The 144,179-nt window shown below is 35.2% G+C and overlaps 3 protein-coding genes across 3 annotated transcripts; 2 read left to right on the top strand and 1 right to left on the bottom strand.

Annotated features, from left to right (window-relative positions):
* The first annotated feature begins 30,070 nt into the window (after window positions 1-30,070).
* Window positions 30,071-30,718, top strand: LOC136033498 (uncharacterized). Its single transcript, XM_065714243.1, has one exon. It carries the CDS (start codon window positions 30,071-30,073, stop codon window positions 30,716-30,718), a length of 648 nt encoding a protein of 215 aa, XP_065570315.1.
* Window positions 30,719-31,111: 393 nt separating this feature from the next.
* LOC136033926 (uncharacterized) lies at window positions 31,112-114,388 on the bottom strand. Its single transcript, XM_065714940.1, has 8 exons — window positions 114,052-114,388; window positions 110,519-110,943; window positions 109,749-109,907; window positions 107,633-108,016; window positions 104,928-105,184; window positions 99,380-99,532; window positions 33,941-34,272; window positions 31,112-31,911 (listed from the first exon to the last, which is right to left on the bottom strand). The coding sequence occupies exons 7-8, from the start codon at window positions 34,081-34,083 to the stop codon at window positions 31,608-31,610; spliced, it is 447 nt and encodes a 148-aa protein (XP_065571012.1). The 5' UTR covers window positions 34,084-34,272; window positions 99,380-99,532; window positions 104,928-105,184; window positions 107,633-108,016; window positions 109,749-109,907; window positions 110,519-110,943; window positions 114,052-114,388; the 3' UTR covers window positions 31,112-31,607.
* On the top strand, window positions 46,329-47,519 carry LOC136033499 (uncharacterized). Its single transcript, XM_065714244.1, has one exon. The coding sequence runs from the start codon at window positions 46,329-46,331 to the stop codon at window positions 47,517-47,519; it is 1,191 nt and encodes a 396-aa protein (XP_065570316.1).
* Window positions 114,389-144,179: the final 29,791 nt, after the last annotated feature.

A 144,179-nucleotide genomic window follows, 5' to 3' on the forward strand; every position in this document is an offset into this window, starting at 1 on the left:
TATTTCGCCATAAGAAATCTTTATAAATGTCCCATGTGTGATAAAGCTTATAAGAGGGTGTTGTTTGTCAGCCATTGAGTTTCACAGGCTTGGAATTACCATGGAATATCGCAGTGTATCACTGAAATGCAAAGTTTCAGCTGTTCAAATAAAGACAATAGCTATTTTTAGTTTATCAATGTATTTTTTGTTTGACAAATATTAAAAACTCTCAGGTATGATAATATGCACCGGAAAGGTGTCATTGAGGGCTGGTATATTGTGCCACGCTAAGTTCATTTTCTAGAAGTCATCAGAAGAAACTCTAATGGGTATCTTCTTCATTAAGTTTAAACGATTGATTCCAATTTAAAAGAATATTTTTTTTAGGAAAATGCCCAAAAAATGTAATATTTGTGATATTGCTTGTTAAAGGTTGTCATTTGTCAGCTGTTGACTGTCAAGGTCTTGGAATTGCCATAGAACATCGTAATATATCAATGAAATAGCAAAATTCCGCTGTTCCTAAAAAATCAATGGTCATTTTTTAGTTTGTAAATTTATTTTGAGGATAAAAGCTTGAAAAATCCGAAGTGTGATAATGTGTGCGAGAAGGGTATCATCAGGGGTCGTACATTGTGTCACGCTGTTCTCAATCGCTAAGTCGTCCGAAAAAACGCTAATGGGGATTTTTTTCATTAAGTTTGAAAGATCGATTCTTGTTTGAACAAATATTTTGCATGGAAATTCGCGAAAATAGTCGTAGCTGTGATAATAATTACTAGAGAGTGTCGTTTGTCAGCCATTGAGTGTCAAAGGCCTGGAATGGTCATGAAACATTGCAGCCTAGCTATGAGATGGTATGTTTCCGCTGCTCAAACAAAACAATGGTCATTTTTTAGCTTATAGACTGTTTTTTAGGAAAACAGGTTAAAAACCCTCAGGTAGGATAATGTGTACCAGAAGGGTGTCATCGAGGGCTGGTACATTGTGACCTAAACTTACTAGGAGACATCAGAAAGAACGTTAATGGGGATTTATTCACAGGGTTTAAACGACGAATTCTAGTGTAGTCAAATATTTTTGAAGGAAAATGCCCGAAAAATGTCATATGTATGATAATGTTTGCTAATGGCTGCCGTTTGTCAGCCATTGAGTGTCAAGGGCCTGGAACAGCCGTGGACACAATCTAGTAATGAATTGGCAAGTTTCTGTTAAAAAAAATAAAAACATTGCTCAATTTTTAGTTTATGAATGTGTTTTGAGAGAAATGCTTATACCCCCTAGGTGTGAAAATGTGCCCAAGAAGGTTGTCATTTGGAAGGGTTCAGCACATTGTGCCAAGCTGGTCTAAATTGCTAGGTTTCATCACGAGAAACGCTAATAAAGATTCTTTCATTAAGTTTAATGATCGATTCAAGTGTAAACGAGTATTTGCATGAAAAAACCTGGGTGCACACCCACGTGTGTGCCCCCAACAGTGACAAGCAGGGATTTATCCACGGACCTCTGAAGTGTAGCCTGTTACGCGTGATTACATCATTCCCAATTAATCTACTAAGTCTCGTAAGATTACATCACCCCCAAAAGTAAAAAATACCCCACTATGTAACAACCCAACCCTATTACCACATTATTAGCGGGTTTTTAGACACTCTTGTAGGTAATATTTAGATTTTTAAGCAATTAACACCTGAATCGCTTAGAAAATATTACCTACGACGGATTTGCACTCGAAGTGCACGCAATAATGTCTTTAGGGATTAGTAGGTCCATTTTCAACGCCCTAAAAGGGGGTTGAAAATAACTGGATTCTAAACTGGAACCCCGTCACTACTTGATTGTTTCCCATATAATACACAACTACCGTTCTACATAATAATAATAATCAAAGTAATTATAACTGGAGGGGGCAGCTGCCAACCCCCCCTTCATATAATAAATTACACCTCTACCCTCGATCGATTAAGAAATGGCTTGCAGATTGTGATAGTAAGGGGTACTTGTAAGCACCACAATTACGTTCAGAGTCTTGACTAAGTCTTAGGCTATATTTTCTGCTTTCGTGATAGAAGCTCTTGTATTCCTTACGAAATCACGCATCTTTTTATACATGAAGGGGCTAGATAATTCATACACATGGGACATTCCTTTTACCTTTTGGTCCAAACTGACCTTCGAAATCAAAGAAATTTTTTTTTTTTAATTTGGAAGAAATTCCTACCATAATTTTAACTTAATCTAGACAGGAAAATAATAATGACAAGAACAGCTAAGAAACGTTTTGACAAAACACATTAAAATTATGACACTGCCGACTCTGACAATACTTGGAATTTTGACAAAACTTTGACAAAACAACAAAAGTTGGGAGTTTTGACATTTTCTTTGTTATCATTAATTCTTTGGAATTTTGACAAAACTTTGACAAAATAACAAAAGTTGAGAGTTTTGACATTTTCTTTGTTATCATTAATTCTTACAAAATCAATACTGATAATAACGCTGAATTATATTAATAACGCTGAATTATAGATAGAAACTTATTATGATAATGGAAGCGTGGTCAATATTTTAAATATCGTCCTTTAACTGCCATTGTTCACGACAAGTCTTTGCAAATTTCACTAGCCAGTCAAACTTTCCATCGTTTTTCTTCGCGACTGGGACTTTTTCGTGGCTAAAACGTTGATATTTGCGAATAGCCCCTTAAGATATGCCCCAATCTCTGATAATGGCAATCGAACATTTGGGGAGTAGTTTTATCTCTTTCGCTTGAAAACTTAATTTTGTCTATAGCCTATTTCTTTAGTTAGAATAGCATTTTCTATATATATTCACTCATCACTCAGCCAATTTAACTCAGCCATATTCACTCAGCCAATTTAACTAGATCCAAATGGTCGAAACATTTAGACAAAAACTATTTGAACTCTTCTAAATAAACTTTGCTGATGAACTTCTTGTTTATCGCCAAAAATTCTAAATTTAAACAGATGGTGAGTAACGAAAAAAAAACGATCTCGAGAGGGCTTTGCTGCTAGTGACAGAGAGCTAATATATAATAATAGCGGTTTTATGACAAGAGGTTTTATGAACGGATAGTAAAGGTGGAGTTTTAGAAATTTGCAGACAATGGGTTTTGGGATAATGAAGCTTTACTCCTTCACCTTAAAAAAAATCAATTTGTTGAAAATAAGACTGCACACAAGAATCCATTTCTGTGCGAGGGAGAGGGTGTTTATTAGTCGAATCATTTTAGCAAGCAAAAAGTGCAAAAACTACTGTAGATTATGAAAATAGTCTTAATAATGAAATTTTGGCAGGCACGGGAGTTTGAGCCTCTAAGCACACGTACTTGACTGACAAAATAGACCTATAGATGACAACTATGCGCTAACTTTCAGAAAAAAAGAGACAGAGGAAATAATATCCATTATTTTTCTGCAATTTTAAGCCACTAGTCTTAAATTAAAAAATAACGGAACACTATCCACCCTGGGAAAAATGGAGACTCTTCTCATAAGCAAACGTTTTGAAAAAATCTCGAGAAAAGTTCTGAAAGGCAGATCAAGTACACTTCCCGAGAGGAGGTTCCCCTCATCCCAGTCCCCTCTCATCCCTTTAAGGAGTCCATGTAAACTAAAGGTTGGTGATGTTGTGGATAGTACCTTTGCATTGTTATTGTGTTTATTTCTAATCAATATTTGGATCACAAAGCTAAGTAAATATGCACTAAAAAACGTCATCAAGCTTTCATAGAGCCCCACAAGCAGAAATAGAGCGCAACTGCAAGTATTGGGAATCGAAGGTAACTTTTTGTCCATATAATTTCAGTCGTATACCAATATTTTTGGTACTTACGCGTTGTAGTAACCAGACCAAAGAAGCAAAATTAGGTTATTCCTAATAAAATGCACCAAAATATGATGAAAGTATAATACTTTAGAAATAAAATTATGGAGACTCTGAGAGAGAATTATGGAGAGTAGGCGGCCATGACCGCACCATATTAAATGCCTAACCTAACCACATCTATCAATCAATATTTAATTAAAATATAACCCCAAAACAGTTTATCCCGCTCAGGAACGATTGGGAAAATCCGGGCCACGTGTTTGAAGGGTCTCCGTGCTGTATTAAAATGAACATTATTTTTTCGAAATTGTGGAATATTCTTAACAATTCCTGTAAGCATTGCTTCTGGAGAGAGATGATTATCAAAGAGTTCGTGGTAATGAACTGTAGTAAGGAGCGACCCGGCTCAATAGTAACTGAAACTCTAAAAAACGGAGTTTTGATACCAATATTTACATCAAACTAATCGCATTTTAATGCCGATTTTAAATTAAAACTCCAAGGGCATGTCGAAGGGGATCTTGACTAAAGTTCCCTTTTCCCAATAATACACCTTAGGTGTATACAATAGACAACTGGTGTAACTTACAGGACTTACCCAGGAGCTGTTTCGGGGGGGGGGGGTAAAAATGAGCTGAGAAGGTTTTTAGACAAGCTTAGAATTTGATGGAGACCAGAAACCATCATATGCCTAAATATTTGCATTAGTTTATGTAGACACGATTAAGAAACTGTTTTGATCCTGATGAGAGGATATCAGCATGGTCTAATTTTGGACAAGTTAGCCACAATGGTTTCTTCTAGGAAGCAAACACACTACTGGCAGAAAAATACTTATTTTCTTATACACTGCCATCAAGCCATTAATACGTAACGTAGTCTTATGATATACCAACGTGATTGAATACGAGAGTAAGAATTGTTCTTATTGTCATGATATTAACTGTAATTCCTTTTTTTCTATTTCAATTATTTTACTATTTGAACGGTGTCTCAGAATATCTTCAAAAAGCGATGTTTTTGAATGTTCGTGTTGCAAATTACTTACCTGGCTTTCAACCTTATTGTGGTATTAACTAAACATAATCCAATTAGTCCTTAGACACATAAATAATTTAGTTGTAAATTAGTTTTCAGGTTCAAATTCTTCAATTTTGAACTATTTGTTTAAAATAGATTTGACTGTCAAAAGAACCTCATTAACTCGACCGTTTTCAATAACTTTACTAAATTGCTCCTGTAATTAAAATTAATACCTTAATTACTTTGATTCTTACTCTGAAACGATTAGAGTCTAATACTGCTTTGTTATTGGCTTTGTTATTATTAGTGACAGTTATTAATATGCAAGGCACAAATTTTTATATGCGATGTAAAAACAGATAAAAATGTCACTATGATATTACTGATGAAAAGATATTGCTGTGTTTATAGCCCAGCGATCGACTCCGTTATGTGTACAAACTTATTTTAATCTTAATTGTAGAAGCTTAGTAGCAGCAATCCCAATTGTGTCTTAAAGGTTTACCGGGGCCTTTTAAAAGTTTAGCGGGGCATCTAGCAGTGGTGGAACCACAAACAAATGGTTTATCCGGAAACCTCTCCTTTCACTATGGAAAGATTCAGCTATATCCAAGTTTGGATAAATTGGGAATCGTAACAGGGCATTAATAAATCTTAACCTCCCGAATGTTTCAGAATTTTGACTTCTAGGTTATGAGAATCTCCACCCCGGTAGGTATTACAGTGACTTAGAACTACATTGAACATTCAACTGAAAGGCTGGATTGTGATAATCTGGAAGGTGAAGTGTCGCTTCAACCACAGTCTCCCGTTGCCGACAAGAAGAGTCTCAAGCTGAAATTTTATGGTCCTCCTAAACATCTACCCTTCCATAGATTGTTTCCTCGCAGAAGTGGCAACTCTGCCCTATCCCATAGCAATTTTCATTGAAGAAATAACGTATATTTCGGAAATCTAACTTGAGTCTAATAAAATGTCAATCAACCAACAACAATAGCAATGTCAAAGAGTATCGAATTATCAGAATCATCAGAGTCAGTATTCAATTTTAGTGTCTTTGTATTAACAGGGTTTGACATATGTGTGTTGGCTATCATTCGTGTTTCCAGTAGGAGTAGGAATGATTTAAAAAATAAGAGAATAGAGTAAAATTCTAGATGAGCTACTTATTGTTAGAAAATGAACATATCAGGGATGGGATTACAGACTAAAGTTGCCTATGTCCCGTGAAGGTAGGCTATTTTGAAATACCTACCTTCACTCTTCTCCCTCTAGAGGGCTCTTACCTTTGATGACCCTGTAAAAACCTTTGTATTATAAAAGTCAAACCTTGCAAAATAGATATTCTGCTTTTTTCAGCTTCAAAACTCAATCCTACTTTTATAAGGTTTTAAAGATAGCCTCTGCAAACACATTTCCTAAATTTTGAATAAAAATCATTGATATTGCTGAAAATTTTTCTCAAATAACAGGAATTGAATTTTCATAACTAAGCCAGAGAAAAAAAAACTGAAAATTAACATAAAATGTTTTTTAGTCCAAATTTCAATAGACCTACCAAGTAGACTATTTTCTGGGACTTAGAAATTAGAAATAAGTGAACATAGAAGTTTGGCAATACCTTCCCATAGTAGGCCTATGTTTTAAGTAAATATTTGGCTGTTCATATTATTGACTTATGAATAAAGCAACTATACCACTTAGTTCTTTTTTTATGCTCTTTTCAAATATAATAATTACTTCTCTTGCAAACTCAAATTTAAGCCCTTTTTGAACCCTTGAAAATGATAAAAAAAATTCTAGTTTTGGATATAAAAAAAGGCTTAAACCATGGATTTCAAACATACTATTTGATTACAAATCCATTTTTTAGAGTTATATAATCCACAAGCATTGTTTTATCACAATAAGCTTGGATAAAATATTGAAAACAATTTCTCTATTTTGTTTCCTCTGTCAGCTTTGATATTTTTTTTTTACCTATAGGTGAGTTTTTAAGCCATCTAACAGAACAAGTAGAAAACATGGGAGATTTTTTTTTAATTTTTAGTCTACATAATCTTGACAAATCAATGAGTATGAAATATACAACTTTTACAAGGTAGATGTATTATGAAAAAGGTAAGAAATTTCTAAGTTCTTTTAAAGGACTTTGATGATAGTCTATGTTTGTTGATTAACCAAATGTTTGTTCAGGCATAGATTTAAGCTTTTTAATAAATTTATTCTTTAACTAGGGATTAAATAATAGTATTTCTTTCCTGGCCAAGAAGAATTGTGACTCAGTTTTAAGTCATTTCAGGTTTCCAAGAAAAGGAACAACTGTCTGCAATCATGGGATATCCTATTTCCTAGGAAATGGTTGCTTGTGCCCCAGATTTTCTTTCATTAATGCATTTTGACTGCACTCTTTCACATTGTGCTTAATTAATGACTACAAAAGCTCTATGATTATTTAATGCCTAGACTAATGTCTTTTGGTAACCTGTCTGAAGAACCCCATAATAAGAAAAAGCTAGCCTAGTACCATTTCATTCACCAGCTGACAGTCTCAAAACTGTCTAGGAGTGCAGCTTTTCTCAAAGAAACACTGTAATAAAAAAGGGTAGCAGCTTACCATTCAGTTCCCCAATTGACACTTACCAGACATGGTATTTGCCACTCTGACAATAACCCTCTCCCCAATAGTGCCAGACCTAGACTAGCCCTTAATCACATATTTCTTGGTTGTTTTTCATTGTTGGACATCCCATTTGATATAAGCCTAGATAAGGGGCTATTGACAAGGAGACATTGTAACATATAGACCAGCCGCACCCCTCTATAAAATCCAGGACCAAATCTCTCATTCACACCCCCTTAGAAATTCTCAAATGCAGGACCAAATCTCTCATCCATACTCTTTTAGAAACTCTTAAGTTCAGGACTAAATTTCTCAGTCATACGCCTTTAGTAAATTTCAAATTAGAAAAAGATTTAAAATAAAATCTTATAAGATTTAGCAGTTTCAATATTTGGTGGACTACGTGACTTTAGACACAAGTTAAAATGTTATGGAACCAACCAACTGGTTTATTTGAACTCTAGGTTTTTTTGGATTCAAAACCAGAAGGGAAATCCTTGTTACGAAAATAACTTCTGGGTGTTGGGACTAGTCACATGATTGGGAATACCAGTAGTATTGCGACATTTTTAGCGGAGGTCAAATGTACAGGTCACCAAGCCTGTCCGCGGAGTTCTGGTTTAGAAATTGCGTTGGATATATCAGCTCAACGCAAGAAGCGAGTAGTCAGTTTCATGAGAGTTTTGATATAGTCAAGTTCGAGTGTTCATGTGCACCTTTTCATGCTATAAGGTATTGGAGCTATTTTGTCCAAAGTTGTAAGTAAATAAACCTTATTGTATTTAATCATCTTCTGTCTATGTACTAGGGCATCAGGTACAGTTCCTCTAGTCTTCAGGTACGGTCCTAAGGGAATCTATATTGTCTCAGGAGACCTCGAACATCACTCAGATGGTTCTGTCTCCCAGGTTACTAAAGAATTATATACAAGGTCTTTTTATTCTGTTAGTAATTTAACTCCCATATCTCGTATCTGCATTAAGCTATTAAGACTTAGAAAAGTCCCAAGCACCTCAAGGTAAAAAAACCCTAAGTAAAGTTCCCTCCAAACTCCTCTATTTCACTAAAAACCACCCCGTAACATATGGCGCGGTCGCTAGGATAAAACGTATAAAATCGGAAGAAAAGATAGCTCTGTGGGAGTGATGCTCTCAGCTATTTAAATTATCAAACGGCCCTGATAAAAGTTCCGTCCATTGTTGCATTGTCGTTCATGGTGATTGTTCTGCCTTTAAACATTTGGTGTGGTACAATGTTGAAGAACAATCTGTTTGCAGTAACAACCCTTACGAATCTAGGTCAAGGGTCGATGCTCACGCCTACTGCTCAGAAAAGGTAGAAAAAATGAAGCGGTAGGAGGGATTTGCATTGTGGGATGCTTCTAAAAGTTGCTTGCGACTGATTTTTGTGATATTTGAGACTCTGGAGGATGCTCAAGAGGTTCTGAGGCATTAATTTGAAAAGAAATGACTATGAAGACCCGTCGACTTCGTTCAGTAGAAGACCTGGAACATCAGAACCAATCAGAGTACCAGGGACATCAAATTTATCCGAGAATCTGAGAACAAAGACATGGAAAGCTGAAATTGCACCTCCTCCTGAAGGCATTCTCTGGAGCAAGCTCTACAAAATGAGAACTGAAGAAGATGCAAAAAAATTTATGTCGGGGTTTATGTGGTTTTTTACCTATCTTGGTCTGGTGTGTTTCGTTTTTGTGTTTTCAACAACGAATATCATCATCAACATTTTGAACCTTGCTCCGTCAGAAAAGATGAACCGCATCTCTGCGCAATGTCTGTCAACCTTTTTTCATTTATATCAAAAAAACTTTTATGGATTCCGATATTCTTGAGCTTGCCGTTGTCGTATCATTACACCCGGTCCAAAGTCAACTTCCACGTTATGATGACGAAATTCTTTTCCCTGTTGTTTGGGGTCCTGTTGCTTGCCTCGTTATGTCTCCTAAGTATGGATGGCATGTTTGCTGGGATTCTTAAATGGCTGTTTTCCGAACATGAAATACCAACCAGATGGCTTTGTATTTTCTTACCCGAGAACGACACATTTTATGTCAACTACATGATTCAATCCCTCTTGATTGAGACGGCGATAGACTTGATTAGATTTAAGGAAATGTTTTTATTATTTGAAAGGGATGGAGAAGGTGCTTTTTCAGAGGCAAAGAGCCTTATGAGTTCTCTAGCATTTTCTGATGAAGAAACTAAAGATGTGCATTCAGTAAATTTTCTTTTTAATGGAAGAAATTTTCCACTTTGAGGAAAGGAATACAAAATTAGTGTCATTTGTGTTAACAAAAACTTAGAATCATATACGGACAAAAACAAGCTAGAAACAATTATTCAAGAAATGAGTTCCAAAGGTTTCAAGAGGACAGAATTTATCTTTAAAACTATCATGAAACATTTCATTGACAAGGAATTACGAGATATTTTGAAGACCCATGACCTTATAGAAGCAATTAGTAGAGCAACAACGAGAGCCACTATTGTTTATGCTAATGGGCATCAGTTGCTTAGTGGAATAGAACAGCAATTCAAAGAACATACTCCACAAATTCAAAAAGTGTTGACAAGTGTGTTCCTTTTTCAGTGAATTTAAGTGTATTTTAGTGTTTTTTATTGTTACAGTGGTTGTTAACCTTTTCCTTTAATTTTTGCTTATTTAAGTTTGCACATCTTAAAAAAAATACCAAAGTGGGAGGAGAGTATGGGAGCAGGGGTGGTGAGGGAAGTAACACAACATCTACTGGGTAATGGGAATGGTTTGCAAAAAGAAAACAAAGCTGATATTTGTAATTAAACAAAATGAAATTAAAGAGCTAGTCCAGTTATAAAATTTGTAGTATTTTAGCTATATTAGGGAGCGGGAAGTGTGAGGGGCTGGAACATCCTTGCATACTTTTTGGTTATGTTTTTGTATTCATTTGTAAAAATTAGCTATCACATCAGCTTAAGGAGCTAGGAAAAAAAATGTTTTAAGAATTTCGACAATCTAATGGCCAAACAGCTTGCTTTGATTCAGTTGTTAAGAGACATGCTTGTAGTATTAGAAGCATCCCTATAATTTTTATTCCCTATAATTCGCTATAATTTTTGTTCCCTATAATTAGACGGACTATGGTAGAACACAATGTATGGATGGAGACAAAAAATGTCAAGATGAGAGTCACTGGAGAGAATGTTGGACAATAGATGGTAAAAAAAACTTACGCGCGACTGGCCATGGCTGACGAACCAGCAAAGAATGAATTAGAACCCCTCCCGGAATTAACCATGGAAAATGCCCATAAAATATCAACTCATCAGACATATCCTCATATTATATAGACCAAGGTTGGAAGCGTTATTTGAACTATTCAATGCAGAAATACAAAAACTCAAACAGAGCACAACAAGTATGTTTGAAGTATTTTTCCGGAGGAGTAAATATAAAAGATCAGCAAGTTTAATCCAAATAGTAGGGGAGCTTGCTTCTCGACTATTCGGTTTGTCAACCGAAGAAGATTTAAATATATTAAGAGATAATGTTAAAAGGCTCAACACAGCCATGAATACAACACTACATGTGCAAAAAATACAAGCAAGTATCGCCAAATATCGAAAAGACAAAATTGAGGCCATATCCAAAAAAATCTCAAGAACAGTCAACACAATGAACTATTTAAAAAATGAAGTAGACAGAGTAATCTCCGACTCCAGCCTAACAATGGTGTCACTCGACATTGTTATTATGTCTTTGTTGAACTTAGCCACTGATGTCAGTAAATTTGAATTCGCGTTATTTGATTAACAGGAGGATCCCTTTCTTACGACTTAGTGGATCCCTCGGATCTTAAGAACATCCTAAACGAAATAAAAACTCACTTAACATTTGGTCTCCACTTACCAGTAGAACCAGAAGTAGCTAACTTGTTTTTATATTATACCAAACTAAAGGTGCATATCACCGAGATCAATGAGCAACTATTTGCTGTAGTCAAAATTCCTTTAATTAATCAACAATCCATATATGACCTATACAAAATATCTACCTTCCCCATCAAAATTAAAGAGACAAACTCCTTCATGAGCATCATCCCAGAAGCGGAATATATGTTAATAGATCAAAACAGAAGAAAATACGCACTAGCAAATGCCGAAGAATTAAAAGAATGCGTGTCATTTAAACATTTGGTCTGCCAACTAACATTACCTATATATAACGTAAAGATAGGATCATGCATTCTAGATCTATTCCTAAAGGAATCACAGCAACAAAATATTCCTGATTCTTGTGAAGCCTTAATAGGAAATACCAAAAGAGAAACTTTCATTAATTTGCGGAACGACTTATGGTTATTTACAGTACCTAAAAAGACGGTAGGAACCCTATCCTGCTATAACAATACAGAAAAAATTGACCCCAGCTATCGAACCGAAATATTGTTACAGGACGTTGGAACTATTACAATCAAACAAGGTTGCAGACTTGTAACTAAAGAAACAACTGTCCAAACACCTCTAATCACAACCAGCACTAACGTCATGAGCCCAAAATTAATAAACTTAGTTCATAAACTCATAAAACAATTAACAAACGCTTAAAAACAATTCATATTCAGAAGAGAGCGGGAACAGAACAAAAGAGCCGTAGTACCAGCAGTACTATTGTACTTAAATTGCTAGGGGATAGGTTTTCCGGGTCCCGTACTTCCCATTTTGTTAGAAGCGTAAAAACAATACAGACATAACAATTGCTGAAGTAATAAGCAATAAAAATACTTTGAGGTGATAAACTAAAATGAAGTTATACCAGTTCAATGACTGAAACGGGCAAGGACACGAGAACTGTGAATAGGTATGAAAGTAACAATCCAAAAATAAGTGATGAACAATTAAGGAAAGTGCAATTAGTATTTTTAAAATTTAAATTTTAAAAAAAGTACAAGTGGTGATTTGTTATATAACCTTGTATATTTTTACACTCTAATGTTAGAATACCAGGGATCAATTTAAGGGAAAATTTAATATAATAGATAAAATTGATTATAATTCAAATACAAACAAACGATTGGAACCAGGTATTCATTTGTAAACACACTTAATGTCAAGTGCTGTCGTTATGTAATTTTAAGAAGTAGGGACATAGCTTTGAATAATCATTCTAAAGTAATAATGAAAATATTTAATGGACAAAATAGAATTTTGGAGAGAAAGGGATCAGTCTGGTTGATGAGGACATCAATCTACGACGGGAAAGGGTATATGTAACATATAGGCCAGCCACCCCCCCCCTTATAAAATTCAGGACCAAATCTCTTATTCATACCCCCTTAGTAAATTTCAAATTAAAAGTCTTCGAAGCATCTTTAAGTTTTAAAGTTAAATTCAATACTCCACAAGATCCGTGAGTATAAGTTGAATTATTTGTTATTTCAGTAAGCGAAAAGTTACAAAAAACAGAAAAGCTTACTTTTGAATCATCCAATCAAAATCAAATCTCTATTACTGGTTTATATGAACCTTTGTTTTTTTTTAATAAAAAATCAGAAGGGAAAATCCTTGTTCCCTTCTCTTTTGTCCCATAGGGGCGGAGACTGGTCTATGTATCATTATTGGAAAATACCAGTACTATTGCGATATTTTCAGTAGAGGTCACCTGCCCAAGTCAACTGTCGAGTTCTTGTTTTAGAAATCCAGTTTGAGTCTTATATTAGCGCGACGCAGGCAGCCAGTTAGTTCAGTCGAGTACTGGCGTTCATGTGTACCATTTCATGCTATAGATTATTGAAGTTGTCTTATCCAAAGTTGTATGTAAGTACGAAAATAAAATTATTGTCTTATAATCATTTTTGTCTATGAGCTAAGGCATCAGATACAGTTCCTCTAGTCTTTCAGGCACGGTCCCAAGGGAATCTATACTGTTTAAGAGACATGAACATCCCAAAGATGATTCTGTCTCCCAGATTACTGGAGATTATTCACAGAACCTTCTTATTGTGTTAGTTATTTAGCTCCCACATCAAGATCTGAATATCTCATACCGATATTAAGCTACCAAGACCAAGAAAAGTCCCAATTACCTCGTAGCAACAAAAAGCAAAAACACCTCCCAATTTCACTCAATTTATTATAACCCCCCCCCCGTAACAGTGGCGCGGTCTTCAATGAAAAGTCATTAAAATGAACTGTAGGTAAGTGACAGTATGACTACATACTAACATAGACAAATATGATTGTTTACAAATATTTTATTGATTTTTAAGTGCAGTGGAATTTGATTTCTATTTTTGTGTTTTTTATATATGTGTATACCCCATCCAAAAATAATTAAAATCTTTAATAATTAAAATGACATACGTTAAAATTAAAAAAGCTAAATATTTATATACCGCATACCGTCAGTAATATTTTTAAAAGGAACTGAACTAAAACAATAAATATGGCCCAGGAACAAGATGAACTATTAAAAGCGCAACAAATTATTGCAACTTAGGTAGAAATTGCAAAATCATTACCAGAATATGAAGGAGATACGGACGTTGATCAATTCAACATCCATTTAGGACAATTCGTAGAAAGGATAAAAATTGACTTAAGTGTTAAAAAATATGCTACCTTTAAGACTAAAAGGAAAGGCGCTAACGTTTTTATAGCAAATTGAAAACAATTACCACATCAACAATTAACTCGATAGAGTTATTGCAACAGGCCTTCCAGAGAAGATTCATTGACACTAGTTCATTGAATAAACTGAAACATAACCTAGTAACATTTGAACAGACTTAAAACGTAAGAGGATATTTGCACAAGATTAGAATCGCAACAGAAGCGCGATACGGTCCAGGTGAAGGGGAATTATATGAAAAAATAATACTCAATGCATTTAAACAGGGACTCAACCCAAAACAATATCGTCTATTAATTGCAAAAAATATTGATAACTTAGAACTATTTCAGGAAGTGGAGAGCCGTAGAAATAGACTCAATTGTCCTACAGCATCAAAAATTATCAATAAATGCAGTAGAAAACAAAACCGCTATAAAATCAAGAAATCACACTCTGCGACTTTTCTCCCGAGAATCATCGCTAAAACCCATTCGAAATCAAATTCGAACCACCACACCTCCAAGACAAGTACGTTTTGCCCCCGATAATCAATTAGGATCACAAACCAATAATGAACCACTAAGGTGCTAGACCTGTAACCGATTGGGTCATATAGCAAGGAATTGTTTTGTGAACAACAATTATAGCCCTAATTTTAGGGGAACGAGTAACCGTTTGTCCAGGAGGACAAACTATAGTGGGTACGCCACCAGAGGTAATAGAGGGAACACCTTTTTAACAAAAAGTAATTACCAAACCAGAAATCCGAATTTCAAACGCAATACATATCGGTATCGCGGAAGGATAAATCAACCTAGTAACGGTTGGAATAGAAATACAAGAGGTAGTTATATCAGCCGACAGCAACAATATAACAACTCCAACTCAAATAATAATCAAGAAAACCAAAGTGGAACAAATGAAAGTTCTACACCAAACATCTGGGAACCTCAGGGAAACGGAGCAAGCCTCCAAAATTCGTAGGACCAAAGTTTGGCGGTAGGCACACTTATAGGTCCTCACCAGTGATTATACCATTTTTGAGTGCAAATAATAATAATATGTTACCAATATTTGAAAATTTTAATGTATGGAATATTTATTTTTCAGCCCTTATAGATGCAGGGGCGACAGTAAATGTGATAAATACATCCGTATTTAACAAGTTGCCCAATTATATTAAACAATGAATGTATATTCATTATCAAGCGTAACTGGGCATAATCTGGACGAAAGGAGAACTGTGTATCTAAACTTACGCAAGGACAACAGAAATTTCCATACTTGATTTGTAATTTGTAAAAATTTTCCATACGAAGCCATGAGAGGCGCTAATTCTATAAAAGCCAATAAAATATTATTGGATGTAGCAAATTCAAAATTTATATACCCGAAGGGTACCAAATCAACAATAAATAACATACAAGCAAACAAGGTAAAGGAGAACATAGGCAATATGAAAGAGTATAGAAAGAAACAAATTAAAGAAATTTCTTATTTATGGAAAAAACTAACTAGTGTAGAGATTCCCAGGAAAAAACCAACAGATAATATTCTAAACTTAATAGAAGAAACTCATAAAGAAAAATAGTATGAATTTTTAGTACGAAAAACTAAAATTCCCCGGAATCAATGCAAAAAGTCCAAATATCCCAAATGCTAGAACCCACTAATGATAAAAACGAAATATGGATAGCCTCACCACTGGAGGATATTCCGAAAAAATATAACATGCGAGAACAAATCATCAATTGCGAAAAGGGTGAAGGTTACATTTGGGTAACGAACACTCACGCAAATGACCTGATTACCTTAAGCAAAGGAACGAGTTTAGTAGAAATACAAACAGTATCGAAAACAGATATAAATAATTGAAAAAAAACTTAGTGAATAATACAAATATTGAAGTTGACAAGGAATATCCCCTGACAAGAATTCAATTTTTCTTGCAAAATTCGAACTAAATCACATAACTGACATTCCATTGAAACAAAAATTATGCGATTTACTATGGGAATATAAAGATGTTTTTTCGACATCTGAAGACGACATAGGACTTATCCCATTTTATGAACATGCCATCCAAATTAAGGGACTACCAGTGGCAAAACAGCCCTACCGTATCCCATATAAGCATAAGGAATGGCTAACAAATAAAATCCAGGACCTCGAAAGAAACCAGGTCATAAGACCAAGCATAAGTCTATATTCTGCGCCCGTTGTACTTGTGCCAAAGTAAAATAATGATCTTAGGTTAGTAGTAGATTATAGAGCCCTGAATAAGCAGGTAATCAGTGACAATTTTCCTCTACCTAGAAAAGCTGAAATTCTAGATTCCATATCAAATAAAATATTTACTTCCCTAGATTTGACTCAAGGCTATCAAGTAAAAATAGCAGAGGGGGATGTATACAAAACCGTATTTTCTACAACAGAATGTGGGTCTTATGAATATTTAAGGTTACCTTTTGGACTAAAAAATAGTTCAAGTGCACTGTGTAGACCCTTACTTCACTTATTAAGAGGTCTAAATAATATAATTCACTCCGTTGACGATGTGATTTGCATGGACAAAGATCCCAAAGACCGTTTAGTAACCTTAGCTAAAGTATTCGAGAAATTTAGAGAATGTAATTTAAAATGTAGATCAGAAAAATTGAATTTTCTTCAAACAAAACTAACATTTTTAGGAGTAGTTGTAACACAAGGAAAAATTTCTCCATACCCTGAAAAAATAAAATTTGTTAAAAATATAAAACCCCTCCAAACTATTAGGCAATTACGAGGAATATTAGGATTAATGAGTTATCTTTGAAAATTCATAAGGAATTACGCATAGGTAGCGAAACCACTAACTGACCTTACTAGAGGGGACCTTACTAGAGATTATTTGGTCTAGGAAAGCTCAAGAATCCTTAGATCACTTAAAAAAGACTCTTATTTCAGAACCTATATTATCATTACCAGAGTTCCAATCAGGATAATTTGTCGTTACAACGGATGCCTCAATCAAGGGATTTGGGGCGATTCTCTCCCAAATAATAAACGGAGAAGAAAAAGTTACAGCGTACGCTTCTCGTACCCTCACCCCCGGAGAAAGTAACTCTGCTACACAGTTTGAAGTATTATCAATTATACATCATCTCGATAAGTTTAGGCATTATTTAGTAAGAAGAAAATTTAAACTACGTTCCGACCATAAAAGCCTACAATATTTACAGACCTTCAAGAAGCCGACGGGGATACTCGCGAGAAGGATACTAAAAATCCAAGATTTAGACTATGAATTTGAATATCTTAAGGGAAAACAAAATGCCCCGTGTGATTATCTAAGTAGATTTCCAGATAATACTCCCGTAAAAATGAAAACAAAGAAGTTAACACAATAAAAGCGAAATACGCTCCAAAAATTAAAAGTTTAAAAATAAAACCAATAATCCGGTTAATGAAGAACACAAAAGCAGCCCGTTTTCATTAAATAACATCAAAATATGTCAAAAGAAAGACAATATATGCGCTGCTCTAATAGATTATTTATAAAATGATAAACAACTACCCGATACTAGGAAATCATTCAAAAAGAAATTGATAAATTCTATTATGATTTAGATGAAAAAATATTATGTAGAATAATGACCGATAATAATAATAGAAATCAAACTTCCATCGTACCAGTTTTACCCCAAATTCTAGAAAAACCCGCTTGTGAATTTTTTCATTCTTAAGTAGGTGGACAATTGGGTATAGACAAAACCTTCCATAAATTAAAACAATACTTTTTCGTCACTTCAGCCTAAAAAAAGTTGAAGAATTGTTAATTCTTGTGAAACATGTAATTTAAGAAAAAAATCCTAAAATCTACCCTAATCTAACAATAGGAAGAACGCCTACGGCCAGGTTTCCATTTGATATAGTTTGTTTTGATTTATATGGTAGTAGATGAGGATTACCCACGTCTAACAAAAGACATGCTTGCATACTCTCAGTAATTGATCATTTTTCTGGTTTCACGTTTGCTAAGCCATTGAAAAACCGTCACACTGGCATTAATTGTTTTACTGTCCAGACAAGAACTTCATTTGATTTAACTGTTTTCGGATATCCAATAATAATATTGACCTAAATATTGACCTGGCCGATATGTTGGTCGAACTTAATTTTTTGCGACAAATTATTATTTTTTCATTTAATTTTTTTTGTTTTTTTAGGGGGAATTTGAGACCCCAGATTGTGTACCCAAGAACTGGTATTGGCACCAGTACCATAAGAAAAAGGCACTTGAGAAAGAAATCAATGAAATGAAGAAGCATAAATTTCAGGACAAGAAGAATCATGAAGACGATTCATCTTCATCTTCATGAAGAAGATGAAGACAGATTGTGAAGAGAGAAGACAATTGTGTTGTCTGCTTGTTTCTTTAATAAAGTTTCTTTTGTCCTGCACGTCTTTATTCATTAGGAAATACACGTCGCGAAGCTCAATTTTGTTTTAATAAAGGCATGGTAAGCATTGATGACCTTGTCCGTTTCAAATTCCCAACCCAATTATCTTAACTATTATTTCCAATTTTGGCACCTTTTGACCCCGCTGTCGCTTATCGTCTAACCTCATTTTTCTTTCTTCTTCATTTTGGACATTCATTATTTCAGACACTTTGCCAGTACTCATTACTTTAGCTGTCCTTATTGGTCTAGTTTTATATGACGATCAAGGTTGTCGATTTGTTAATAGTTAGGTGGTGGGACGAAAACATCTTTTTCTTCAACAAATTATAATTTATAAAACTTAAAAAAAAATTTGCGCTTACTTCACAAGCAAAGCCCTAGCTAAAATATTTCTTAATTTTGTATTCCTAATACAGTATTAAGCGACAATGGTCCTAATTTCGTATCAAAAGTAACCAGGGAAGTAATGTCTTCTTCAAATAAATAAATTGGTAACAACCCCATATCACCCCCAAGCAAATGGTAAAATTGAAAACAGGAATAAGCTATTCTCTAATATTTTGAGTATTTACACAAAACATAATCAGAGATTGGCACGAAACCTTACCCTATTTAACAAATGTGATTAATACAGCTTACTCCCTAGTTATACGTGATAACCCATTTTATATATTATTCGGATGAGATTTCCGTATCCCGTATAATGAAATTATAGAGTCAAGACAATACTATAATGATTCCGAAGATTAAAAACAAGAATTTATTAACAGAATGAGAAAAACTTATAAGCTTGTGAATCAGGAAATCGAAAAATCAAAAACAAAACAAGAAGCGAAAAATATTCAAAATGTTAAGGGCGACCTCATATTTCAGATAGGAGATTGCGTTTACTTAAAAATGAAAACAAAGCGGACGGCAAAAAAACTTTCTGATAGATATTCAGGACCTTATTGAATAATAAAACAGTATGGCAACAATGTTACATTTAAACTCTTAAAACCAAAAACGGGAAAAGTCTATAAGACGCATATTAGTCGTATAAAAAGGGCAAAATTCACAAAAACATGGACCCCGCAACCGTCAATATCGAATACCTCGGAAGAAGAAAATGAGCCACCTCAATCTAGACTAAGTGAGCTTAAACCTTTCAATTTTAAACAAGGATATTTCGAAAATAGTACTGATGAGGAAAAATTTCACGAATTTCTAACAATGACAAATATGGTTACCCCCAAAAAAAGTAACCCTATTACGCGGAGACCCAAGAAAACCGACTCATCTTCAAGTGAAGAATCGGAAGAATTGGACTATACAATTTCATCAAAAACACAATTTTTCCCAGATAGAATCTCAACTCCTTACCCCCCCCCCCCAAAAAAAACGTTTCCCCGAATATTGTAAACCCTGTCACAGCAATAGGCGGATCTCTTACGTTATATGATGAATTAAATAAGGCTATACAGACTCCTAGGGAAAAACAGCCAGAACAGGTCAACCAGCCCCAAAGACAAACATTACGAGAAGCCATTGATCTTATTAATTATCCGATTAAGACTAGAAAAAGTACATTTAATGCTAGTCCAGCCACTCGTGAACCCCAGTATCATGATATAACCGTTTCAAAAGCAAAACCAAAGGACTGGCTATCTTGGTAGGAAACCATGATGCAGTCAATTCCCCATCCTCCTGAGGACATGGCTTTTAAACAATGGAGACATCCTAAGAAAACCCTCGACTCCTCAATTAGTTCCCAAGAATCATTCAACTCCCCTGAGCAAAGAATCCAACAAGAAGAACCAAGTAGTAAACCCTCTACATCACGAGAAGAAATTTTTGAAGGTCAAGCAGGATCAACTCCAAAGTCTCAAATATCTTCCAAAGAAATAAGTACTAAATCTACGAGTACCAGTTCCTCAGAAACAGAAAATGAATCAGACCCAGATAAGCTCAAGGACTCAAAAAGAGCCAGGTTATATAGTGCTGTTGCTCAAGCCAAAAAGGCACAACTGAATGGTCAAAAGTTACTAAAGAAACAATATAAAAAAATTCGATTTAATATCGTTAGTAAAACCAAAGAAAAAGGATGCCGAACCTAAAGACGAAAAGGTAACAACCAAGTCAGGCAGAATAGTCAAAATACCAGACAAATTAGAATATTAATAACTATTAGATAGGGGTAAAATAAACAAATCATTTGCCATAAAATCAAGAATAACTAAAAAAAAAATTTTAACGGAACCATTTCGTAATATAGGATCCCTTAAAAAATGTATGTTTCAGGAAGTTTGCTAAGACTCAGATTAAAAAATTGGCCTACTTTGTCAAAAAGTGCTCAGTATTTTAAGTAAGTTCCAGATCATCTCTTTCTAACAAGAATATAATCATAAATTGCAACTGTTTTTTTTTTTAATATTCTACTGCAAAAAATAATTCATTAACATTAAAGCTTATTAATACCTCTATAACTAACGCTGGCCCAACAGGAAATTCAATCTTATATTTAAGGTAACCTTATAGCTTTGTACCATCATTTAACAAATACCAAATTAAAGAGCATTACTATCCCTAAAAATACATCTAAGAAGTAAAGTGTCGACAAACGCCCCCACAAGCCGTTGCCGAGGAACAAAACGTGTTTCGGTTTGTCATCCATAACTTCCTAATTGCGATTTTTTTATTGCAAACTAGTCCGATAAAAATATCCCTAACATAAGATTCTATTTTGGTTCGTACGCCGTCTCTGTACGGATTCCCGTCGTTGCTTCAGCTCATGTTACCCCATGTTATTCCTCTCACTGTATAAAATACGCGCACGGTATTAAAAAACATTGATAGAAATTCTTGTACGTTGTATTTCTCTACTTGTATTTCAATATTTCCAATTTAAAAAACTTTTCTTTTTATCATTTCAAATTTCTCTAAGTTGCTAAATCCTTCTCAATTTAATTGATTACCCAATTTACTACCAACATATGTCAAAAGCAATTATAGAAACGGAGTTTACTTCAATAATTCATGCTGAAGAAAATGTTATTTACTCAAGTGCAATTTTGCTTCAAGACGAAAATGGTAAGGAAGTGTTTGCTGAAACGTGGTAACTCAACTATGATCTTACAACACTTGAAAATTTGTTCCTTTTTATAAATGTGCAAGAGAATTAAGAGGTCGTCTCTTGTAATATCAATATTCTATTCCCAAACAAAAATATTCCAAATGCATGGCGGTTGGAAGGCTATGATGCAAAATTGTGTTTCTTTTCGACAAAATCATGCATTGGAAGCTTAGAAAAATGGAGAAAATAATTATCCAGAGTAAATCAAGATTTCTATGTAGTTTTATATTTAGCTGCTCCCTTTTGAACAGTGCTTTTATATTTACATGTCACCACAATGATATGGTGTTAGAGTAATACACATAAGATACTATTCTTATTTACTATATTACCTTATATACCTCACGTTACTTCTAATGTACCTAAAGATTTATCATAAATTCAATTATCCTTTGAATTTTTAAATAATATTTATGTTATGCAATTTTTATGTTATAATAATTCTTCTTAGTTACGTACCGTTGGTATTACTTTATATGTTAACAATATGATTCTGCTTGAAAATTTTTAGTATAGAAATTGGCACACTCTGACGTTGGTCGACGATACGTCATGGTCAGAAATTGAAAAACACCTATCATGATTCATCAACCACCGAAAGATGCCCAAATCACACATCTGATTCGACCCAACAGCTATCAACCAGATAAGTCACCTCTTAAGCGCCAGCTGCTGTCCCACGACCCTCTCTATTCTTCCAACTGAACTATGTAGACCTAAGAAGACACAGTATTCAGCTAAGAAGGTACACCCACCACATACTCACGAAGACACCAACAAGATCCACAACAATCAACAGATCGCCTACATCAAGATACGTTATTAACGACACGGACGTTGATGAAGTCCAGAAGAGTATAACATAAGTCTCAATTTTGTAATTTGTGTGCCAAGTAATGTCTTTAAGGATTACCTTAGTTCATTAACTCATAAAACAATTAACAAACGCTTAAAAACAATTCATATGCAGAAGAGAGCGGGAGCGGAACAGACGAGCCGTAGTACCAGCAGTACTATTGTACTTAAATTGCTTGGGGATAGGTGTTCCGGGTCCCGTATTTCCCATTTTGTTAGAAGCGTAAAAACAATACAGACATAACAATTGCTGAAGTATTAAGCAATAAAAATACTTTGAGGTGATAAACTAAAATGAATTTATACCAGTTAAATGACTGAAACGGGCAAGGACACGAGAATTGTGAATAGGTGTGAAAGTAACAATCCAAAAACAAGTGATGAACAATTAAAGAAAGTGCCAATAGTATTTTTAAAATTTAAATTAAAAAAAAAGTACCAGTGGTGATTTGTTATATAACCTTGTATATTTTTACACTCTAATGTTAGAATACCAGGGATCAATTTAAGGGAAAATTTAATATAATAGATAAAATTGATTATAATGCAAATAAAAACAAACGATTGGAACCAGGTATTCATTTGTAAACACAGTTAATGTCAAGTGCTGTCGTCATGTAATTTTAAGAAGTAGGGACATAGTTTTGAATAATCATTCTAAGGTGAATAATGAAAATATTTAATGGACAAAATAGAATTTTGGAAAGAAAGGGATCAGTCTGATTGATGAGGACATCAATCTACAACGGGAAAGAGGATATGTAACACATAGGCCAGCCACCCCCCCGCCCTTACAAAATTCAGGACCAAATCTCTTATTCATACCCCTTTAGTAAATTTCAAATTAAACGTCTTCGAAGCATATTTAAGTTTTAAAGTTAAATTCAATACTCCCCAAGATACGTGAGTATAAGTTGAATTATTTGTTATTTCAGTAAGCGAAAAGTTACAACAAACAGAAAAGCTTCCTTTTGAATCATCCAATCAAAATCAAATCTATATTACTGGTTTATACGAACCTTTGTTTTTTTTTAATAAAAAAACCAGACGGGAAAATCCTTGTTCCCTTCTCTTTTGTCCCATGGGGGCGGAGACTGGTCTATGTATCATTATTGGAAAATACCAGTAATATTGCGATATTTTCAGTAGAGGTCACCTGCCCAAGTCAACTGTCGAGTTCTTGTTTTAGAAATCCAGTTTGAGTCTTATATTAGCGCGACGCAGGCAGCCAGTTAGTTCAGTCGAGTACTGGCGTTCATATGTACCATTTCATGCTATAGATTATTGAAGTTGTCTTATCCAAAGTTGTAAGTAAGTACGAAAATAAAATTATTGTCTTATAATCATTTTTGTCTATGAGCTAAGGCATCAGATACAGTTCCTCTAGTCTTTCAGGCACGGTCCCAAGGGAATCTATACTGTTTAAGAGACCTGAACATCCCAAAGATGATTCTGTCTCCCAGATTACTGGAGATTATTCACAGAACCTTCTTATTGTGTTAGTTATTTAGCTCCCATATCAAGATCTGAATATCTCATACCGATATTAAGCTACCAGGACCTAGAAAAATCCCAATTACCTCGTAGCAACAATCCTCCCTTTAGCAAAAAAATCCCCCAATTTCACTCAATTTAATATAACCAACCCCCCCCCCCCAGTAACATAGTATGTTTATAATAAGTATGAGAAAAAGTATACTATATTAAAATAAGGGAATAAGTACAGTATAGTATGTTTAGTACAGTAAGGTATACTAGAATATTATGTAATATGGTTCAGTATACAATATAATGAAGTCTAGTACAGTACGACAAAAAAAAGTATAGCAATACACAAGCAAGTAAATAGCTAACAAGAATAATAGTAATAAACCAGGTATTAGAGAAACTTCCAGACAATCAGTTTTGCCTGTTTTTATATCTTTGCTGCTGATGTGGAGGAACAACGCGAGGAGCTCGCCTTAAACGTATCGTGTATTTAATCTATTATAAAATAAAACGTCTATGAACAAAACGGTTTACCTGTTTTAAGCGATTGGATAAGATAACTAAATTTGATTTAAAGCGTTTTAGATTGACAATTCAGATTTTTCACTTTGGACCATCTAAAATCGGAAGCTTACACCGAAAAACTTGACAGTATTGGGCAAATATACCTAAAGCTTATAAATGGCATTAACCATGACCGACAGATATACCACCACCATGGAAGCTTATAAAAATCAGCATCAAACATACCTAGATTTTCTAGATTACATCTCGTACTCAGGAGACGTTTCTCGTGACAAACTACGAGGATCAAGATGGGTACTAGAAATAGTGAACAAGGTTGTAAATGGGTGCTTGAAAGAGCTCTGCATCTCGGGCCAGAATTGTTTTGGAAAAAATATTTTCCTTACTTCCCAAATAAGTCGAATTCATTTGTAAATTTTTTTTCAAGAGATATCACCTAGGGGTAAAATAAGGCATTCGTTACCAGTTATACAGGAAGAATTTAGAAGACAAGTCTCTTAATCAGTAGGAAAGTCGTCCCATACCCAAATGCGATTATCTACTTCAATAAAATAGTCTTTCAGTGGCGTCAATTGGGTGGGGGGATATCACCACCCCTACTATATTTCGAAATTTGTTTTTTTTTTGTATTTTCAATGAAAAATGGCCTACACCAAGCTTTTTCGTCAGAAAAACAATAAAATTATCCTCCCCCCTAATTTACGAAAACACCCCCACCCCCGAATTTTCCAGGAATTGAGCCCATTGCAGTCTGTTTGGAGGCATCGACCATCAAAAATTAGACCATATTTCACTTAAGTTTCAAGATATTTTATCTAGTAATCAGAATCTTACAAAGCACAAGGTAAACTTAAATGGTATAAATTTCAGGAGGCTTAGGGGGTCCACAATACCACATTATATGTAGGACAATGTCTGTCCTTTTTAAATTTTGGTTTCGCTCTTTACCCCCATTTTTTCAAGCTTGTGTTCTAGATTCAGTTTACAGTGAAGTATTGCCCATGCCTTAATATATACAGCAATGATCGTAAAAATTAGAGGGAAAATTAGAGGCCAATTAAAACGTATATTCCGAGTCTGGAACCATTGGACTGCAGACGCATACAATTCGAAATAAAGCAAATAAAAGTGATACGAGAGAAATCCTTGGTGCATAAGTATGGGGCTACTACAAATTAAATGTTCTTTAAAATGATCGGAGACCAAATTACCTGCAATTACCAAATTACCTTTAATTCTTAAACTAATCAAACTTTCAAAGGATAAATTATAGTTTAGTGTAAAGAGCAGGGGACTAAAGGGATGGCACCTCTTAAAATATTGGATAAAATATGTTCCTTTTAGGTTTTAGTGTCGCTCTTTACTTTCACTTGAAGCAGCTAGTTTTTATTTGATTTAGGAAAGAGTGATCTGTCTCCTATGTATTTTTTCCACACTTACAGTATACACAAAATTATGTAAAAAGATTTAAAAACCCACCGTAAACCTCGATTTCGGGTTATTTAGGGCGCATTCACACACAGTTTGATACAAAGCGATTAAAACTCGGACGCGAGAGAATTTTTGGCGCTCCGATATAGTCTTAATGTTTTTTATCTTTTGTGAACAGTTTTGAAAGAAACCTAGCTGCAGCTTGTAAGACAAATTGAAAGAAACAGAAAACCGAGACAACTTGAAAATAGCTCAAATGAAAATGGAACACTACCCAGCAGATCTAGACAAGATCACAGCTTAATCAAATTTAATTAAACTTAATCTAGTTTAATATAAATTTGAATTCAAATACCAGAAACAAGATTTCACTATAAATTTCCAAAATTATACAAATTAGTTTGTTTCTAAATACTCTTTGTTGATTATACAATAAGCAGAGCAAGGCAAGGCCAATTTTGATAAATGTACACATGCATATGCCTTCCTATTGTATCCTTCGGCAAACTTTTTATCTTCAGCGCAAAGAAAAACAGAATATGGAAATAACTACTTTTTTTATTTAGGTTCTACTTAAGGCCGATCCACAATGGGATTTTACTAATATAACCACGCCCCTAGTACAACTTACCTTTGCAAGTTCATGGGCAGGCTAGACGATTTAGTTGTTTAACTAAAGTTTAGTGTAAGTTTAACTAGTGCTACTTTGAGCCGATCAAATTTTTTATTCAACTTCTGGGTGATTCTATGAATAAATTTTATTGGCCCATATTACAGCTAGCTAAGTTCAGTCTTAAGCGGGGCTCAGACGACATTCGTAAAGTTCATAAAGTGGTTCACAAAGTTTGTTTCCGTAAAGTTTTCACCGCTCACACGAGCCTTGTACTTTACGTGAGTTTTGAGCAGCAAACTATTCAAATTTCAGAAGCACTTGAAGAAGTAAGGAGTTCAGGGTGTAAGTATAGTTTAATGAGGCATAAGGGCTTATTATTTTACTTATTCTGTTTTCCTTCAGGATTGAGAATATCCAGATTCCCTGGTTTTTCCTATTTTCTTGTGAAGTTGACAGTGGTGCCAAAAATCCTAGCAAGAATTCAGTCTTATAGAACACTTGATATTTAGGGCAAAACGTTGAAACTAAATTCCAAACCACTGATGTCTACTACACTTAAAGATACTCAGAGAGACTTCCTACCATTCCTCTTAGTCAGCTCCTAGTCTTTTCAAGGTGATTTCAAGCAATTATTGTAACCTCTAATTTGCTGCTGACAAAACAGGCTTATCATCTGAGTCCCAGCAATGTCAGATCACAGAAATTGAGAGGATTCACTTAAATAGTTATCTGGTCTATTGTCCTTTGTAGGGATGTGTCATCAGGCAAAAGTGTGTCCCAGGAAGGTATTTTGAAGTACCTACCTCCACTCCTTCTAGATGGTCCCCAAATTCGCCTACATGATAGGTCTATATCTATTGAAATTTTGACAAAACATTTTACCTTAGTTTTTGGTTATCAGTTTCTTTTTCTCTGTCTTTAGTTCTGAAAATCCAATTCCTATTGATTGTGTAGAAATTAAAGCCATAACACTTGCTGATCATCATAATTGTTTTTGAAATTCCTTTTGTTTAAAGTATTTTAGAGAGATTTTAAGCCAAACATGGGCATATTGCTGTCACAAATAGTTTTGCTCAAAGAGCAGGTTGAAAACAAATATAATATATAATTTTTCTTTTTTTTATTATTTAAATAATATAATATCACAAAATTAAGCAGTCATTATGCTGGTTGTATGTTAAGTAAATACAATCCCTGATGGAGTTTTGTTGATACTTGTTTTTAAATTAATTTGTTTAAATAAAATGTATATTGTTTATGGGACAGTAGTGAACATGGCAGCAACAATGACTTGAGTTGTTTTTGTTCAATATTTTCTTTTTTAAAATAATTGTTGTTCTATGGTCAAATTTGCATTCCATGCTAAGTGGCTGGCACTCTAGATTGGGAATCTTTTGTCCAAGAGGCACAGGTTTAATTCCTGGCATTATCAGTTTATTTGGTCTAGGACAGTGATGTGACTCTGTAACCTCAGACAGAATTGGCCCTACTTTAAAAGGTAACTTAGAGAAATCAGGGGACAGTAAACAGGAAGGGCATGCAAAAGCATGTTATGGCTGGCCCCTAGCTTCCTATTGAACTTCACGGCTAAAGGACCAGCAGGTCCTTTACTGGCCTCCTGGCTTGCCATATAAACTTTCTTTTAAACCCATATGTACAAATGAAGAAATGCCAGTAAGGTCCTTCCTTTTCAATGAATTGTATAGACATGTATAGACAAGAATGTGGGTCATCATAGATGGCTAAAGTTAATCTTCACTGTTTTGTTTTAATTTTCATGGCTCTGAGGCTTTAGTGTAATAAAACCTATTTATGTCCATCCATTTTCTTTAAACAGACAGGAGTTCTATGTTTCCTAGCTTCAATAAATTTATATGCAATTTTGAGACCAGGGGTTACAAAGTAGGTCAAAACTTGCAAATGCAACTGTGGTATAACTAATTAATTTGTAAGAGATGTATATCAATATAAAGATTAAGAAAACAATCATGTAGAAGACAAACAAATAAAAAAAAGTATTCCTTTACAACCATTTAATGAAGTGTCACAAATGTAGGTCGAACTTAAGATTGAAATGAACAAAGCTTCCAGTGACCTTCCACTTAGCCTACATACCCAGGGGAAAATCATGGAGCTGTATACTAATAATTGGAAGTGTCACACTTCCCTGGCTAGTTTAGGACTTTTAATTGATTAGTCTACTGAAATTTTCCAATCCTGTGCAATTGAAATATTTTTCATTTTTCAGCAGAGCATTAAGACAATCTATCACAATGAAAAATACCCAGAGCATCTTGAATGGAATGACTAAGAAAGACAAACGAAAACCACAATAGGCAATCTTACAATTAAGCTTCTAGCCACACTAATGAATTAGGCTACCCAGTTCTGAAATAACTGCTGAAGGTGTATTTGTCTATACGATTAGAAACTGGCCCAAAGCCCCAACCTCTTCCTTGTCAGAAATTCACATATTCAAGCAATACAATATATTTAAATGTTACAAATTTTGCCATTATCATAATTATCATTACCTTAATTTTATTATTAATTACCTAATTTTATCTTGTTTTTGGTTTTCAGTTTCTTTTTCTCTGGCCTTAGTTCTGAAAAGGCAATTCCTGTAGTAGAATTCTGTTGCAATTCCTTGAGTAGAATTTTAAGCCAGAACACTAGGTTTTCTAAATTTAGGAATACTCTTTTCTCCCAGTTTCTGAAAAGGCAATTCCTGTTAATTGAGCAGAACTTTAAGCCATAACACTGGGTTATCTAAATTTGGGAATACTCTTTTATGCCACCTCCTTATACATTAAATATATGGCTGACATTATTTAAAAACAGAATGATTAGCCCAATGCCTATATTATATAGTCTATTTTTGTTGAGATTGTTGTTTAAACTAGATTTTTAAGTTAATCTGGTTTATTGTCCTTTTGCTTTTTTCAAATAAAACCATAGAAGCTAGCTGATCATATTTCTGGAAAATCTTGGGCTTTACATATTAAGCCAAACCTAGCTTATCTTTTTTTCATTTCCAGGTCAAGATGGAAGAGGAACTTTTAAACCTGCAGTTGCTGCAGCTGCTTCTTTTGAAGAAGAGAAAGAAAACCAGAGAAAGAAAAAGAAGTGTATGGGTTAGACCAATTTTTGATGTTTCAAGGATGATAGGTCAGGGGCCATCTCATAACCTCATGAAAGAGCTAATCATCTCAAATGATGTGATTATGTTTGCCAATTATGTCAGAATGACTCCAGAAAGTTGGAATTGCCTTCTTGGTAAGGTGTTCAATAAGTTGGAGAAGAGTACAACAAATATGAGAATACCCATATCTCCTGCTGAACAATTGTGTGTTACAATTCGTTACTTAGCAGATGGAAAAACCCAAAAGTCTTTGATGTATGAGCACCGCCATGGGCACAGCACAATTGTTGGGATTACCACAGAGACTATGACTGCCATTATTGATGCACTGAAAGATGATTATTTACCAAACTTGTGAACTGAGAACATGAAGGAAGTTGCTAACTACTTTTACTCCCGCTGGAACTTACCAAACTGCTGTGGTGCAATTGATGGCAAACATATTCAAGTGGTTGCTCCTTATAAATCTGGGAGCACTTACTACAATTACAAGAATTTCTTCAGCATTGTCCTAATGGCAGTTTGTGATGCTGATTACAAATTTACTTTTGTAGACATTGGTGCACCTGGTAGTAGAAGTGATGGGGGAGTTTTCTCTGATACTCAGTTTGCCAGAGACCTTGACAGTGGTGCTTTTCGCCTACCACCTGATGCCTTTCTGCCAGGATCAACAACACTGTTTCCTAACTTTATTGTGGGGGATGAAGCTTTTCCCTTAAAAAGCTACATCATGAGGCCTTACCCTGGACAATATTTGGACCATCAAAAACGGGTATTTAATTACAGATTATCGCGAGCCCGAAGAATAATTGAAAACTGCTTTGGCATCCTTGCCGCGAAGTGGCGGATCTTTTTTACACCAATTCACACTTCACTTGAAAAAGTGAACCTGATAGTGATGTCATGTGTTTGCTTGCATAATTTCCTGAGAGTTAGGGATGGAGTGACAGTGATCACTGCAAGGTATATTAATGTTGGAGATGCGGATCAAGGTGATGAGGACAATGGCCAGTAGAGAAATGTCCCAGCCCCAACTGATACATGGGACAGAATAAACAGGCTTGGGGCAAATAACTATACTATTGAGGTGAAAAAACTTCGTGATACCCTATGCATTTACCTCAATGGTATTGGAAAAGTACCTTGGCAGAATGATATTGTAAATAGACAGTAACAGTTCAAACCTTGTGTAGAATTATGTTGCTGCCTTATGATTTTACATAGTTATATTATTATTGTATATATTATGATTGTTATATAGTTATAATGAAAATGTCATAGTTTGCTGCACAATTTGATTTCTAAATCGTAGGTAATGTAGTAGAAGTGATTATACTGCAATCACTGTACATAATTGGTGACTGACTACAGCAATCTCAGGTGGAAAGAGCATGTGGCATGTGGAAATAATTTTTCATTCTTAAGTTATTTTTAATTAAAACAGATTCTCAATTTTACAATACTTAAATATACACGTGAAAATTCATAAAACAATATACTGAAGTGAAATTTGGCCAGTATGTACTTACAAGTTTAGATTCCTTGCTGTGAAACAGAAAACTTTTTTTTTAACTTTCTTCCCTCTACTTACATTTCGGGATCCCAAAAAGTGGATGGTGCTGCCATCACAACCAACATAGTAGCAGCTTCCAATAACTATTATCATGTATCAAATTTGTTCACAGTCAAATAGTGTACATATCACAATCTTGTTGGAAGTACTGGCAAAATTTAGCCTATTTGCCATGGTTATAATATGGAAATGTGAATTTACTACAAGCTGTACACTACCATGAGAAATTACATCTGATTTGAATTACAAACTACTATTCACAACAGAATAGTTACAAGTATTATTGAGCAAAGATTATACAAATAAAATCTTGAATAAATGGTAACTGTTTTTAGCAGTAATCATGAAAATTGAAACTCTTCACAACGTTTTCCTGTACTGAAACCCTATTTACTGCCATCTCTGTATACTTAGCAAGCACTCCGAACATTTCAGCCTGAGCCTTGACTCTTAAGTCCGTCGGCAGTTTCTTCAAGTCTTCAGCCAACGCCATGGAGTCCCAATTCGCTGGCTGTTCTTTTTTGCTTTTCTGTTGCCCAATGACATCCACGAAGTCTCCAATTTTGTGTGACACGGAAGAAATTTGTGCATCCAGGTCTGCTGGGTCACAAGACTTCCTCCTCTTTTTATAGCCACTTGAAAAAGAAAAAAAAATGAACAAAAAAACATGAATGTTTGAACAACAAAAAGAAACCAAAGAGCAGCCCCAGGACAAAGTGAATGTAGGAACTAGTGTAAGAGGCAATGAGTTTGAGCTGCAACAGCTATGAAAAAATGACTTAGATTAGGTCACAGGGTCAGACTAGGGCTAAGTCAAGAAAGGTATGCTTATTAGCTATGAATATACCAAGATTAATGCATAATGACATCTTAAGAACCATGGGTCACTCAACTGATAAGTGAATTTCTTTTTCCTCATACAGTAGGCCACTTGACATTTATAACCAAGCTGATGCTTGAGATTTTTGCATTCTCATATAAATGCATTCTATCAATTTGTTCTTGAACAATACAAAACAAACCCCAATAGTGATTAAATCCATTGATATCATTTTAGTCTTATGCCTAAATAAGATTGAAATTATCTCTCAGACTTTGGACCTGCTTGGGATGCTTCCTCTGCATCAGTTTCTTTTGAAGGCACAAAAGAGACTGAAACAATACCAAATAAAATGTGGCATTGGTAGAAAAATGACGTTGTAAAACCTTTTTCAACGAATTGTGAAATTGCAATTGTGGAAGTCCATGGACCTAAGGTGTTAAAACACAGAGAACATAGCTCTGTGACATGATTTGTTGATTATTTCACAAGGGGCTCTAGCTATGGGGTTGCCAATGTCTCTACACTTGGTGTGCAGTGCATTCTGGCTTGTTTTGATTGTAGCCTATTTGCTTGAGACTACTTCTCAACCCATTTCCACCCTGATTGGACACATTGTGCAGTGGCTTCTTATGATTTATTTTGCTTGCTTAATATAGGCTACTACTGAATGAACCCCTGCCCCTCTGCCTGTGTTTGCTTTACTTTCTTGGCTTTGCTGTGTTACCTGTTTACTTTTAACCTAGGCTATTAGGATATTTGTTTTCTATCCTCAACATTGATGGTGGTCTTATCAACAATCTATCTATTCTTGAGAATAAGCTTCAGAATCATTAAATATTGTGTTTAAAAGAACATTTCATGGCTAACCACAGCATTGGTGTACTAGACATTAGTCCCAACTTAAAAAAAATTTCAGTTCCAGCTAAGCATATCTACTTATGTAGCATCACACCTTAATTCAAGAATTTTATTTCCGAGTAATACTTTTTTTCATCTGTAGAAGTGCACAAGAGCATAGTAAAAAATGTGTAGCCTATTTACCTACAAATTACAAAGATGAAGATTTGGAGAGATTTTTTCACAAAAGAAGAAGCTTGATTTAAAAAATAAATATATTTTTAACAGAAAGCAACTGACATCAATGAAATCACACAAAAAAACTCATGGAAAATAAATAATATCAGCCTTATATTTAACCAATAAGGAGGTAGCACAAAAGAGTATTCCTAAATTTAGAAAAGCCAGTGTTATGGCCTTAAGTTCTACTGAATTAACAGGAATTGCCTTTTCAGAGCTAAGGCCAGAGAAAAAGAAACTAATAATAAAAAATTAAGGTAAAATGTTGTTTTGTCAAAATTTTTAACTGTAGAAGTGCACAAGAGCATAGTAATAAATGTGTAGCCTATTTACAAAAGAGTATTCCTAAATTTAGAAAAGCCAGTGTTATGGCCTTAAGTTCTACTGAATTAACAGGAATTGCCTTTTTAGAACTAAGGCCAGAGAAAAAGAAACTAATAATAAAAAATTAAGGTAAAATGTTGTTTTGTCAAAATTTTTAGCTGTAGAAGTGCACAAGAGCATAGTAATAAATGTGTAGCCTATTTACCAACAAATTACAAAGATGAAGATTTGGAGAGATTTTGTATTTTGACAGTTAGTTAGTAACCTTAGCTCATGTCTCTGGGGGTGTTTTAAATTGCAGTTAGTCTTCAGCTTCTAGGATATCTGTGCTTTTTTACTATATGGAAAATTTTTTTCTCAAACAATACAAAACAAGCCACAATATTGATTAAATCCAGTGATATCACTTTAGTCATATGCCTAAATAAGATGGAAATTACCTCACAAAATTTGGACTTGCTTGGGATGCTTCATCTGTATCAATTTTTTTGGAAGAGTTCTGTGATGCTTCTTCAGCTTCTGGGGACAGGCTGACTGTTGCTATTTCGTCTATGTTGCTACTTCCACTATAATGCCTGTACATAATTAGTTATGCCAGCTCTTGGCTTGCGGAATTTAAGTTGGTCTGAGCAAAATGCATCAATAGCAAGGAAATGTGGCCAGGCAATAGGTTTTATTTCCCCACCTTTGGCTCCTGAAGGCTTTTTAAGGCTCCGCTTGTGGCGGCAATAGGTTTCCCTCAGCTTCTTCCACTGCTCTTCACATGAGTGAGCTAAAAGACAACTAAATATTAGCAAGGTCATGGTGGTTCTGTGCTGAAGATAGAAGTTTTTAGAATAAATAAAATAAACCTGAATATTAAACTAGGAAATATAGAACTCCTGTCTGTTTACAGGAAATGGATAAAAATATGTAGGTTTTATTACACTAAAGCCATAGGGTCATAGCAATTAAAACAAAACAATGAAGATTAACTTATAAAAAATGACATTAGATAAACATAAAAGTCACAAAGAAAACAAATCACAAATTTTACTTTCATGCTCAGCTACCAACCTGAGCAATTGCCCTAAATTTTTAAACCTTGTAGAAAATTCACCCCCATTACATTCACCAGCCATCTCTCATGACCCTCTCATGCACTTCTCATGAAGTGCAATAGGAAGCTATGGGCCAGCCATTCTATACTTTTGCATGCCTTTCCTGCTTACTGTCCCCAGATTTCTTCTTCCAGACCTTCCTGGGACATACAGACAATCAGCAATATTAATACAACATGTAAAAAGAACAACAGCCCATATTTTTTCACAACAGAAGAAGCTTGATTTAAAAAATAAATATATTTTTTAACAGAAAGCAACTGACATCAATGAAATCACACAAAAAAACTCATGGAGAATAAATAATGTCAGCCTTATATTTAACCAATAAGGAGGTAGCACAAAAGAGTATTCCTAAATTTAGAAAAGCCAGTGTTATGGCTTTAAGTTCTATGCAATTAACAGGAATTGGCTTTTCAGAACTAAGGCCAGAGAAAAAGAAACTGATAATCCAAAATTAAGGTAAAATGTTTTTTTGTCACAATTTCAATAGATATAGACCTATCATGTAGGCAAATTTCAGGCCATCTAAAGGGAGAAGCAGTGGATGTGGATAGTTCAAAATACATTCCTGGGGCATACTTTAGCCTGTAGTCACATCCCCGAAAGTCTCATTTTCCAATTTTGAAAAAAAATTAAAAAAAAACATTGATATGGCTCAAAATTCTACTCAAATAGCAGGAATTGCATTTTCAGAACTAAAAGCAGAAAAAAAGCAACTAGTAAATGAAAATTTAGGAAAATGATGTTTTGTCAAAATTTCAGTAGGTAAAGACATGTCATGTAGGCAAATTTCAGGGCCCTCTAGAGGGAGAAGGAGTGGAGGTGGGTACTTTAAAATACCTTCCCAAGACATACTTTAGCCTATAGACCCATCCCAGAAAGATTCATCTTTTTAACCTAAACCTAACAGGTCCATTAACTAAAATTTTACCAAAACTAGGCCTGTTTAGGCCAGCATATGGTGTGCCAAATGTTAGAAACATAATGCAAAGAGTATGCACTGGTATGCCAAATGTTAAAAATAATCTATTTCTATATCAAGTGTGTGTCTGTGGTAGACTTGTCTACCATTCAGAAAAGGGGTATGTGCAAATAATTAATAGTGAGGTAGCCTAGTATGCCAAGTAGGCTACTAGACAAGCCAAAATAGAGCCAAAATAGAGTCAGAGCCATCACTCTTCAGACTGATCACTCAGATTCAAGAATGGATCATCAGTCTATAGAGAGGTCAGCCAGATTTCAAGAATAGGTCATAACTCTATCAAGAGATCATTCAGATTTCAAGAATAGGCTATCAGTCCCTGGAGTGACGACCTCTCAAATGAGTGGTCACTCATAAAGACCTCTGGACCCCTCTGCTGGTTTCCCCTGCTTTGAAGGAATGAGTGAGCAATAGTTGCTTCTTTTGCAGATATTATAGCATCTGATATATGGTCTAAAGTGCAACCACACAACAAAAGTAGTGTTCAACTCACCTGTAAACTCACCACCAAACTGAGGGCACATAACAGTCACAGCATAACTAATTTCTTTGAATATATTTTCTATGCATATTATATCTTTGTGTTTTCCTTGAGAAGCCTGAATAAGACAGGCTTCTCTCGGACTAGAGAAATGAGAATGTCTTCAGCTTCAATATTCCACATTTCTCAATATGTTTAAAAGTTTTACTCTGAAACTCTTTCCCTATTGGTCAACTTTACGAAAAAAGTTAACTAAAGTTTAACTTTCATATTTGGTGTCGTAAGGTTGTAAAGAAGTTTAACGAAGCAACTTCATGAAGCTTACCAACCACTTTATGAACTTTACGAACGTCGTCTGAGCCATGCTTTAGTACAATCTCATTGTCAATGGGCACTTAGTTTCATAGCTCAGTATGGCTAGATGGTGCTGGTTGTTATTTTTTTTTCTGTCTTAGTAGTGTCCCATTTTTTTGACGAAATTTTTTGTAAGATATGATGATAAGTCTTCGAACAAAAATTAGAATATTCGAGATGATAATCAGTGATGATACTGGTCAAGCATGGTTCTGAATGTGGGTTCTTTGGAAGACGGGGAAGACTTTCTATACATTTTCCAGGGGAATCTAAGGATTGTTTTGGGTGCTCATTGGACTGATCGGATTTCAAACAGTACGATGTACTAAAAATGAAGTTCAGTCCCGCTTTTTACGGCTATAATGAGAAAAAGGTTGATATACCTACGACAAGTTTTGCAGATGAAGGATAACAGATTGCAAAAGATCGTCCTTCTTGGCCAAACAAAAAGCAGACCGTCCCCAAACGGGTATGAGGATGTTATAAGGAAGGTCGTAAGGAGGTTGCAGGAAATCTCTTGGGATGATGTAAAGAGGTAAGTTATGAATATATTGTGAAGGAGGAGCTTGTGCAGATGTATTGGCATCAGGTGGCTAGGTGTTGCTGTGAGTTGTTAGTAATAGTAGCAGTATTTGCTCATTAATTTTAAATTGTAACTGTTCCTAATCAATACATATTGATCTAAAATTAGTAATTGTAGAACTTACATTGACTTCCTAGATACAATTAACTATTTGTGCAGCCTTATGATGGTTTCTTCATCAACGCCCCGCTTTTTACGCTAGAGTTTGGCTCTTTCTCTTAACTCTACTTTTTAAAACAGTAAAAAACTTTAGCATAAAGACCGGGGCGTTGATTAGGAAGCAGCCCCTTTCACATACGAAGTAATTTCTGTTCGTTTTAAGTTTTAATTCCGCTCCTTACTTTCAGTGGAAAAAAAATCATATTTATTTTTTCATTGTTTTTTTTAATAATGCTAGAAACGGCTGCGCTCTTTTCATGGAAATTTTCTTCCCCCATAATAAATTCCTCCAAGGAAAGCTACCCCAACATATCCCCTCTTTTCAACCCCCCCCCCCCAACCAAAAAATCCCCCTGAAAACGTCTGTACACTTCCAAATAACCATTACTATATGTAAGCAATGGTCAATGTTTGTAAAATGTAGCCCCTCCCACGAGGACTGTGGGGGTAAGTCGTCCTCAACGACATAGTTATAAGATTTTTTTACTACGCCGAATAAAATGGTCATCTCAGAATTTTGATCCGGTGACTTTGGGAAAATAGTTAGCGTAGGACGGGGCCTTGGTGGCCTCCAATTTTTTGGTCACTTAAAAAGGGCACTAGAACTTATAACACGTACATGTAATGGGGGAGGGGGGGGTTAAACTAGAAGATATTTTGAAAACCAATAGATAGATATTTTCTAAATGTAAATTGTATTTAGTTGTACATAAACTGGATTAACTTTCATTTTTAATTATGAAAAATAGTCCTTTATTTTTTTAAGGTCGAAGGCAGGGGTTAATTTGGGGTCAACTCTCTGGCTCTTCAAACCTCCTTGAATTTCTGACTACTTCTTAATTCAATTATCTAGCATTTTGTTTTGTAATTGCCCTTTCCCTTCAAAATCTCGGCGTCGGCGTTATAATAAGCGATCCTTAATTTTGCTGAGTGTTTATTGCAGTGATAATGGTCAGCTACATTGCGCCGGTCGACCTTTATTTTGCAGTTTTTTTTTTTTTTTTTTTTTTTTTTTTTTTTTTTTTTTTTTTTTTTTTTTTTTTTTTTTTACCGCTGTGGTAATTGTTCCCTATTATTTATTTCTGTCTTATTAGATCTCTTCCTCTCAGCTGCAGAACATGAGCGGGAGTAACAAAAAAGGGGCAAATGAAGGTCACAATACCAGCAAAAATGATAAACTAATGCGAGATGCATTACAGTCTTTAAATGCAAAACACTCTTCCAGAAAGCATAAACTAGTTGACTAGATCGTGGTTACAGCAGTAAATGCAACCTCGTAAAAAAAGAAACCACGACCCACAGTAAACAACATAGTAACCAACAACAAACTGAAGTTTTGACCATGTCGTCAGAACTGACCAATTGGAATCTAACCAATTTGTCAGAACTTGACAATTAGTGACCCAGCCTTACCGATACGAAAATTTGCGAAAATAACTTCCAAATAAACGTGTTTGGGTAATGGAGGTGGCAAGGGATACATAGCAAGACAAATTGCACAAGGGAGCCCTGAGCAATGGGGATGAAAGGTTATGGACCGTAGTATCTCAACCATGCCCCAGCCTTGGCTGCTTCATTTGCCATTTCCTTAGTCTCTATTCCAGAGTGCTCTGGGACATTCATGCCTTATAGAAATCCATTTGATAAAAATTTATTTTTCTCGTTGTGAGGATTAATGTTGAGATTCTCTTATATTATAATTCCGACTTGATACGTAAACAAAGACAGTCTCTTGAAAATACGGAAAGAAATAAAGACAGAAAATAGAACGAACTAGCGAGAACTGTTCGCATGACATGAAAAAACAAACAAACAAAAACGTGTATATATTATCTTTATAGAGCTAAAAAAAATTAATATGTAAAAACAGAACAAAACAAAGTCTTGTTTGCTCTTTTAGAAGAACTGAAGAAAAAGGGTTCTGTCTTTTTCATCCAGCCACAGAGTTGTTAATTGCATCTAGCTAATTTACACCTCAATTTTGTGTTACATAACTCGATTTAATTTGTCGGAAATATTTTTTTTATTTGATTTTTACCTTAATAACATTTCTTTTTTTTTAAGAGGAATAGAGGAATTTTTGAACCAAGCCGATTTCAGCGCCACCAATACTGTAATTGCTAATAATGTTTAAGCGTAAGATGTCATCAAAGAACTTCAGAAAGATTCATCTATTTTGACAAAAATTTTTAATTTTATCAAATAAAAATGTAACCTTTGCTTGTCTTTTTCTTCAAATTATCTTAAATTTCGAACATGATTTGTTTCATTCCTTCATATTCAGTGAGGGGTTTTGTTTGAAAAAGGTAAATGAAGATCTATTTACTAATATGAACCTGATTTGTTTCATTCCTTCATATTCAGTGAGGGGTTTTGTTTGAAAAAAGTAAATGAAGATCTATTTAATAATATGAACCTGATTTGTTTCATTCCTTCATATTCAGCGAGGGGTTTTGTTTGAAAAAGGTAAATGAAGATCTATTTAATAGTATGAACCTGATTTGTTTCATTCCTTCATATTCAGTGAGGGGTTTTGTTTGAAAAAGGTAAATGAAGATCTATTTAGTAATATGAACCTGATTTGTTTCATTCCTTCATATTCAGCGAGGGGTTTTGTTTGAAAAAGGTAAATGAAGATCTATTTAATAATATGAACCTGATTTGTTTCATTCCTTCATATTCAGCGAGGGGTTTTCTTTGAAAAAGGTAAATGATGATCTATTTAATGTTTTTTTTTCTGAACAGTGCCATTCAAAATTACTCGAGAGAAAAGGCCAAATAGCTGTTTATTCTGCAAAACCAAAAAAACTCAACATATATATATATATATATATATATATATATATATATATATATATATATATATATATATATATATATATATATATACATATATATATATACATATATATATATATATATATAAATTTATTTATATGCAAAATAAAAAATTCGTAATATAAGTTTATATGTGTAAAAAATTCGTTTATATGCATTTTTTGACGTTTTTACGAGCTGTACCAATATTATTGAGGGGGAGGGGATGGGGTAGACCCCCCCCTTTATACACCCTGGATACATGATTCTTTAATTATTATTCATTCTTTAATTTACTGTTCTTGCAAAGAAAGATCAAAAGGTGCAGTCCTTAAGCATCCAAGATATGTTTTTAAAAAATCCATAAGATTCTATATTTCTGAATCATTTTTCGCATATTACGAAGGTATCAATGTATTAAACTATTTACCCTTAATTATAGAATAAATATCTCTTGTTGGAGCATAAATCAGCAGATTGCAACCAGATTCAATCGATTTTTTTTTATTAATACGTATTTCTTTTACATTCAATATTTAGGCTGAAAGCCAATATTTAGGCGAGAAAATATCAGGTCTGGAAGCTATTTTGAAACTGGTTTCCTTGCACAGCAACAAATAGCATTATGAGGTAATGGCATTCACATTTTGAAAGATTTTAAAAAAGAAATCATTTCAGAGCAAAGTAGGCCAGTAGCTGCATCTTAAGGCTAATGGTCTTAATTTGTGTCCAATGCTGTTTTTCCTATGATAGAAAATCTTGAATAACTTCTGCGATTTTAGCGATTTTTAGCTGATTTTTTTTTTGATGAAACTCGAGTTAAAAAGGAAAAAAATGTTGGTTTTACTTCTTCTGTATATGCTTTACCTATTGTGCAAAAAAAAGAAATCAAGTTATTTTAGTTTGGTGAATAAAAATTTAGTGGATGGGAAATGACAGTAGATTTTCTTTTTAGTTCATTCTGCCAGGATAAAAAAAAATATTCGTTGCAGAATTGTTATATTTTTATTTTTAACGGTGCAAAAAAGTATTTTAATTTTAAACGTTTTTCTTGCTAGAAGATATGAAATTGGCTCCAGAGGGTAGAATTTTGGATTATATGTAGATTTTATAATCTACAATCATTACAGAAAATTTCTGATGTCTATCATAAATAGTTTGAAAGCAAAATCAGAAAAATACAATTTCAAAATTTGCTTACTTTTTACTTATTTTACCCCTGTTTCCGACTTAATAGCGTTGTTCATCAGCCAATAGAAAAAAAGGTTGGATTCTTATCCAATTTTAGGCATTATGCCTAAAAGGCATTGTGTCTCTGATTAAAACTGTTGACTTGTCAACTGAAGTCAATAAGTCATTTGAGCTATGAGGAAGAAAATTATCAACAAAAGGTGGCTGAATTTAAAATACCGGTAAGTAAAAATTACATATACAAGTTTCATTCCCTCTTGTCCATTAAATAAAAAAACAAGTTTTTTTAACTGCATGTAAGGAGCGACATTAAAACGAACAAAAATTATTCCGTTTATGAAAGGGGTAGTCCCCTCCTCAACGTCCCGCTCTCTACGCTAAAGTTTGACTCTTTCTCACAACTATACTTTTTAAAACAATAAGAAACTTTAGCGTAAAGAGCGAGGCGTTGAGGAGGGGACTACTCCTTTCATATACGGAATAATTTCTGTTCGTTTTAAGTTCTAATGTCGCTCCTTACTTGAAGTTAAAAAACTTTTTTTTATGTAATTTCTGAACGTTTTTAAATTAATACATATTTTGATTTTGGCTCACCGAACAACGAATTTTGCATGTCTTTTTTTGTCTAAATGGCTTTCTCATATTTTTGTTCTGACGATATTGATAGAAAATGGGGTGGGGGAGGTCTAGTTGCCCTCCAATTGTTGGTAACTTATAAGAGCACCTAGAACTTTGTATATTTGTATTATATATATGAGGGGGTTTGCCCCCCTCGTCAATACCTCGCTCTTTACACTAAAGCTTAAATTTTGTCCCGGTTCCTTAAGAATGACCCTAGAATCACCAAGTCCGTAGAATATATAGTTGGAATTACTTTAGCAGAAAGAGCGAGGTATTTAGGAGGATATGAAACCCTCATATGCGTAATAACTTCTGTTCGTTTTAAGTTTTAATGCTGCTCCTTACTTTCAGTTGAATAACTTCTTCATTATTATTTTTTCAGTGTTTTTTTTTATAATGCTAGAAAATCCTATGCCCCTTCATTGAATTTCTTTTCCCCCGTGACAAATTCCTCTAAGTAAAAGATCCTTCAACGTAGCTCCCTCCCCTCAACCCCCCCCCCCCCCCTTCAACCAAAACCCCTCAACCGTTGACTTTTAATTAAAAAAGGGAAAAGTTGTGGGAAAAGTCAAGTCATGGCCAATTGTAGAAAAAGCCAAGACAGATTGTCCAATTAAGTGGGCATCAGGTCAAGGTAAACACTGGTCAAAGTTTATAACTTGTAAACCCTCCCCCGGGAACTATGGGGGAGTAAGTCGTCCCCAAAGATATCTTGTTATTTTTTTCGACTATGCTTAAGAAAATGGCTATCTCAAAATTTTGATCTGTTGCCTTTGAGAAAAAATGAAAGTGGGGGGGGCCTAGGTGCCCTCCAATTTTTTAGTCACTTAAAAAGGGCACTGGAACTTTTCATTTTCATTAAAATGAGCCCTCTTGTGACACACTAGGACCAATGGGTCGATACGATCACCCCTGAGAAAAAGAAAACAAAAAACAAATGAACACGCACCCTTGATCAGTCTTCTGGCAAAAAATTCTATTACTTTTAGGGCGTGTTTCCCCCTTTTTTTCAAAATAAGACAAATTTTCTCAGGCTCGTATCTTTTGATGGGTACGACTAAAATTAATTAAAATCCGATTCTTTTGACGTATTTATTAGTATCAAAATTATTTTTTAGACTTTCGTTTACTATTGAGCCAGGTCGCTGTTTTTTTTTCTATGGTTCTTTTCATTTTTTTAGAAAGGTGCTGCTTGAAGAACAAGATAAAGATAATTTGTCAAATGGATCAAAAATTTCATAAGAATTTTCAGCGAATCCTCTCATAGACGATTCAAATAAATTGGGAAACGGTGGTGGTTCTTACGGTGTTAATTGCCCTGATGCGAACATGCGATCACGGAAAATTGATTATAAAGCAATTAGAAAAGAAAGGCCTGAAAACTGAACTGAAAGTTAAGTGTAATAAGTGTAACTGGGAAAAGAGGATTAAAGGTGAATCCTCAGCAACAAGCGTAAAAGAATATCTTTCGTTTTACGGACCAGACACAGGTTGCTTTTTCAGAAAAAAAAATCAAGTCTTAAAGGCTGCTTGAATTCGAAGGCTGTTTTGGGAGCCATGGGTAGTGGAGGAGGGTATTCTATACTGTATGAATTCTTCGGGGTGCTTGGAGTGAAACTAATGTCACGAATAGCTTATTCCCGTATTGAAAGTTAGCTTGGTAATGCTTGGATGAATAGTTTATCGGAAATTTTGCTAGAAAATGGAAGAGAGGCCTTAAAATCAGCAATTCATGATGATGGGTATAAGGAGGACTCATACTGGACAAAAGTGATATGTGATGGAGGCTGGAATAAGCGTAGAAAAGCACACGATTATTCGGCAAAAGGATGTGTTGCAGTTATCATAGATGCATTTACGAAAAAACTGTTATATGTTGGCATAAAAAATAAATACTGTTATATATGTTTTTCTTCTGCAAAGGCCAAAGTAATTCCCAAAGATCATTTCTGCTTTCTGAATTATAACGGAAATTCAAGGAGCATGGAAACAGATATTCTAGTTGAAGGCTTTCGTTCCAGTAAGGAGATGCACGGATTACAGTTTTTAGAGTTTATCGGTGACGGTGATTCTAGTGATTTTTATTAGCTAAAACAAAAGTGTTTCCTACGGTTCCAACATACGGAAACATGAATGTGCAAATCACGTCACAAAAAACTATACAGCCGATCTATATAATTTATGCAAAAATAAAACAGGTTTGTACACAAAATGTCTTCCCCGAGGAATTATCCAGCAACTGACAAAAAATTTAACGGGTTCGATAAAATTAAATTCTGAAAATAATGGAACAGCAGAAGAATTGAAAATCTTGTTAAAGAGGTCCGTACCATGTTTTCGGAAACCACAAAAAATTTGATTCTGGCTGTCCTAAGATTGCTGAATTGACCGTGAATAGTAAAATAGAAGATCGGTGGAATAATTTTCCCATGCACGTGTTTGAAGATGTTATGACAGAGGTCAATATTGTGTGTCGAAAAGCAGAGCAGCTTCGAAATGACGCAACTACAAAATTAGCTGACAGCTACATGTCAGTTGTTGCTAAATTCATCGGAGGAAAGCAAATAAGCCGGTCTAAACGAAGTTCATATAATGCAAGAGTTCATGGAGCAAGTCTTGCTTATAATTCAGGTCCAAAATGGCATCAATTAGCTTGGAAAAATTTTTTGGGCTTAGTCCTTCTAGCGTAACAAAAAAATATTGTAATAAAACAGCTAAACTCCGTGTAATATCTAAACGTAATTTGACCAGTTATTATAGTACTCTTGGAGGAAAACACGTTGCTAAGTTAAAAAATAGAAACTATAACTTTGGTAATCGTGACTATGGACCAAATTGCAATAAGGCAGACATGACTTCTGATGAAATGAATTTGGCCATACAAAAATATACTGACGAGTATTTAAAATTGGATTTTGCCAGTATTAGCTGTATGTTCACCAGTAGCAAGGGCCAATCCAAAAATGACACTTGGGTTGAAGAAAGATTTAAGAGAATAAATAGTAGTTACTTCCACAGAATTGCAACCAGAAAAAACAGCACCAGAGTTGCCCCAATTGTTAAGCAAATTCGAAACTTGGGACCTAGATTCTGCTCTGCCCTATTGAAAAAGGCCGTAGATTTAGAAGTAGTGGCACTAGAAGCATATGAAAACAAATTCAACTTAAAAGTCGTAAAGGAAGATCATATAGGACTCAGTGTGCATCCACAGTATCAGTATCTTGCTGCATCTGTAGATGGACTGCTCCCTAATGGCAAACTTATAGAGATAAAAACTGTGCATAATATTCCAGAGTTCAAAACCATTTATGATGTGACCCAGTCAAAAAATTTAATAAAAGCATTTTTTCTTGAATTATCCAGTGAAGGGCTTCAGCTAAAAAAAAATCACAGGCATTTCGCCCAGATACAAGGCCAACTCTAGATACTGGATTAAATAAAAAAACAGTTTTTTAACTGAAAGTAAGGAGCGACATTAAAACTTAAAACGAACAGAAATTACTTCGTATATGAAAGAGGCTGCTTCCTCATCAACGCCCCGCTCTTTACGCTAAAGTTTGACTCAGTCTCTCAATTCTTCTTTTCAAAACAGTAAAAAACTTTAGCGTAAAGAGCGGTACCACGTACCTCTGGATATGGGGTTTCCCCTAACTAATCGCTCCGATCAGGGTGGCCTCAACCTCATGAGGTGGGTGGAGCCCACCCCAGGATTCTCAGTATCCAGGTAAATCCTGGCTCTAATCAGAATCCAGGCCTAGGGTCGGTTGGGCCTGCAACCCTCCACCTGAAATCGATTGCAATGAATAGCTTAGCAAATGCCTCGGATGACCGATCTTCTTTTATCCCATCACGACCCTTGCTCGCCCCTGGACTGAGAAGTGACCAGCGTTTGAATCTCCTTGACCATGGTGGCCTCCGGATTGCCTCCTGGAATGTATTGACATTGAACTTTCCCGGAGCAAAGACGCTTCTGACGATAGAACTGAAACGATTCCGCATCTCTATTGCTGGAATAACAGAAACCCACCTAGTCGGGAATGGGACTGATCCCATAGGTGAGGGATACCACCTTCTATGGTCTGGACAGACAACGACTAGGAGAAATGGGGTCGGACTAGTACTTGATAACTAGTCCATAAAGTGTTTACTGTCATTTACTCCCGTCTCGGATAGAATAGCTAATGCTCGACTGAGTCATAAACAAGGAAAAATGACAGTCCTTGTCTGCTATGCTCCGACAAATGAAGCCGACGACGAAGCAAAAGAAACTTTCTACTCTGCCCTGGCTAATGAACTGTCCAAGATATCCCCCCACGATATTGTCATCGTTTTGGGTGATATGAATGCAACAGTGAGCGACAACCACGACCTATGGCGGCAAGTCATCGGACCAGTTTTTCCGGACCCTCTAAATGACAATGGGCTAAGGCTCCTTCAACTGTGCAGCATGCATAACCTTGTCATTACGAACACGCTGTTCGCAAGGAAGGATATCCACAAATACACATGCTAAAGCAAAGACGGCCGTACCAAAAAAATGATCGACTATATCATTGTCTCACAGAGATGGAGATCCTCGATTAGTAACTGCAGGACGTACAGGTCAGCCGAGATTGGTAACACTGAACATCGCCTCGTTGTAGCTAATATGCGACTGAGGCTCCAAGCCCAGCGCTCGCAACCTAGACCGACCAAGATTGATGTCTCTCGTCTCTCCGATCAAGAGATACGGTCCAAGTATGCCATTGATGTCTCGAACCACTTCGACGCACTCCTGCCATTTGAAAGTTCTGAGGACGCATGGATCTCGTTTAAGAAGAATGTCCTGGAGTCAGCGACCGCAAATATTGGCAGGGCGAAGCGTGCTAAGAAAGCGTGGGTTCAGTTCGATACGCTTGACGTCATTGAGCAGAGACGCAAGGCAAGGCTTCTGGGCGACATGCCGACCTACAGGCGCCTCAATGGTGTCCGCAACAAGCTGATACAGCGAGACAAGAAACTGTTTGTGGAAAGGAAGGCAATCGAGCTGGAGGGCGCAGCCATGAAAGGGGACGTCGGGAGCCTCTACAAGCACCTCCGTGACCTCTCAAGCGACAAAGCCCCCTCAGTTGCATCTGTTGTCTCTGCGGACGGCCAGCCACTTAGTGACGAGGCCGCTCAGGTCAGTCGATGGAAAGACCACTTCTCAAGTCTCCTCCATGCCGATACTGTAGCACAGACTGACCAGGAACTCGCATGCCTAGCTGCCAGCACTCAGGAAGTGCCGTCAAATGAACCAGAGACTTCCTTCACGACAGCAGAAATCCACTCTGCTTTGAAACGTCTAACGAATAACAAAGCGGCAGGCGTATGCAGAGTATCCGCTGAGCTCCTGAAGTATGCTGGACCGGCGATGTTACTTTGGCTGCAAATGCTACTTTCCGTGGTGTGGCGCACAGAATGGGTCCCGAAGGACTGGCGACTTGGCATAATCCTGCCCCTTTGGAAGAGAAAGGGGAGCAAGAGCATCTGCTCTAATTACAGAGGTATAACCCTTCTCTCAGTCCCTGGAAAGCTCTTTGCCATGACCCTGCTAGACAGATGCACGAGTATCCTCCGAAGAAAAAGGAGAGTTCAGCAGGCCGGATTTATGCCAGGGAGGTCCACTGTCGAACAAATCTTCACTATGCGCCAGTTAATTGAGAAAACTAGAGAAAACTCAGGAGGAACGCATACGTGGCCTTCGTAGACTTCAAAGCTGCTTTTGACTCCGTCGATCGCAACTCTGTTTGGCTAATACTTAGATCGACGGGTCTACCTGATAAATACTGCAAGCTTTTTGAAAAGCTGTACGAAGAGACCGAGAGTTGCGTCCAAGTCAACGGAAAACGGAGCACGACATTCAATATCAAAACTGGCGTTCGCCAAGGGTGTGCCGCCGCCCCGGAATTATTCAATTGTGTGATAGACTATGTGATGACAAGAACTACAAATCGCCTGCCCTTTGGTCTGCAGTTTGGAGATCGCATTCTGACGGATGCGGACTTCGCAGACGATCTTGCTCTCGTTGCCGACTCAATCGACCAGCTGACCGACGCTCTGGAAGTCCTGAAGGAAGAGGCAGCAAAAGTGGGGCTGAAAATCAACTGGCTCAAAACTAAGATTATGGCAATTGAACCCCCAGGTCCAGTCTCGCACCCTGATATCATAACTGTCTGCGGAACACTTGTTGAAGTCGTTAAAAACTTCACTTACCTCGGCTCTGTGCTGTCCAATGATGGCTCCGTAGACGAAGAGGTATGCAGCCGAATATCGAAAGCCTCTTCCATCGTCGGTAGACTCAACAGTCTATGGAGAATGCCGCACATCTCAAGGCGTACGAAAATGCGAATTTATAACGCATCCGTAAGCTCCGTCCTGCTCTACGCGGCGGAAACCTGGCCCCTCAAATCAACCATCCTTAAAATGATAGACGTCTGTCAGACGAAACAGCTTCGCCGGATCGAGGGATTCCGGTGGGATGATTTTGTAAGCAACGAAAGGTTGCTTACTCTCACCTCCCAGGTGCCATTCTCCGTCCAGATAGCGCAGAGGTCTCTCAGATGGTTCGGACACCTCCTACGAATGCCGACATCAACGCCAGCCCGAATAGTGTACGACTTCGACCCAAAAGCCCATGGCTGGTCTCGCCCGAGGGGCAGACCTCGGACAAGGTGGAAAGACAGCCTCGACAAATTCTTGGTGATGGCCAACATTGCTGTCGACGAGGCGCCTCATCTAGCAGCAGACCGGTCCGCCTGGAGAAGTCAAGTTGCGAAGCTCTCTACGCCGCACCCCATGCGGCAGGAGCCTTAAGTCAAGTAAGTAAGTCAAGTAAAGAGCGGGGCGTTGATGAGGAAGCAGCCTCTTTCATATACGAAGTAATTTCTGTTCGTTTTAAGTTTTAATGTCGCTCCTTACTTTCAGTTAAAAAAACTTGTTTTTTTTATTTAATTTCTGAACGTTTTTGAATCAATGCATGTTTTGATTTTGGCTCTCCGCAGAGGAATAATTAAAACGAAATTTGCATTTTTTTTTTTTGGCTAAATGGCTTTCTCATAATTTTGATCGAATAATTTTGAGAAAAAAAGAGCGGGGGAGGAAGCCTAGTTGCCCTCCGATTTTTTGGTTAATTAAAAAGGCATCTAGAACTTTTAATTTTTTACGAATATTTTTATTAGTAAAAGATTTACGTAACTTATAAATTAGCTTACGTAAAGAACTTTTGTATTCTCATATTTTTATTACATATATGAGGGGGTTCGCCCCCTTGTCAGATCCTCGCTCTTTACACTAAAGCTTAAATTTTGTCCCAATTCATTAAGAATGACCCCAGAATCACGAAAGCCGTAGAATAAATAGCTGAAATTACTAAAAACACTTTAACGTAAAGAGCGAGGTATTAGGAGGAGGTGAGCCCCTCAAATGGGTAATAATTTCTGTTTGTTTTAAGTTTTAATGCTGTTCCTTACTTCCAGCTAAAAGATTTTTTCATTGTGTTTTTAAATAATGCTAGTAAATCCTGCGCTCCCTTCATGGAGATTTTCTTCCCCCATGACAAATTATCGACGGAAAGTTCCCCCAGCATATCCCCCTCTTCTCAACCCCTCCCCCAACCAAAAAAATCCTCCTGAAAACGCCTGTATACTTCCCAATAACCATTACTATATGCAAGCATTGGTCAAAGTTTGTAACTTGTTGCCCCTCCCATGGGGACTGTGGGGGAGTAAGTCGTCCCCAAAGACATTGTTATAAGGTTTTTCGACTGCGCTGAATAAAATGGCTATCTCAGAATTTTGATCCGTTGACTTTGGTAAAATAATTAGCGTGGGAGGGGGCCTAGGTGCCCTCCAAATTTTTTGATCACTTAAAAAGGGCACTAGAACTTTTCATTTACGTTAGAATGAGCCTTCTCGCAACATTCTAGGACAACTGGGTCGATACGATCACCCCTGGGAAAAAGAAAAAAAAAACAAATACAAAATACAAAATTCCACATTTTTGTAGATAGGAGCTTGAAACTACTACAGTAGGGTTCTCTGATACGCGGAATCTGATGGTGTGATTTTCGTTAAGATTCTATGACTTCTAGGGGGCGTTTCCCCCTATTTTCTAAAATAACGCAAATTTTCTCAGGCTCGTAACTTTTGATGGGTAAGACTAAACTTGATGAAACTTATATATTTAAAATCAGCATTAAAATGCGATTCTTTTGATGTAGGTATTGGTATCAAAATTCCATTTTTTAGAGTTTTGGTTACTATTGAGCCGGGTCGCTCCTTACTACAGTTCGTTACCACGAACTGTTTGATAAAATGGTATGCCACTTAATAGTTTATAACTCTATTGAGGATTGGGAAATAATTACAGTTCACCGATCGAAAGAATACTGGGGAAAAATATTTCCGAAGCTTGAAGCCTTCTGGAATGAATCCTTACTTCTTGAAATTTTAGACTCAAGGGTTGCAAGGAATATGGAAATCAGAGAACCTGTGTCTGTAAAATGTACAACAGCCCACCAACCGAAGGACTCAAGCTTGTTTCAAGAAATAAACAGATGAAAAAAAAGAGGGTTGAGTCAAGTTGAAGTGAACAGCAAGAAAAAAACGCACAGAAGGGATCGGGGGAGAACAGTGAATTTACCAGGAACTCTATGCATGAAAACAGTGATTTTGAAGAAATAATTTGGTCTGATTTGGAATAGATAAATCTTCGTGTTTGATAAAAAAAAATGTGTTAAAAAATGTTGGCAAGGAAAATTCTTTTTTCCTCCATAAATTTCTGTCTCATTCTTCGTCAATGTCCAAAAATAATGAAGTTTCTTATCTGGTCTGAAGTAAATTAAATACATTTAATACAAACAATTTTAGTTTTTTATAAATTTCTTGTATGTTACTTGGGCTTAATATTTGTGATTTTTATAGTTTTTCCTACAATTATTACGTTTTCTGTACAATTCGTTCATTTTTGGTATTTAATTAAAGCATCATTAAGTTTCTTTCCGAAATTTTGTGCATCTTGCCCTAACACAAAATACCGTTAATGCCCTAATCTTGTTACAAGGAAAATAGCTTTCATCTTATTAATTCCAAAATACTGACAAAAAAAATCCCTATAAAAATCAAGGTGACTGAAAAGATATTGAAAATGAACTGAATGTGTAATGTATAATTATTTAGTGTTTAATATACCAATTACAGGAAGCATCAACAATTAAGGTTTACAGATTCTATTTAGCGACATTTTTATTTTGGTTTACGGTTAGAAGGGGAACTCTAGCCCAAATCCTATGGGCAGTCATTTGTGTCCTTTTTGGTTTAACTTTAGCACTCATTTTAATTTTCAATCGTTTAGGATTTAATTATTTGTATATAGCAGTACCCATTTAATTTATGTTTGGTATAATTATTTATTTTTATTTCTGTTCATTTCAGTCAATTATGCATAGACAGTAATGTTTGACCGTTTCACATTTAGATCATTGAAGGATTTTATTTTCTGTCCGTCTGTTTCAAATGGCTCTTTAATTTTCGATTACTTAACTCACTAGCCTAATTGTATAATGTACATTCCCAGATTGCTATGAAATCACGATCTTGTACCAGACTTAGCACACATCTGCCATGCTTGGGATACTTATGTCATGCTTGGCACAGATCATTCACTCATAGTACTGTTCTCACAGTTCCGCTATGCTTGGCACTCTTCTGCCATGCTTGGTACTAGCCACCTGAGGTATATGATTTCTGAGAGTGAAAAACCTCAAAAACATTCATCCTTTTTTTTGGGTAGTTTACTTTTGCATGTGCGGACTGTTTGTTTTCGTTGTTGTATTTTAATGGGGGCAGATACGATTTGTAACGTATAGACCAGCCCATCCCCCCCTCTCTATAAAATTCAGTACCAAATCTCTCATTCACATCTCCTTAGAAATTCTCAAATACAGGACCAAACCCTTTAGTAAATTTCAATTAGAAAAAGATTTAAATAAAATCATATAGAATTTAGCAGTTATTCAATACTTTGGACTACGTGCCTTTAGACACAAGTTAAATGTTCCTTTTGGAACCAACAAACTGGTTTATTTGAACTCTGGGTTTTTTCGACTCAAAACCAGAAGGGAAATCCTTGCTATGAAAATAACTTCTGGGTGCGGGACTAGTCACATGATTGGAGAATACCAACAGTAGCGGAGGTCAACCACCCAGGTCACCAAGCCTGTCCGGGGAGTTCTTGTTTAGAAATCGCGTTGGATATATCAGCTCAACGCAAGGAGCGACTAGTCAGTTTCATGGGACTTTTGATATAGTCAAGTTCGAGTGTTCATGTGCACCTTTTCATGCTATAAGTTATTGGAGCTATTTTGTCCAAAGTTTTATAGTGTAAGTAAATAAACCTTATTGTATTTAATCATCTTCTGTCTATGTACTAGGGCATCAGGTACAGTTCTTCTAGTCTTCAGGTACGGTCCCAAGGGAATCTATATTGTCTCAGGAGACCTCGAACATCACTGAGATGGTTCTGTCTCCCAGGTTACTGGGGATTATACACAAAGCCTTTTTATTCTGTTAGTAATTTAGCTCCCATATCTCGTATCCGCATTAAGCTATTAAGACTTAGAAAAGTCCCAAGCACCTCAAGGTAAAAACCCCCCTAAGTAAAGTTCCCACCAAACTGATTAGATTCACTAAAACCACCCCGTAACATATGGCACGGTCGGAAAAAGAAAGCAGCAAAAGGAACTGAAAGTACCTACACAATGAATGCCTACTAACATGGACAAGTATGATTATTTACATTTTATTTTTTGATTTTTAAGTGCAGTGCAATTTTATCTCGATTTTTGCATTTTTAGGTGCAGTGCGATTTTATTTCTATTTTTGCATTTTTTTTTATATAGGTATACCCCATTCAAAAGTAATCAAAGCCTTTAAGAATGAAAATAAAACAGTGATAAAATAAAAAAAAACATTTGGAGATTATTTTATACCGCTTCTTAAAAACAGACTACAGTGGACCAAGAACAAGATGAAATATTAAAAGCGCAACAAATTATTGCAACCTCGGTAGAAATTGCAAAATCATTACCAGAATATGAAGGAGATACGGACGTTGATCAATTCAACATCCATTTAGGACAATTCGTTTAAATGACAAAAATTGACCTAAAAGTATTAAAAAGTATGTTACTTTTAAGACTGAAAGGACAGGCGCTAACGTTTTTAAAACAAATCGAAAATACAATAGGCACACAAGCAACCTCAACAATTATCTCATTAGAATTATTGTAACAGGCCTACCAGAAAAGATTCATTGACACAAGTTCATTGAATAAACTGAAACATGGCTTAGTTACATTCGAACAGACCCAAAACGTTCGTGAGTACCTGCATAAAATTAGAATCGCAACAGAAGCGCGATACGGTCCAGGAGAAGGGGAACTATATGAAAAAATAATACTAAATGCATTTAAACAGGGACTCAACCCAAAATTATATCGACTACTAATAGCTAAAAATATTGATAAGCTAGAACTAGCAGTTCAGGAAATAGAAAGAGCCGTAGAAATTGATTCGATTGTCCTACAGCATCAAAAACTGTCAATAAATGCTATAGAAAACAAAACCCATGTAAAATCAAGAGATTCCTCTCCACGACATTTCTCCCGAGAATCATCGCCAAAACCTGTTCGAAATCAAATTCGAACCACCACACCTCCAAGACAAGTACGTTTTGCCCCCAATAATCAATTGAGGGCACAAACTAATAATGAACCATTAAGGTGCTACACCTGTAACCGGTTAGGACATATTGCAAGAAATTGTTTCGCAAACAATAATTATCGCCCAAATATTAGGGGAACGGGTAACCGTTTGTCCAGGGGGACAAACTATAGTGGGTACGCCCCTAAAGGCAATCGAGGGAACACCTTTGTAACAAGAAATAATTACCCCACCCAAAATCAGAATTTCCAACGCAATACGTATCAATATCGCGGAGGGTATCGTGAAAGGACAAATCAACCCAGTAATAGTTGGAACAGAAATACAAGAGGAAGTTATATCAGCCGACGGCAGCCATATAATAGCTCCATCTCTAATAATAGTCAAGGAACCCGAAATAAAACAAATGAAAGTTCCTCATCTAACATCTGGGAATCCCAGGGAAACGATGCAAGCCTCCAAAGTTCGTACGACCAAAATTTGGTGGCAAAATAATTTATAGGTCCCCACCAGTGATAATACCATTTTTAAGTGCAAATAATAATAATATGTTACCGATATTTGAAAATTTTACTGCAGGGAATATTTATTTCTCAGTCCTCACAGATTCAGGGGCAACAGTAAATGTGATAAATACATCCGTATTTAACAAACTACCAAATTATATTAAACGAAGAATGAGCAACATCTGTCCCAATTTATCAAGCGTAACCGGACATAATCTAGAAGTAAAGAGAACTATGTATCCAGCCTTACGCAAAGATAACAGAAATTTCTATACACGATTTATAATTTGTAAGAATTTCCCATACCAAGCCATCATAGGCGCTAATTTTTTTAAAGCAAATAAAATATTATTAGACGTAGCAAATTCAAAGTTTATCTATCCGACGGAAAACAAATCGATAATAAATAACATATAAGCAAACAAGAGTAAGGGAGAACATAGGCAACATGAAAGAGTATAGGAACAAACAAATTCAAGAAATTTCTTATTTATGGAAAAAACTAGAAAATATAGAAATTCCCGGAAAAAAACCAGCGGAGAATATTCTAAATTCAATGGAAGAAAATAGTAATGAAAAATATTATGGATTTGCAATACGGAAAACTAAAATTCCCCCTAAATCAATGCAGAGAGTGCAAATATCACAAACCATCACAAATATCATAAAATATCACAATATCACAAATATCACAAATATCACAACCAGTTAATGATAAAAATGAAATTTGGGTAGCCTCCCCGTCAGAGGATATCCCAAAATACATAACCGGTGAAGAACAGATTATAAATTACGAAAAGGGTGAAGGTTACATTTGGGTAACAAACACCCACGAAAATGACCTGATTATCCTAAGCAAAGGAACATGCTTAGTAGAGATACAAGTAGTATCGGAAGCCAATATTAATAATCTGAAAAATTCGGAAAAAAAACTTGTGAATAATATCAATGTTCACGTTGACAAGGAATACCCCCTAATGAAACCTCAATTTCTTGAGAAATTTGAACTAAGTCACATAAACAATATTCCATTAAAACAAAAATTATGCTACTTATTATGGGAATATAGAGATGTTTTCTCGACATACCTAGAACAGATGAAATTCTAGATTCCATATCAAATAAAAATAAAATATTTATTTCTCTAGATTTGACACAAGGTTATCATCAAGTAAAAATAGCAGAGGCGGATGTTTTTAAAACAGCTTTTTCAACAACAGAATGTGGCTCTTATGAATACTTAAGAGTACCGTTTGGACAAAAAACCAGTTCAAGTGCATTGTGTAGACCCCTCCTTCATTTACTAAGAGGCCTAAATAACATAATTCATTTTGTTGATGACGTCATAGCTATGGACAAAGACGCGGAAGACCATTTAGTAACCTTAGCGAAAGTATTTGAGAAATTCAGAGAAGGTAATTTAAAATGTAGACCAGAAAAAGTAAATCTTTTTCAAAATTTTTAGGAGTAGTTGTAACAGAAGGACAAATTTCCCCAGAACCTGAAAAGATAAAATCTGTTAAAAATATAAAACCCCCACAAACAATTAAACAATTACGAGGAATCTTAGGATTAATTAGTTATTTTCGAAAATTTATAAGGAATTATGCACAAATAGCGAAACCTCTAACGGATCTCACTAGAGGGAACCCACAAAAAATTACATGGCCTAAAATAGCTCAGGATTCATTAGATCATTTAAAAAAGGCTCTAACTTCAGGACCTATTTTATCATTACCCGATTTCCAGGACAATTCGTTGTTACAACGGATGCCTCAAACAAGGGAATTGGGGTGATTCTCTCCCAAATAATAAATGGGGAAGAAAGAGTAATAGCGTACGCTTCTCGCACTCTGACATCCGGAGAGAGTAATTATTCTGCTACACAGCTTTAATTATTATCAATTATCCACCATTTGGACAAGTTCAGACACTATTTGGTAGGCAGAAAATTTAAACTGCGTTCGGACCACAAAAGCCTGCAATACTTGCAAGCTTTCAAAAAGCCTTCGGGAATCCTCGCGAGATGGATTTTGAAAATCCAAGACTTGGATTATGAATTTGAACATCTTAAGGGAAAACAAAACGCCCCATGCGACTATATTAGTAGATTTCCAGATAATACTTCCTTAGAAGATGAAAATGAAGTAGGTTAACACGATAAAAGCAAAAATTGCTCCAAAATTAAAATTTTAAAATGAAAACTAATAATTCGGTTAAAAAGAACAGAAAAACAGCCCACTTTCCTTAAATTCTATAAAAATATATCAAAAGAAAGACAATACTTGTGCTGCTCTAATAGAATATTTCTTATATGACAAAGAGCTACCTGCTGAAATGAAATCTTTTAAAAAAGAAATTGATAACTATTATTATGATTTAGATGAAAAAATATTATGTAGGATAATGACTGATAGCGATAAAAGAAATCAAACTTCCATTGTACCAGTTTTACCTCAGATTTTAGAAAAACCCGCTTTTGAATTTTTTCATTCTGAAGTGGGAGGTCATCTGGGAATACACATTCCATAGATTAAAGCAATATTTTTTTGTTACCTCAGCCTTAACGAAGTTAAAGAATTATGTTAATAATTGTGAAACATGTATTTTAAGAAAAAATCCTCAAGTCTACCCTAATCCAACGATAGGAAGAACGCCTACGGCCCGTTTCCCATTTGATATAGTTTCTTTTGATTTATATGGTACTAGCGGAGGATTGTCAGTAATCGATCACTTTTCCGGTTTCGCATTTGCTAAACCATTAAAAAATCAAAGCGCGTATGCGACATCAAAAGTTCTTGCTAAAATATTCCTTAATTTCGGTATTCCTAATACAGTATTAAGCGACAATGGCCCTAATTTCATATCAAAAGTAATCAAGGATTTAATGTCTTTTCTTCAAATAAGTAAATTGGTATCGACCCCCTATCACCCCCCTGCCAATGGAAAAATCCAGAACAGACACAAGCTATTCTCTAATATTTTAAGCATTTATACGAAAGAAAATCGCAGGGATTGGCACAAAACTTTACCTTATTTAACAAATGTGATTAATACCGCTTATTCCCAGGTTATTCGTAATAACCCATTTTATATATTATTCGGACGAGACTTTAGAATCCCTTATAATGAAATCATAGATTCGAGACAATACTATAATGACTCTGAAGATTATAAACAAGAATTTATCAATAGGATGAGAAAAACTTATAAACTTGTAAAACAAGAAATAGAAAAATCAAAAAGGAAGCAAGAGGCAAAAAGTATTCATAACGTCAAAGGTAAACTCGATTTTCAAGTAGGAGATTGCGTTTACTTAAAAAATGAAACCAAATTGGAAGGCAAGAAGCTTTCTAATCGATACACCGGCCCTTACAGAATAATTAAAAAGTATGATAATGAAGTTACTTTCAAACTATTAATACCAAAAACGAGAAAAACCTATAAAACACATATTAGTCGTATAAAAAGGGCAAAATTCACAGAAATATGGACCCCTCGACCTTCAACATCGAATACCTCGGAGGACGAAAATGAACCACCTCGCTCTAGACTAAGTGAGCTTAAACCTTTTAATTTCAAACAAGGATATTTTGAGAATAGTGGTGACGAGGAGAAATTTAATGAATTTCTAACAATGACAAATATGGTTACCCCCCTAAAAAATATCCCCGTCACGCGGAGACGGAAAAAAAGCGATTCATCTTCAAGTGAGGAGTCAGAAGCATTAGACCATATGAATTCTCCACAAACGCAAATTTTCCCGGATCGAATTTCGACCCCTTATCCTCCAAACATTTCCCCGAAAATTTGGTAAACCCTGTTTCACCGATAGACAGACCTTTATTGTTACAAAATGAATTAAATAAGGCTATACAGACTCTTGGCGACAAAGAATCAGAAAAGGTCAACCAGCCGCAACGACAAACATTGCGGGAAGCCATGGATCTTATTAATTACCCAATTAAGACTAGACAAAGTGCACTTAATACTAATCTAGTTACCGATGAACAACAGTATCACGATATAACCGTCTCAAAAGCAAAACCAAAGGACTAGGTATCTTGGAAGGAAATATTAATGCAAACACTTCCCCACAACCCGGAAGATATGGCTTTCAAGCAATGGAGGCACCCCAAGAAGACATTTGAATCCTCCCAAAGCTCCCAAGAATCCGTCAATTCTGCCGAATCCAGAAATCAACAGGACGAATCAATTAGTAAACCCTCTACTTCGCGAGAAGAAATCTACGAAGCACAAGCAGGGTCGACACCTAAATCTCAAGCTTCTACTTCAAGAGAACCAGATAATAAATCTACAACTACTAGTTCCTCAGATACGGAGAGTGAATCAGGAGCAGATAAGCTCAAAGACGTGGAAGGAATAAGACCACACAGTGCAACGGCCCACGCAAAAAGGGCACAACTAAAAGGTCAAAAATTTCTTAAGAAGCAATATAAAAAATTTGACTTAATATCGCTAGCGAAGCCAAAGAAAAAAACCGAGTCTACTGAAGAGAAAGTAACAACAAGGTCAGGCCGAGTTGTCAAAAAACAAGAATTTTATTAATAGACTATTAATAGGCAAACTATCATCCTAGGAAACATAGTTATTTATTGATAAAATCAAGTTATGATTCAAAAAAATTGATTTAATTTTTTTTGCTCCTCGCCAAGGAACCACTCCGTAATAAGACATCCTTAAAAGAAAGTACTTTTCAGGAAGTCTGAAAGACTCCAAGTGAAAGATTGGCCTATCTTATCAAAAAGTGTTCATTATTCTAAGTAAGTTCCGAATCACATTTTTAACAAGAATAATCACAAGAGTGTAACCGCTTCATTAACATTTTTGCTTAACCGCAAAATAATTCCTTAATCTTAAAGATTATCAGACTCTTCCTAATTCTTGATCTGTAATTTCTCCAATAATATAATCCGTCGCTTTGTTTACATATCCTAATATAATAATTTAACAATAGCAAAACGTTAATTAGAAAGCTTATTAATATTGCTATAACTTACGCATACCAGACAGATTCAGGTTTGGAAACTAAAATTGCAATCGAGACTACAAGCAGTTTACTATACACGCAACCTGGAATAAAGAAAACGGGCGCCCTTGCAGGTTGTGGTGGAAAAGCTTAGCGTGTTTCGGCTTGCTTTGCCGCATACGACCTGAAAGGATTCCTTGAAAGCTACTTCTTCATTGTTACAACCAGTGATAAAGTGAAATTAAATTTTAAGTGTCTATAAATATTTGCGACTAGAGTTTGGAATTGTGTCGCCCACCAATTGTTTTGTCTTATCGGTGGGTGACACTAATTCTTGACCCCTAGTTTCTTCACTTATATAAACTCTCCCTTATGTTTACTTATATAAACAATACTCGCTCGTCTTTTAACAAATTTGAATAAAAATTCTTATACGTTGTATTTCTCGGCTTGTTGTCCAACATTTCCGATTTCTCCAAGTTAGTAAATCCTCCTTAATCTAATTAACTACCCCATTTACCACAAAAATATGTCCAAAGCTATTATAGATACAGAATTTATTTCAATTATCCAAGCTAAAGAAAACATTATATACGCGGCCGCGATCTTAGTTCAAGACGAGGATGGTAAAGAGGTCTACGCTGAAACATTGTACCTTAACTACGATTTAACAAAATTTGAACCTCATACATATAGATTTGGCTTAAAATTAGCAAATACCCCTAAATACCAACCCGCGAGAGGAGAAGTAAAAATAAAATATTCGAATAAAAGTAATAAAGGAAAAAATTTGACAAGCCTTCAACTATTAATAAGAAAACTACAACAAAGATTTAATATAAGCTATTGGTTTTGTAAGAGCCCCAATTAAACCGATCTACTTTTGATTGATAAATGTAGGCCACCTAAAATTTGTTATAAAATCGAAGAAAATAAAAATTGTATTAAGTACAAAGAAGTACACCACCCCTTAGATGAAATCCGACATTATGCCAGATTTACGTATGACCCAACGTCCCCAGAATACACAGTAAGGGGAAATAAATTTATTTTGTAAAGAGAAAAAATCGGTAGAAGCAAAAAAGACACGTATAAAAGTAAATTAAAATCAAAAAATTAAAACAATAAAGGAAATCTATAATTTTTTAGACGAAACATCAGAAGGACTCCAGGCTGAAAAGGTAATTACTCATTAGCTAATTACCCTGCTTATACGCGTAACTAGTACAAACCGGGGAAAAATGGCGCGACAAAGAACCTTAAGTAGTACCGATGCTTTAAGACCCAACCAAGACCTGATATTTGCGAGACCAGAATTTTGGATTTCAAATAAAACCCAAAGTTTACCAAACCTCTCGGTAATAGACTATGAATTACGTGAAATAATCTTCGAATCCGCAATAACTAATGCAATAAGGAACTTGCAATATAATACCTTAAGTTCTCTATTGCAAGTTCCCGTTATTTTTAAAGATGATTTCAATATACACGGAATGATCATTCTATTATACGGCTCCTTTACACAAGATATAATGAGCAAAGATTACGATTATAGGCACGAAAATGCTTTATACACCTTCGCAGCCCTACTCCGAGCAATGCCCCCCGCTAAGTATCCTTTAATAGCATCTTTAATACGCGAAAATCTTCGGCACACGCAACAAGAACCAGGTTTCAAGATAGTGGGGCCCTCAAAGTTTCTGGAGTTGCTACTAGACGTGAATTACAAAATAGTGGAAAATGAAAATATATTCTCGGGAATATATGAGAATTATTTATGGTATAGTGCCGATTTTGACCCAATAATTGTAAACAATACAACCCATTATATTTATGATGAACAGTATATAGAATTAAAAATGTAACGATAAAATTCTAAATGAACGATGAAAATTTTGGATCAGAAATTTTGCCAGATAAAGACATCATTGTGTATGAAAAATTCCTAGACACAGCTAGCCCGCTATGCTTCCGTAAGCAATTGATTTATAAGATAATTCACACGACCTCAAATAAACTCAGTCTAAAAGATCAATGCAGGAAGCAAATACGGCAAATGTTAAGGAAAAGGGACATTCATTACTCCATACATAGCCTCCAAATATCCTCTGTCCTAAGGAAATATATAATGTACATGGAAAACGGTCCCGAAATCGACAACAAAGACTTCCAATTAACATTTAAAATCCCCTACCTTTTAAAATCAGAGTATAATTTACTGGCCAATAGTGGACCAATTTTGAGAATTACGGAAAATTATGACATTGACGATCCTAAAACAGTGTTTCAGTAAGCTTTTTCCACACGCTTTATGTAATTTTTCTAATTTGTAGACAAAGAAGGACTGTTTAAAATAAAAGAAAAATTTGGTTGGCTGCGAAAAGGAAAAATCAATACCTTAATAAACACGTCATACGCAATTCTAGAAGAAACCAGTGTCAATCAGGTAACCGCCAATTAACTAACTAACTTGCTTATAACTAACAAACATTGAAAAAGAAATATAATGCCATTAAAAAGATCTTTAAGTTATCCCAACCTTACCAGGTTGAAGATTGGAGAAAGTTTTGATGTAAAAACTAGAACAATACAAAGTCCCCCAAAATACCCCAAGAACCGAACAACTTGGTTTCCGTGTAAAACCCAAAGTTTGCCAAACCTGTCTAAAATTGACCACGATTTATTGGACCGAGATTTAGAAATTGCCGTTAAGAATGCAACAAGAGATTTACGTTACCGAACTCTCTACCTCCTACTCGAAGTTCCTATACTTATCACTAATAATTTAATAACGAGAATTTTATTTATCTTGTCATTCTGTTCATTTACACACAAGATAAGAAGAGAAAACTTCCAATATAAACAACAACTTGCGTCTTGGACTTTTACGATCTTACTTGACAAAATCTCCCTCAAAAAATACCCTCTAGTAGCAAAACTGATCAGCGAAAATTTCTGGAGAATCTATAACGAAAAAGGCTATACGATCATATGGCCCCTAAGATTTTTGTCAATACTGATAAAAAGAAATACAAATGTCTTGTTGGAAAAACCAAGCGTACTATACAAAATTTACAAAGATTACAAGACCCATTATTCAGATAGTAACTTAATAGGAAACGGCCGAAAATTCCACCTTTATGAACAAGAATACGATGAACTAAAGAAAATAATCTTTAACTGTAGCAAATGCGATGACAATTTTGCGTCAAAAATAGCGCCTCAAACAGATGTAATCGTATTTGAAAAATTAATGAGCTGTAGAGATCCCTTATATTTCCATAAAATATTAATTTTCAAAATAATCCGTAACGTGTCAGTACCTTTAACTTTAAAAGAACAGTGCAGGAAGCACATCCGTCTTCTCATGCGAAAGGCAAGTATGAATTACACTTTGTGGAGCCTTCAATTACCTAAAGGTTTACAAAAATATCTAATGTTCGCTGAGGACAATTCAGAAAATAACAGTCAAATATCTAAATTAACCTTTTGGTCAGCTCACATTCCAAAATCAAAAGATTTCTTAACATATCTAGACGGGCCAATTTTCAATATGCCAAGTAATTGCGGAATCAACTGTGGAACAAAACTGTCTACTTTGTAAATTTTTACTTTGAACCCCTGAGTAACCAAACAGCTAATCCCGCGAAATTAATTATGAAAGCATGTCTAACTCCACCTAATGATTTTTAAAATAACCCAACTTAATCTTTTTTTAGAAATTGGACTTGTCTAAAGATCTGGAATAATGGAATCTCGACCAAATTACTTTCTCGCAGTCCAGATTAAAAACACTCAGATAATGATGAATGCTTCAATTCTGCAAAAACATATAATTGAAAAAAACCCTACCTTAACCAAAGCCTTAATCAAACAAAGCTCTTTCCATCTAACGTTAAAAGTGTTACATCTGAAAAATAATAGTGAAATTGAACAGGGAAAAAGTGCTTTCGTCAAAGCCATAGAAAAATATGAACGAGATTTTACAAACGAAAAATTTTATCTAGATTTTCAAGGCATCGGAGATTTCTTTGAGCAAATTCTATATGCAAAATTAGAAAACGAAGATGTAGTTAAAACACGCTTAAATCCAGTTATAGAAGAAATTACTAAAGAAATTACCAAGAGCGGTGTACAGCTTGCAAATCAAGAAAGCTGGAAGCCACATTTAACGTTAGTAGACCTAAAAAAAGTAAAAAAGCTAAGGAAAGAGGCACGAAAACTCCACCCCTCCCTATCTTCCAATTTTAAAAACATGAGATTTGGAAGAGAACTAGTAAATAGTATACAATTACTATCTATTTTCGGGCCAAAAAGCAAAGAAAATTATTACGAATTAATATCAGAAATAGAGTTTGGACAAAAAGCCCCTAAATGCAACTAAATTTGAAAAAAAATAAAGTAAAAACGTTTCAGGAAAAGGAAAGAGAACGAAACAGGAAATATGTTTGTAAGGTAATAAATTTATAAATAAATTACGCTTACCAACACTAACATTGCAAAAAAAAAAAACCTCCGTATAACTATCTTTATCCATATGCCTACAGTTATATAAATATGTTTAAAATTACCAAAACCGCTAATCTTGTAAAAATTTTACAGGCCATTATAAATAAGCGTAAGAATATATCCCACGCGGAAAATCTAATCTTAACACTTAACCTACTGACCCCTTATAATATAAATATATATTCGATAAGATTTGATTGGCTAAAAAAAAGGCGGAGCTCTAGAGGTGACTATTGGACATAGAAAAAAAAGGAGGCGGAGTAACTATATGTAACTATAGCGCGTTATAAAAGAAAATAATTTTTTTTTCATTAATTTTAAAAAGTACCAAATATATTTAACAAAATACAACCTCTTACCTTGTCCAAAATCTGCACGGATTCGTAGCACGGTCCAAACTTTACATTTCAAAACACAATAACTGTAATTGTTAAGCATTTCGTTCACGAAATATACTTATATATCCCGCTTAGATAAACAAAATATGATGTTTCCGTCTTAAGAACTGAACAATGAATCGTAAGACAAGGACTTTTATATTACAACAAATGAGATGTACCCTTAATTTTCAGGTCAACAATGTTGCCTTATCCTATTGAGAAATTGCATATATCAACTTACAAAGTAGAGCATTGTTCTCAATTTAAATAGCACTCAGTCCAAATACAATAAAAGGACATCCTGGTATGTTCCCCCCAACGTACCCTAATAAAACTTTCAATTATAATTTTCTGAAAAGTCAAGAGAAACTTATTGATGGGTCTAAATGACAAGTCGTAAACTTCGGATATAATAAACATGTATAATGTTCAGATCTTGTCTAATTAGTAAGCACTTAAAATCTAAAGGTTTTTCGAAGTTGCTATAATTATAATGCACATCTTCAATCAACATAAATAATTGCGTTAGGAAGGTATCTTAACCTGATGGAAAAATGCATTTTTTTTTTTATTCAATCAAGTTGAAAATAACACACTTATCTATTTCCTAACTAAACTGAAGGTTTTATACAATGAAAAACTTAAAAAAGAAAACATTTAATAAACCGTATAAAATTACGGCATATTGCAGTGTTAGTTAGTAAAACTTAACTAAGATAAAAATGTGCCGCTAAGCGCTGCGCTACGTCCCGTATAAGACTAAAATTAGATGTGCTGCATAAAAAAAAATTCTTAATAAGTTTGTGTTAACCAAACTACACCATGTGCTGAACCAATGTGCATTTATTAATAAAGTAATTTAATTTCCTATAATCTAAACAAAGTAGTACTATAAACAAAAACTTATTGAAGAAAGCATGACTTGTAATTAGAAATTAAACCGACGTAAAAATTTTTATATGCTTATAATTTAGCCAATTTATATGCTATTTCAAAAGAATACATTTCTTTTCATTTAAAAATAAATAGCCTTAAGAACCTAATTCTCCTTAAGATCATAAATCAATATTGTTATTAGATTCACTTTTTCAAGTGTCTGTTTGTTTTTTCTTTTCCTATGTAGTGTTAGTTTGTAGACATTTAGCAGTGAAATACTTGCAAAGGTTTGATCACTCAATAAAATCATCATCATCATCATCAAACCAATTAATTGTTAAAAGTTCTTTTCTTCGCAAATTTTTGTTTTATATATAAACCATCCCTTCGGTGTTAAATTAATCCCTTAACCGACTCAGTTAGTTAAAAATTAAAAGAATTTTTAATTAAACATAAATACTATTATTTTAAAGTGTAGGCTATATTAAACTACATGTTTAACACATATGTACGTATGTGTATAAATTTAAATAGAATAATTTTCCCTCCCCTACACAAAAATTCACAATACAGGGTAGTTTAAATAACTCTTTGATTGAAAGTCAGCTGGAAGAGTGTGATTTATAACAAATATTCATTTAAGCGAAAAAAAAGAGGGAAAAAGTTTAAAATTTTTTGAATTTTTTTATATTTTTCAACAACTAGGCTACTTAATTTTGAGCTGGAAGGAGTTCAAGTGCAAAAGAACACTTAACTTGTCGGAAGTCTAACTCTTATACCTTAATACGGAACCCTTAGCCAATTTGTGAAAGTTTTGGAATAACTATAATTATTTCTCAAAGTGCATACAAAAAAAGAGCTATGATCTTTGAAACATAATCACTAGGCCTTGTAATCTTGTAATATAATAATAATTCCTCATTTTAAATTCCAGACTACAAGAACCCATCCATAATTAGATTTTAACCAATTAATTTAAACCAAAAATCAAAACTTTGATAATAAAATATGCCTACCCCTATATTACACCTACACAATCAGTAAGGTAAGCTTCAAGCCGTAACAAACAAATAAATTAATTCCTACTATTATCAGACATGTGTTGTTGTAAAAATTTCTTGGTTAGCAAAATGTTAAATAGTTTTCGTTCTTAATCTTCTAAAATCATGAAGAAGTTTAACGGCGATTCTCTCTGAACGCAAGTGCTACTATTTCCTTCTATATCCAGGTATTTTTATAAACAATAGAATAACCTTAATGTAAATGTTGCAAATGTCCATCCATCTCCCCCCCCCCAAGCTCGCTTTTAGTAGAGAGTAATGAACAAATAATAAGTCTTGAATTAACCCCATCCCAGGCCTAAAACAAAAAATTTTAAGAAAGTCTTTTTTGAAATAAAAATTATTAGTAAGACTCAAGTTGGTCCTTTAGTTTGTAGACAATATACATATTAAAGTACCTAATGATTACAACTTTAAAGTATTACTGTTTTATCTTCTAAAAACACGCACCCATGATTAATCTTCTGACAAAAAATTCCACATTTTTGAAGATAGATGCTTGAAATTTTTCTATAAGGTTCTCTGATACGCCGAATGCGATGGTATGATTTTCGTTGAGATTCTATGACTTTTAGGAAAGTTTCCCTCTATTTTCCAAAATAAGACAATATTTCTTAAGCTCTTCATGAAATTTAATGAAACTTTTATATTCAGAATTAACATGAAAATTCGATTCTTCTGATATATCTTCTAACATCAAAATTCAGTTATTTTTTATGTTTTATTACTATGGAGCCGAGTCGCTCCTTACTTCACAATTCGTTACCACGAACTGTTTGATAGTTTTTTTTCGTTTTTTTTTCACTTCCGGGCGTAAAGCCAAAACACCATAGATGTCTTATAAGCCCATTTAGGTATATGAAAGATGGGGAGTGAATCTCGTTAGATTTGCAGGCGAACTGACGTTAGAGAGAAAATAACCAAATACTTCCTAATTACTTCAATAACGAAAGAATCTTTCTTGAAATCAGAATAATTTTACTTGCAAAAATAAGCCTGTTTTTGGAATAGGCGATACCACGGATATTTCGTAATGGTTTTTAGGCCCCTTAGCCTATTCAGACACAGAATCTTCACTAGAAGCGTCTTCCCTATTCTTTGATCCCCTTTTGGTTTTTGACATTGGCCGAGCATCATTCCTTGCTAGAGTTTTATATTTCCTGGGAGCTTGCCTTTTGATTATTTCATTAGACTAGGAAAGTACTCATCAGGCAATCTTCTAAGACAGTATATACACCAAAAAGTCTTTCTTAGAACTAAATTGTCCTAACACATGTCAAGGTCTGTACACTGATAATATATATTAATTACTTTTGGGACTACTAAGATATTTGCTATTGGACTTTAAAGTTTCGTTACTATTGAGCCAAATCGCTCTTTATCACAGTTTGTTACCACAAACTACTTAAGTATAAATTGATTTTATAAAAAACATTACTTGCTTTCTCAGCTCCAATTTAGATTTTTTGATATTTTTAAATTAACTATTTTAATACTATTTCTTGATGACCATAGCGTATTAGCCCCTTAGATCTATGCTCAACAACTCAAATAATATTTAATAAATCTCACCGTCACGCAATCCATTTTTCCTTTCTATCATATTTATTCAAGAAATAACTTATTAAATGTTAATTACAGATAAGAAATGATGATCTTAACATTTTTGATGACCATGTGTATAAGTGCCCATACACAAGATGTCGTAAAGCATGGGATAATATTCAAACACGAAAATTCACTTCTAACTAGTAACAACGCTTGAAAAATATTTATGAAGGTAGACCCTAAGCCATTTGAAACATTCTTCCAACAAGTTATAAGACTGGAGAAAAATACATTTGATCTGAAAGAATCAATTTTTCAATTTTTAAAATCAGACAAAGGACTACAGGCAAGCAAAAGCAACCATAAAGAAACGAAAGACATGCCATCCCCTACCTATCCCAAAATCAAAATAAAAAGAATAGTAGATGATTTTGATGCAAAAATGGCCAAAATTGATAAAGCTATAGGACTCGGGAATGCCATTGAAAAGAGAAAAAAAGATCAATTAACGAAAACCAGAACTCAGATACCGATAAAGAGACCCAAAATATTAAACCAATTAAGACCCAACTTAGACAAAGAAAATTTTATGATGGACAATATGCATTATTAAACGAATTGCCCACAGTATGGAATTTCTTCAAGGAACTATGGAAGGGACCAAAACAAGCTAACAAGGCTGAGAAGAAGCCCGTACAGGAAGAAATAAATTTGTCTGAAATAAAGCCAACAGAAGTTGAAACGAAAAACGTAAGAAATATTTCCCCAAACACACAACAAACCGCTGCAATGGAAACCTGAACAACAAACATTGTATCTGACCTTTCAACACGAACAAATAAAATACCAGAGATAATAAGGGGTATAGAAAATATTGACGTAGGATCAAATTCCACTAATGGTACCAGCGAACCGAAATACAAGTTTAAATGTCAATACTTTTCTAAAATAATAAATGTTACAACGGAAGCTACCAAAATCAACACGACCTCCCATATTCTATATCTTACTTCTAATACCGAAGAAAACACAAACGAATTAATGGAAATCTCCAAAAGCACCTAAAAGAAATACGAAACGACTACCTTCTGGAAATACGATACTCAGAACGAGGAAACCACAGTAGAAACCGAATTTACTCCAACAACAATCGAAACTGAACATACCGCAATAACAGAAGTGGAAGAAACAATCCCCTCGTCAAACCCCACGACGACTGACCCACAATCAATAGAGTTAGACACCTCAATGTCAGAAATTACTACAGAAACTATCTCTGGTGTACTAATGCCAATTAAAAACGATGAAATTTTAATAACAGTAAGGCAACCATGGCAATCAACTAGCTGGTTATGGACTTCTACGAAGAAGGGAAGAATACAAGTTAGATGGCAAATTCCTTTTGTCGAGACAGACTATGGTCGAACACAATGTATGGATGGAGACAAAAAATGTCAAGATGAAAATCACTGGAGAGAATGTTGGACAATAGATGCTAAAAAAACTTGCGCGCTTCTGGCCATGGCTGACGAACCAGCAAAGAATCAATTAGAACCCCTCCCGGAATTAACCATGGAAAATGCCCATAAAATATCAACTCATCAGGCATTCCTCATATTATATAGACAAAGGTTAGAAGCGTTATTTGAACTATTTAATACAGAAATACAAAAACTTAAACAAAGCAATACACGTATATTTGAAGTATTTTTCCGGAGGAGTAAATATAAAAGATCAACAAGTTAATTTCCAATAGTAGGGGAGCTTGCTTCTCGACTATTCGGTTTGTCAACCGAAGAAGATTTAAATATATTAAGAGATAATGGTAAAAGACTCAACACAGCCATGAATACAACACTACATGTGCAAAAAATACAAGCAAGTGTCGCCAATTATCAAAAAGACAAAATCGAGGCCATATCCAAGAAAATCCCAAGAACAGCCAGCACAATGAACTATTTAAAAAATGAAGTAGACAGAGTAATCTCTGATTCCAGCCTAACGATGGTGTCACTCGACATTGTTATTATGTCTTTGTTGAACTTAGCCACTGATGTCAGTAAATTTGAATTCGTGTTATTTGAATTAACAGGAGGGCCCCTTTCTTACGACTTAGTGGATCCCTCGGATCTTAAGAACATCCTAAACAAAATAAAAACTCACTTAACATTTGGTCTCCACTTACCAGTAGAACCAGAAGTAACTAACTTGCTTTAATATTATATCAAACTAAAGGTACATATCACCGAGATCAATAAGCAACTATTTGCTGTAGTAACAATTCCTTTAATTAATCAACAATCCATATATGACCTATACAAAATATCTACTTTCCCCTTCAACATTAAAGAGACAAACTCCTTCATGAGCATCATCCCAGAAGCGGAATATATGTTAATAGATCAAGAAAGAAGAAAATACGCACTAGCAAATGCCGAAGAATTCAAAGAATGCGTGTCATTTAAAAATTTGGTCTGCCAACTAACATTACCTATATATAACGTAAAGATAGGATCATGCATGTTAGATCTATTCCTAAAGGAATCACAGCAACAAGATATTCCTGATTCTTGTGAAGCCTTAATAGGAAATACCAAAAGAGAAACTTTAATTAATTTGCGGAACGACTAATGGTTATTTACAGTACCTAAAAAGACGGTAGGAACCCTATCCTGCTATAAAAATACAGAAAAAAATGACCCCAGCTATCGAACTGAAATATTGTTACAGGACGTTGGAACTATTACAATCAAACAAGGTTGCAGACTTGTAACTAAAGAAACAACTGTCCAAACACCTCTAATCACAACCAGCACTAACGTCACGAGCCCAAAAACAATAAACTTTCAAGGAATAAACTTGTTCTTCACGATTCCGAATATAAATTATGAGAAATCTAAAACATCCATATGGCCAAAAATAGAAAAGATTAAGGGTACAATGCAATTAACAAAAATAAAGGAAGCGTTAGATATGCAAACACCCTTATTCACTGACGAAGACCAAAGGTTGAAATATTTGGAGAGCCAATACGGTTTGTTCTCACCAAACTCATGGTATAATATTATAATCACTATATTCATGGTATTTCTTATTTCACTAACAATAAGAGCGCTACAAACAATTAACTATGGGAAACTACTGTAGCGAAAAAGGATAAATAATGATGCAATTGAAGCACAAGAGATGCATCAACTGATCCCTACTGCTCCTGATAATATATAAGCCATTTTAACAGGGAGGATGTAATAATCCGGGAACATTGAGAGGTCTTTCCCCGTACGTTAACATCCTTTCCCTACTGTAGGAAATATTGTTGGTGTTTAACAGCTAAAAGGCTATGATACAACATACTGTATTACTTTTTGGCATATACATCAAAAATACTCTTGGCAGAAAATCTTATGTAAATATAGACCTCGAACAAGCACGAAAAATTCGTTCCTCTTTTTTTTTATGTGCAAGAGATTTAAGAGGTCATCTCTTGTAATTTTGCTGCTCTATTTTCAAAATAAAAATATTCCAAGGCGTGATGATTGAAAGGCTATGATGCAAAATGTATTACTTTTCGACTAATCACGCATTGGAAGTTCAAAATTTTTTTTTTGGATAAAAGTATGAACCAGAACATATTAAGACCTCTATGTAATCTTATATTTAACTACTCTCTTTAGTTCAGTGTTTTTATATTTACATGTAATCATAATAATATAGTAATAGTGTAATAACAATAAAAATATTCTTAATTACTATATAACCACATATACCTTACGTTACTTTGAATGTACCTGAAAAATTATTAGAATTTAAAACTTCTTTTAAGAAATTGTATATTCAATTTCCCTTTGAATTTTTAAAAATAATATTACTGTTATACAATTATTTGCTATTATTATGCAATTTCATATTACAATAATGCTTCGTGTTATCGTATCACTAGTATCATTTTATATCTTGACAACATGATTCTGCTTGGAAATTTTTTATTACAGAATTTGGCATACTCTTAACATTGGCCTACGAACGTCATGGTCAAAGACTGGAAAGCACCTATCATGATTTATCAACCGCCGAAGAATGCCCGAAAAACACATCTGATTCAACCAAACAGCTATCACCCAAGTAACATCCCAAATGGCACCAACTATTTACTACGATCATATTCATCTTTCTGACTGAACACCGTAGACTAGAGAAGACGTAACATCCAGCCAGCAAATACAATCACAACATAACCAAGAAGACACCATAGATGATAACCTAATTCAATATGGAAACCTAATGTCAGCAAAGTCACAAACCTAGATGAAGATTCAGTCATACCCCTTTAGTAAATTTCAATTAGAAAAAGATTTAAATAAAATCATATAGAATTTGGCAGTTATTCAATACTTTGGACTACGTGACTTTAGACACAAGTTAAAATGTTATGGAACCAACCAACTGGTTTATTTGAAGTCTAGGTTTATTTTATTCAAAACCAAAAGGGAAATCCTTGTTACGAAAATAACTTCTGGGTGCGGGGACTAGTCACATGATTGGAGAATACCAACAGTATCGGAGGTCAACCGCCCAGGTCACCAAGACTGTCCGGGGAGTTCTTGTTTAGAAATCGCGTTAGATATATCAGCTCAACGCAAGGAGCGAGTAGTCAGTTTCATGGGAGTTTTGATAGTCAAGTTCGAGTGTTCATGTGCACCTTTTCATGCTATAAATTATTGGAGCTATATTGTCCAAAGTTGTATGTTGTAAGTAAATAAACCTTATTGTATTTAATCATCTTCTGTCTATGTACTAGGGCATCAGGTACAGTTCTTCTAGTCTTCAGGTACGGTCCCAAGGGAATCTATATTGCCTCAGGAGACCTCGAACATCACTGAGATGGTTCTGTCTCCCAGGTTACTGGGGATTATATACAAAGCCTTTTTATTCTGTTAGTAATTTAGCTCCCATATCTCGTATCCGCATTAAGCTATTAAGACTTAGAAAAGTCCCAAGCACCTCAAGGTAAAAACCCCCCCTAAGTAAAGTTCCCACCAAACTCATTAAACTCATTAAAACCACCCCGTAACACATGGCGCGGTCGGTAGAAAAAAAGTTCTATGCTTTGGCACATCACTACAATATACTGATCCCAGAACTAAATGTGGAGACATATTTAAACCCAGAGCATAAAAAGAAAAAAATCAAAATGAACAAACAAAAAGATGTTGCAGGAATTTTCTCAACATCCAGACTGAAAGCTATAATGGAATGTACCTATACCTCATTGTATATCACAGGTATGGCAGGCACTGGCAAGACTTATTGTTCAATATCTAAAATGATCAGTATGTTTTTGGAACTGTTGGAGAGAGAACAGACAAGTCCAGGAACAGAATCTTATAAGATAAAAGATTTAATTATCGTTTTTCACATGAGTGAGAAGACACTATGCTTTGTTAAAGACATATTTTTGTGAGCTGTCAAAAAATAAAGACCAAACATAAACGAAACAGAATAAATTCTAAAACTAATCAAATTCATTCCTGGCAAGGATATTATGGATATTGATACCCAAGAATTATTTTTGGTTGACAAATATGATTCAGAAACAAGATTTAGGCTGTTTTGTGATGACATCAATTTTGACGTTTCCGCTGATACCCATTTCTAGATGTCTGTCGACCTCGGTTCTGAATATTTTAATGTTAAATCGTTTTTTCGTTTTTGTTTGTTTCAACCGTCCTGAAATGATAAGGATATATCAGAAATCCGATTTCTGCTGGTTCACCTCATATATAAAATCAAGCACTCAAGATGTTAATCAAGAAACACCAAAAGATTATATGTGCTATGAAGAACTTAAGGATGGTCTTAGGTATAGATGTAGTACATACACCCTTTTAAGACAACTCCTGGGATCAGATTATATGAAAGTCGAATTGATGTCGAGAATCCATTTCAATCCAGGAACTCCGATTATTGGAGAAAAGCCTGAGTTTATTTGTGTCAAAGACTCCAAAGTTATTCAACTTAAAGTGAAAGAACTGATACAACAATTTGAAACAGAAGGATTTAAGAGAGAAGAAATAGCTGTAATTGAAACTGGACAGTGGAAGGATGTGATAAAGCAAGTACTGCGTCTGGATATGAATGGGGATGGAGAAGGTGCTCTTTCAGAGCAAAGAGCCTTATAAGTTATCTTGCAATATCTGATGAAGAAACTAAAGATGCGCATTCAGTAAAAAAATTTTTAATGGTAGAAATTTTCCACTTGGAGGAAAAGATTACAAAATAAGTGTCATTTGTGTTAACAAAAACTTAGAATCATTTACGGACAAAAACAAACTAGAAAAAATTATTCAAGAAATGAAATCCAAAGGTTTCAAGAGGAGTGAATTTATCTTTAAAACGATTATGAAACATTTCAGTGAAAAGGAATTACAAGACAATCTGAAGATCCATGACCTTGTAGAAGCAATTAGCAGAGCAACAACGAGAGCCACTATTGTTTATGCCAATGGGGATCAGTCGCTTAGTGAAATAGAACAGCAATTTAAAGATACTCCAAAAATTATGCCAGAAGATGGCTACAAAAAACGTATAAAATGGAAGAGATTTTTAAAGAATTCTTGAAAAAAAGTACTGACAAATGTATTTTTTTTTTGTGAATTCAAGTGTATTTTAGTTTGTCTTTTTTACAGTGGTTGTTAACCTTTTCCTTCAATTTTTGCTTGTTTACGTTTTCACAACTTCAAAAAAAAATATAGTGGGAAGATTTAGAGTGTCTAGATTTGATTTTCTCTCTAGAGTCTTCTTTACATAAATTTTATTCAACAGCCTTCGGATATGTGTGGGAAACTGTCCAACATTGATGACAGGATTCTTTTCATTATGATTTTCAGATTCTTCCCTTTTTTGACTTATCAATTCAAGCACAGATATGGGAGCTAAATTACTAACAGAATAAAAAGGCTTTGTATATAATGCCCAGTAACCTGGAAGACAGAACCATCTCAATGATGTTCTAGGTCTCCTGAGACAATACAGATTCCCTTGGGACCGTACCTGAAGACTAGAGGAACTGTACCTGATGCCCTAGTACATAGACAGAAGATGATTAAATACAATAAGGTTTATTTACTTACAACATACAACGTTGGACAAAATAGCTCCAATAACTTATAGCATGAATAGGTGCACATGAACTCTCGAACTTGACTATATCAAAACTCCCATGAAACTGACTACCAGCTCCTTGCGTTGAGTTGATATATCCAACGCGAGCGATTTCTAAACCAGAACTCCGCGGACAGGCTTGGTGACCTGTGCAGTTGACCTCCGCTAAAAATGTCGCAATACTACTGGTATTCCCAATCATGTGACTAGTCCCCGCACCCAGAAGTTATTTTCGTAACAAGAATTTCCCTTCTGGTTTTGAATAAAAAAAACCTAGAGTTCAAATAAACCAGTTGGTTGGTTCCATAACATTTTAACTTATGTCTAAAGTCACGTAGTCCAAAGTATTGAATAACTGCTAAATTCTATATGATTTTATTTAAATCTTTTTCTAATTGAAATTTACTAAAGGGGTATGACTGAGAAATTTAGTCTTGAACTTAAGAGTTTGTATGGATGGGAGATTTGGTCCTGTATTTGAGAATTTCTAAGGGGATGTGAATGAGAGATTTGGTACTGAATTTTATAGAGGGGGGGAGGGGCTGGTCTATATGTTACAATTCAGGTAAATCATGGCACATCACTTCGTAATCCAGTGGACCCAAATATTAACGAAACCAAGAAATATAGCAGTTTGTCCAAAAAAGTAAAAAAATTTCAAAAGGATTGATCAAGTGTTATTCAGGAAATACGTGGCGCATCACTTTGTAATCCAGTGGATCTACGTGTTTACGAAACCTAGAAACCGGCACTTAAATCTAATGAGGCTGTCATAACCTTGAAGACCGCTCACGAAACCTCTATATCAAGATTTAAACTGTGCGAAAACACTATTTCGTCCTATCCTGCTGCAGGTAGTATATTTTTTAGTATATTCAGATAGTATTGAACGCATAAAAGACTACACGGCCGATGGTTACCGTTATAGCAGTAGTAATGGGGGACACTCGGTAACTGTACCCTCTGTTCATCCAAACTTCAGAAAGAGAGTTAATCAACGGCTGATTGATCGCAAGACGGTTGATATGAAGATATATATTGAGCAATGTGTATTCAACTGTCCACTTGAGCACTGCCTATAAACGGTTATTTATGATGTTGGTACTTGAGACGGAAAATCAATTTGTGACCCCCATGGAAACCATAAAAAGAAGGAAGAAAAACCCACCCTTTTGTGCCTTCGGAGATATCTGTATTAATAATAGCAAAAAAAAAATAGCAAAGACCACAATGATGACGCCCCGAGAACATTTTCATAGGAGTTTAGTAAGACAGTGAATGAGCTGAAGACAAATGTTCCAAGAAGTCAGAGGCAGGCAAAGGACACCTTTTCTTTGGTCAGAAAAAGCAAGATATTCAAAGACACATGTAACATGATTCGATATCTTATGATAGAAACTGATTTAGTTGTGACAGAAAAGTTTTTCGGGCAAGGAAAAGCAGCTGTCACCTGTATATAAGAGTTTGCAATCTAAGAAGTTATATATTTCGTAAAACACGGTATCCCGATAGTGTTCTACTATGATACAAAATATAACATTGGAAATTACTGGGTTTAAGCACTGACATTCTGTCCTACTGACTTCAACCATGAAGGACAACACCTATCATTCCAATTGCATTTTTACTTCATACAAATAGATCAGCTGATTCGCACTTAGAGCTGTTTATAGTTCTTATAAAGAAAGCACCAAGCATCAATTCACCCCGAAATACTTTTGTGAGTGACAGAGAAAACGGTATAGAGGTTGCGAGAAATAAAATATTTCCTCTTATTCAGGCTGCTCATTGCTGGCTACACTACTGGATCAATGCTAAACAGCACTTCAAAAAATGGGAACACCTAAAGAAGACATCAAGGTAGCTGAAGACAATATTCTTCAGTTGCTAAGATCAAAAAACAAAGATAAGTACAACCAGATAAGAACTGAAAGGCTCGTGAAATGGTCCATCCCTGCTCTTATCTTTTTTCAAGTTAATTTGGAATCTGACATGCTGAAGTATGGCTGTGCCTTCACCGTTTCCCAGATTTTAATCCAGTTTCCAGGATAACCAACAATGCCGCAGAGTCATTCAACGCTGTGATAAAAAAAAAGTTATACAACAACAGCGAGACGTACCAATGGACAGATGTATCTTGGGCCTCCTCTGTTTAGACGATGAATATTATACACACGTATCTCGTGGATACAAGGGAATATGAGATTATAGACTCCTTGAGAAGGGACATAAAAAATATATAGTTCATATAAAGAAGGAGCAGGATCCAGTTGAATCCAGGAGAGAAATGTTTCTGCGTATGGTCCAAGAAGTAGATGGATCAGATTTCTTTTGCGAAAAAAAAAAATACAACAAAAAAAGACCACCAGCCAAGTGGTATAGTTGACATAGGCGAAGCACAATGGAAAAAGGGACATGTTGCATTTAGTAACGAAAATCATATGTATCTTCTTACATGTACAATTCTAAAATCAATTTGTCATGGTTATGCGATTACAGGTCTCATAAAAGATTTGTATGACACTTTTAGTGATCAAGCTTTTAAAAAGGTTTTTTGGAATAGTGGTCAAATCTACCAATTCTGCTGTCGTAGAAAAGGCAGCGAAACTAGTTTGGTGGAAGACTACTAATTTTCCCTTAAGGACACAGACGTGTTTACGTTTTTCTTTGAAGACCTTGAATCACTGCTGAGGCTTGGTTTAAAACAAGTCTTAAGTTTTTAAGACTTGGCTTAAAAACTGAAAAGGTGTCCTACCTCGTGAATCTTGTTACTTCTAGCTGTGTGTCAGCAAGAACTATCGATAATTATTGTACTTTCAATTTGACAAATATTGATGCTTTAAAGTCGTACCCAGAAACGTCCAGAGAAAGATTTAGTGACGTTTCACGTGATTGCAGTGCTCTGTTGGTTCCATTGTGTGTCAATATGCGTGATATATCAGATAGGGAACGCAAGAATCATTTCATTTTGGGAATATGTGATTTCTGAAGCCAGTTTGAAGCCATTAAACCGTAATCAAGGGAGGCAAGTTCTTTCCAACCTAAAATATCTCATGGATGGGGTTGATAAACACTACACAGAACCTGAGCTTTGTTCGTGTGGAATTGCTCCACAAGTAGATTCGTCAAGCTGAGGACTTTTTGTTGTCAAACATGTCCAAGACTACGCAAATGGGATATCCTATTTGGGAAGTGCACTGTCATTTGATCTTCCATCAACTTCAAAGTATAAGCGGTCAAAGGGAAGATTCAAAGTATCCAATCAGAAAGTCATAGACTTATATAACGATGATACTGAAATGGCAAATATGAAAACTGTCGAACTAAAGAATAAATATAGAAACGAATTGGCTGTCCAGGTACTTGAATCTCTTTTAACAAAGAACGATTGGTCAGTTCTTATAACTGTCGAGAACAGATACCGGAGAACATGCAATTCATATATAAAAACTGTAGAGCAGTTGGCTGTAGTGAGTGCGAAGCAAAATCCAGCAGGAACTTCAGTCAACTCTGCTGTGTCTAATGAGAACTACACTCAAGACTAGACAACAAGATCTGAGCTAACAAGAAACAACAACAGAACTAAAAAACTTCTACCAATATTCTATCTCTTTAAAAAACAACAAAGCTGACAAAGACAAACTAAACTACGAAAGAGCGCAACTGGAATACCTAAATCATTCTTTATAATCGAAAAACTTTCAAAGAACACTTAAAAATACCAACTAAGCTGACACTGACACGATAAACCAGGATAAATCGGAACTAAACAGCGTCTTCCAAAATGATTTTTCAGACACAAACAAAGCTGACAAAAACAAGTTAAACTACGAAAGAGCCCAACCAAACATCCTATATCAAATTTTTCAAACGAAAAATTTCCAAAACACAATCGAAAGTGTTGCCCGTCTCATATTAAAAAGTATTTGTTTTTTTTCAAAAAACACAAATTTCGTAAACCGAGTCGTTCATCTTCTTCATTTGGAGAAACTTGTGCAGAAGAGAGCAATAACGAACACGAAGGGCCGTAGCAGTACCGGCTGGACATCTGTCCTTAAACTGCTATGGGATAGGCGATTCGGATATCTGCACTTCCCACAGGTCCAATCCAGTAAACATTCAAAGACGACGATTAATTTTTAATTTTGCGCTGTCTTTTCATTCACCCTGCGTTTTCATTCGTGCTCCATTTTTATTCACGCTGTGATCCTTTTTACGCCAGCCACAGAATAAGAAATAAAGAAAATAGCGACAAGTGCATGAATCCGAAAAGTTGTGCAAACAAACATGAATCCTAAACGAGATCGCTAACGGAAATTATCCAGTCCAAAAAAAATCTCTAGATTTCTGCGCAGGCTGCAAACAAGGTCTTGAGCCAGAATCTAGAGCTGTATTACGCGATGGATGTGAAAAATGGTTAGTGTATAGAGTGCATAAACATATCCATCCCAGAGTATGAACTCTTTACAAAGATGTCAACCGTAGGAGATATGCAGAAGTACTGTCTGGTTTGCAAGCAATCTGATACATCAGAAGACCCCACTTCATTAGTAGAAATCTCGAGCCTTATAACATCCATGTTCCCAAGTGCTTCGGCTATCGCGGACTCAGTTAAGGTAGCGGTAGAGGAGCTTAAACGTGATATCACCGAAAGGATAGATAAAGTCAAAGAGCGTGTCGATAACCTAGAGAAAAAAAAGGTGGAAAAATGTACTATCCCAGAAGTTAAACAGCACTTCGAAGCCGAAACGCTGCAAGAGCATCTAAAATCAAACACGCCAGCAGGCCACACCGGATTCCAAGAAAGGTAATCGTTCCAAGTCTGAAAAATGACGGCCAATTAGCCTGACCTCAGTCGTCATCAAAATACTTGAGCACATAGTCAATTTGTCAATCCTCAAGCATTTGACAACCAACAACATTTTGTCTCCCAAGCAGCATGGCTTTTAGTCAGGGAAATCAAATGAAACAAACCTCTTGGAATCATATGAGGAAATCACAGACCTAATTTACCACAGCCATCCGGTTGACCTGCTCCTGCTGGACTTTGCTTGGACTTTTGACAAGGTTCCTCACAGTCGACTGCACTCCGAAATATACGCTATTGGCATCAATCAGGCTGTAGTAGACTGGCTGAGGAATTTCCTTACAAATCGCAAGCAGAAAGTTCGCTTATTTGCTACAGATGGCCAGCCAATAAAAATACCGCACTCGGAGCAGTCTTTTTGAATGTTACTTTGAATGATTGACGAAACCCACAAATGAAATTTTTGAATTTGTAGTTGTCGGAAAATTTTAGCATATTTCTTCATATCACCCCAATAAAACCCAGGGAGCGCTAATGGGCCAAGGAAGGGTCTTTTCTGCTCTGAGCAACAAATATTTGCTCCCATAACAGACTTTCTCAAACACAATAAAAATACCACACTTGGAGCAGTCGGATAGCCCCTTGGTTGAGCTCCAACAGACACAAGCGCCATAAATGTTCTCTAGGCCACATGTTCATCTGACAGATTGACCAAACCCACAAATGAAATTTATGAATTCGTAGTTTCGGTAAATTCTGGCAAATTTCTTCATATCACCCCAATAAAACCCAGGGAGCGCTAATGGGCCAAGGAAAGGTCTTTTCTACTCTGAGCAAAAAATGTTTACACCCATGACAGACTTGCTCAAACACAATAAAAATACCAGACTCGGATAACCCCTTGGCCGAGCTGCAACCAACCCAAGCGCCATAAATATTCTCTAGGCCACAGGTTCATCTCACAGATTGACCAAATTCAAAAATGATATTTATGAATTTGTAGTTGTCGGTAACTTTTAGCACATTTCTTCATATCACCTCAATAAAACCCAAGGAGCGCTAATGGTCCAAGGAAGTCATTGAAATGAAAGACAATGATTTAAAAACACGTTTTTAATGCCAGCCTACCTTTTTTCGCTGCTAAGATCCCTAAGTACAAGGAGTTACTCGGAGGATACCGAGGAAGTCAACATGGCAATCAGAGAGCTTTGGATTCAGAACGAAGAAGAGATTATGCTAAGGGTGGTGACAGTGCAGTAGCAGAAGAGGCTGTAGCAGAACGGATTGAACTTTACATACCTGGCAGAATACTTCAGATTGATCCAATCACCCTTACAGATTCCGATGAAACACGACTAGTCCGATGGGCCGGTCGAGAAGAATATCGACTAATCATTGTGTCTGAATATATAATTGTAGATCATACATAAGAGAAAGTTAGGAGAATTCTTCAGGAAGAAGTAAATGTTACGAATAGCAGCATTTAGACTTCTTTTTGCCAGTATTTGCCATGTGTTTAGACATAGTTATCTCTTCAATGAATTATTTGTTAAAATGTTTGTGAAATAGTGCAAATTTTATCCGACGGTGAACTCACCGTAGCCTATATTTCTAAATGTCACCCAGTGTAAATGATGTCTTATATTCTGTATCCTCTTGGATAGTTCTACAAAAATTATCCGTAGCCCGTTTTACAGCAAATACTTTATAAAGTACTTCGAATTTTGAAGTTTACGGGAGGTAAACTTTTAGTAGCCTGTGCGTATTAAAGTGTATTTTAAAATATTTGTGAAATAATGGAAATTGTATCGGAAGGTGAACTTCTCGTAGCCTATATTTCTAACTGTCACCCAGGGTACATGATTTCTTAAAATCTGCTACCTCCTGGATAGTTTTACAAAGCTTATCCGTAGCCCACTTTACAGCAAAGACTTTGTGAAGTAGTGCAAATTTGTAAGTGTACGGACGGTAAACGTTTAGTAGCCTGTGTGTACAACAGTGTATTTTAACATATTTGTGAAGTATTGGAAATTTTACAGGACAGTGAACTTCTCGTAGTCTATAAATCAAACCGTCACCCAGTCTACATGATTTCTTAGAATCTGCATCCTCCTGGATAGTTTTTAAAACTTGCAACAAAAGTTTCCACACCGGTACAAAAGTTTCGGATGTAATCTCTTCGTAAACACCAAAAACAAGAAGAACAATAGGGAATTTCCCAAGACAGTGGGAAAGATATTTGAATGAATATTTCGGCCCTATGTCCAAGAGCCGTCCTCAGCAATTCAAAAATATATACGTAGAAACAAATTACAAGAGGACAAAATCAATAAAACTAAAATGAAAAGTTTTTCCGAAACAGTCCAAGCATCCTTAGCTCAGCGAAGTTCAACCAGGACTGACAATAAATTGTGATAAAACGAGGCAATTCATTGAAATGAAAGAGAATGATTTAAAAAAACGCTTTTAATGTCAGCCTAGCTTTTTTCGCTGCTGATCTCATAGGTCTATTTGTGACAAAAACGCTCAGATAAGGATGAATGCTTCAATTTTGCAAAAACATTTAATTGAAAAAAAACTACCTTAACAAAAGCCTTAATCAAACAAAGCTCTTTCCATCTAACGTTTAAAGTGTTACATCTGAAAAATAATAGTGAAGTTGAACAGGTAAAAAGTGCTTTCGTCAAAGCCATAGAAAAATATGAACGAGATTTTACAAACGAAAAACTATATCTTGATTTTCAAGGCATCGGAGATTTCTTTGAGCAAATTCTATATGCAAAATTAGAAAACGAAGATGTAGTTAAAACACGCTTAAATCCAGTTATAGAAGAAGTTACTAAAAAAATTACCAAGAGAGGTGTACAGCTCGCAAATCAAGAAAGCTGGAAGCCACATTTAACGTTAGTAGACCTAAGAAAAGTAAAAAAGCCAAGGAAAGAGGCACGAAAACTCCACCCCTCCCTATCTTCCAATTTTAAAAACATGAGATTTGGAAGAGAACTAGTAAATAGTATACAATTACTATCTATTTTCGGGCCAAAAAGCAAAGAAAATTATTACGAAATAATATCAGAAATAACATTTGGACAAAAAGCCCCTGAATGCAACTAAATTTGAAAAAAAAATAAAGTAAAAAACGTTTCAGGAAAAGGAAAGAGAACGAAACAGGAAATATGTTTGTAAGGTAATAAATTTATAAATAAATTACGCTTACCAACGCTAACATTGCAAAAAAAAACCTCCGTATAAGTATCTTTATCCATATGCCTACAGTAATATAAATATATTTAAAATTACCAAAACCGCTAATCTTGTAAGAATTTTACAGGCCATTATAAATAAGTGTAAGAATATATCCCACGCGGAAAATCTAATCTTAACACTTAGCCTACTGACCCCTTATAATATTAATATATATTCGATAAGATTTGATTGGCTAAGAAAAAAGAAGGCGGAGCTCTAGAGGTGACAATTGGACATTGGAAAAAAAAGGGGGGAGTAACTATATGTAACTATAGCGCGTTATAAAAAGAAATTAATTTTTTTTTCATTAATTTTAGAAGTAGCAAATACATTTAACAAAATACAACCTCGTACCTTGTCCAACATCTACATGGATTCGTAGCACGGTCCAAACTTTGAGAACACTTCAAAAAACAATAACTATAATTGATAAGCATTTGTTCACGAAATATACTTATATATCCCGCTTAGATAAACAAAATATGATGTTTCCATCTTAATAGCTGAACAATAATTCGTAAGACAAGGACTTTTATATTACAACAAACGAGATGAACCCTTAATTTTCAGGTCAACAATGTTGCATTATCCTATTGAGAAATTGCATATATCAATTTACAATGTGGAACATTGTCCTAAATTTAACTAGCACTCAGTCCAAAAAGCAATAAAAGGACATCTTGGTACATCCCCCCTAATGTACTATAATAAAACTTTCAATTATTATCTTCTGAAAAATCAAACGAAACTAATTTATGAGCCTAAGTGACAAGTCGTAAACTTCGGATGTAATAAACCTGTGTAATGTTCAGATCTTGTCTAATTAGTAAGCACTTCATATCTAAAGGTTTTTCGAAGATGCTGTAATTATAATGCACATATTCAGTCGACATAAATAATTGCGTTAGGAAGGTATTTTCACCTAATGGAAAAATGCGTTTTTTTTATTCAATCAAGTTGAAAATAACACACTTATCTATTTCCTAACTAACCTGAAGGTTTTATACAAGGAAAACCTTAATGAGAAACAACATTAAATAAACCGTATAAAATTACGCCATATTGCGCTGTTTTAGTTAGTAAAACTTAACTAAGATAAAAATGTGCCGCTACGCGCTGCGCTATGTACCATATAGGACTAAAATTAGATGTGCTGCATAAAAAAAAAATTCTTAATAAGTTTGTGTTATCCAAACTACACCATGTGCTGAACAAGTGTGCATTTATTAATAAAGTAATTTAATTTCCTTTTAATCTAAACAAAGTAGTATTATAAACAATACACAGCAGTACTATAAGCCTTAAGAACCTAATTCTCCTTAAGATCATAAATCAATATTGTTATTACATTCACTTGTTCAAGTGTCTGTTTGTTTTTTCTTTCCCTATGTAGTGTTAGTTTGTAGACATTTAGCAGTGAAATATTTGCTAAGGTTTGGTCACTAAATAAAATCATCATCATCATCATCAAACCAATTAATTGTTAAAAGTTCTTTTCTTCGCAAAATTTTTTTTATATATAAACCATCCCCTTGGTGTTAATTTAATCCCTTAACCGACTCTGTTGGTTAAAAATTAAAACAATATTAATTAAACATAAATACTATTATTTTAAAGTGTAGGCTATATTAAACTACATGCTTAATACATATGTCCGTATGTGTATAAATTTAAATTTAATAATTTTCCTTCCCCTACAGAAAATTTCACAATACATGGTAGTTTAAATAACTCTTTGATTGAAACTCGGCTGGAAAAGTGTTATTTATAACAAATATTCATTTAAGCGAAAAAAAAGAGGGAAAGTGTAAAATTTTTCGAAAATTTTAATCTAATAGTTTAACTTTCTATGGAACAATCTCTCCCTGATTGCGAGACAATATAAACTTATATTACAAAAAGACTAATAGCCTACGACTTATTAATTAAGTTAGCCTAAAATTCTACTAAATTTAAATTATAAGTCAATTTAAATTATAAGTAAAAGTTTTATTTTTATTTTTCAACAACTAGGCTACTTAATTTTGAGCTGGAAGGAGTTCAAGTGCAAAAGAACACTTAACTTGTCGGAAGTCTAACTCTTATACCTTAATACGACACCCTCAGCCAATTTGTGAAATTTTTTGAATAACTATAATTATTTCTCAAACTGCATACAAAAAAAGAGCTATGATATTTTAAACATAATTACTAGGCCTTATAATCTTATAATATAATAATAATTCCTCATTTTAAATTCCAGACTACATTAACCTATCCATAATTAGATTTTAACCAATTAATTTAAACCAAAAATCAAAACTTTGATAATAAAATATGCCTACCCCTATATTACACCTACACAATCAGTAAGGTAAGCTTCAAGCCGTAACAAACAAATAAATTAATTCATACTATTATCAGACATGTGTTGTTAGAAAAATTTCTTGGTTAGCAAAATTTTAAATAGTTTTCGTTCTTAATCGTCTAAAATCATGAAGAAGTTTAACGGCGATTCTCTCTGAACGCAAGTGCTATTATTTCCTTCTATATCCAGGTATTTTTATAAACAATGGAACACCTTAATGTAAATGTTGCAAATGTCCATCTATCTCCCCCCAAGCTCGCTTTTAGTAGCGAGTAATGAACAAATAATAAGTCTTGAATTAACCCCATCCCAGGCCTAAAACAAAAATTTTTAAAAAAGTTTCTTAAAACAAAAATTATTAGTAAGACTCAAGTTGGTCCTTTAGTTTGTAGACAGTATACATATTAAAGTACCTAATGATTACAACTTTAAAGTATTACTGTTTTATCTTCTAAAAACAAGCACCCTTGATTAATCTTCTGACAAAAAATTCAACATTTTTGAAGATAGATGCTTAAAATTCTTGCTATAGAGTTCTCTGATACGCCGAATACGATGGTATGATTTTCGTTAAGATTCTATGATTTTTAGGGAGTGTTTCCCCCTATTTTCCAAAATAAGACAATGTTTCTCAGGCGCGTAATTTTTGATGACAATAACTAAATTTAATAAAACTTTTTTATTTAGAATTAACATGAAAATTCGATTCTTCTGATATATCTTCTAACATCAAAATTCATTTTTTTAAAGTTTTATTACTATTGAGCCAAGTCGCTCCTTACTTCATAATTCGTTACCACGAACTGTTTGATAGTTTTTTTTTTACTTTTTTTCACTTCCGGGCGTAAAGTCAAAATACAATAGATGTCTTATAAGCCCATTTAGGTAGATGAAAGATGGGGAGTGAATCTCTATAGATGTCCAGGCGAACTGACGTTAGAGAAAATAACCAAATACTTCCTAATTACTTCAATAACAAAAGAATCTTTCTTGAAATCAGAATAAATTAACTTGCAAAAATATGCCTGTTTTTGGAATAGGCGATACCACGGATCTTTCGTAATGGTTTTTACGCCCTTTAGCCTATTCAGACACAGAATCTTCACTAGAAGCGTCTTCGCTATTCTTTGATCCCCTTGTGGTTTTTGACATTGGCCGAGCATCATTCCTTGCTAGAGTTTTATATTTCCTGGGAGCTTGCGTTTTGATTATTTCATTAGACTAGGAAAGTAATCATCAGGAAATCTTCTAAGGCAGTATATACACCAAGAAGTCTTTCTTAGAACTAAATTGTCCTAACCCATGTCAAAGTCTGTACACTGATAATATATATTAATTACTTTTGGGACTACTAAGATATTTGCAATTGGACTTTAAAGTTTCGTTACTATTGAGCCAAATCGCTCTTTATCACAGTTTGTTAGCACAAACTACTTAAGTATAAATTGATTTTATAAAAAACATTACTTCCTTTCTCAGCTCCAATTTAGATTTGTTGATATTTTTAAATTAACTATTTTAATACTATTTCTTGATGACTATAGCGTATTAGCCCCTTAGATCTATGCTCAACAACTCAAATAATACTTAATAAATCTCACCGTCACGCAATCCATTTTCCCTTCCTATCATATTTATTCAAGAAATAATTTATTAAATGTTAATTACAGATAAGAAATGATGATCTTAACATTTTTGATGACCATGTGTATAAGTGCCCATACACAAGATGTCGTAAAGCATGGGATAATATTCAAACACGAAAATTCACATCTAACTAGTAACAACGCTTGGAAAATATTTAAGAAGCTAGACCCTAAGCCATTTGAAACATTGTTCCAAAAGTTATAAGACTGGAGAAAAATATATTTGATCTGAAAGAATCAATTTTTCAATTTTTTAAATAAGACAAAGGACTACAGGCAAGCAAAAGCAACCATAAAGAAAAGAAAGACATACCATCCCCTACCTATCCCAAAATAAAAATAAAAAGAATAGTAGATGATTTTGATGCAAAAATGGCCGAAATTGATAAGGGTAAAGGACTTGGGAAAGCCATTGAAAAGAGAAAAAAAAGATCAATTAACGAAAACCAAAACTCTTATACCAATAAAGAGACCCAAAATATAATTAAACCAATTATGACCCAACTAAGACAAAGAAAATTTTATGATGGACAATATGCATTATTAAACGAATTGACCACAGTATGGAATTTCTTCAAGGAACTATGGAAGGGACCAAAACAAGCTAACAAGGCTGAGAAGAAGCCCGTACAGGAAGAAATAAATTTGTCTGAAATAAAGCCAAATAAGAACGATTAAATTTTAATAACAGTAAGGCAACCATGGCAATCAACTAGCTGGTTATGGACTGCTACGAAGAAGGGAAGAATACAAGTTAGGTGGCAAATTCCTTTTGTCGGGACAGACTATGGTAGAACACAATGTATGGATGGAGACAAAAAATGTCAAGATGAAAGTCACTGGAGAATATGTTGGACAATAGATGGTAAAAAAAAACTTGCGCGCGACTGGCCATGGCTGACGAACCAGCAAAGAATGAATTAGAACCCCTCCCAAAATTAACCATGGAAAATGCCCATAAAATATCAACTCATCAGGTATTCCTCATATTATATAGACAATGTTTGGAAGCGTTATTTGAACTATTCAATGCAGAAATACAAAAACTCAAACAGAGCACAATACGTATATTTGAAGTATTTTTCCGGAGGAGTAAATATAAGAGATCAACAAGTTTAATCCCAATAGTAGGGGAGCTTGCTTCTCGACTATTCGGTTTGTTAACCGAAGAAGATTTAGATATATTAAGAGATAATGTTAAAAGGCTCAACACAGCCATGAATACGAACACTACATGTGCAAAAAATACAAGCAAGTATCGCCAATTATCAAAAAGACAAAATTGAGGCCATATCCAAGAAAATCTCAAGAACAGTCAACACAACGAACTGTTTAAAAAATGAAGTAGACAGAGTAATCTCTGATTCCAGCCTAACGATGGTGTCACTCGACATTGTTATTATGTCTTTGTTGAACTTAGCCAATGATGTCAATAAATTTGAATTCGCGTTATTTGAATTAACAGGAGGATCCCTTTCTTACGACTTAGTGGATCCCTCGGATCTTAAGAACATCCTAAACGAAATAAAAACTCACTTAACATTTGGTCTCCACTTACCAGTAGAACCAGAAGTAGCTAACTTGTTTTTATATTATACCAAACTAAAGGTGCATATCACCGAGATCAATGAACAACTATTTGCTGTAGTCACAATTCCTTTAATTAATCAACAATCCATATATGACCTATACAAAATGTCTACCTTTCCCATCAACATTAAAGAGACAAACTCCTTCATGAGCATCATCCCAGAAGCGGAATATATGTTAATAGATCAAGACAGAAGAAAATACACACTAGCAAATGCCGAAGAATTAAAAGAATCCGTGTCATTTAAAAATTTGGTCTGCCAACTAACATTACCTATATATAACGTGAAGATAGGATCATGCACGTTAGATCTATTCCTAAAGGAATCACAGCAACAAAATATTCCTGATTCTTGTGAAGCCTTAATAGGAAATACTAAAAGAGAAATTGCGGAACGACTTATGGTTATTTACAGTACCTAAAAACACGGTAGGAACCCTATCCTGCTATAACAATACAGAAAAAAATGACCCCAGCTATCGAACTGAAATATTGTTACAGGACGTTGGAACTATTACAATCAAACAAGGTTGCAGACTTGTAACTAAAGAAACAACTGTCCAAACACCTCTAATCACAACCAGCACTAACGTCATGAGCGCAAAAATAATAAACTTGCAAGGAATAAACTTGTCCTTCACGATTCCGAATATAAATGATGAGGAATCTAAAACATCCATATGGCCAAAAATAGAAAAGATTAAAGGTACAATGCAATTAACAAAAATAAAGGAAGCGTTAGATATGCAAATACCCTTATTCACTGACGAAGACAAAAGGTTGAAATATGTGGAGAGCCAATACGGTTTGTTCTCACCAAACTCATGGTATAATATTATAATCACTATATTCATGGTATTTCTTATTTCACTAACAATAAGAGCGCTACTAACAATTAACTATGGGAAACAACTGAAGCGAAAAAGGGATAAATAATGATGCAATTGAAGCACAAGAGATGCATCAATTGAACCCTACTGCTCCTGATGATGTTTAAGCCATTTTAACAGCGAGGATGTAATAATCCGGGAAAATTGAGAGGTCTTTCCCCGTACGTTAACATCCTTTCCCTACTGTAGGAAATATTGTTCGTGTATAACAGCTAAAATGCTATGATGCAACATATTGTATTACTTTTTGGCATATACATCAAAAATACTCTTGGCAGAAAATCTTATGTAAATATAGACCTCCAATAAGCACGAAAAATTCGTTCCTAACTTTTTCATGTGCAAGAGATTTAAGAGGTCATCTCTTGTAATTTTGCTGCTCTATTTCCAAACTAAAAATATTCCAAGGCGTGATAATTGAAAGGCTATGATGCAAAATGTATTACTTTTCGACTAATCACGCATTGGAAGTTCAAATTTTTTTTTTTGATTAAAGTATGATCCAGAACATATTAAGACCTCTATGTAATCTTATATTTAACTACCCTCTTTAGTTCAGTGTTTTTATATTTACATGTAATCATAATAATATAGTAATAGTGTAATAACAATAAAAATATTCTTAATTACTATATAACCTCATATACCTCACGTTACTTCGAATGTACCTGAAAAATTATTAGAATTTAAAACTTCTTTTAAGAAATTGTACATTCAATTTCCCTTTGAATTTTTAAATAATATTACTGTTATGCAATTATATGCTATTATTATGCAATTTTATGTTACAATAATGCTTCGTGTTATCGTATCACTAGTATCATTTTATATGTTGACAACATGATTCTGCTTGGAAATTTTTTATTACAGAATTTGGCATATTCTTGACAATGGCCGACGAACGTCATGGTAAAAGACTGGAAAACACCTATCATGATTTATCTACCGCCGAAGAATGCCCGAAAAACACATCTGATCCAACCGGACAGCTATCACCCAAGTGACAATCATATTCATCTTTCTGACTGAACACCGTAGATTAGAGAAGACGAAACATCCAGCCAGCGGGTACAACCACAACATACCCACGAAGACGCCATAGATGATAACCTAATTCAATATGGAACCTAATGTCAGCAAAGTCACAGACCTAGATGAGTCCAGATGAGACCTGTTTTTCGACTTAGAAATCAACTACAAAGTAAGGTGTTAAATACTACCTCAGTCAATTGAATTAAAGACAATAAAGATAAGCTTAAAATGCAGAAGAGAGCGGGAACGGGACGGAAGAGCCGTAGTACCGGCGGTACTTTTGTACTCAAACTGCTGGGGATAGGTGATTCCGGGTCCCGCACTTGGTTATTTACATATGGTTATATTTACTATATTTACTTATGGTTATTTACAGTACCTAAAAACACGGTAGGAACCCTATCCTGCTATAACAATACAGAAAAAATTGACCCCAGCTATCGAACTGAAATATTGTTACAGGACGTTGGAACTATTACAATCAAACAAGGTTGCAGACTTGTAACTAAAGAAACAACTGTCCAAACACCTCTAATCACAACCAGCACTAACGTCATGAGCGCAAAAATAATAAACTTGCAAGGAATAAACTTGTCCTTCACGATTCCGAATATAAATGATGAGGAATCTAAAACATCCATATGGCCAAAAATAGAAAAGATTAAAGGTACAATGCAATTAACAAAAATAAAGGAAGCGTTAGATATGCAAATACCCTTATTCACTGACGAAGACAAAAGGTTGAAATATGTGGAGAGCCAATACGGTTTGTTCTCACCAAACTCATGGTATAATATTATAATCACTATATTCATGGTATTTCTTATTTCACTAACAATAAGAGCGCTACTAACAATTAACTATGGGAAACTACTGAAGCGAAAAAGGATAAATAATGATGCAATTGAAGCACAAGAGATGCATCAATTGAACCCTACTGCTCCTGATGATGTTTAAGCCATTTTAACAGCGAGGATGTAATAATCCGGGAAAATTGAGAGGTCTTTCCCCGTACGTTAACATCCTTTCCCTACTGTAGGAAATATTGTTCGTGTATAACAGCTAAAATGCTATGATGCAACATATTGTATTACTTTTTGGCATATACATCAAAAATACTCTTGGCAGAAAATCTTATGTAAATATAGACCTCCAATAAGCACGAATAATTCGTTCCTAACTTTTTCATGTGCAAGAGATTTAAGAGGTCATCTCTTGTAATTTTGCTGCTCTATTTCCAAACTAAAAATATTCCAAGGCGTGATAATTGAAAGGCTATGATGCAAAATGTATTACTTTTCGACTAATCACGCATTGGAAGTTCAAATTTTTTTTTTTGATTAAAGTATGATCCAGAACATATTAAGACCTCTATGTAATCTTATATTTAACTACCCTCTTTAGTTCAGTGTTTTATATTTACATGTAATCATAATAATATAGTAATAGTGTAATAACAATAAAAATATTCTTAATTACTATATAACCTCATATACCTCACGTTACTTCGAATGTACCTGAAAAATTATTAGAATTTAAAACTTCTTTTAAGAAATTGTACATTCAATTTCCCTTTGAATTTTTAAATAATATTACTGCTATGCAATTATATGCTATTATTATGCAATTTTATGTTACAATAATGCTTCGTGTTATCGTATCACTAGTATCATTTTATATGTTGACAACATGATTCTGCTTGGAAATTTTTTATTACAGAATTTGGCATATTCTTGACAATGGCCGACGAACGTCATGGTAAAAGACTGGAAAACACCTATCATGATTTATCTACCGCCGAAGAATGCCCGAAAAACACATCTGATCCAACCGGACAGCTATCACCCAAGTGACAATCATATTCATCTTTCTGACTGAACACCGTAGATTAGAGAAGACGAAACATCCAGCCAGCGGGTACAACCACAACATACCCACGAAGACGCCATAGATGATAACCTAATTCAATATGGAACCTAATGTCAGCAAAGTCACAGACCTAGATGAGTCCAGATGAGACCTGTTTTTCGACTTAGAAATCAACTACAAAGTAAGGTGTTAAATACTACCTCAGTCAATTGAATTAAAGACAATAAAGATAAGCTTAAAATGCAGAAGAGAGCGGGAACGGGACGGAAGAGCCGTAGTACCGGCGGTACTTTTGTACTCAAACTGCTGGGGATAGGTGATTCCGGGTCCCGCACTTCCCATTTTGTGAAAGCGTGAAAACAAGACAGTCTTTACAATTCCTAAATTTTTAAACAACAAAAACATTTAAAGGCGATAGATTAGAAGATGACATTATATTTGTTCAATCAGTAAATAGGGCAAGGACACGAAAATTGTGATTGGTGTGAAATTAATATTCTAAAATAATAAGTGATGAACAATTTAAAAGTGCCAAGTAGTGAATTAATAAATTAAATTAAATAAAAGTGCCAGTGGAAATGTTTTTATATAATGTTGTATATTTTTTATTTTATTGTTAAAATCCCTGGGATCAATTGAAAATTAAATACAACAGTTAAAATTGTTTATAAGTCAAATAAAAACAAACAATTGGAACCAGGTATTCATGTGTAATAACAGTTAATGTCAAGTGTTGTTGTTAAGTAATTTTTTTTAGTGCTAGGTGCAGGACATATGTATATATAAGATGAAGGAAAATATTTCTTAAATTTTAAAATCATCCCTATAAGGTCATGGAGTTATAATAAAATTTTTATAGACAATAAAATTAAATGCAATATTTAAAGAAAGGGATTAGACTGATTGATGGGGACATCAATCTAAAAAGGGGAAGGGGATATGTAACATATAGACCAGCCCATCCCCCCCCCTCTATAAAATTCAGTACCAAATCTCTCATTCACATCCCCTTAGAAATTCTCAAATACAGGACCAAATCTCCCATCCATACAAACTCTTAAGTTCAAGACTAAATTTCACAGTCATACCCCTTTAGTAAATTTCAATTAGAAAAAGATTTAAATTAAATCATATAGAATTTAGCAGTTATTCAATTCTTTGGACTACGTGCATTTAGACACAAGTTAAATGTTCCTTTTGGAACCAACTAACTGGTTTATTTGAACTCTGGGTTTTTTCGACTCAAAACCAGAAGGGAAATCCTTGCTACGAAAATAACTTCTGGGTGCAGGACTAGTCACATGATTGGAGAATACCAACAGTAGCGGAGGTCAACCGCCCAGGTCACCAAGCCTGTCCGGGGAGTTCTTGTTTAGAAATCGCGTTGGATATATCAGCTCAACGCAAGGAGCGAGTAGTCAGTTTCATGGGAGTTTTGATATAGTCAAGTTCGAGTGTTCATGTGCACCTTTTCATGCTATAAGTTATTGGAGCTATTTTGTCCAAAGTTGTATGTTGTAAGTAAATAAACCTTCTTGTATTTAATCATCTTCTGTCTATGTACTAGGGCATCAGGTACAGTTCCTCTAGTCATCAGGTACGGTCCCAAGGGAATCTATATTGTCTCAGGAGACCTTGAACATCACTGAGATGGTTCTGTCTCCCAGGTTACTGCGGATTATATACAAAGCCTTTTTATATTGTTAGTAATTTAGCTCCCATATCTAGTATCCGCATTAAGCTATTAAGACTTAGAAAAGTCCCAAGCACCTCAAGGTAAAAACCCCCTAAGTAAAGTTCCCACCAAACTGATTAGATTCACTAAAACCACCCTGTAACAGATGGACGAGGGTTTTTAAATTCCTTTTGGGAAATCCCGGACTTTTTACTGTTATCGCTTTTCTTCTATTTCAATAAAAATACTTTTTTATGTGCTTTAACCCGTATGCGCCTGAGAGGCTATATTTCTTCCAAAATAAGTTCATTAGTACGGGCATGCATTGAGTTTTTCGTTGTACACGAACTTTTCCTCTTGTTATCTTCCCAATAAATTAGTTTTATTTCCATTAATTCTGTTTATATGCTACTTTTTCATAGTAAATTTATGATGGAAAGGCGGATTAGTCTTCTTAGTTATTTAGCAAGATGAGATTGAGGAGCACAAAAACACACAAACGTACTCAAACACAGGAACAAGTCTACACACACACATCAAATTACCAATTATGCAATTATTGTTTCATGCAAGCTCTGCTAGAGTTTTGTTCGCAGGAATTCTTCAATTCAATTCAATTCAATCATATATATTTAAATAAAAACACATAATTACATGTACATAATCTGCCAGGAAAGCACAAAAATGCTTGACTAGGGCAGAAACTTAACTAAAGAATAATTAAACAATCAACTAACAGAAACAACGAATCACCTGGATTTATCAAAAAAGAAAAAAAAAGAGAAAAAAGGGGGGTGACGAAGAGAAAGAAAAGAAAAAAAAGAAAAGAAAAGAAAAGACCGAAAAGAGGAGGACCGCATGATATTCAAATCTAAACAGTATTTCTGTAACGACCCTTCACTGCTCGCTTGAAGGTAGTAAGGTTATTTGAGCTCCGGATTTCCAAGGGGATTGAATTCCAGATAGCTGGTGCATATCCGTAGAAAGTCCTTTGCGAAAGCCAAGTTGGGTATCGCACAGAAGATTGTGCTCCTGGAGGTAATCATACATTCTTTCATGGACTACTTTCTCATAAATCTTCGAAAAAAAAAGGTAAAATAGAAATGGGTCGGTAATTACTCGGTTCATTTTTTGACTTCCCTTTGTGAAGGGGTAGCACTCGGGCTAATTTAAGTCTTTCTGGAAAAGTTCCATCTTCAAGTGATAAATTAATCAGATGAGTCAAAATAGAATTAACAATTGTTTTTGTTGCTTTAACAACTTTTAACAATACTTCATCTACTCCACAGGATTGTGATTTCATACTCATAAATATTTCAATTATTTCATTTTCATCACAATTTGTAAAAAGGAATTCAGAAGTAACATGACGAGGTTTAAGCTTGGGGACTGGTGGACTTCGAGAACTGAAGATTAAATATCTTCAATACCCAATACCCAAGGGTTCTCCCAATAGCCAAACAATTTTCATTTCCAAACGGACTCGGTCTCGGTTGAGGTTTGGGAGGGTTCACGCTTTACATTTCAAAACAGACACCCATCTCGAAAATAAAAGATTTGTCTACTTTTCGTACAAGTTCTACCATTTGCATTCAATGCACATCGAATCAAAATCTGTGAGTGAAAAAATATAGGATTACCCTTTAAATTGAAGTGCAAAAGAAAACACTGTTTTTAGCTCAGCAGTGGGTATATTTTCTTTTACATAACCTGTTCATCTAAATTAATCTTCGTAGAATCTAACGTGCTTTTACTAAATAAACATCTTTTTTTTTTTCACCCACTGGATTAACATTATGTAAAAACATACAGACTAATTATGTTTTTGTCAAGTCTCATAAACGGGTTTGCTATCGAATAGATACTAGCAGTGGCGTTATTAAGATTCTTATAATCTGTTTCAGAAATTGGGCGGGAACAAAAAAGACCATTAGCCTTAAATGATAAACTAACCAAAGACTTAAACGGGGAAGTCTTCTGAAGGTTTCCAGCTGGAAATCTCAAATAGAAAAGCTTTCATCGAAGCATATAAATAACTATTTGTGCATCCTTCTGGCGGTTTCTCTATTAAATGACGAACTAACCTACAACTTAAATGTGAAAGCCTCCTGAAGGCTTCCAGCTGGAAACTCCAAATGCGAAAGCCTTCAGCTAAGCATACAATTAACTTTTTGTGCAACCTTCTGAAGATTTTATGATAAACTAACCTACAACTTAAATGGGGAAGCGTTCTGTAAGTTCCCAGCTAGAAACCCCAAATGGGGAAGCCTTCAGCTAAGAATATAATTAACTATTTGTGAAGCCTTCTGAAGATTTCACTATTAAATGATAAACTAACCTACAACTTAAATGGGGAAGCGTTCTGAAAGTTTCCAGCTGGAAACCCCAAATGGGAAAGCCTTCAGCTATGAATATAATTAACTATGTGTGCAGCCTTCTGAGGGTTTCTCTATTGAATGAAAAACTAACCTACAACTTAAATGTGGAAGCCTTCTGAAGACTTCTAGTTGGAAACCCCAATTAGGGAAGCCTTCAGCGAAGCATATAATTAACGATTTGTGCAGCCTTCTGAAAATTTCATTATTAATGATAAACTAACCTACAAGTTAAATAGGGAAGCCTTCAAAAGTTTCCAGCTGGAAACCCCAAATAGGAAAGCCTTCAGTTAAGCATATAATAAACTATTTGTGCAGCCTTCTTGTGGTTTCTCTATTAAATGACAAACTAGCCTACAACTTAAATGGAGAAGCCTTGTGAAGGCTTCCAGCTGGAAACCTCAAATGGGGAAGCCTTCAGCGATGCATATAATTACCGATTTGTGCAGCCTTCTCAAGATTTCACAATTAAACGACAAACTAACCTACAACTTAGGTGGAGAAGCCTTCTGGAAGTTTCCTGCTAGAAACCCCAAATGGAGAAGCCTTCAGCGAAGTATATAATTACCTATTTGTGCAGCCTTCTGAAGTTTTCTCTATTAAATGAAAAACTAACAAACAACTTAAATGGGGAATCCTTCTGAAAGCTTCCAGCTCGAAACACGAAATGGGGAGGCCTTCAGCTAAGCATATAATTAACTATTTGTGCAGCCTTCTGAAAATTTCTCTATTAAATGATAAACTAACCTACAACTTAAATGGGGAATCATTTTGAGAGTTTCCAGCCGGAAACCCCAAATGGGGAAGCCTTAGGCTAAGAATATGATGAAATATTTATGCAGTCTTCTGAGGGTTAAACTATTAAATGATACAAAAACCTACAACTTAAATGGGGAAGCCTTCTGAAGGGTTCAATCTGGAAACCCCAAATGGGGAAGCCTTCAACGAAGCATATAATTAACGATTTGTGCAGCTTTCTGAAGATTTCATTATGAAATGATAAATTAACATCCAACTTAAACAGGGATGCCTTCTGAAAGTTTCCAGCCGGAAACCCAAAACGGGAAAGCCTTCAGCTAAGCATATAATTAACTATTTGTGCAGCCTTCTGTTGGTTTCTCTATTGAATGAAAAACTAACCTACAACTTAAATGTGGAAGCCTTCTGAAGACTTCCAGCTGGAAACCACAAATGGGGAAGCCTTCAGCTAAGCATATGATTAACGATTTTGCAGCCTTCTGAAGATTTCACTATTAAGTGATAAACTAACCTACAACTTAAATGGGGAGCCTTCTGAAAGCTTCCAGCAGGAAACCCCAAATGGGGAAGCCTCCAGCGAAACACATAATTAACTATTTGTGCATTCTTCTTGCGGTTTCTCTATTAAATGACAAACTAACCAGCAACTTAGATGTGGAAGCCTTCTGGAGGCTTCTGGCGGGAAAACCCAAATGTAGAAGCCTTCAGCTAAGAGAGTAAATTAACTATATTTGCAGCCTTCAAAGACTTCAATATTATATGATAAACTAACCTACAACTTAAATGGGAAAGCCTACTGAAAGTTTTCAGCTGAAAACCCCAAGTGGAGAAGCCTTCAGCTAAGAATATCATTAACTATTTGTACAGCCTTATGATGGTTTCACTATTATATGATAAACTAACCTACAACGTAAATGGGGAAGCCTTCTGAAAGTTTCCAGCGGGAAACCCCAAATGGAGAAGCCTTCAGCTAAGCATATAATTAACTATTTGTGCTGCGTTCTGAGGGTTTCGCTATCAAATGATAAACTAACCTACAACTTAAATAGGGAAGCCTTCCGAAGGCTTCTAGCTGGAAATCTCAAATGGGGAAGGCTTCAGCGAAGCATATAATTAACGATTTGTGCAGCCTTCTGAAGATTTCACAATTAAATCCTAAATTAAATGTGGCTGGGCTCTAAAGTATGTGGCCAAAACTTCACATTCCTGAATTAAATTTGGCTTAGCTCTAAAGCATGTGGCCAAAGCTTCCCATTACTAAATCCTAAATTAAATGTGACTTGGCTCTAAAACATGTGGTCAAAGCTTCCCATTCCTAAATCCTAAATTAAGTGTGGCCTGGCTTTAAAGCATGTGACCAAAGCTTCCCATTCCTAAATCATAAATTAAACATGGCTTGGCTGTAAAGCATGATGCCAAAACTTCCCATTCCTAAATCCCAAATTAAATATGACTTGGCTCTAAAGCATGTGACCAAAATGTCCCATTCCTAAATTCCTAAATCCTAAATTCAATGTGGCTTGGCTCTAAAGCATGTGGCCAAACCTTTCCATTCCTAAATTCTAAACTGACACGTGGCAAGGATAGGAATATTTAAATGGGAGAGGAAATAAGACTTCTTCCTGAAAAAAAAGTGAGTGGCTATCCTTGATTTGTAGTTTTCGTTGTGTTCTGTTTTTTGCGCAATTTTTCAGGGGCATTTAAAAAATTAAATTGTCTAGATTATCTGGTATTATTTTCAACAGGAATGCGGTTGAATTCTATGGCAAGTGGCTGTAAAGTGGCCGAAGCCTCCTATTAAATACAATAAATGGTCAAGTGACTATATTAGTTATCAATGAACGTAATAACTAATGCAATCTTTTATACACATCTTAACAAAAAAAAGCTTTAAAAAGCAAACTAACTTATAAAAAAGATGTGTGTGCTACCGGGGTAGGAGGAGTTCAATGAGATAGTCAAACTGAGCTTCTTTTTTCAAAAAATGAGAATGTTGGAATTGTAGTTACCTGTTTGTTCTGGCTTTTGCTCCCCCTTTTAAGCAGACTAAAATTAGAATTGTTAAACTCTACTGTGTTTGTTTTTTTGTTTTTTTTTGTTTTTTTTCAAGGAGGGTGGATTGGATCAACGGTAGACATTTGGGAGGGGGGGCAAAAGTTTTCGATCAAATGTAATTAATATTTAATCAACTTAATAAGTTACTCATTGAGCTAATTCTTTTGCTCTCTACAGGCTTTCCCATTAATAACCGAATATTTTAACGGAAACATTTTTAATTATCATTGATTTAATCTTTTGTTTTATCTTTGAAGGTTAAAATGGCTTTCATTTCTGTCTGTGCTTTCTATTCACAGTGCTAGGTGTACCATTGGGCATGTACATCGCTGTTCTAGCAAAAAACAAGAAGCTAAATTGATTGTTTAAAGCTCTAAAATGAACGTTTGTAAACAAAAGAACGCTAACATGAACTACAAATCGAAAGTTTTCACTGGCGTTGTTTTTTTTGGAGATTTCGGAGAATTTTCATACAGGGAAATAAAGGGAAATCACGGACATAGTAGATATACTGAATCACGTACCTGCAAATCTTTCAAGGAGGCCAAAACGTTTTGAAGTTCGTCCCAGATTTGTTATGCAATGGAAAGGGCTTCTTCCAACGATCTGTCTCGCTCAAATGTAGCATTTACAACATTGTCCCAGAGTTTTAAAAGTTTATCCATCTTTCTTGATATCTTCAAGAAAAAATAAAGTCTATAATGTGGTGTCTAATGATTGTCATATTGACAAAAATCACATATTTATGTCACAAAGACCGGTATAACCCTGCTATTACTATTATGGCTAATGACTCACGGTTATTTTACATTAATATAAAGATATCATAAGCAAAGTAACTTTGTAATGAATTTCATGGCAAGAAAGTAAACTAGGAAAACAATCTTTTTTATTGTTATGATACTTTCGGTAATTTAAGATACTTTCACCATAAAATATGGTTTAATGTGCTATGGTAAAATATATTGGAAATGTGTTTTGGTTTATGACAGTCATAAGCATATAAATCCCAAAATTTAAAAAACGAACAAGTCAATGTTGGGGGAGGGGGAGAAGAAATAATGAATTTTTAATATATAATGCATATATATAGAATATATATCGACAATACATTTAGTCAACTTCAAGATTTAAAATATATCCAGAACGCAACCTTAATCTCATGGTAAGTTTGGAAAACACTGAAAAAACAAACTTATACTCAATACCAAATTATCAAAAATTAATGCCAAAGGTAATTTGACGACTATATCATAATCTGATTAGATTCTTTGAAATATAAAATAAAAAATAGAACATATTATTTTGAATTTGTATAAAATAGATTAATAATATATTACTTTTTACCTTATTGAAACAGGAGCTCAATAAGATACAAGAAGTAAAAATACCACAGGCATTAAAATAAAAAAAAAATTGCCTCCTGGATCCGCCCTAAATTTATTCATTCTTGAAAACCATAATTTTCTAAGATTTTTGTTGTGGTTGCTAATTATCAATGAAGTTTTAGAACAATGTCACTTTTCTATCAGTGTTGCGACGTTGAACCGTCAAAAAAAATAAGCAATTATGTAAATTCGACATTATTAAATTCCAATTCGATCTTAGCGCCAATCCGGCATCGAACACTTGTTTTTCTTGCTAGAAAAACACGTAACTTTTTTACTAAATATTTTAAAGTTCATTTCGAAGATAAATAGAAAGATTTAAGGTCGAATTTTTGCAACGACTTGTGGTTATCTAAATTCTTCAACCAGGCTTCTTTTATTTTTTAATTCAGTCCCAACAACCACCAAATTAATAATTGAATTTCTGGTTTTTCCTGATCGGAGGTTGCGTCAAATTGTCTTTGCCTTTGGTATTTCAAGGTAAAAAAAAAGAGAAGGAATATTGATATTAAAATTCTATCTTAGCACAGAACTTGGATCAAACGCTTTTATTTACAAAAAAATCTCGTGGATTTTTTACTTAAATTTTTCAGTTTATTTCGAAAATATATAGTAAGATTTCAATTCGAATTTATGCTACGGCTTGTGATTATCTAAATTCTTCCATGCTACATCTAAAAGTTACGGTCTGTAAGAAAAAGAAGTTTTCTTTGTGAGTTATTTTTTTTATTTTTTGTATACCTTTAAGGGATTTGCCAGGTTTAAACGCTTTTTTCTCTATTAGCGACACTTTTAACGGCAGGATCATATTTTTAGGGTACTTTAATAAAAAAGAAATGTTGTGTACCTTCATAAAAAAAAGTTTGCCAACCAAAAGTTTGTGTTCAGAAATTCCAGCGGTCATTTTCTGGAATAAATAAAATTTTGCTCATAAGTACCAAGCACAGTGAAAATAAAATCCTTTTTTCATTCTTTAAGTTAAAAACATATGAGTATATTAAAAAATAGAAAAATTTGGTACTTGCGCAGGGATATTTAAAGGACCAAATATATGACGTTTTGGGTATTTCACTCAGTTTTACCCCAGAAAGTCGCGAAGGAGAGGGGAGGGATCAAAAACCAGATTTAAAAGAAATTATTCATATCTTCCTTTCTGTTTCTTTAAAAAATATCCGTTTTCTCATCTTAGGATATTTTTTGTATCCTCATTATACGCAGAAATGGATAAAATTATATAAATCATGTCAAAATAGTCTTAAATGCAACAAACCTGCTTAGTAAGTTGCAGCCGCTACCCACGTCTCTGTATCTGTTCACAAATGGCATAAAACCAACTATTGTCTCTTTGCACTAAGCCTTCTTTTGTGGTGGCCCTCTCTCCCCGTGCACTTTGGCACAACTGCCAAAGAAATTAAAATTCACAAGAAATTAAACTCAACACTCAAGATTCCCTTCACTCAAGATTCAAATTTCTTTTCTTCCTCTCTACTTATTACTTATTTAACCAAGAAAATAATTTCTTTATTATAATTATTATGTCATACTTTATTACATTATTATATTAATTATATTAAAAAATAACTTATTTCAATTATTTATTTACTTATTTAATATTGAAAGAAAAGAATGTCTTCAAAGAAAAGTAACTCAATTTTAATACAAAAGACCTCCATATGCAGTTGTGTGGTTTTTGGTAATTAAAATAATTTTGTTTAGCACCAAAAAGCTTAAGTAGGTACAACTTCTCTCTGAAGGTGTAGTTGTCGTGTAGTTGTGAAGGTGTAGGTTTAAAGGTAGCTCAATTGCATTCGAGCTATACTCTCAGCCTTGAGTTACCTAGTATTTTGTATATATTGGTTATATTGCCTTGAACCTTGTCTTGGGGATCACTAGACATTTATTTTCATGTGTCAGTCTAGGAAAACAGGCAAAAACATGATTCCCTCCAAAAGAGAAACAATCATAATTTTTAACCCTACAAGAGAAAAATCTGAAAATGTTGCGGTTTTCAGAAATGAATAGACCTAAGATGAGTCCAAGCGGCCAAAAATATTTTCACTTTGATGTCCTTGGTATAATTGTTAAAGATTCTTGATGTCTTTGCAAATTCAATAATAAAGCGCAAACGGCATATGGACTCGATCCAAAATATTAACCTTAAGAGATCAAAATAACTCTAAAATTCTTTTCTATTTACCAATTTTAGTATTTTAAACCCGAAATTGCCAAAAAATAGAATATAGTCGGGAGATTGACCAGATCATTCACATTACCAAAAATAGTCCCTAGTCCACACATTCATATTTACCAGCGATAAAATAGTATGGACTGAAGTTTCACATGGACTTCAGTCCGACATCGCTAAAATGTCAGTTCTCGGGAATAAAACGTTCTCATATCTGATTTATAAGACTCTAAAATGTAATAAGTACGGAATTGCTAGGACTGATTTCTCAGAATTCACCCCTGTATGCATGGTAGGACAGTATAGAAATAGAAGCATTGTCTCAATAATTCAACTTACTTTTAAAGAGTCCATGGAACCTATATATTTATAAAGGTCTACAGGCCCTATTATTTTCTAAAGAGTCCAAGGGCCATAATAGTCTAATTAGGGACCCAATCCTGTAGATAGATAATCCATAGAAAATACACTATTTGTCAAAAGAGCACTTTTTTGATTTGTGAAACCTAAACATTTAGAGACGCCTACAAGCTAAAATGAAATAGGGATCTTTCGGTTTGAAGCTGATCGTCACCAGCTACAAAATAAAGTCTTAGTCTATACGTTACTATCTACTAACAAGAGCTAAGAGCCCGTATGGCACTTGTGACGAGGCAAGAAGAGCCAAGAGCTCATATGGTATGAGCTCTAACAAAATCCTAAGAATCAATAGATTGATTTAAAAGGAAAATCAAGGGCTTAATGCCGGTCAGGATTTAAAATAAGAGCTGTAAGACATGAATTCTTTCTAAATATCAAATTTTATTAAGATCCGATCACCTATTCGTAAGATAAAAGTACCCTAGTTTTTACGTTTTCCGAGAATTCCAGTTTCCCCCTCCAACTCCCCCCAATGTCACAGAACCTGGTCGGAATTTAAAACTAGAGCTTTAAAGCACAAGATCCTTCTAAATAACAAATTTCATTAAGATCTGGTCACCCTTTCGTAAGTTACAAATACCTCAATTTTCAAGACTTCTGTTAATTTTTCCCGCCAAGTTTAATCCCGATCCCTCCAATCTAAGCGTTTTCCATGATTTTAGGTTCCCCCACCCCAAACTCCCCGCAATGTCACAAGATCTGGTCGGGATTTAATTAAGAGCTTTGAGACACGATATCCTTCTAAATGTCAAATTTCATTGAGATCCGATCACCCGTTCGTAAGTTAAAAGTACCTCATTTTTCTAATTTTAAAAAATTAACCCCCCCCCCCTAAATATCACAAAGAGAGCGGATCCGTTCCGGTTACGTCAATCATGTATCTAGGACTTGTGCTTATTTTTCCCACCGAGTTTCATCTCGATCCCTCCACTCTAAGTGTTTTCCAAGAATTTAGGTTTCCCTCTCCCCCCCCCCCCGATGTCACCAGATCCGATCGGTATTTGAAATAAGAGCTCTGAGACACGATATCCTTCTAAATATCAACTTTCATTGAGATCCGATCACCCGTTCGTAAGTTAAAAATACCTCATTTTTTCTAATTTTTCAAGATTAACCCCCCCCCCCCAACTACACCAAAAAGAGCAAATCCATTCCGGTCATGTCCATCATGTATCTAGGGCTTGTGCTTATTTTTACCACCAAGTTTCATCCCGATCCCTCCACTCTAAGTGTTTTCCAAGATTTTAGGTTTCCCCCTCCAAAATCCCCCAATGTCACCAGATCCGGTCGGGATTTAAAAAACAGCTCTAAGACACGATATCCTTCCAAACATCAAATTTTATTAAGATCTAATCAACCGTTCGTAAGTTAAAAATACTTCAATTTTTTCCGAATTACCGGGCCCCCACTCCCCCCCAGAGGTTCTAATCGGGAAAGGGACTATTTCTAATATAATCTGGTCCGGTCCCTGATACGCCTGCCACATTTCATCGTTCTAGCTTACCTGGAAGTGCCTATAGTAGCAAAACCGGGACCGACAGAATTTGCGATTGGTATATGTCACTTGGTTAATACCAAGTGCTATAAAAATGAACTAGTTCATATATCAATATGGATTGAGGCTCATATTTCAGTTTTTTATACTTTATTCTTACTATATTCCAGTTTCAACAACATAATTATATTTTTTTCATATTTCTTTTTATAAATTCCATTTTTTTTTATAAATTGCTCAGAAAGTTCCTTGAAAAACCGAAATCGGACGACTCCTCAAACTTCTTAGAAAAGCAAATTCCAAAGTAAGAATTTTCCAATATATTTTCCAAATTCCAATATATATATATATATATATATATATATATATATATATATATATATATATATATATATATATATATATATATATATATATATATATATATATATATATATATATATATATATATATATATATATTTTATATATATATATATATATATATATATATATATATATATATATATATATATATATATATATATATATATATATATATATATACATATATATATGTTCTTATTAATACTAAAACATACTAACCCACATAGCGGTCAGTGATGTAGGCCACAATATCTGCCAAACCACAGGCCTCTTTTTCACCGACAAGGATCATAAGAGCGGAAGCAGTATCTGAAAGTGTCGCAAAGCCCGGTCTTTTTGCCACGATCTCTTCATGCAATAGATCGTGTTCCTAAGTCGCGTTTGAAACTTTTGACTTCATCGGTAGGTACCACTTCCATATCCCTAATTTTCTTCTCATTTTTATCCAACCATTCCATTATAGGAGATAATTGATCCTGGAAGGGATTGAAATAACTTACTCTATGACGCAGAAAAGAGGCAGAGGAGGATGAAGTAAGTTTTTAAATTACCTTTTATATTATATATTGTTTATTATATTATTTTTGTCCATATCCCTAATTTTCTTCCCATTTTTGTCCAACTATTCCATAAAAGGAGATAGTTGATCCTGGCAGATAGATTATTTCAAGACATGAAAAAGGGAAGAGGGGAGGGAGGGTAAGGAATCCTTACTAAGGATTGTGAGGAGGATGAGGGAGAGGAGAGTTATTTTTTATAGTAAGAAACCAATAACAAGAAACTGAAGCTACGCAAAGGTCAGAAGTCTACTGACAATTTAAAATGGTGGATGTAATACGAAAGTCTTGAGTAAGTCAGATATGCATCAGCAAAGGAAAATAAATAAGATTCTTGTTTCCAATGAATTTTGTGACACTTAACTGCGTCGAAACAAAAACGTTCCAGTTGACAATTAAATTTATTTAATCCCTCTCTTAACACATAATTTCAAGTCCCCTTGCCCCTCCCTCAGGCATCTCTCTTACTCTAAACAAAAGTATCTGCTTCATCCCCCTAAATGTTGCAGACATTGTTTTTTGGATAGCCTGGATCCAAACAGTGTCTTTTGATTTAACTCCACCCTTTACCCCAATTAATAGTTAGTCCACTTTCAAACAATTGGGGGAACGGAGGTTTTTTCAATTTTTTTAACAAAGATAAAAATAAGGTATTTTTCTTTTAATCTAGCGGGGAGGGGCTTTTTTATATATATATTTTTTTTTAATAAAACAAAAGAAAATAACCAAACTCTAAGGGACACAATTTTAACTAGAGGATTGAAGTAATTTTTCAATAGAAAATTAGCTTCAAAAAGAAAATTCTAGCCTATAGAGGACTATGGTTACTAATACGATGCAGTTGGAGGCATGTCAACATACATTTCAGTATTCATTAAAAATGTGCTACATGCTCCAACGTAGGGCTGCGATTCCAAACGTAGGGCACAGGCACAACCCATACGAGAGTACAGGGTAGTAAAAAGAGTCCCTCCTTCTAGGTGAAATTTTCACCAATAATTTGTCAGCAGGAATTAAAAATATGGTCTCTGTTTCGACCAGCAAATTAAAAAAATAAGTTATATTCAATATTTGTGGCTTATAGAATAAATATCAAGCAATAAAAGTTACGTTTTTAGAATTAGAAGAAATTCAGCTTTCTATTAATGTCAATAAAACTGAAAGAATGAAAGGATATATATGTGAAAATAGGATAATAGGTATTTCCAAAAAGAGGTCTTTCTAGATAAGTCAATAAACTAATAATTTCAAGTGTTGGATCCTAAATAATTCTAATAATGCAAATATTGAAGCATAGCTTAGAATTTTAGCTATTCATTGATACATATAGTTCTTCTCAATTCTTCTTTGGTAACAAGGTGTGAGGGTTTAGTTTTACATGATTTTGTTCAATTGGATATAGGTTTTTTAACCTATGCAGAAAAATTGTACCTAACACATTTTTATGCAGTGTTGCTAAACTTTACTCCCAACCCCTAACCCCCCAATGATATAACTAAAAAACACCTAACTATATAGCTGAATCATGGGCAGGACATGCAAACCTTCGGCAGACTATACTTTACAGCCCTAATTCTGAAAACAACCATATAGCGATCCAGTGCACCCTTCGGATGACTATACTTTATACCATTAATTCTGAAAGTCACATTTTCATGTAATTGACGTTACATTCATATTCATTTAACAGAAAGATATATGACAGTATTGCAATGACATCATACATTGAGTAAAAGTATTGTATTCAGACAATATTTTTCATTGGTACAAAATAATAAGCCATTAGTACGTCTCGACGAAGACCTGAAAAAAATATACCAAGTTAATGACGTTTTAACCTTCCTTTAGGTGAAAAGATGTAAAATTTTGAATAATAAAAAAAAATTTGTCCCAACAAAGGCATCAGGATTTTCGAAATGCATAGATTGGGTAGAGCCAAAAATCATTTGGGTACCATTGCTCTAAATAATTAAGATTAACAAGTCCAAACATGTATTGGTTCACAATTTGTGAACCAGGATAAATTAAAAACAAAACCAACCTTAAAAAAAACTAAAATAAAAAAGGGCCTATCGAATAGCCATTCAATTTCTGGTGTTTTTATGCAGTTGCCCTTTCATTGTTGCATGGAGAGGGCTACCCTTCCATTCGATTTGAATAAATAACTTGAATTTACTCATCTGGATCCTGTTATAATCTAGCTAAAAAGATTAAACATAGCTACTAACTCTTCCCTCTTTTCGTCTTCTTCTTTTTTTTTGGAGATGCGGGGGGGATCTGTCGACGCCAATTTGTGAACCATATCCAAAAGACCTGACATAGCATACTGTCTACAGAATATGAAGAAAAGCATGAAAAAAAACTTACCAAGAATTACTTAGCCACACTCATAGCAGTGTTTAGGGCCTGCATTCTTTCATCAGCCATTTGGCTCAAAACGTCAAATCTGGCTACTTGCTCTTGCATCCTTTCTTCCAAATCTTTTTTTCTCTTTTGGTTCAAGTTTCAAGGCTAGGTCGTGACCCATATCCAAAAGAGCGGACATGCTGTGTTGCCGATTGAATAAACATTTCATTAAAAATTTCTGATCTAGAAGATGTGCTTTGACAACTTTGTAATCAGCTGATGGGGTTTTTTATTGGTGACTATTTCTTCGGTGTCAGATAGCCATTTGGCAAGACTGTCTAAAGCTTCCCTGAACTTACCAGATTGAAGGAGACCTTCATCCAATTTTCTCTCTCGTTCGAACAACTAAAAAGAAAAATTGTTTAAAAATCAGACGGTCCTGCATTATAATGGACGAAGTTCCAAAAAAACAGGTTTGAGATAATCGCAGCAAGCAACATCCAAAGCTAAGTGAAAAGAATAAAATCTATTTTTCTTAGTTATAGTTCCGGTTGTAGTTTCTTAAACATACCAGCAACAAAGCTTGTCGGATGAGAGGCATAAAAAATACACACAAAAAAAACACATACTTAAATCTGAAATACAACGAACTAGCCGGCGTTACTCGGGAATCCCTAGCAATTATTTGGCATGTTTTAGGTATAACATATGGTACTCTTTATCACTTTACCGCCAATGCACCCTCCTTCCCCCCACAATCTCCCCCCTGCCCATGTTTATTAGATAATACTACTTTCCAGTATTTCCTATTCCAAAAACAATACGTTAAGAAAAAAAAATCCTACTACGCGGCAGACGATGTAACAAATACGCTAGCGAGCATCTAGCGATAAACACAAAAACAATCTAGTATAAATTACTTCAGGATATACGATCCAAGAGCAAGAATGCTCAAATTCGTGCCCCAACATGAAATGACACAAAGAACTAATATTTAATCAAATTTGAGAATCTATAATTGAATGGTTTCTTTGAGAACCCTCGGCCTTAAAGCGTAATTATATCGAGTTACATACAGAAGGCCAGAGGAAGGGGGGATACTCAGAAAAAGATTGATGCAAAAACACAATAAAATGAAATTTCATTAAGATTGATTTATTTTAGCAGTAAATTAACAAGCACAATAAATAAAGGAAGGAAAATTTTTAAGGGACGATGGACTTCCTAGGAAAGAATCCAAGCCAACCATTTGATAAAAAAGTACTTCCATATAACTTTTCCCATATTTGTAAAAATATAAGAAATAGTGAAATGAAAACGAATTTAGATTGAATAAATTTATAATTAAATTAAATGAAAGTATTGAGAACCGGTAAAGCTTTAATAATACTGATAAAATGATAGAAAAAAATTATAAACTTAAAAAGATAAAAATCATAAACGCTATAAAATAAAAGAAAGAAACCCTCCTTCCTAATCTATTATGTTTTCAGATAAGTATAATATAATATTTCAAGCACAAACAGAAGACAGGATGATGCTTGGAAACGGAGCTGCCCAAAGTAATGCTCGAGATGTGCAAGCTGTCTTCTCACCTCAGATGGCAACTAGTTTGGACTTTTTTGGGACTTAATTTGGAGAAGGAGATTTGGACTTCTAATTTTTCATAGGTGCAAAGATTGCGAGTCAAATAATAATTAATTGATTTAATCCCTTATTTGGGGCTTCATTGAAATTGACCAGGTTTTAATTATACGAATACAATGGCGTAACCTTGTCAAAATCTTTAGGAAGGGAGGCAAAGTTGGAGCAAATTTTTCCAAATCAAGTGAACAGGACAAAAAATGAACCAAACAGTACCAAAAAGGTAAAGACATACATGTTTCTGCAGATACTTAAATTATGCAAGCTTATCTTAGTTTTGATAAGATTTTCAAAAAACTGAATTTTAGAAGGGGGGGGGGGGGATAAACTGGGTTCTAGGGGGCAAACCGAGACATGGGAGGGGCAAATCTGAGTTTTAGCTTTGAGCGGCCTGAAAAATGGTATTTTTCAAAATCTAGGGCGGGGGCTTAAAAAACTAGGAAGGGAAAGCTTCCCGCTTCCAAGTAACACTCCTGAAGAAAGATGAATTCACCTTAGCCTTTTATGTGTTCCATTTCTCATTAATATTCTCTATATCACCTTCCAACTTAGTAGTGGTTACGCCTGGTGCTGCAGATTGAACTAATCCCTGACCAGTGTTGGCTTCCAGGACGGTTTCTTCCAAAGAGTTTCTCAGCTTCTCACAGAACTCCTAAAATATTATTTAAAATTATAAAGAAAAAATTATTCTTTAAATCGTGTAAATAAGGATACTTCTACCAATTCAAGATTTATATTCCCTGTATATGTTTTTGATATGTTATTGTCTTTGCGCTCAAGCGGCTTTAATTTTTCAACTTAAGGAGTTAGCCATCATTAAGAGATACAGTTTATCTATCGACCGAATTATATTTTGGAATTTCTAGCGTACGTTTTTATATATATATATACAAAAAAAAAAAAAAAAAAAAAAAAAGAAACCAAATAACGAGGGTAAATTTTCGTCTAGTGGAGAAGAAGCACCCCTCTAAATCGGATATTATCCATTACAAGCAATGATTTATCCCCTCCCCCATTCTCTCTGGATGCCAAAAGACGACAAAAAAATCGAAAATTTCAAGTCAATGCCCAAATTCCCACTTCAGTTATCTTTTCCACTTTCCCATCTACAATTTCCCACTTTTGTTATTTTTTCCACTTACCGGCTTACAATTTCCAACTTCCCACTCACAATTTTTCACTTTTGTCATCTTTTCATTGCAATACACCAAAAAACTAAAATGAGAAAAAAACAAGGGACTAAATAAGAACATCTGCTCATACCTTGAACTCAGCTTGTTGCTGCCTGATCAGCTTTAAACAGCTTTAAACTTCACCTCTTCATTGGAAGACTCTTCAATATTGATCAAAACCTTATCCAACAGTCCATAGAAACTTTCCAATTTCCCGAGAACTCTTTTCAATTCATCATTACGAGCTTTCGATCTCTCTTCCAGATTGAGTATATGCTTTTCTATATTCGTAATCTGATCTGTACTTGATTGGATATCTCTCCCCTGTTTTGTCAGTTTCTCACTTGCGCTGCGAGTCTCCTCAAGATGGTCATGGTACTGCTGCAACCGAGCGAAAAAGTCAGCCACCTGATCCAGCTGTGTTTGAACAACTGGCAACAACCGAGCCGGTGCTTACATACTGTCAAATTCTTGCTCCAATGAAGATAGATCAACTGTGACAGATTTGAGCACCTCCTATAAAACAATTACTAAGTATCACATTTTTTTCGTAAACAAAAGGCTGTTTTCCTTGAAGACTCACAAAAGGGGTTCCCGGCAACAGATACTGGTGGTATCATTTCCGGTAGCCCAATGCCTTCTTGATAAAGCAAAAAAAAGCACTGGGCTGTTTACACCATTTTTGCCGCGTTGCGCAACACAGACATACAACCAGAACACAAACAAGGCTGTCTTCAGTGATAAAATTGGTTTTCGCAAACCGCAGCAAAGATTCTGAAGACCACTTAAACTTTCTAAAGCTGCTTTCGTTTTAAATCAGTGGAGACACGATGCTCAACTCTCTCTTTTCAGGGTTCTTTTAAACTTTCCTTAAGGGACCGACACACGTAACTTTTTCAGGAACAGAATTCACCAGCTCAGTGGGCAAACGATAGTAGTACAAAAATAATGCCTTTTCGCGAGATATTCAAATCTAAACATCATGGATATCAATAGTCAACTGTAGGTTATCTTAGTTGGATGATTGATCTCAACTTACTATTTAGTTAAGTTGATTGACATGATTGAAATTTTTATTCTTTTTAATTTTTTATTTCATTTAGAAAATTTCATTAAATTTTAAGCTTTTTCCTTATTAAATTATGAAGTTATTTGATTATTAACTGTTTGATTACTATTATTATTTAATTCTTTGATTTTTCTGCTGAAGAGAGGGATTTTTGCTGCTGAGGATTGAAGGCTTTTTTTATAATCATGATGAAATTTGACACTGTTTTTGTAAACTGACAATGAATATCTGAAAATTTTTCAAGCTCAAATCGGCACCGTTCTTTGCAAATCAACAACGATTTGGTATATCCACACCGTAAAAAGCTACATGAGACCAGCCTTTTATTTATCTTCTATTGGCTTTGCATTTTTATTTCATCTTTGATGGAAAGTTCAAATAAACATCTGGAATCTTCGCTGTCACACCTACAGGAGGTATCTGAGATAATTGTCAAAACCATTTGTTAGGTTTTTTATAACAGGGAGGATCAGCAGAACATCAGCAGAACAAAACGAGGTTGTTTTGATACTGTTGACAAATATTCCAGCACCTAGTTTACATGCACCGCGGTTAAAAAAAAAGACAACAAATTGCAAACATCGAAAAAAGTAAATTAGACAAAATATACAATACAGTCAGCCATACATTTTTAATATTATTGCAGAAATTTCACAGGATGAATAGCTTTCGGTAGGTAACTCAGAAGTTTCATAAATGCTACGAACTTGCATTTTTTTGTTTGTTTTTTTTTTCTTTTAAATTTAAGCTAATAACTTTCGGTAAATATAATATTTTATGAATATAACTTTTTATAAAATACTATATACTTGTATTTATTTGTTTTTGTGCATTTTACTGTTCTTGAAATTACAATACTTTCATTACACTAATAGCTATAAAATATTTTCACTTTTTTTTCTTCTAAGACGCTTAACACACATAAATTTTATTTTTTGTCATGTTAATATACTTTTCTAGTTTCAGTGTTCATAATTGTTGAGTAAGACTTTCTAATATTATTCGTTTGTATTATCGAAAGGATCCCCTTTATCGTTTCCGTCTGTAATGAAAAGCGGTACTTTTAAAACCTCACCACTACATATCACTCCCAACAATGAGTTGGTGTGGCATTCTTTCAAGATATTTTAGTGAGGGATGAGACTCCTCCCCCCCCCCAGGGATGGTTTGAGGGTTGGCTCTGAGAAACAACAAACATAATAAAAAAAACATGTGTAGATGATGATTTTTTTAGAATAAATATTTTTACCGAAGGTTACGAGGGATATGTTGTCTCTTTGTCTATTTTTTAGGTTACAGTCTAGTTTATTCCATCTTATGAAATAAACAATGCAACAGCAAAATATTTACTTAGACTCATAAATGAGGAAAAAAGGAAGAAAACCTAGCGAACTTAACATTCGATAAAGGACTACGTCCATGCAATAGGAGGGAGGGGTGTAATTAAACTGAAAGCGAATACAAAAATGGTAATCTTAGTATAACATTCCCTTCTCAACTAGCTGCAAAAACAGATCAATTTTTCAACCTTTATAGGAGGAATCAATTTATCAACCCCTTGGTGGGAGGGCGGTAACCAACATTCTCGTGTGACCCTGGAGTAGTAGGAACAAATAAAAACCTACTACTGCTAATATCAGTCAACGTGTAGCCACTAGCCGTTTTTGCCAGCGCCTTGACCCTAAGGCGGAGTATTCTTTGGGATACCCTGCCGAGACTGGACAGATTGAGGTCAGTAATTGCTGCCCAAGCGGTCAATCCTCCTCGACACCTGAAGGGCTGACTGTGGCATAAGAAAATATACCTTGAAGAACAATCCAAGGTGGGGAAAAGAGGTTCTCTTATTAGAACCAGTTCTGAGGATCAAGCACTACAGCCGCTGACCGCTGGCTCTCCCCTTCAATCTTTCCTGCCCAAGCCAGTCTGAAGCTGGTGAGTAGGGTTCTCAACTTCAAGGAAACAATGGTGGATACCTTGGCACTACCACGGAAGGTTTCTATGCCAAGGAAAAACAGATAGACGAGTCCTATTTCAATTACCAAGCTCGAAAAGGCCCAAATAGCCCCCTGTGTTTGGAAGTGGATGCAATGTGCCTTTGTAGCAAGAGCTTCAATAATTATTTAAGCTCATCCAATGATAACAACAATTATAATAATAATTCCCTCTTCTGAACTAAAACAGTATGATGACAAAATTCTTCCTTCACTAAGTTTAAAAAATTTGTATTATTGTATTTTCCAAGTCTAGTCCAGTTTAACTGCGTCCAAGCACAGTTCCACAAGGATACGTTATATATTTTAGGTATATAAAAAACATCTTTTTTGGTATTTACATTGAAAAAAAAATCCCTTGTCTCAATTTTGAAAAACATATACCCATCCCCCAATAATTTAGTGAATTAACACCCCTGAGGGTCAGTGGAGCACTTACTACGACAAGAATAAAAACCTTCTTTTTCTATTAAGACTGAGTATAGTCTCAGCCTGAGAACCTCAAATGACACCTCTACTTAGGAATGATATACTTTCAATTATTTTACTAAAATAGAAACTGACCGAAAATTGAGCTGCAGCTCCAAATGCCACTTGCAAAGCAGCAAATCTTTCTTCAAGCTGCTGGTGCAGGTCTGCATATCGTCCCCTAATAGCTTCACCTTGGTCTGCAATATGACAGGCGTTTGATCCATGTTTATATGCACCATCTACAAGAGCTTGTGTTGTTCCATCTAGTGCGACAAGCCTCTGATCGAGAGCTATAATTTCCTCTAGAATTGCTTTCATGCACTCAAGTATTTTAGGATCTCGTCCAGTATCGCCCAACGCATCGTGAGGGGAAAGACGATCTTCACACCTCTGAAGAGAGTGATCCAAGTCACGAAGTTGTTCATTAAAGTCACCTGTAAAACGAAGCGTTACAATTGTAAATCATTGTAAAAAATTGTAACAAGAAATAGGAGAACGATGAAAAAAGCAGAAAAAAAAAGTTTGATTGTCAAAATTTTGCGCCATTTAAATAAGTGGATTTACATCTAAATGATTATTATCAGATATTTCCTTAACAATCATCCAGGATTTATACGATTTAAAGCAGATTTACGATCTTCAGAGACACAGGGCAATTTGCTTTCGTGGCATTTTGTTCTGAATCAAGACGCATTTCCGTTAAGTAAAATATTTAAACCAGAACAGCAGATTAATCAGCCAGCAGAGAAATTGAAAAATGTTGGCTACTTTTTCGTACAAAAAATAAATAAAATGAAGAGAACATAAATGACAAACCAAACAAGAATAATTTTCACGACACGTGTAGCCAGTATGGTTTTAGAACCTATCTATGCAAGCTTTTTCTCTTAGTCACTTTACACTTCTCTTTATCCGAGAGTCACTTTCAAGAGATTTGCTTTTCAAGTTAGATACATTGACTTTTCTTGCGCTTTTACTTGACTTGACTCCTGGTCCATGGTAAATGGTGTAGAGTGTGCCGCAAGCTTAGTCCTTTAGCCGTACCGATCTGCAACCATGAGCGGAGGGGGAGAGGCTTGTTAACGATAATGTATGTCATTTTAAGGAAGTTATTTAAACTGCCCTTCCACCTCGTCCAAGACCTGCCCCTCGGACGCCACCAACCATGCAATATGGGGTAATTCGACTAGGAGCTACCGGTGGAATACAGAGATGCAAAAATCATCCGAGGGCTCACTCGGCAACCTCAGTTGAGAATGGTGCTTGATGAACAGGGGCAGGGGCAGTTGCTTTTGTTACTAATAAAATCAAATCTTCGGTTTTCCTCGATTCTGGTTTTTTCATCTGACAGCCTTCTTTCGTACTCAGGATAATAGATTCAAGGGACCGTGTCTCGGCCAAATAGAGCAGAAGTGAACTTATGGATGACTTAAAAATATGCAGCGGAAGACTGAGGAGCTAGCTTCAAGAGCCTCTCAAACTGGCCTGCAGATCAATGTGAGCAAATCCAAGGTAATGTGAAATAGCGTTATCACTTTGCTACCAACAGGTCTTAAATTCGGGGAACTCGAAACAGAAGAAGTCAGTAAATTCAAGTATCTAGTGTAGGTAGTACAATAACTCAAAACGGCAGTTGCGACAGGGAAATGATCCTTTGAATTACACATTCAAGTTCAGCATTCTCCTAATTAAATAGTATTTTGAGGTCTAGCAAGTATTCTCTGAAGTTGAAGCTGCGCTTTTTCAACAGCAATAGAATCTCTGTATTGACACTAGTATACGAAAATTGAAGTCTTTCTAGATCTGTACATAAAAGATTACTAGGATTTTGGAACAATTGCCGGGGAAGAATGCTTGTGACCAGTTGTGTTGATAGAGTAACTAGTACTAAGATTATGTTCCTCACCGAGCAACCTCAAATAGCCGACAAAGTGCGACTTAGAAGGTGCCGATACCGGGATCAAGTGACTCGTATGAAGCAAGGGAGACTTCCCAATGAAGTTTGGTGCTGGACTCTTCTGGGCCTCAAACTGAGTGGTAAGACAACAGACCACTATTGATCGTTCTCTAGAAGATGAGGTAAGAATTATAGGATCATCGCTTAATTAACTGTGGTCTCTTGCTCAGGATAATCCGATGTGGAGGTCAACCACACCTGCCCTATTTACGACTAGGAGTAGGGAGGACCTAAATCTATGTAAGAACCCTCTAAAATGCCAGCTACTTGTAAATCTATAAGTGGCACTAATACTGTAATAAAAGGGAAGCACTTGTTTTGAAAATTTGTATTTAAAGAAAAACAAAAGAATCAACAGACTCAAAAAGAATCAAAACAATCAAAAGTATCAGATTTTTATGCTGATTTTAATTATATAAGTTTCATCTAGTTTATTCTTATCCATCAAATTTTATAAGCCTGAGAAAATTTGCTTTATTTCATAAAAAAAAGAGAAGGACCCCCTTACAGTCATATAATTTTAATGAAAATCACACCATCAGATTCGGCGTATTAGAGAACAGTACTATAGAGGTTTCAAGCTCCTGTCTGCAAAATTATGGATTTTTGTTTTGCCAAAAGAAAGATCGTGGATGCCTGTTTTATTTTTTTTTTCAGGGGTCATTGGTCCTAGACTATCGTAAGAGGGCTCATTCGAGCGGAAACTAAAAGTTCTAGTACCCTTTTTAAGTGACCAGAAAAAATGGAGGGCAACTAGGCCTCCTCACACGCTCATTTTTTTCCAAAGTCACTAGATCTAAATTTTGAGATAGCCATTTTGTTCGCATAGTTGATGTCTCTGAGGATGACTTAATCCCCCACAGTCCCCAGAAGATGGGCTTCAAGTTACGAACTTTGCCAATTGCTCACATATAGTATTGGTTATTGGGAAGTATACAGTCGTTTTCAAGGGAGATTTTTTCTGGTGGGTGGGGGGGGGGGTTACGTGGGAAGATCTTTCCATGGAGGAATTTTTCATGGGGGAAGAGGTTTTACATGAAGGGGTGCTAGATTTCCCATCATTATTTAAAAAACGATCAGAAATTAAATAAAAAACAAGTTTTTTCAACTGAAAGTAAGGAGCAACATTAAAACTAAGAACGAACAGAAATTGTGACGTATATGAGGGGGTTCACCCGCTCTTCAATACCTCATTCTTTACCCTAAAGTTTTTACAGTACTTTCAAAAGAGCTATTTATTCTAATTAAACAGCCCTTGTGATTAAGGGGTTATTCTTAAATAATTAGAAAAAAATTTGAACTTTAGCGTAAAGAGCGAGGTATTGACGAGGGGGCAACCCTCTCTTATATGTAATAATTTCTGTTCGTTTTAATGTTGGTCTTTACTTTCAGTAGAAAAAAAACTTGTTTTTTTTTTTTTTAATACCTTCAAGGGAATGCTATAACTTCGTTTGGTGCCATATTCTTTTGGTTACTTTTTGCTGATTTTTTACCCATTTTTTTATCATTTGCCGGCCAGCTACCATCGAAAACTGCTGCTAAGTTTAAACTAAGTTTATAGTTTATAAACTATATTTTAAACTTATATTATAAGTTTAAAATATCAAAATTAGCCTTATCTTAGAAAATAGGGGGAAACATCCCCTAAAAGTCATAGAATCTTAACGAAAATCACACTGTCAGATTCAGCGTATCAGAGAACTTTGTTGTAGAAGTTTCAAGCTCCTATCTACAAAAATGTGGAATTTTATATTTTTTGCCAGAAGGCAGATCACGGATGCGTGTTTTTTTTTTTTTTTTTTTTCAGGGGTGATCGTATCGACCCAGTTGTCCTAGAATGTTGCGAGAGGGCTCATTCTAACGGAAATGAAAAGTTCTAGTGCCCTTTTTAAGTGACCCAAAAAATTGGAGGGCAACTAGGCCCCCTCCCGAGCTGATTATTTTCCTAAAGTTAACGGATCAAAATTCTGAGATAGCCATTTTATTGAGCGTAGTCGAAAAACCTTATAACTATGTCTTTGGGGAAGACTTACTCCCCCAGAGTCCCCGTGGGAGGGGTTACAAGTTCAAAACTTTGACCAGTGCTTACATATAATAGTAATGGTTATTGGGAAGTGTAGAGGCGTTTTCAGGAGGATTTGTGGTTGGAGGCAGGGGTTGAGAAGAGGAGGATATGCTGAGGGAACTTTCCATCAAGGCATTTGTCATGGGGGAAGAAAATTTCCATGAAGGGAGCGCAGGATTTACTAGCATTACTTGAAAAAAAAAACAAATGAAAAAATAAATATGAAAGTTTTTTTTCAGCTGGAAGTAAGCAGCAGCATTAAAAATCAAAACGAACATAAATTATTACCCATATGAGGGGCTCACCTCCTCCTAATACCTTACTCTTTACGCTAAATATTTTTAGTAATTCCAACTATTTATTCTGCGGCTTTTGTGATTCAGGGGTCATTCTTAATGAACTGGGACAAAATTTAAGCTTTAGTGTAAAGAGCGAGGTACTGACGAGGGGGCGAACCCCCTCATATATGTAATAAAAACATAAGAATACAAAAGTTCTTTACGTAAGCTAATTTATAAGTTAAGTATATCTTTTCCTTATAAAAAGATTCGTAAAAAAATAAAAGTTCTAGTTGCCTTTTTTATTAACCGAAAATCGGAGGGCAACTAGGCTTCTTCCCCCGTTCTTTTTTTCTTAAAATCATTCCATCAAAATTATGAGAAAGCAATTTAGCCAAAAAAATTAAATATACAAATTTCGTTTTGATTATTCCTCTGCGGAGAGCCAAAATCAAAACATGCATTGATTCAAAAACGTTCAGACATTAAATAAAAAAAATAATTTTTTTTTTAATGAAAGTAAGGAGCGACTTTAAAACTTAAAACGAAGAGAAATTACTCCGTATATGAAAGAGGCTTTTCCTTCTCAATGCCCCGCTCTTTACGCTAAAGTTTTTTACTGTTTTAAAATGTAGAGTTAAGAGAAAGAGTCAAACTTTAGCGTAAAGAGCGGGGCGTTGAGAAGGAAAAGCCTCTTTCATAGCTTTGAATTGAGTAGCTTGAAGCTTTACCTTAATAACCGTTGTTAATTAATAATACAAATTAAAAGCATTTTCTCAAATAAGCCTAAACCTAATGCCACCAAAAAAACAAATATTGAATTAGGGGAACAGGCCCCCAAATATACGACAAGAGACAAGTAGTACTGTCCTATTCTATACTCAAGATCTTAAAATTTGCCACATATTGGACAAAAATATGGATCGTTCTGGGCCCAAACCGTCTTTCGAGATCTTTACTCGAGCGACAAAATTCTCTGGTATTCAGCAGTACATATATTCAAAAAAATCTGCTTTGTCTTTTTGTTTTATTCACGGACTAAAAACGGACTAAAAACTAGCAGCATTGAGTAGCTTATGACGATCCTCTAGTCGACCCATCAGATCTGTCCACTTCGAATTGATTCCATTAACTGGATCATGAATTTTTCTAGCTTCAGAACTGTTTCGATTGGTAAGATTCCATAAGTATATAAACTAGGTTATCAAGGTTTGAGATATTTCTCTTCCTGTTCTTTAAATTCATCATAGAGAACTTGAACTTGTTGAAGCTGATTATGGACAGAAGGGGGTCTGAAGCAACCGGGCAAAGGACACCCATTATCTTGTCTTTGGCTGAAAGCCAACTGTTGAGGTGATCGCACAGTTCTTGGAACTAATTTGATTTTTCTAGGAGATCAGCGTGAATCTTCATCATATCCGTCAGATCCTTCCATCGACTACTAATGTCATCTATATTCTCTTTCAAGTCAGGAACACCAGAAGTTTCGGGCTTTCTTCAAACTAGTTCAAAAATTTGATTCTTTAGCGAGTTCAGCTGAGGTTGTTAAGACATGTGTCTTCCTACAGATTCTAAAAAAAAACTCCTCATTTGTATTTATTTGTTTTATTTACTATATTATTTTACTACTATTTACATACTTAAGAAAAATAAATAACCAAAATTTGCTTTATATCATGTACATTGTTAAGATGGAGGGACAGACGTGGATCAACATTAGTGTATATTAATTTAAAGAAAAAAAAGACTTCTTAACAATACAATTTCTTGTAATCAAGAGGGTGAAAAGAGAGGCAAGTAGACTAATATTGTTTATATTGTTATTGACAGTTGTTTATTTTTGAATACATTATTATTTTTAGTAAATATAAATTAGTAGAATAATATCTCTTATAGCCCAGAGAGGAGTTAAGCCAAATCCTGGCAACCTTTTTCCTCTGCAATATCCGATTGCAACATCTCCTAATCTTTAGATATATTTTGTGTAGCTTGAAGAAAGAAAGCTTCATTCGAATTTGAATGCAAATTTCGAATTCTATAATAGCGCCACATAGGAAATATTTATCACTTAACGGTTTCTTCAAAAATCCACCTTTTAGAAATGTACTTATATGAGCCAAGGTACAATCTTTACTAGGTTTCAGCTGCTGTTGTACAAAAAAGAAAGTGGTTTAGTAAGAAAACACTTAAGGCAATTGTTGTGCAGTCATTCAAGTGGAAAAAGAAAGCAAAACCTAAGCAATAATTGTACAGTCATTCAAATGACTGTGTAGTCATTCAAATAACTCTGCAGTCATTCAAATAACTGTGCAGTCATGCAAATCAAAGAAGAAAGAAAAACAAACTTAGAGCAATTACTGTGCAGTCATTCACATCAAAGATGATCGAAAAATTCTAAGTAATCATTTTACAGCCATTCAAATTACTGTGCAGCCATTCGAATCAAAGAAGAAAGAAAAAAGAAAAAAAACTTAGGCCAATTACTGTGTAATCATTTACATCAAAGATGAACGAAAAATTCTAAGTAATCATTTTACAGTCATTCAAATGACAGTGCAGTAGTTCAAATCAAAGAAGAAAGACAAAAATAAAGGCAATTACTCTGCAGTTATTCAAATTACTGTGCAATCAGTCGAATCAAAGAAAAAAAAACTTAGGACCAACACTGTGCAATTATTCAAATCAAAGAAGAACGAAAAAAGTTAAAAAAATTACTTTGCAGTCATCAAAACCAAAGAAAAAAGAAAAACCGAAGGCAATTATGCGCAGTCACTCAAATGATTGTGTAACAGGTTCAAATCAGAAGAAGAAAGAAAAAATTAAGGCAATTAGTGTGCGGTCATTCAAATCGAAGAAGAATCTTTCGGGAACAAGAGCTAAGAGCTCTTATGGCACTTGTGACGAGGTCGGAAGAGCCAAGAGCTCATATGGCATGAGCTCTAGCAAAATTCTAAGAATCAATAGATTAATTTAAAAGGAAAATTAGATGCTTAATGCCGGTTGGGATTTAAAATAAGAGCTCTGAGACACGAGGTTCTTCTTAATATCAAAATTCATTAAGATCCGATCACCCACTCGTAAGTTAAAAATAACTCGTTTTTTCAAATTTTTACTCTCCCTTCAGCCCCCCAGATGGTCGAATCGGCGAAAACAACTTAATCAAGTCAATCTGTGCATGTACCTAACATGCCTACCAATTTCCACGGTCCTAGCCCGTCCGGAAGCACCGAACTCGCCAGAGCACCGGACCCCTCCCTCTAACTCCCACAAAGAAAGCAGATCAAGTCTGGTTATGTCAATCACGTGTCAACATTTACTTATTCTATCCACCAACTTTCATCCCTATCTCTCCGTTCTAAGCGTTTTCCAATATTTCCAGTTTCCCCCTCCATCTCCTTCAATGTTATCAGATCGGGTCGAGATTTACGAGATTTAAAATAAGAGCCTTAAGACATGAGTTCCGTATAAATATCGAATTTCATTAAGTTCCGGTCACCCGTTCTTAAGTTTATAATACCTCAATTTTTCTAATTTTTCCGAATTAACATCCCCTCCAATTCCCCCAAAGAGAGCAGATTCAGTCTGGTTATGTCAATCACATATCTAGGACTTGAGCTGATTCTTGCCACTAAGTTTGATCTTGATCTCTCGACTCTAAGCGTTTTCCAAGATTTCCGGTTCCCCCTCCCCCCAATGACACTGGATCCAGTCCAATGACTCTTTCCCCCTCCAACCCTCCATGTTCCCGGATACGATTCGAATTAAGAGTCTTCTATATATCAAGTTCCATTAAGATCCAATCACCCATTCGTACAATACCTCGATTTTCACGTTTTCCGAGAATTCCGGCTAACCCCTCCAACACCCCCCCCAATATCACCAGATCTGAACGGGATTTAAAACAAGAGTTCTAAATCACAAGATCCTTGTAAATACCAAATTTCATTAAGATATGATCACCCGTTCGTAAGTTACAAATATCTTATTTTTTCTAATTTTTCCGAATTACCCCCCCCCAACTCTACCAAAGAGGGTGCATCCGGTTGGGTTATGTTAGTCACGTATCTTGGACTTTTGATTATTCTTCCCACCAAGTTTCATCCTGATCTCTCAGCTATAGGCCTAAGCGTTTTCCAAGATTTTCGGTTCCACCTCCCCCTCCCCCTTCCCCCCCAATGACGCTGGATCCAGTCGGGAATTAAAACGAAATATCTGAGTTACGAGGTCCTTCTAAACATGAAATTTCATTAGGATCCAATCTCTCATTTGTAAGTTAAAAATACCTCATTTTTTCTAGTTTTTCGGAATTAGTCCCCCCCCCCAAAGAGAGTGGATCCGTTCCAGTTACGTCAATCACTTATCTAGGATTTGTGTTTATTTTTCCCACCAACTTTCATCCCGATCCCTCTACTCTGAGCGTTTTCCAAGATTTTGGGTCCCCCCCCCCCAAATCCCTCATTGTCACTGGATCCGGTCGGGATTTAAAATAAGACCTCTGAGACACGACATTCTTCCAAAAATCTAATTTCATCAAGATCCGATCACTCCTTCGTAACTTAAAAATACATCATTTTTCCAATTTCTTAGAATTACCCGTCCCCCCTCTCAACTCCCCCAAGAGAGCGGATCCGTTGCAGTTATGTCAATCTTGTATCTAAAACTTGCGCTTATTTTTCCCACCAAGTTTCATCCCGATAAATCCACTCTAAGCGTTTACCTAGATTTTAGGTTCCGCCCTCCCAACTCCCCCAAATGTCATCGGATCCAGTCGGGATTTAAAATAAGAGCTCTGAGACACGATATACTTCCAAATATCAAATTTCATTAAGATCTAATCTCCCGTTCGTAAGTTAAAAATACCTCTGTTTTTCTAATTTTTCTGATTTACCGACCCCACTCTCTCCCCCCCCCCCAGATGATCGAATCGAGAAAACGAAATATTCTTTATTTAATCTGGTCTGGTTCCTGATACGTCTGCAAAATTTCATCGTCCTAGCTTACCTGGAAGTGCCTAAACTAGCAAAACTGGGACAGACCGACAGACAGGCCGACCGACAGAATTTGCGATTGCTATATCTCACTTGGTAAAGTGCCATAAAAATACCTCATTTTTCTAATTTTTTCAAATTAACAGCCCCCCCCCCATTCCCCCCCCAGATGGTCGAATCGAGGAGACGAAAATTTCTAATTTCATCTGGTCTGGGCCCTGATACGCCTGCCAAACTTCATCGTTATAGCTTATCTGGAAGTCTAGCAGAACCAGGACCGTCAGAACGACAGAAATTACGATCGCTATATGTCACTTGGTAGATACCAAGTGCCTCAATTTCATGTCTATTCATGTCCTTTCTCCCCTATCACGCAGTTTTTTTTTAGGTTGAGTCCTGGTTGAACTTCGCTGAAGTAAGGATGCTGGGACTGTTTGAAAAAATTTCCATTTTAGATTTATTGGTCGTTTGTTATTGTAAGTTTTTCTTCTTTTACATGTTTATGATTTTCTGAGGACGACCCTGGGATATGGGGTCAAGATATTCATTCAAATTAAATTTCCACTGTTTTACGACAAACAGAGCAAACTTCCTGAAAGTTATTGGGCTAACACGAAAGCACCAATAATTCTCTAACGTCTAAAAATAAAAGTTAAGATCTTGACTGATTTGGCTTTCCATGCCTTCACATACCTAAATCATTAAAATTTGATTGACAAACCAACTTCAATTACCACGATAAATGGCTAAAAACAACCTTTCAGGGAGGCAACTGAAATTTAAAGATAAATATATGAACACTGAGGAATAAAAGAGATAATAAGATATTTTTTACCAACCCTATGATTAATAACTTAATGCAACAAGAATAAAATAGCATTCTTCTTTATCAAACAGTTCGTGGTACGAACTGTGAGAAAAGAACGACTCGACCCAAAAGTAATCGAAGCTGTAAAAAAGGAAATTTTTATAAAAATTCATAGAACCAAAGAATTGGCTTCTATGCTGAATCCAAATAACCAAAAATTTGTTAACTTTATTGTTGCCCATAAAAAGGCCGCAACTCTGAGAAAAATGAAAAAAGTTCAAATGATCTTAATAAACATTACACCATTAGATTCAGCATGTCAGAGAACATTCTTAAAAAAGGTTCTAGGTCATATCTACAAAGAAAATTTTGTGTTGTTTGCCAGAAAAAAGATTACAGATCAGATTTGAATTTTCCCCAGGGATGATCGTATAAAGCCAATGGTCCTGGAACGTCAGAATAAGGCTTGTTCGAACAAACATCAGAAGTTCTATGGCCTGTTTTTAGTGACCAAAGAGATTGGCGGGAGACTAGCCTCCGCCCAAGCTCCTTTCCCCCAAAAATCATCTGATAAAAAATTTGGAAGTTATTTGATTTAGCATTATAGAAATACCCAATAGCTATGTCTCCGGGAATGAGAAGACACCCCAAAATCCTTAGAAATTTGTTTTTGGCAAGGGGGGAAGGATATTCCACAGAAAAAAATTGGAAAGCAAAGTTTTCAAGGGAATTTTTCAGACAAATTTTACACTGAGATGGGGATTCTACAGCAGGATATTAGAAAGGTCAGATATTGAGTATAAAAGTTATTTCAGACACTAAATTTTTTCTTTTTTTCGAATTTTCTTATTGCAATTCAGCAGCTTTTTTGATTAAGGAGTAGATTATAAAGAATTGGGACAAAACTTCAAAATTCAGCGTAAAGATCGAGGGATGACTAACATGTAGTACCCTTTTTGTCTGATAAGCAATAATTTATGTCCCTTTTAAGTTTAATGTCACTCCTTACTTTCTGCTGGAAAAAATTATACAATTTGAAAACAATGCAAACTCACCGGTATAGAACAAATCTGGGTACTTGATAATTATAGCGACCACACCCAAGAAGTTAATTATAACGACAACACTCATGAAGTGAACTTAGAAAACAGAATAAAGTATAATTATAGCAAACACATTTTGCATGCACACCCGCTATACTTTACCCCCAGTCCCCTTCTAATCTGGAAATATATAGCCTAAATTACATATTTCCAAGCTATTCTCCCAATAGGGCTCTCTTAATTTAACCTGTGTTCCTGTAAATTGAATCACTGTGACGAAACAAGAACCGGAAAACAAGTGACAGGTGACAGAATGCATTTGACTTATATAATTTGGGCTTTGTTTCTGTACATTAGGGGAGAGGGGGTAAAGTACACCGGGTCTGCATGAAAAAAGGGAATAGCTACAATTATTCTTAATTCCATGAAGCAACAATTATTTTCTAACTTCACACTCTCCCAACATTGACGTGGTTGCTATAACTATTAAGAAACTAAATCCGGTCATTAGACAGACTGCATCAATCGCTAGCAAAAGACTGTTTGCATGATCCAATTTCTGAATGATCTTTTCACTGCTTTGACTTGGTTATTGTTCCTGGCATTTCACTTTAGTTTTTTTGGTTTTTCTTTCCTTTTTCGAGCGCTAAGGACGGTTTAGTCATGGTACTAGTCGAAATATGCGCTTTATCACTTTGAAAACCAACAGTTACATTGTGCCTTTTCATTTAGTTTTAATTCATACTAAAATTTCTCGAAAGTTTTTACTTTATCAAACAGTTCGTGGTAACGAACTGTAGTAAGGAGCGACCCGGCTCAATAGAAACCAAAACTCTAAAAAATAGAATTTTGATGCCAATACATACATCAAAAGAATCGCATTTTAATGCTGATTTTAAATATATAAGTTTCATCAAGTTTAGTCTTACCCATCAAAAGTTACGAGCCTGAGAAAATTTGCGTTATTTTAGAAAATAGGGGGAAACGCCCCCTAGAAGTCATAGAATCTTTACAAAAATCACACCATCAGATTCAGCGTATCAGAGAACCCTACTATAGAAGTTTCAAGCTCCTATTTACAAAAATGTGGAATTTGGTTTTTTTTGCCAGAAGACAGATCACGGATGCGTCTTTTTTTTTTTTTTTTTTTTTTTTTTTTTTTTTTTTTTTTTTTTTTTTTTTTTTTTTTAGGGGTTATCTTATCGACCCAGTTGTCCTAGAATGTTGCAAGAGGGCTCATTTTAACGGAAATGGAAAGTTCAAGTGCCCGTTTTAAGTGACCAAAAAAATTGGAGGGCACCTAGGCCCCCTCCCACGCTAATTATTTTACCAAAGTCAACAGATCAAAATTCTGAGATAGCCATTTTATTCAGCGTAGTCGAAAAACCTTATAACTATGTCTTTGGGGACGACTTACTCCCCCACAGTCCCCGTGGGAGGGGCAACAAGTTACAAACTTTGACCAGTGCTTACATATAGTAATGGTTATTGGGAAGTGTACAGGCGTTTTCAGGAGGATTTTTTTGGTTGGGGGAGGGGTTGAGAAGAGGGGGATATGCTGGGGGAGCTTTCCATCGATAGTTTGTCATGGCGGAAGAAAATTTCCATGAAGGGAGCGTAGGATTTACTAGCATTATTTAAAAAAAATGAAAAAATAAATATGAAAAAGTTCTTTCAGCTGGAAGTAAGGAGCAGCATTAAAACTTAAAACAAACAGAAATTATTACCCATTTGAGGGGCTCACCTCCTCCTAATACCTCGCTCTTTACGCTAAAGTATTTTTAGTAATTTCAACTATTTATTCTACGGCTTTTGTGATTCTGGGGTCATTCTTAATGAATTGGGACAAAATTTAAGCTTTAATGTAAAGAGCTAGGATCTGACAAGGGGGGAACCCCCTCATATATGTAATAAAAATATGAGAATACAAAAGTTCTTTACTTAAGCTAATTTATAAGTTACGTAAATCTTTTACTAATAAAAATATTCGTAGAAAAACAAAAATTCTAGTTGCCTTTTTAATTAACCAAAAAACCGGAGGGCAACTAGGCTTCCTCTCCCGCTCTTTTTTTCTCAAAATCATTCGATCAAAATTATGAGAAAGCCATTTAGCCAAAAAAAATGCAAATTTTGTTTTAATTATTCCTCTGCGGAGAGCCAAAATCAAAACATGCATTGATTCAAACACGTCCAGAAATTAAATAAAAATTAGTTTTTTACTGTTTTAAAAAGAAGAATTGAGAGAAAGAGTTAAACTTTAGCGTAAAGAGCGAGGCGTTGATGAGGAAGCAGCCTCTTTCATATACGAAGTAATTTCTGGTCGTTTTAAGTTTTAATGTCGCTCCTTACTTTCAGTTAAAAAAAATTGTTTTTTTTTATTTAATACTCTATTAGTCCATCTAATGATTGTAGTCGTAGCAGTAGCCCTAAGAGTTTCATCTTAACGCTCCTGGCGTTCCAGATCTACCTTTTCCACAACCATATTGAAACTATTACCTTTTCATTTAGTTTCAAATATTCTAACACTAAAACAGTAGTAGGAGTAGCACTAATTACATTAGTTGTGGCATTAGCATAGCTGTAGCCTTAATTTTCATGTCCTGAGTTTAACTAAGAGTTGCATGTCCTAATAGTTTCAACAAAATATTTAACCAGTTAGTTGCCCTCAACCAGTTTTGTATCTTAAAAGGTAACTAGACCTATACATTTGTAATTCAATGAGCCTCCACTTAGGGTTCACACGACCATCCCTTCCATAAATACCTTATATACCCCTGGGGTATAGCTTGCAACCCTTTCCCCCCAGACTCTGAGGGGTTGCGTCAACCCTAGAGGCCTTGCAATGTGATCTTTGGACAATTTTTTGAATAAATGGCTATTTCAAAAATTCTATCGGATTCATTTCAAAAAAATAAGGCGAGGAAGGGAGGGATTAGCTGGTCTCCGATCACTTTGACTCTTAAAAAAGAGCTAAAATGTCTGATTTCCAATCCAGCGAGCCCCCTCCGAAGTTGATACGACCCAAAGTTTTATTTTACGAAGTTTTATTTTAACATACTATAAAGTCATGTGCCCCCGGGGAAAAATATTAAAACTCTGATCTTGAGGGCTGTAGGGGGGGAGGTGTCATCCAAAAAGATATAGTTGATGGACTTTTCAACAAAGCTGAACAAAATGGCTATCTCAAAATTTTGGTTGGATGTTTGGGGCATTGATTGGCGTGGTAGGGAGGGGGGCTGGTTGCGCTCCTATCACTTTCGCCTATCAAAAAAGCCTTTCAATTTTGAATCGACTGAACACGTTTCAAAGTTTCTGTAACTACTCCTAATACACGAAAAGCCTTGGTCTAAAAAAATAAAATTTAAATACATAATTTGGGCTATATTTACACATTAGAGGGCAGGGGCGAAGTACAGGGAGGGTGTATGGAAGATGTGTTAACTATGATTATTATGCTTGTTATGAAGCCATAATTGTTTTCTTAACATGTTCCCTTCTCTATAGTTAGTTCTCTAGGCCAGTGGTTCTCAAACTGTTGTAAGCGCACCCCTTGGGGGTGCACAAAATCTTTTAGGAGGAACGTGGCCGGCTAACAAAAAGATAAACAACCCTTTACCTCTAGGACTGGCAATTTCAATTGGGCCTCATATATATCATATATTCATATATTATAGCTATAGGCTAGTTTACTTGGTAGTGGTAACTGAGGTGTAGGTAGGCCTACCTAAAATATTTTTTGGGTAGAAAGGGGTTCAGTGTCTAAACAAGTTTGAGAACCACTCTTATCGTTTGAGATACTCTAGGGAATGACCCAAGCAATAATTACGCTAAATATATGCACATTAGGAAAAAGAGGGGGTTGAGCCAGTCCTAAGGTTGAACGTGTCTGGAGAAAAATTAATTACAGCCCCCTCCCCTTCCTTCCCAACTCAAAAATAAGAAAAGTAAAGTCAAATTAAAGTGAAAAAATAGATCAAAATGGTCAATTCTCCCGTCACGACGCATTCTAAGCCACGTTGCTCCGAGCAACTGCCGTAGTTGCCCCATTCCCTTGGAACGGAACAAGTTAGGTTGAAGTACAGTGGAAGCACCTGCAAATGTGATAACTAAAATTTTTCGGCACATTATGAAGCACGAATTTTCCTAATACGCTTCATTCTCAATAGTTCCATTCGTAGGTTAATATATTTTTTAAGATACCCCCAACCCCACCCCTAATATACAATATATACTCTGAATTGGAATAAACCCTGAATTGGTATATATAAGGTAGGGGTAAAGTTTATTTCCGATGTGGCGTAAATGAATGTTAAATCTAGATTCAGGATGCAATTCTGACAATAGAGGTAAGCTTGAACGTTACCAATATCCCCCTTAATGTGCAGGTACATACCCTGAGTTGGTATATATAGGGGTGGGGTTAAAGTTCATTTCTGACACATATGAATGTTAAATTTTGATTCAGGATCCAATTTTTACTATAGAGGTAAGTTCATTTCTAAGCAGCCAGGAGAGTCCGTTAATTTAAACATACCCCCAATATCAGTCTGTTGACTATGACCCAAAACTGCGTTTATTCCATATTTTAATACTCGGAAGCAGAAAATAAAACAGAAACTCACATATAAAGAAATAAAACCGTTCCTCATTCAGACTTCTATCCAAAATGTATGAAGTCAAAGAAGATATTCCCAAGCACAAAATTCATATTGGAAATGGAAAGAGTCCAGACTCTGACGCGCAGACTGATTCAGGCTTCTAAATAAAAAACCTGTCAAACAAGATCTAACCTGTCTAACCGAAAGTTTTTTACTGTTTTAAAAAGTAGAGTTAAGAGAAAGAGTCAAACTTTAGCATAAAGAGCGGGGCGTTGATGAGGAAGCAGCCCCTTTCACATACGAAGTAATTTCTGTTCGTTTTAAGTTTTAATGTCGCTCCTTACTTTCTGTTAAAAAAACTTGTTTTTTTTTTGTTTTTTTTTAATCTTAAGAAAGAAGTCCATTTCTGCCAAGCATAGCCTAAGCTAATTGAATGAGTATATAAATTTTGCATTCTTTTCGTATTGCATTGTTAATCCAGATTTTTTTCTTTTTCATTTTTGCAGGTTTTCTTAAGACCCCTGAGCATCTTAAAATATATTATTTTTAACTAAAACATTTCAATCTTGAAATCTCTAAAACTAGAGATTAGTTTTTTGCCAGTTATAACCGAAAGACGCCTTGCAAACAAACTTCTTTCAAAGCGGCCAGTTCACATCAAGTGCGATGAAAACGAAAAAAACAAGAGCTAAGAGCTCATATGGCACTTGTGACGAGTCGAGAAGAGCTAAGAGCCAAGAGATCATATGGTATGAGCTCTAACAAAATTCTATGAATCAATAGATTGATTTAAAAAGGAAAAATAAGAGGCTTAATGCCGGTCAAGATTTAAAATAAGAGCTCTGAGTCACAAAGTCCTTCTAAATATCAAAATTCATTAAGATCCGATCACCCACTCGTAAGTTATAAATACCTAATTTTTTCTAACTTTTCCTCTCCCTTTTGCCCCCCCCCCCAGATGGTCGAATCTGGGAAAACGACTTTATCAAGTCAAATTGTGCAGCTCCCTGACACGCCTACCAATTTTCATCGCCCTAGCACGTCCAGAAGCACCGAACTCGCCAAATCACTGAACCCCTTCCCCCAACTCCCCCAAAGAGAGCGAATCCAGTACGATTCTGTCAATCACGTATCAAGGACATTTGTTTATTCTATCCACCAAGCTTCATCCCGATTCCTGCACTCCAAGTGTTTTTCCAAGATTCCCCCCTCCAAATCCCCACAATGTCAAAAGATCTGGTCGGAATTTGAAATAAGAGCTCTGAGACATGAATTCCTTCTAAAAATCAAATTTCATTACGATCCGATCATCTATTCGTAAGATATAAATACTCCAATTCTCATGTTTTCCAAGAATTCCGGTTCGCCCCTCCAACTCCCCCGAATGTCACAGGATCTGGTCGGAATTTGAAATTAGAACTTTAAAGCACAAGATCCTTCTAAATATCAAATTTCATTAAGATCTGGTCACCCTTTCGTAAGTTACAAATACCTCAATTTTCAAAATTACCCCCCCCCCCCTAATTCCACCAAAGAGAGCAGATCCGGTCCAGTTATGTCAGCCACGTATCTTAGACAGGATTCTATTCTTCCCATCCAGTTTCATCCTGATCTCACCACTTTAAGTATTTTCTAAGATTTCCGGTCCCCCCAACTGCCCCCCCCCCAATTACACTTGATCCGGTTGAGATTTAAAATAAGATATCGGAGTTACGAGGTCCTTCTAAATATGAAGTTTCATAAAGATCCGATCACTCCTTCGTAAGTTAAAAATACGTCATTTTTCTTATTTTTCAGAATTACCCCCCCCCCCCCCCCCGCAATTGAGCGGATCCGTTCGAATTATGTAAATCACGTATGCAAGACTTCTGCTTACTTTTCCAACCAAGTTTCATCCCAATCCCTCCAATCTAAGCGTTTCCCATCATTTTAGGTTTCCCCACCCAAAACTTCCCCCAATGTCACCAGATCCGGTCAGGATTTAAAATAAGAGCTTTGAGACACGATATCCTTCCATAAATCAAATTTCATGGAGATCCAATCACCCGTTCGTAAGTTAAAAAACCTCATTTTTTCTAATTTTTCAGAGTTAACCCCCCCCCCCCCAACTACCCCAAAGAGATCGGATCCGTTCTGATTATGTCAATCATGTATCTAGGACTCGTGTTTTTTTTCCACCAAGTTTCATCCCGATCCCTCCACTCTAAGTGTTTTCCAAGTTTTAGGTTTCCCCCTCCCAACTCCCCGCCCCCATCACCAGATCCGGTCGGGATTTAAAATAAGAGCTCTAAGACACGATATCCTTCTATACATCAAATTTCATTGAGATCCGATCACCCGTTCGTAAGTTGAAAATACCTCATTTTTCTAATTTTTAAGAATTACTCCCCCCCCCCAACTTACACCAAAGAGAGCAAATCAGTTCCGATTATGTCAATCATGTATCTGGGACTTATTTTTCCCGCTTATTTTTCCCATCAAGTTTCATCCCAATCCCTCCACTCTTAAGTGTTTTCCAAGATTTTAGGTTCCCCCCCCTCCAACTCCCCCCAATGTCATCACACCCAGTCGGGATTTAAAAAAAGAGCTCTGAGACACAATATCATTCCAAATATCAAATTTCTTTAAGATCCAATCACCCGCTCATAAGTTAAAAATACTTCATTTTTTTATTTTTTCCGAATTAACCAGCCCCCACTCCCCCCCCCCCACCTAGATGGTCATATCGGGAAAAAGACTATTTCTAATTTAATCTGGTCCGGTCCCTGATACGCTTGCCAAATTTCATCGTCCTAGCTTACCTGGAAGTGCCTAAAGTAGCAAAACCGGGACTTTAGGTTTTCCCCCTCCAACTCCCCCCAATGTCATCAGATGCGGTCGGGATTTAAAATAAGAGCTCTGAGCCACAATATCATTCCAAACATCAAATTTCATTAAGATCCAATGACCCGCTGATAAGTTAAAAATACTTCATTTTTTCTATTTTTTGCGAATTAACCGGGCCCCCACTCCCCCCCAGATGGTCAAATCGGGAAAACGACTATTTCTAATTTAATCTGGTCTGGTCTCTGATACGCTTGCCAAATTTCATCGTCCTAGCTTACCTGGAAGTGCCTCAAGTAGCAAAACCGGGACCGACAGACAGACAGACCGACAGACAGATAGACCGACAGACAGACAGACCGACAGAATTGAAGACTGCTATATGTCACTTGGTTAATACCAAGTGCCATAAAAACATATAAGCATTCCTGCAAAATTACTTAGGTGTATAAGCATGAAATTCATATAAACATGTAAATCCCTTACTTTGGAGATAATTCCTTGCTTACGACATTCCTGACGAAATCAGGATGTTAAAAAATAAAATACCAAAAAATCAGAACTTTAGTGAAGAATGACATTTTTTTTACAAAATGGTAAGTTGGGAAATGTTTCGTTTTATGTCTAAAATTTACAAAATTTGGTTTGTTTTGCCATCTTATATTCCAAATTTCTAATATGTGTCACTTTTTTTCTTTGTGTCTAGGCACATGGGAATGTCTCGTTTTGACTTAAAAAGTATCCACTTAGAAACCTTGCGTTTGTCATCCAGGTACTTCTTGGTTTCTAGTGCTGTTGGTGGTCACCTATATTTTAGAGTAGGGCCTGCCTACCGGGTATGAAGAACGAAATTTGTTCTATCCCACAACAGGGCAATTGTTTTTTTGTTTTTTTTTCAATTGACTTAAAAAGTAAAGAATATGTAAACTATAAAATGGATAATATACAATATTTTTCATTGTGAAGTATCTATAACGGTATTTTGCAGCTGTTTATAGTATAAAAAAAAACCTAACGCAAGATGGCACCTGTAGTTTTTATTTAGCACTAGTGCAAACTACTAGTCTGATAAGTTTCCAATACTTTTAGGCCCTTTTTCTATAGGCAAGATAATATAAACTACAATATACATTGGACCGAAGAGAATTCCTGAACGCAAGGGTGGCTCGAAGCACCTAGGCTCCGGGGGATGAGATCACCTCATTTAAAGAACTTTAAGATCATATTATACGACTCATGAAAATTTATCATACATTAATCGTTTATCATTTGTACTTATCTATGGAGACAAAACAGAAACTAAAGCGGAATACGTCATTCATAAATGTGTACTTAAAAACAGCTAAACTTGTATTCGCCTCTTGTTCAAAGTGGAGTAGTGCTGGACAATCTTGTTTTTTCAGTCAATCAGAGTCAGAGGCATCGGTGAACTCGAGTGAATCTAGTCGTGAATGAACCATGTCAGTTCTTAGCAAATTATTAACAAACCTTAGCTTACTACATATTCTTTTGGCAGTAGCAACTAGAATAGGTGTTGTCGCGGCAACTTTTCAAAGACGATTGGATTGCTTAAGCTGACATTTGCTGGTGATTTACTTAACCTACAAAGTCTCTCAAGCAAATGGGGCTGTGGTAAAATTGGAACAGAACTTCAAGGTCGACTTAAAGAGCAGTATTTGGGAGCAATATTGTTGCTAATTACATATCTGAAACCAAAGCCCTTTATTAAAAGATGGCTTAAGTAAGGAGCAAAATGGCTGAAAGTTGATAAGTCAAGCTCTGAGATTATCTTTCATCATTGTAATCAATCTTTTCAGCAGGATTCTGAAATGCAGTCAACAGAAATGATGCATTGAGATCTCAAGTTGACACTGAATTCGGCTGTCAAAACAAAATGATCCAAGTCATCAATTATGATGTCTGATGAAGTCTGTCTCTGAATCGACTTCCATCCATCCGGCAAACAATGCTACACTGTCGACTAAATCGTAGATGTCATTCTTCGATATTCTTTCGAAAAATATCTTTACAGCTTCAAGCATCTTGATTGCCTTGTTGATGTTGATCTGCTTTTCTTCAATTATTTGTGTTGCTATCCTGATCTTACATGATATTCTTCATAAACATGAGGCAGGCAGTAAAATCTTAAGTTTAGAATCCTTTTCAGAAGGCAGCTAGCTCGTTCCTTCGTCTTCGCATTGGCGCTCTTTATCTGTTTAAATTCGTCAATGGCTGAAATGATGGCTTGAAACAACTTGACTACTGCTTGTATGGTTTCAGCCCTTGCAGTCCACCGAGACAAGAATTGCACAATGCTGCATATTAGTGTTTAATCTGTGTGCCTGGCAGGGAATGTGAGGCAAATATCAATAAAGAAGTTCAGATACTTTCTACTGGGCCCCTTTAAATTGACTAGACGTGGCACTTGCATAATCATGAGACTGGAAAGCTAGTTTATCCAGAGAGATTCCTCTCCTTGATAATGTTCCTGATATATTTTCCGTCATACCCTGTTCAGATTTGTCAATAGCCTCGCAAGTCTTTTTCTAGGTCTTTGCTCTGAGTAGTGGCATCATCGAATGGGGTGGAGCTAAGGTGGGAAGTTGTCCCCCTCGAATAATTTTGAAAAAAACTATAATTTATTAAGTAGCTTTAAAACTGTTGCTCATTTTAAGTGTCAAATTTGCTCTTTATTTTGAGCAGAAATTTTTTTTTTAGTTATTCTCTACTCTTTTTTAACGTAAGGTTCATTACACTTCATAATATGTTGCACATTATTATTTTTCCAAATAAACTGCTTGTGAAACCTTACCATCAAGTAAAACTAGGGGTCTAGTTAATAGCAAATTGATAAAATCTTCTGTCCATCATGTTTTGTCGCATTTACTCAGGTCAATTTTTTCCCCTAGTATTTAAGGAGCTTTTACTTCCTCAAATATATCTGTTCAAGATGATCCTCTTGTTTTAAAAACGTCAAAAGCGGAAATGAATACATTCTATACATCTGCAGAAAAGACAGAAATTGGAATCATTGAAAATTAAGAAGGTAAGATATACAGTGAATATAATTTCCAGAATGAAAAGGAAATCAATGGAAAAGAAATAGATCTTAGGACTTTTATAATGATATTTGCTCTATAATTAAATAGGTCAAATTGGTTGTAGTTTGGTCATGGAATTTGGTAGAGGGGGATCTGCTCCAGGAATCATTTAATTGTTTTAATTTGTATTTCTAGTATTAAATTGAAACTAAGCTTGCCTTTTGAATTCACAAACGAGCGCATGAACACTGCACCGTCCCCATGAACAATTAAATATAAAAAAGTTTTTTTTTAACTGAAAGTAAGGAGCGACAATAAAACTTAAAACACAGAAATTATTCTGTATATGAAAGGGGCTGGCCCCTCCTCAATGCATCACTCTTTACGCTAAATTTTGACTTTGTCACAAATCTTCTTTTAAAACAGTAAAATCTTTAGCGAAAAGAGAAAAAATCATCCTGAAAACGTCAGTATACTTCAAAATAACCAATACTATATGTAAACAATGGGCGAAGTTCCCTCAGGAACTGTGGGGGTTAATGCGTCCTCAAAGACATAGTTACTAAATTTTTCGACTTTGCTGAACAAAATGGCTGTCTCAAAACTTTGATCCGGTGGCTTTGGGAAGAGAATGAGCGTGGGAGGGGGCCTAGTTTTAACTTTACTTCTTACTTACTTTTTTGTTTATTTAATTTCTCATTGTCTTTCTAAAGAATGCTGGAAAATCCAGCGCCCCTTCATGAAAATTTTCTTCCCCTATGATAAATTCATCAATAGAAAAAATCCTCTCATGTAACCCCAGACCGTCTCCCCCCCCCCCCCACAACTAGAAAAATACCCCCAGAAAATGTTCAGTATACTTCGTCAATAACCAATATTATACGTAAACAATGGGAAAAAATTTATAACTTGCAGCCCTTCCCCCGGCGACTGTGGGGGATTAACTCGTCCTCAAATACGTATTTATTGAGTTTTCAACTATCCTAAACAAAATGGCAATCTCAAAATTTTGATCTGGTGACTTTGGGAAACCCATAAGTGTGGGAAGGGGCCTAGTTACCCTCCAATTCTTTCGGTCACTTAAAAAGGACACTATAACTTTTAATTTCCGCTAGAATGAGCCCTGTTGCGACATTCTAAGATCACTGAGTCGATACGATAGCCCCAGAAAAAAAAAACAACAAAAACAAAACAAAAAAATAAACCCGCATCCGTGATCTTTTTTCTGGCGAAAAATACAAAATTTACATTTTTGCAGATAGGAGCTTGGAACTCCTACAGCAAGGTTCTCTAAACGCTGAATCTGATGCTGTGATTTTAATTAAGATTCAATGACATTTAGGGGCTGTTTCCCCCTTTTTTGAAAATAAGGGAGTCCTCCTTACTACAGTTTGTTACCATGAACCGTTTGATACCATGCTCATTTCTCACTATTTTCACTTTTTTAAATGTTTATTTTTACCAGACAAAAAAGAACTGCCACAAATGTGCTAAGAATTATGACTGAAATTACTCACATTTCACACAACGTCATTGCTACTTATGGGACATTTATCTCTGCATCACCATGCTATACGAAATGTCTTCTGATAATAGAATAAAGTGAATTTTAGCAAAATATGTGTATTTTACTCACAATTTAGAAATTGTGTGGCCAACCCAGTGTTGCTTTCTATTGCTATTAATTTTATCATGCAGAACTAGAAGACCACGCTTTGAGACCACCTTCCATACCCCGATTAAACAAAGGAAAACTTATGTGTAATATTTACCAAGCGTACAACTACCACAAATCAGCATTAATAAATAAATAAAACTAAAAACGAAAAGAAATTACTATAATAACCGAGCAAAACTCAAAACGAGAAGAGGTAATGACATAAACAAGATTTTTGGATTAGTTTAATGAAAATTACTAGACAATAAAAAAAAATCAGGATTCCGTAGAGGGGCAAAGAGCGCTCCCTTGCGTACATCCCTGTGCTATTACTTCATGTAATTCTGTTTCCTTTTTCAGTTTAAGACAGACCGAGAAAAATAGAGTTAATTTCCTTCTGTGATAAAATCTTGGATTTTTCCAATCGCTATTATAGCCACTTTGAAAAAAAAGCGAATAGTTCTGGGCATGAAATCTAGGCAAACTGTAGAACAAAAACAAGACAGATAGTCCAATTGAGTGAGAGGTAATTTTGGCATTATGCCCCCCCCCCCTTATTAGAATTATAAATGTCTAAGATGTACGTAAGGGGAAATTTAGTTCCTGTTTCTAATGTTCAAAAAAAAATTCAATTTAAGACAGCCGAAGAATAATGCAAATTTTCTTATTCACTATTATGGGCACTTCAGCCTAAAAAACTACTCTCGGGAAACGAAGCATTGGATGATCTAATAAATACATTTATATTTTGAAAAGTTTGTCGGCTTCATCTTTGCTTTGTGGCAGGTGCATATCTTTAGGCATTTGCTTTTCTAGCCTATCTAGGGTGCTGATAGAGACTTCAAGGCTTTTAAATGTTTGTTCGCTTCCTCCTTCATTAAGTCCAACTCTGTTAGGCGATCAGACAACTTCGTGTCGACAGCGGTGGAACGATTGACAGTGACGTTGAGTTGAGATTGAATTGGACTATCTGTAAAACAAGAAAACATATTGAGTTACACCATGAGAGGACAAAAAGTCAAATTTTAAAAGTTATATTTTTTAAGCGTCACAAATTTTAAGCGTTATAGTTTACAATATAATGTTTCCAAGAACCTTAAAATAAAGATTATTATTTTATAAGAGACTATATCTCATACAAATACATATATATATATATATATATATATATATATATATATATATATATATATATATATATATATATATATATATATATATATATATATATATATATATATATATATATATATATAAAAATCTCTCGTGGGACCCATCCAAGATCTATACTTGAAAGACGTGAATTTCTTAAGATCTATTTTTAGGTTTTGTGAAGCTATTAAATTTTACACAGTATCATATTTTTGTTGGTGTTGCCACGCTGAAAAATGAAAAGAGATAAGCAAAACCAATTAGCTGATTTGACAACACTTTCCGCCAAACACTAAAAAAATGATAACTCTTAAAGACAGCTTTTAAAGGAAAGCAGCACTTTCTTAAACTGTTTGGAACCATTTTATTTTTAACTGATTTTTCTCAACCTATGTTTCTTCTTCTTTTTTCAAATTCGGCGGTCACTATTATCAAAGAGTTATAACTGCATATGAAAGTATTTTTCATTGAAAATTGAATCCCAGATTTTTCCTCATTTTTCAAGATGCCCATAGTTGTGAAAATTTCCTCTGAACCAATTGAAACAATCAGCTTTCATTTACACTGTCCTTCGTACTTTAAACATTATTAAATAAAAAAACAAGTTTTTTTAACTGAAAGTAAGGAGCGACATTAAAACTTAAAACGAACAGGAATTACTTCGTATATGAAAGGGGCTTCTTTCTCACCAACACCCCACTCTTTACGCTAAATTTTTTTTGCAGTTTTAAAAAGAAGAGTAGAGAGAAAGAGTCAAACTTTAGCGTAAAGAGCGGGGCGTTGGTGAGAAAGAAGCCCCTTTCATATACAAAGTAATTTCTGTTCGTTTTAAGTTTTAATGTCGCTCCTTACTTTCAGTTAAACAAACTAGTTTTTTTATTTAATTTCTGAACGTTTTTGAATCAATACAATTTTTGATTTTGGCTCTCCGCAGAGGAATAATTTCTCTCAATTCTTCTTTTGAAAACAGTAAAAAACTTTAGCGTAAAGAGCGGGGCGTTTATGAGGAAGCAGCCTCTTTCATATACGAGGTAATTTCTGTTCATTTTAAGTTTTAATGTCGCTCCTTAATTTCAGTTAAAAAAACTTGTTTTTTTATTTAATTTCTGAACGTTTTTGAATCAATGCATGTTTTGATTTTGGCTCTCCGCAGAGGAAATTTGCATTATTTTTTTGTGGCTAAATGGCTTTCTCATAATTTTGATCGAATGATTTTGAGAAAAAAAGAGCGGGGGAGGAAGCCTAGTTGCCCTCCGATTTTTCGGTTAATTAAAAAGGACACTAGAACTTTTATTTTTTTTCCGAAACTTTTTATTAGTAAAAGATTTATGTAACTTATAAATTAGCTTACGTAAAGAACTTTTGTATTCTCATATTTTTATTATATATATGAAGGGGTTCACCCCCTCGTCAGTACCTCGCTCTTTACACTAAAGCTTAAATTTTGTCCCAATTCATTAAGAATGACCCCTGAATCACAAAAGCCGTAGAATAAATAGTTGAAATTACTAAAAATACTTCAGCGTAAAGAGCGAGGTATTAGGAGGTGAGCCCCTCTTCCGGGTAATAATTTCTGTTTGTTTCAAGTTTTAATGCTGTTCCTTACTTCCAGCTGAAAAAAATTTTCATATTTATTTTTTCATTGTTTTTTTTTTTAAATAATGCTAGTAACTCCTGCGCTCCCTTCATGGAAATTTTCTTCCCCTATGAAAAGTTATCGATGGAAAGTTCCCCCAGCATATCCCCCTCTTCTCAACCCCTCCCCCCAACAAAAAAAAATCCTCCTGAAAAGGCCTGTACACTTCCCAATAACCATTACTATATGTAAGCACTGGTCAAAGTTTGTAACTTGTTGCCCCTCCCACAGGGACTGTGGGGGAGTAAGTCGTTCCCAAAGACATAGTTATAAGGTTTTAAGACTACGCTGAATAAAATGGCTATCTCAGAATTTTGATCTGTTGACTTTGGTAAAATAATTAGCGTGGGAGGGGGCCTAGGTGCCCTCCAATTTTTTTGGTCACTTAAAAAGGACACTAGAACTTTTAATTTCCGTTAGAATGAGCCCTCTTGCAACATTCTAGGACAACTGGGTCGAAACGATAACCCCTGAGAAAAAAAACAAAAAACAAATAAACACGCTTCCCTGATCTGCCTTCTGGCAAAAAATACAAAATTCCACATTTTTGTAGATAGGAGCTTGAAACTTCTACAGTAGGGTTCTATGATATGCTGAATCTGACAGTGTGACATTTTCTAAAATAACGCAAATTTTCTCAGGCTCGTAACTTTTGATGGGTAAGACTAAACTTGATGAAACTCATATATTTAAAATCAGCATTAAAATGCGATTCTTTTGATGTAGCTATTGGTATCAAAATTCCATTTTTTAGAGTTTTTGTTACTATTGAGCCGGGTCGCTCCTTACTACAGTTCGTTACCACGAACTGTTTGATATTACCTGTCCAGGTGTTCGCTATAGAAGCTAAACTAATCTTATATATTGCTAATTAGAAATCAATAAGCATTTAAGATAGGATACAATATACTTCCTAAAACTTTCTTAGTTTCAGAATACATCTAAACACAGCTTAGAAATAGAAAAATTCAAATGTTACACTATTATAAGGATGTTTAATAGCTTTTACAGGAAGAAATTAGTTCTGACAAGTGACAAAATAAAATCAATAAAAGAGGGATTGACTTTATTCCATGTTAACCAGACAGAAAAAGGGGATTTACTTATTAATTGGCCCCTAAGACTTGCCCCCCCTCTAGATTTTGAAAAATACCCTTTTTAAGCAATTTCATTGATTTTTTTTTTGGTACGATAATTCAAAGAAAAACAATAAAAAAAAGCCACTTCCTCCTATATTTTGAAAAATAATGTTTGCCCTCTTCTAATTTCCATGAATTGACGCCACTGCTTCTTACTTTACCCATTGAAAAAAGAAGAAAAGAAGGACACAGGAAGTAAAGTAACAAGTTTTGTATATTAACAAGTTTACTTCTTTTTTTATGGCACTTGGTATTAACCAAGTGACATATAGCAGTCGCCAATTCTGTCGGTCTGTCGGTCTGTCCCGGTTTTGCTACTTTAGGCACTTCCAGGTAAGCTAGGACGATGAAATTTGGCAAGCGTATCAGGGACCAGACCAGATTAAATTAGAAATAGTCGTTTTCCTGATTTGACCATCTGGGGGGGAGTGGGGGCCCGGTTAATTCGCAAAAAATAGAAAAAATGAAGTATTTTTAACTTATCAGCGGGTATTTGGATCTTAATGAAATTTGATGTTTGGAATGATATTGTGTCTTAGAGCTCATATTTTTAATCCCGACCGGATCTGATGACATTGGGGGGAGTTGGAGGGGGAAAACCTAAAGTCCCGGTTTTGCTACTTTAGGCACTTCCAGGTAAGCTAGGACGATGAAATTTGGCAAGCGTATCAGGGACCGGACCAGATTAAATTAAAAATAGTCGTTTTTCCGATTTGACCATCTGGGGGGGAGAAGGGGCCGGTTAATTCGGAAAAATAGAAAAAATGAAGTATTTTTAACTTATGAGCGGGTGATTGGATCTTAATGAAATTTGATGTTTGGAATGATATTGTGTCTCAGAGCTCTTATTTTAAATCCCGACTGGGTCTGATGACATTTGGGGGAGTTGGAGGGGGGAAACCTAAAATCTTGGAAAACACTTAGAGTAGAGGGATCGGGATGAAACTTGATGGGAAAAATAAGCGCAAGTCCCAGATACATGATTGACATAATCGGAACTTATTTGCTCTCTTTGGGGTAGTTGGGAGGGGGGGAGTAAGTCTTAAAAATTAGAAAAATGAGGTATTTTCAACTTACGAACGGGTGATCGGATCTCAATGAAATTTGATGTTTAGAAGGATATCGTGTCTTAGAGCTCTTATTTTAAATCCCGACCGGATCTGGTGATGGGGGCGGGGAGTTGGGAGGGGGAAACCTAAAACTTGGAAAACACTTAGAGTGGAGGGATCGGGATGAAACATGGTGGGAAAAATAAACACAAGTCCTAGATAGATGATTGACATAAACAGAACGGATCCGCTCTCTTTTGGGTAGTTGGGGGGGGGGTTAATTCTGAAAAATTAGAAAAAATGAGGTATTTTTAACTTACGAACGGGTGATTGGATCTCCATGAAATTTGATTTTTAGAAGGATATCGTGGTTCAAAGCTCTTATTTTAAATCCTGACCGGATCTGGTGACATTGGGGGAAGTTGGGGTGGGGAGACCTAAAATGATGGGAAACGCTTAGATTGGAGAGATTGGGATGAAACTTGGTTGGAAAAATGAGCAAAAGTCTTGCATACGTAATTTACATAATTGGAACGGATCCGCTCAATTGCGGGGGGGGGGGGGGTAATTCTGAAAAATAAGAAAAAAAACGTATTTTTAACTTACGAAGGAGTGATCGGATCTTCATGAAACTTCATATTTAGAAGGACCTAGTAACTCCGATATCTTATTTTAAATCTCAACCGGATCAAACGTAATTTGGGGGGGGGCAGTTGGGGGGACCGGAAATCTTAGAAAATACTTAAAGCGGTGAGATCAGGATGAAACTGGATGGGAAGAATAGAAACCTGTCTAAGATACGTGACTGACATAACTGGACCGGATCTGCTCTCTTTGGTGGAATTGGGAGGGGGGAGGTAATTTTGAAAATTGAGGTATTTGTAACTTACGAAAGGGTGACCAGATCTTAATGAGCTCTTGGCTCTTGGCTCTTCCGACCTCGTACCATATGAGCTCTCGGCTCTTCCGACCTCGTCACAAGTGCCATATGAGCTCTTAGCTCTTGTTTCACTTTAAAAGTCTTCCGACTTAAAAAAAACTTTACATTATTATGCTAGCTTTTTACAGAGGACCGATCAGGTCCTCTGTTTTAATTTTGGCCAATCAGTTGTTGTTTTTTTTTGTTTTTTGTTTTTTTTTGGGGGGGGGGGGTATTTTTCTCAAGAAATAACAATAAGATTATCGGCTCTTGAAAATACGTCATATAAGAAATTAATGAAATTAAACAATGAAATTAAAACTTACTATTAACCATGAGATTATTTGAATGTATTCTCTCTTTTTCTCTTTGTGTTCACTCTTAAGCAACATTTTAATTGGTCCCACTATTAATGAGCAATTTATACTTAAAATCTGTTATAAGGCAAGTCAAAAGCCACAGATACCGTGTCAATCACACTGAAATAGAATAACCGCCCTTTTGGCACAAGAATATTTCATAAAGACATTTGCGCGCAATATCAGTCTAAACTTTTCGTTTCTATCATCGCCGTAAAAAAAAGAAGAAAAATAAGCCGAGCATATATATGAGCATAAACTGCATCCCTTCAAAACTCTTTTACCCCATTTGAATTTAATATGAACCTCTCAGAGGTCAACTCGAGCAAGTCCAGGAAGTAAACAACAGCTACAATAAATATAATTACTCAGTATTTAATTAAATATAACAGTTAATTAATTTGAATGTAATATTAGATTATAAAAAATATAATTAGTAATGATTGATTAATTAAACGATCGGTAACATAACTAATCAGCAGGTAAGCTAGATTTAATTCAATATTTAAAAGACTTGTTTATCGTTGTACTTTTACTCACAAATTATTGACTTGAAATTACGCCCACAAATTGTTGGTGTAAATTGATGTTCTCAAGTATGTAGAATATTTTTAAATACATTTCAGAGTTGAAGTCTAAAAAAACTATAGTCAGCGTTTAATAACAAAATTTGTTCTAGTTTTTGGGTATTAAAACTTAATTTGAGAGA

This window comes from Artemia franciscana, chromosome 12, assembly GCF_032884065.1.
Source record: "Artemia franciscana chromosome 12, ASM3288406v1, whole genome shotgun sequence".
Taxonomy (NCBI): Eukaryota; Metazoa; Arthropoda; class Branchiopoda; order Anostraca; family Artemiidae; genus Artemia; species Artemia franciscana.

What these genes read in the sequence shown, in the direction of transcription:
- LOC136033498 (XM_065714243.1), top strand. Translation starts at nt 30,071, where the DNA reads ATGAAGGAAGTTGCTAACTACTTTTACTCCCGCTGGAACTTACCAAAC.
- LOC136033926 (XM_065714940.1), bottom strand. Translation starts at nt 34,083, where the DNA reads ATGTACAGGCATTATAGTGGAAGTAGCAACATAGACGAAATAGCAACA. An exon ending in GCAAGTCCAAATTTTGTGAG is followed by an intron (nt 31,912 to 33,940) that starts GTAATTTCCATC and finishes TTCTTTTTCAAG; the next exon opens with TGGCTATAAAAAGAGGAGGA.
- LOC136033499 (XM_065714244.1), top strand. Translation starts at nt 46,329, where the DNA reads ATGATCGACTATATCATTGTCTCACAGAGATGGAGATCCTCGATTAGT.